General features: G+C 39.6%; 1 protein-coding gene and 1 long non-coding RNA gene across 4 annotated transcripts; one reads left to right on the forward strand and one right to left on the reverse strand.

Annotated features, from left to right (window-relative positions):
- Positions 1 to 39,504: 39,504 nt before the first annotated feature.
- tnfaip3 (tumor necrosis factor, alpha-induced protein 3) lies at positions 39,505 to 63,454 on the reverse strand. 3 transcript variants are annotated; one of them, XM_028821038.2, is made up of 9 exons: positions 63,290 to 63,454; positions 55,432 to 55,781; positions 48,338 to 48,528; positions 47,952 to 48,093; positions 47,363 to 47,533; positions 46,955 to 47,129; positions 43,191 to 44,149; positions 42,696 to 42,922; positions 39,505 to 40,167 (listed from the first exon to the last, which is right to left on the reverse strand). In XM_028821038.2, exons 2-9 carry the CDS (start codon positions 55,736 to 55,738, stop codon positions 39,901 to 39,903), a joined length of 2,439 nt encoding a protein of 812 aa, XP_028676871.1. In that variant the 5' UTR covers positions 55,739 to 55,781; positions 63,290 to 63,454; the 3' UTR covers positions 39,505 to 39,900. The 3 variants fall into 3 exon arrangements, with proteins under 3 accessions (XP_028676871.1, XP_028676870.1, XP_051775327.1); XM_028821037.2 differs by having other exon boundaries at positions 39,505 to 40,170; positions 63,290 to 63,453; XM_051919367.1 differs by lacking the exon at positions 47,363 to 47,533 and having other exon boundaries at positions 39,505 to 40,170; positions 63,290 to 63,453.
- A 2-nt stretch (positions 63,455 to 63,456) lies between these two features.
- LOC127525956 (uncharacterized) lies at positions 63,457 to 83,915 on the forward strand. The gene is made up of 2 exons (XR_007933566.1): positions 63,457 to 64,118; positions 83,642 to 83,915. It is a non-coding gene; the product is annotated as an uncharacterized LOC127525956 (long non-coding RNA).
- Positions 83,916 to 144,179: the final 60,264 nt, after the last annotated feature.

Here is a 144,179-nt window from a genome sequence, read left to right on the forward strand (position 1 = left end):
CATGGGGTGCTGCCAGGGGCTGCTGCAGGGACTGCGGAGTCCTACTTCATTGGACTTCTGCCTCACTTGGAAGTGCTTCCGCACAGCGCTAACAGGCCACTGGAAGTACTTTCGGCTGCAGGATAAAACAAGCCCTCTGCCTTTATTCCAAGAGTCAGATTCTGGAGGGAGCAGACAAAGCTTGCTGTAGGAAGGAGGAGGTGGAGACAGGGAGAGAAAAGAATGAGAAAGAAAGAAGACAAAGTGCTGAGGGCTTTTATTTTACTGTGCTGTGTGCAATTATTGTGGAAAACGATTCACGTAGCATTTCTCATGTAAATGCCTGTGTCTGTTTGTGTCAGGTTTGGGGAGCTGGACCACCCTCTTCAGGCCAAAACATACTTTTGGTGTTCCAAGAGTGTGACTCGGGAGTACCTCTGGGTGATGCTGTAGCCCCACAAAGTAGGGCTCACTAATCCCCGCAGCACCCCCTATCCCCGTCACTGAACCTAATAAGGCTTACTAGAGAACTACAACTCCCATGATGCCCTGAGGGTATCTGCAAGGGTACTGTAACCCAGGGAGGGTACCACCTAGCGTGTGGGTGAAAACAATGACCTGAATACACAGCCCTCCCCTGTCATTCCATAATAGTGGTATCCCGGTTGGGTAAGGATCCTGGTAAAGCTCTGGCTGGGGTGCCAGTTTCTGAGTGATCTCTTTCACAATATATATATGTAAATGTGTGCTAGATGGACCAGAAAAGGGAAGACTTGCAGTTTCAGACAGAAAGTGATGTCAGGCTTGACCGATAGTGTTCCCTGTGTGTTTTTCTTCAACTAGACCAGTGAGATACTCCCAAAGATTATATAAATTATACAGACATGGACAAAATTTGTTGGTATCCTTATAGGTCAGTGAGAAAGTGTTGCATGCATCCTGGAAGAGATTAAATGAAAAGCAGCAGTTCCATTTATACCTGCTTTGCTGTGTCTGACACGGGGTGCCTTGAGTCTGTGCAGAGAACAACGAGAACTCATGACTATCAAGACAATTTGGATTGAAGCGTACTGCCCAGTGTGAGAAAGCTCTGTCGCAGTTGCAGGTCACGGAACCTCCAAAACACACTGTTAAAAGCACCCAAGAATGGCTAAGAAACAAAACGCTGGACTCTTGTGAGGAGGCCTTCAATGAGCTTTGATTTGAATCCCATTGAACATCAATGTGAAGAACTGAAACATACAGTCTGGAGAAGACCCCCTTCAGTCCTGACCCAACTGGAGCAGTTCGCTCAGGACGAATGGGCCAAACGACCTGTGGACAGATACAGAAGTCTCATGGAGAGCTACAGGAATCGTTTTTTCTGCATTGATTGCAAATTCTAAAGGTTGTGCAACAAAATATTTAGTTAAGGGTCCCATCATTTTCATCCATACCATTTGAATTTGTGTTTTTATTTGAAATATTCTGTTGAAACAAAAATCTACAGTTAAGTCAGATTTTTGTTAAATACGGAATAAACAATGATCGATGCTAAATACTTTTTTCAGTTTCAAATTATTTCTTTTCTCGTGGAGGGGTTCCAATACATTTGACCACATCTATAACATAGTCACATGTGTAAGTATGAGGAGTTTGGTGAAGGGAAAGAGGGAAGAACATAGGTATTAGAATATTAGAAAACATTTTCATGAGAACAGGTCATTCATCCTGACAAAGTTCATCAATCCTGTCCAAGTAATTCCTTCAAAACAGCATCAAGTCGAGTTCTGAAGGTCCCTGAAGTCCTCCTGTCCACCACACTACTCGATCACTTATTTCAAGTGTCTGTGGTTCTCTGTGTGAACAAAAAAAACGTCCTAATGTATGGGTGGAATTTACCCTTAACAAGTTTTCAACCGTGTCCCCGTTTTGTTCTTGAACTTATTTTAAAGTCACAGTCTTGATCCACTGGACTAATTCCCTTCATAAATTTAAATTTTAATGTCACCTCTTAGACCCTGTCCACACGTACCTGGGTATTTTTTAAAACATAGCTTCTTGTATGCATTTTGGCCTTTTGTTCACACGCAAACTACGTTTTAGGTCCTTGAAAACGGACCCTTTGAAAACCTCTTTCCAGGGTGAAGACACTTAGAAACTCTGTCTTCCCTGTTTACGTGTAGACAGGGAAAAGGGAGTTTTGGGCTTGTAATGTCAGAATGTGCGTCAGTATCTTCTTTGTTTGATGTCAGTGTAAGCACCATGTAGTCCTGGTGTTAGTTAACCTTGTTAACTTGACTTTTTATATGTTTACATTTAAGTGTGCAATTACTTTATCACTATATTGAGCAACAGAGGTGTCAGCATGTGCTACAGAGGTCACTGCTACATTGAACACTATGAAGACATCAAGCTGCCAACGTCACTGGTTTTGGACAAGACCTGGTGGGACAACTTTGAGAATGAAGTGAATTTTGGAGAGAGAATTTTTGTTTGTCAAAGACATCATTGTTGTCTTTAAGTGAGCTGCTTCACTTACACATCAATGGAAAGACAACTGTAATGAGATCCCTTGTCAGTGTTGTCAAAAAACCTGCCTGCACACTCTACTATTTAGCAAATGAGGGAAGATTACGCAAGAAGGCAAACACCTTTGGGTTGTAAAGACAGGTGCGTTCTAAAATAGTAAGGCGAGTGTGTGAAACATTTACAGTTCACTTGGGTTCTGTGTACATACAATTACCTGTCACTGAGTCCAAAGTAGAGGAACTTGTACTGTAGCAGGATTTCGGTGCATCGGTGCCATTGATGCATTTTTTGTGTTTTTATGTGGATGGAGATTTTGTTAAACAAACAGGGTGCGTGTGGATGGGATTCTTTTTTTAAGAACGAAGGAGGAAAACTCCCATTTTTAAAAATACCCAGGTACATGTGGACTAGGCCATAATCTCTGTTTGTTTAAACTGAAAATGCACAGCTTCTGCAGTCTTTCCTCATAACACATCCCTGCTGTCCTGGAGTCGGGCTTAGTTGCTCTTCTGTCTTCTAACATGGCTGTATCTTTTTTGTTTTTAGCCTGGAGACCAAAACTGTACACAGTACTCCAGATGAGACCTCATTAGTCCACCTTAGTAAAAGGACAAGTGTCTGTGAATCTGTCTGGTTGCTGTGTCTCTATTGTCCAACAGATGGCGCATCACAAAGAAACATTATGGCACTGCTTTTATGAAGACCATACCAAGTGGCATATAACAGAGACACAGCAACCAAACAGACACACTGTACTGCAAACGTTAACACTGAATACAGACAGAAGTCAACTAATCAACATTAATAAAAGGACATGTGTCTGTGAATCTGTCTGGTTGCTGTGTCTCTATTGTCCAACAGATGGTGCATCACAAAGAAACATTATGGCACTGCTTTTATGAAGACCATACCAAGTGGCACATAACAGAGACACAGCAACCAAACAGACACACTGTACTGCAAACGTTAACACTGAATACAGACAGAAGTCAACTAATCAACATTAATAAAAGGACATGTGTCTGTGAATCTGTCTGGTTGCTGTGTCTCTATTGTCCAACAGATGGTGCATCACAAAGAAACATTATGGCACTGCTTTTATGAAGACCATACCAAGTGGCACATAACAGAGACACAGCAACCAAACAGACACACTGTACTGCAAACGTTAACACTGAATACAGACAGAAGTCAACTAATCAACATTAATAAAAGGACATGTGTCTGTGAATCTGTCTGGTTGCTGTGTCTCTATTGTCCAACAGATGGTGCATCACAAAGAAACATTATGGCACTGCTTTTATGAAGACCATACCAAGTGGCACATAACAGAGACACAGCAACCAAACAGACACACTGTACTGCAAACGTTAACACTGAATACAGACAGAAGTCAACTAATCAACATTAATTAAAGGACAAGTGTCTGTGTGTTTACTCTTATCAAGCTTCCACTTGTGAACGTGTCCTTGTTGAAGAAAAGTGACAGCCAGGATCCACTGTAGAACTTTAGGATCACACTGCTCCGAGTTAAGTAGAACACTGTGTGCAATAACATGAAAGCATTTCAAAAGATAAGGTGGAGATCTGAAACTGATAGGCTGCCAGAGCTGACAGACAGGTTCTTGGGGTGCATGTCATACATTTCTGCTGAATGAAAAACAAATGATTCAGAGTAATGTTACTACTGGATTTCATGTCATGATTGCCTAATAAAGAAAGCAAAGTCCTGCTGACCCTGAATCTGGGAGTTTCCTCTTTTGATTTTACATCCTCTATGATTGTCAATGCTGGTCATAAAAGGAGCAACATAATGTGAATTTTTGACAGGTCTTGCTTTTCCTTCCCTTTTCTGCATTAGTTGAATTACTAGGAAAATTTCTGCCTGTTAACTTACTGTTCCCTTTTGTTTATTTCAGTTGTTTCAGTTTTTTCTTTTGTTAACAGTTCCCTTTTACAAGGCCACAATCACGTATGAGTTAGTACTTCCAAGTCACTGATCCTGGGCTTGAATCCTGTGCCCAGTTGTGGCCTCTGTGAATGTCGCATGTTCTCTTCAAGTCTACATGGGATTTTCTTGGGGATGTCAAGATTTCCTCCCAACTCACAAAGATGTGTGAGGTTAGTCAGTGATTCCTAATTAGTCCTGTGAAGAGGAGAATGGGCCCAATGGTGGACTGGTGGCAAATCCGTTGTTGGTTCCTGCTACACACCTGATCCAATGAGGTTAACTTTTAAATCCTGAATTAAATTAAATATTTTGAAAATCCAGTGGCTTCAGAAATCATATCAAATATATACTTCAATTTTTTAACATTTTGTTATATTGCAGCCTTTTGATAAAATCACTTAAATTAATTTCTTTCTTCATCAAACAACAGTCAATACCCCAAAATGGCGCTAACTAGAACTCAGGTCACAGATGAGGCAAAGAGGACAACATTTTCAACATAAATGCAAAGCAGAACCCAAATATCACTGCAGGGATCTATGAAAAGATTAGCTGCCATCAGAGGAGATTTCCTGTCCTGAGTATGATGTTAATCTTCATCCATCCCTGCATGTAGGCCCTCCAATCTGCAGGGAAAAACCTGGGGGTTGATGGCAGAATTGGCACTCCAGCCACCACAAAAAAACCTCACACTGTTCCATTCCATCTGAACTAGCGTGGTTCTGAGGTGTCACCCGTTACATGGCTGCACTCGGGTCCTAATCTGTAATCTGGCATTCTGAGTTGATTTGTCATGTGGTGTGTGTGGCAATGTGCTGTATCAGTGTGTGCTCCTAACCTATGCCTTGAGAGGAGATTTCCACCATACAGCAATGCTTACCAACATATGACTTGCACAAAAGAGTTGCAAGAAGGAAAACCTCAACTCAATATTGTCTAAAAGATGCAAAACAGTACCTGGACAAGTCTGAAAATGTCCTGGAGCAAACTGCTGTGGGATTGAATCTTTATTTATTTTCCACAACCACAAAGCTACCCTTTGAGAAAGAAAATGAATGAAACATCTAAAGTATTGCAAAAATGCATCCATTCCTCAAACACTCTTGCATCACAAGGCCTTAGCAAAGGCTTCTTTTGGTATTCATAACAATTACAAATCAACATTAAAGTGGTTTATCATCTGTGCAGTGTGGACTAGTAAAGTAGCTTCACTTTGGATTGACCAGAAGCGGCTTAAGTGAGGCGCATTTCTCTTGATATTGCATACTTCTGTAATATGCCCTGGGAATCCTTTATATCCATAAGTAATTCACAGAGATTTTTAACCTATTTATTGAGGATTTAGAAGTGTAAACAAGATTACAAGCATCCTTTGGTAATGTCTTCTTATATAAGATGTAACAGAGGCGCTATATAGGCGCCTGACCCGACACAGATGGACACAGCGGCACGTATAAAACAAACACAGGTTTTATTTTTCTTCACCCGTGGGCGCACGTCTTCACTGTGACCCACAGACAACACACAGTCCATAAAGCACTTAACAAACACACCAACAGTCCTTTCTCCTTTACCACCACTCCTCCTCAGGCTTAGTCCTCCTCCTCCCAACTCTGGGTCTCGAGTGGTGGTGGCTGGCCCCTTTTATAGCCCACCCAGAAGTGTTCCAGGTGTTTGACCACCTGGTCCCAATTGCACCTCCAGGTGGGGCTGAAGACTCGTCCAGCCCGGCTGTTGAATCCAGACAGCCCCCCTTAGCGGCCACCCCGGGCCCCAACCAGGCTGTGGAGGACTCCATCTCCCATGGAGCCCTGAGGGAGGTTGGGAATCACTGTCAGCCGGAGAGGCTGCCACCAAGCGTCCCGGGGGAGGTATTGAGCTGCCCATGGTTGCTCCCCCAGAATATAAGCAGCAGGGGCGTCACAAACAGTAAGTGAATAATAGATGCATTTTTTGCAGTACCTTAAACTAAAGTATTACCTAAAAAAGAAACACAAAGAACTCTCAGACTGTGAGAAACAAGAATCTCTGGTCTGAAGAAACCAAGATTGAACTGTTTGATGTCTGGAGACAACCATGCACCACACATCACACACACAATATCATTTCAATGGTGAAGCATGATGGTGGCAATGTCATGCAGTGGGGTTATCTTTTCAGCGGCAGGGACTGGGAGACCAGTCAGGATTGAAAGAAAGCCGAATGGAGCAAAGTGCAGAGATATTCTTAACGAAAACCTGTTCCAGAATATTCTGGACTAGGCCGAAGGTTTACCTTGCAACAGGACAACCAGGGCAACACAGAAATGGCTTTGGGACAACTCTGGGAATGTCTTTGAGTGGCCCAATTAGAGCCCCAACTTGAACCCAATCAAACATCTTTGCAGGAATGTGAAAACAGTCATCCACTGATGGTCTCCATCCAACCTGATAGAGCTTGAGAGGATCTGCAGAAAAGAATGGTTGAAATGCCCCAAACCCAAGGGTGCAATGATTCTCATTTCTAACCTAAGGAGACTCCAGGTTGTAACTACTGCCAAAGTACCGAGTAAAGGGGTCTGAATACCTGTGTCAATGAGAAATTTCATTTTTTTCATTTTTAATAAACTTGCAATCCTTTCTTAGATCCTGCTTTTGTTTGTCATTCTGGGGTACTGAGTGTAATTTTCATAAGGAAAAAAATGAATTTAATTGATTTCAGCAGAAGGCTGCAGCATAACAAAATGTGTGAAAAGCGAAGGGGTCTGAATAGTCTCTGAAGGCGCTGTATATGCATGTCCCCCTATTTTATTTAATGTGACTGTTTCGCATTGCTTTATTTAGAGGAAGCGGTTGGCTTTTTTTGCAAGCATCCAAGAAATCAACTTAAAGGATTTCTCAGGTGTGAGTTTTACTGAATTCAAATAAAACTGACAATGAACGGCATGAGTGTACAACTGGACTGACACATTTTTGGGAATTTTCTTAGTTGTGATGCTCTGCTTAACTGTAGTCACCAGCACACATTAAAATATGATACGGCTGTAGGACATCTAACTAAACAGATTCTGTAATGGATGACATAGAGGGCCTTACCCAGCTGGGGAGCCTATATAATGAAAAGACATGGAGAGATGTTGTCTGCTGAGTATTTTCTCCCCTAATACACTAGATGACAACATCCCTGGGCTTCACTACCCATTTGGATACCCACAGGGTATTCTGCCATCTGGTGTACTGGAATAGCCCTGTTGGGTTCTTTTGGTTACCACCAGGGGGGGCTGCTGGGGTTTACAATCTTGGCTTTGTGGGACATCAGCGTGACCTGGAAGTGCTTGCAATGGACATCTCCTGGCACTGGAAGTACCCTGGGGTATAAGATAAAAGGAGCCACTTCACTTCACCTCAGGGACTCAGAGTCGGGAGGCAGTGGGTGACATTCATCAGGAGGACGGAAGGAGGAAGAGAATCTGTGGTTATATTGGTGTATTTTGGCTGGTGCTTAATTGGAAAGGTGATGGTTGCCAATAAAAACATTTTATTTGAACCTGGCATCATGTTGGGTGACATGGTGTCTGTGGTTTTGGGCTCAGTAGTGCCTCTTTTGTGCATAAAAGCCGGTGCTGCAAAGGCTCCACCCACAGGGCTTCTTCCCAAAACACCCGCCCCAATTCCTCCAGTTCGTACGCTAAATTAAAATGTCGGGGTTCAGGAAGAGAGCAAAAGAAAACTGAATAAAAGACTTGACACTGAAAGGAAATAAAAGGTTAAAGTTGCTGTTATCCATTCGGGAGCTCAGTAGCACAAGGTAATGGAAGCTTAATGACTAAGTTGCATGTTGTAACGACACAGGCGACAGACAGACACACATACATAGACCACTGCAGCTACATGCGTTTACGAAGTGCTTCTGTTTGCGACAGTATTTTTCTGTTATTTTAAATTTTCCATCACTGTATGACATAACAACAGTGTTATGTCTTGAAACACTGCAGCTATTTTGTCACAGCATGTTTGCATTTCCAATTAGACTGTAATGTTGAAATTCTTCCATTATTTGTTTATATGTACAGTTAGAAGATGGATGTTATGCAGCCTCATCTGTTCATCTACTGGTGTTGTTAGGAAGATTTGTTGATTTGTGTGTTTTGAGTACTGAAATGTGCATTTCCTGAGGTTCTTGGTTATCAGCTTTCTGGCAGGCTTTATGACGGAGTTTGACACACTGTTTATTACAAGAGGTTCACATTTTCATAGCTGCCGTTTCTTTCAAACTCACATCAACTCCTACACTACTGTCATAGCGCTGAACAACAAAGAGTGAGCACACACAGCACCTGTGATAATATATCATTCATGTTTACCATCCATCCATTGATTTCTTCAAATGCCAATGTACCATCCGATCCTATCAAAATTGTTTTTCTCTTACATCAGATTGTTTATTTTTAAAACATGTAATGTGCTCTCTGCACATGCGACACACATTTATATGTCTAATAGTTATTTTATTAGGAGACTTTTCGACTGTAGATGGTTCAACGTAGTCAGAAGCTCCCTGCCTGTCAGGCCTGGTTAACGAGAGCACCTCTCATCTTTGCATTTCAAAATCCCCGCCCCTACTTTGAGCTCCACCTTCATGAGACGTTGGATTGGTTTAGAAATGTGACACTCAGTGTGCCGTCTAATTGTTCCCACCCAGTTTTAAGCAAAATTCATTCATGGTGGTCTCCGGATGTATGTATTATATGTCTGGCTTCAGCAAAACAATGAAAATGGAGTGTGTGACTGGAAAAGTTGTGTAATGTGACATGGCCGTAAGACTTAAAAAGGCTTTACTTAATACTGTATTAGAGCATTAATTAGTAAGACATTGCATGTTGTAAGAATGCTAGGGGTCGTTATTGCCCCGTTAAACCCAATAGACAGACACGCTGATACAGGGTAAAAGCACTAAGAAGATATTTAATCTTTTTCTTCTTTAAATCATGCTCCTCCAGCACCACCGCCACAAATAAACATAAATAAATCGACAATAATACACAATATTCTTCTCCTCCACACCTCCCTGGAGGATCTGTCCTACTCCTCCCAAATCCAGCTCCCTTGCTGGGTCTTCAGTAGTCCTTTAAATAGTACTTGACCCAGAAGTGCTTCCGTTCTTCCCCCCACTGGACTTGCCAGCACTTCCGGGTCAGATGGAGTATCCCAACTGTTTAATCAGCCCAGAAGTACTGTGGGGCTTTCGTCCTCATGACCTCTAAGCACTTCTAGTCTGCAAGGGAAGCAAGACCCCCCAGGTCCTTTCACAGCTCCCCCTGGCGGAGAAACCGGACTCCAAATCCCAGGCTGCCCTGCGGGAATCTGAGGCACCGCTACTCTCGAGGGGTGCTGCCATCTAGCGTTTTAAGGGATGCAGTGTCCTGAAAACAGCTGCCTTCCCCCATCCTTTCATTTCAGGGGCATCCCGGCTGGGATAAGTCCACCACAATGTAAATGATCTTATTATTAACAGAAAAATGTATTTCTTTATTTTGAGGGAAACATGGCTTACCATTAATGGAGCAGTCGTAGCAATTGAAAAAGCCCCTCCACATTTGAATTTTATTAATTCTGACCACCAAGGAAGTAAGGTTCTGGCTTGAAAAAATGCATTTTAATGCCAGTTCAATTGTAAGGATGCCAACTTTGGTATTTTTTCTTCTTTTGAACATCTAGCTGTTACTATTAAAGGAGAAACAACTGTTCTTATATTAAACATCTATCATCCACCAAAAACATACTGCACCCTTCCTCAATAATTTTTCACATTTCCTATCTATAACAATAATGAATTACGGCAAGCTCATAAGAGCAGCTGACTTCCATTTTCATGTATTATAGGTAATCAGTGACACCCCAAAGCAAGGGGGTTTATGAATCTTGTGCATTTCTTTGATCTTCGTCAGCATGTTACCCAGTTGACACATCAGGGTGGACATACTTTAGAATTAGTGCAGTGCTGCATCAAGTGTGCATCTGCAAAGGAAAAAAGGGTTATTTCCATGCTGAAAAGGAAAGAAGGTTAAAGACACAACATTTTGGTTGCCTTCATCAGGTGTGCAGGTAATGTATGTAGGAGGAAGAAAAGCCAGGGCAGGTGAAAGGAGAAAGGGAGAGTATGAAGAAGCTGAATAGAAGACGAAGGGAGAGATTAAAAAGTGAGTTGGTCATTAATGCCTGCAGAAATGTCAGATCACAGGCTGAGAATGAGCTGAGAACCTTCTGTTTACTTACATTGATGTAACACAGATCTTCGACATCGGCATTTTACTTCTCTATTTTCTTTGACATAGCAATATCTGTAACTAGAACATGAAAAGGAGTATATTGTTAAGCGATGAAATTTTGATGCAGTATCTGCTTCCATGTTTTCCAGTATTAATAGTTGTAATTTTATTAGTATTATTAATAACTAGTAACAGTGCACTGCACGATAATGCAGTGAATACACTTGACTTTCTCTGTATGTTTATCATTTGTTTTCTCAGAGATTGATGTGCTTGCTTCTTCTTGAGCAGCTCTTTTCTCAACCCTACTGTAGCATCCCACTTCTTCTCTTCTTTCGTCGGCATCTTTCCAAGTCAGTGCTTGTGTTGAAATTACTTAGTACGTTTTACTTCATGTTTCACTTAAGCTGGCACTTAAGTGTTGAATCTCCCTCAAGAATGATTTAAGATATGAAGAGGTAGGGGAAGTGACGGTGAAGGTGGTGGGAATGAGAACGGCGCCCGTACACATGTGTCACATGGCCGGCCTGCTGGCCGCTGCCGAGAGTTCATTCTACAATAAAATAAAATAAAAATAAAAAGTGGAATAACCTTGGAGGTCAATCATCACCCCAAAAGCGGATAGTAGATGTCACGTAGTATTGTACACATATGTGTACCAAATTTCAGGTCAATTGTTCAAACGGTTTGCAAGCTACAGGTGATTTAAAATCCTGGACAGACAAACGAACAGCCATGCTAGCGTATTATATATAAAGATCAGTTGGAAGAAACCTTTAATTCTATTACAGCCAGAAATATTCACAGGGTAATGGACTATTTAAATGCCTGGTTGAAGGCCTCAACTAACAGAGTAGCTCCAAAAAGCTGATTAGAAAATCAACAAGTTCTAAACTTCTGTAGAAAACCCAAGAAATGTACAAACTCAGAACAGATTATGGTATGGCTGAGAAGAAATGGAGAGAAATTAAATTAACAATCCAGTATGACATTTTGAGAATTCAGACTGTCAGGTGTGAGAGGTGGTCTTGTAGGTAATTGTAGGTAATCCAAGACCACTCTTCTCAACTATTTACTGTCTGTTGAACCCAGTATTAGCTATGGTGTGGATGAAGAGATGATGACTGATTGTGAAGCATTTTTTTACACAGAGCTCAGGGTATTAGCTAAAGTCAAGCCATTTCTTTCTGTTGATGATTTTGAAACACAAATTCACGCATTTATCTTTTCTCGGCTTGACTATTGCAACTTATTATAAACTGGAGTTAATCAGTCATCCATTGCTCGTCTTCAGCTCATCCAGAACGCTGCTTCCACATGAAAACAAAATCACATCACACCAGTCTTAGCTTCTCTACACTGGCTTCCAGCTTGCTATAGGATGAAGTTTCAGATTTTACTGTTTGTTTCTAAGTCCCTGAATGTTTTAGCCCCTTTTTTCTTACTGACCTCTTGCACCCTCCACGGTCAATGAAGTCCTCTGACCAGAAGTCATTGGTAATGCCGAGATCCATACTTAACCTTAGAAGGGACTGAGCTTTTGCAGTTGCTGTCTCTAAGCTTTCAAACAGTCTAAGTTTTTATATGAGATTGACACCAACCTTGGTCACTTAAATTTCGCCCGGAAAACCCATTTTTTTACCATAGCTTTTTAAACTAACTGATTCATTAATTATTTTTGGTGTATTTATTCACAGTACTGTATCTGCAGTAATGTAGCCTCTGCTAAAGGAGAGGTTGGGAGCATGCACTGATACAGCACATTACCACACGACAAACCACCTCAGGGTCCCAAATTAAGACCCGAGAGCAGCCGTGAAACAAATGACACATCAGCACCACACTAGTTCGAATGGAATGGAACAATGTGAGGTTTTTTATAGTGGCTGGAGCTGCCATCAATACCCAAGTTTTCCCTGTAAGTTGGTGGACCTGCTTACAGGGCTGGATGCAGGTTAACGTCATACCCAGAATGGAGCAACTGCAGGTTAAGGGCTTTGCCCAGCAGACTGGAATCACTTCTAGCATTTATGGGATTCAAACAGGCAACCTTTGGATTACCAGCGCAGATCCCAAGCCTCAGAGCCACCACTTCACCCTTTCTATACACTGCTGAAAAGAAAAAAAACAAATAAAAATAAACATGGCAGCTATTCTGTTTTGGTAAATTTTAGGTCTCCTTCTAATTTAAAATGAAACTGTAGATAAAGTGTTTTTTCAACAATTAAATGTAAAACCACTATCCAAGATAGATAATCTGTCAGGTTTTAAATCTAATCATTGTAATAGCAGAAATATTTTGTACATGAAGCTTCATTTATTTTATAGTTTTTTTTTTGGCCTACTGATTTCATTTTTGTTGTTTAACTTTCATTTTAATTAATTTTGGAAAAGTTCAGTTTCACTACTGGCTTTTATTTGATTACGTGGTGCTCTTGTCTCGTGTCACGTGACCTTGCTTGTGTCAACATGCTCTTACATTGTTCTGTAAATTTGTGCCAGTGTCAGCATGCATTATTCCTTGGAGCATAAACATTTTTTATTGTGTAGCTTAAGCCCTATTCAGTTACACCAGGAGGTAGGTTAAAGTTGTTATTACCAATTATAGTCCTGTCTAATCTGATCCCATGATTGAATTTTACTGACATCTCGATTCACATGGGACTAGTTCAACCTCGTTTTTTTCATGGACATTATTAATGTATTTATTCATCCATTTTTGAATATATTTTGCATGTTTTATTGTATATTATGATATTTATTTTTTATGATTATGTAACAGCCGACCCCTTAACCAGCCAGCAGCTACACTTCCAAGATCTGTGGCATGGATAAATTACTGAGGCTAATCTATAAATACCAAGCCATACCTCTAACAAATAATATTTTCCCCTCAATCAACGGTTTAAACATAAGCACACAAAAGCATATATGTAAAAATAGGTGGATAAATATATTAAATGAAACAATAACAAAAAATGCAAATTTCACACGTAGAAAAAAAAAAATATATATATATACATATTTTATATATATATATATATATATATATATATATACAGTATGTATATCCCTCCACCAAAGCAACAACGTGACAACACCAAATATACAATAACAAACCCTCCCTTGTCCCAGTAACATATAACAAGCATAAAACACAAATAACAATGAATGAATATGGAAAATGCCAATGATAGTGAACTTGAGGCCGAGCATACACCTGTCCTGAAAATGGATGACTGGTCAACAGATAAGTGATGTGTTTGAATTTCCCAGAAAAAATGGAACAACCTCACCGTGAATCCTCGGCGTGTGGTGGATAATCTAGTCCAACCTCGGGGTCTCTGGCAATGATTGAATTGAATTAAGTCCGGCGGAATGAAAAACAAACTGGATACCAAAGCGCGATGTGGAAAAATAGCAGGTGATGGTGGTTCGTTGTAGTGAAATGTAATCTCCGTCTTTCTCTTTCCTCCAGGTCTGTTCCCTCCTGATTGTTTATATAGTAATGAGCCGGATGTAACTGATTATGTGAACAGGGGCTTTCCATCTTGGGGCTGCGGTCTCCCTCCATCATCCATCCCCTCTGTATTTATGGGGACAACATTCACTGACGCACACATGATAAACAGCAAACAGGACGATGGAAACAAAACGCACTCAGCACAAACACTGAAAACACTATTACTATGTAGCCCCGCTACATTTATTCATATGACACTATTTTTTTTTCTTGTTGGCCCATCAACATTTTTTTTTGACATTTTATTGAATCTATTAAAAGCAAGTAACATTCCATACAAGCAAGTTAAACTTGACAAAACTAAGCTCAAATCAACCTCCACCCACGAGAAAGAGAGCAAGGCCAACAGCAGCCAGAGGAAAAATTTAAGAGTAGAGAAATAAGGGGGAGAAAATCTTTTTCCCCAATGTAAATGCTTATTCTAAAATGTTATTGATTAGGTCCTGCCAGGTTTTAAAAAAGTTTTGAACAGATCCTCTAAGTGAGAATTAGATTTTTTCCCTTTTCAAATAGTATATAACATCAGTTGCCCACTGACTTAAAATGTTGGCTCAACAACATTTTGTGTCATGTACAGAAATTAAGTTTTATGATATTTTTTTAGTTTTTATTGTTTTTGTTTATTTTGAGTTATTACTTACGAAATTACTTTTTGTGACAGCCCCAAGGTGCATTTAAAGAAAAGTCAAATACTTCCAAATATGTCGTATACAGTGTTAAGTGTTCAAGTAACCAGAGCAAATTATTATTGCTCAAAGTATAGCAGCATAAATTGTTATTGCACCTGTAAATGAATAGTATATTACATATTATATATTGTATTACATTAGTATATTGTACATTACCAATATAGCTTATTGCACATGTTCAAATAAAATGATCTCAGACTGAGGAGATTCAGAGTTCAGAAAGTTTATGGCAGATGGGAAAAAGCTATTTTTTAGTCTGTGTACATAGATTGACCTAAAGCGTCTTCCTGACGGGAGGAGCGCAAACAACGAATTTCCAGGATGAGTTTTGTCCTTGAGAATGTTTTTGGCCCTTCTCACACAGCAAGTCTTATAGGAGAGTTTGAGTGATGGCAGTTCAGTCCCAATAATGGCCTCTGCTGTTTTTACGACCCGCTACAGGGCTGCTTTAGCAGCCTTGGTACAGCTGTTGTACCAGGCCTCATGCAGTTAGTTAAGATCCTCTCTATAGTGCATCTATAGAAATTAACCAGCAGCTTCTGGGGGAGGTCAGCTCTCCTTAGCTTCCTGAGAAAATAGAACAATAGAAAATTGTTGTGCTTTGCCTATTATAGCCAAATTGTTGTCAGCCCAGGACAGGTCCTCTGAGATGGTGACTCCTAGAAACTTAAAGCTGGAAACTCTCTCCACAGCATCTGCATTGATTGTTATCGGACTGTGATTGGTCTTTTTACTGGTCCTAAAGTTCAGAATAACTTCTTTAGTCTTTTTGGTATTTAAGACCAGGTTGTTGGTGTTGCACCATTCTGTCAGCTTCTGAACCTCTTCCCTATATGGAGCTTCATTGTTGTCTGTTACAAGCCGAATGACAGTCGTATCACCCGCAAATTTAACAATAATGTTTGATTGGTGGATGGGTTGACAGTCATGGGTGAAGAGTTGAAATTGATTTTATATGTGAGTATGTATTGGAGTACTGCCCCTTTTAAATGTGAGCATGTTCCTTGTAGGTGGAGTCTCAAGAGGCGGGACTACCTGTCAGTCTTCATTAAGGACCTGCCCCCAGCCCTATAAAGGCCATGGAAATGGGCAGTTCAAATGGGAATCATTTATGATTGTGAAATATGCATATTACTTTACACCTTCCCCCACCATAACCTATCATCTATGGGGAGGAGCGAAAGCTTTAGATTCATTAAAAATTTTGATCTCCAGTTTTCAACGAATCTCGACGTTTTAGGGTCCCCTGGTACCGAAAACCTTGATATCTCGATGATGTTTTTGTGTCTGTCTGTGTGTGTCTGTGTGTCACGGTTTCTTGAGGATGGTCTACAGCTAAAAGAGCAGGATGGAAAAATACCAAACTCGAAACTTAAGCCTGTTATGAGATGACGATGTGCTGATTAGCCTTTGAGCCAAATCGTGCAAGAGAAAGAGGCTCTCTAGAGGAACCCTCAAATACTGTAATTCTTCAATTAGTTATGAATTCCTTCTCCTCAATTGCTATTATAATGACCTATTTTATGATCAGAAAGATCAGCATCAGAGCAGTAAATAATTACTGAAATATTATAGAATAGTTTGGGAAACTCTTTCCATGTAGGCAGAAGATGCCTGGCCTGGCTTGTGAAGGCCTCTGGAGGCCTCACATCCTTTTTAGCTTTCATGGAGACTCCAGTTCATGACATTTGTAGCATTCTGGATGGCTGCGGCCATATCTTTTACAAGTTGTCGTATGCCAGACACATGGCACTTTGGTAACTTGGCCTTCTCCGCATATAAAAGATGCATGCTAATCTGGCTGTCCAAATGTCTGGTTTCTGAAATCAATCTTCATGCTGCTTTCATTAACTGAAAATCATGTTATGGAGAGTGTTGGTTTTTTTTGTAACTGCAAGTTTGTTTTGTGTGTTGGACTTTGGTGTTTTGGTTGTATTTAACCTTTTGCTTTCGTCCTGCTTATTCTTTGACAATAATTTTATTTCTACTCCCGGTTGAGGTACTAATATTTAATTTTCAGAACCTGCCTTTTCTCCAGCAAAGGCAGAGAAGGTACAATTATTCATGGGCTTGTCATGGTACCATTTTGTTTTTATTGCATTTTTAATGTTTTTGTGTCAGTACTTATCAGTATTCATATACTAACAAGCCAGAGGACAATAGAAGAGCCCACTGGAATAACTGACAGAAAACATAGCAGCTTTACTAGAATTTACATGTTGTTCAGTTACTGATTCCTCTCAAGGGAATCACCAGCGTCGGCATGTCATGATGTGTCTTTCTGGGGGATACCAGGGTGAGAATGAATTGCTTGTAAAAAAAATCCCTCAAGTCTTTAAACAAAATACGTATAAAAAGACTGTGGGGTGTTCTAAACAGGGATTAAAATGCACACAAAATGTCATTAACTAAGGCATTGTCAGTTCATTGGCAAAAGGTGCTAAAATACAATAACATGGGTGATGAAAGTTATGTGTCAACAAATGGCTGACAGAGTAAATGCAATTTAGACTTAAGACCAAGGGCCACAGAAAAACAACAGAGTAACAATACTCTAGAAATTGTCAAAACCAGCTACAGTAAAAAATCTGTCATTGTTATCATTTCACAGGGTCACATACGTTTTCTGTCTCTTGGAGGGCCCTTTAAGGTTTGTTTTGATCAGTACTGCTCCACTTGGCTAATGCATTCAGCTCACGGCGCCTTTCCCTTACACCCGTGTTTCTAGACCTTTAAAGTCCCTTGACCCAGTTTTGCCTTTTGAAGTTCATTGACAACCCACTTGCAGCAAATGGAAACCAGCCTCCTAGTACACTTAGAAATGGAGAAACATATCCTACAGTGCTGTCGATTTCTGAAGTAACCCACCATTACCCACCTTGTGAGCCAACAATGGCAACCTGTAACCCGACAGCATCCTGTGACCCACCAGCAGCACAACGGTGGTTGAGAAACACTGTCTTAAATGATTCTGATGTGTGGATTTGTCATGTTCATCAAATCATTCCTGATCAATTTTTGCAGTATGGCAAGGCACATTATCCTGCTGAAAGAGGTCACTGCCATCAGGGAATAGCGTTGCCATGAAGTAATATATGTGGTCTGCAACAATCTTTAGGTAGGTGTCAAAGTAATATCTACAGGAAGGCCAGGACCCAAGGTTTCCCAGCAGAACATTCCTCAGAACACCACACTGCCAGCTGGCCTTCTTCCCATAATGCATCCTGCTGCCACCTCTTCCCCAAGTGAACAACACACATGCACGGACAATCCACATGAGCTAACAGAAAACATGATTCATTAGACCAGGCTACCTTCTCCCATTGCTCCATGATCCAGTTCTTATCTGCCCATTGTAGGCATTTTTAGGGTTGGATAGGGGTCAGCATGGGTACTCTGACTGGTCTATATCTACGCAGTCCTATTAGCAGCAAGCTATATCGCATTGTGTGTTCTGACACCTTTAACTTGTTCAGCAGTTTGTGATATAGTAGCTCTTCTGTATGATCGGACCAGACAGGCTAGCCTTCACCCCCTATGTGTGTCACTGAGTCTTGGTTGCCAATGACACTGTCACCAGTTCACCGGTTGCCCTTCCTTGAACCACAAGACAAAAATAAAGTGGCTGCAGTTAATCAGGTTCTCTGGTTTGCCTTGGGAATTACGTGGAGCTCCTTAGCTCTGGTTGATTCCTGAAGAAATGATGCCTACCTCTGGGTGGCTGCCTTTTTTATAGCCCAGAGATTGGAATGGGCGGAGTCTGTTGACCTCAGTGGGCGGTTTCTTGGTACTGTGAAGGAAGAAAAAGACAAGACAGTGGCACGTTAGTGGCTGTGCCCCCTTTTCAGCACAGGGTGGTATCACATACCTGGGAAGAACTTGGAAGGTGATTCTCATACACACATACTGTACATGACACTATCTATCTATCTATCTATCTATCTATCTATCTATCTATCTATCTATCTATCTATCTATCTATCTATCTATCTATCTATCTATCTATCTATCTATCTATCTATCTATCTATCTATCTATCTATCTATCTATCTATCTTCAGTACCAATAAAATGTTTTCACCCCCTTGGAAGTTTTCACATTTTATTATCACAGTGGATTAGATTTTGTTTTTATGACACAGATCAGCAGAAAAAGATACTTTACTGTCAAGGTGAAAGCATATCTCTGCAAAATGGTGTAAATTAATTACAAATATAAAAGTCAGTATTTAGTTGATATAGCTCTGATTCACCTAAATCATCACTCTGATTGGTTTTAGCCATCGCAGAATTAGTAAAAACTTCTTTCTTTCTTTCTTTCTTTCTTTCTTTCTTTCTTTCTTTCTTTCTTTCTTTCTTTCTTTCTTTCTTTCTTTCTTTCTAAATTAGACAAAGCACTAACCCACAGCTCTCTTGAGGCTTTGCCCAAATCATACAAATGCAGACACCCCCCTCCTCCTTCCTTGTGGGCTGAGTCACGCTGCACAAAGGAAAGTCTTTCTCATTTCTTTTTGTCCACAGACGAGATTTTCTGACTGAGGGTGGGGATATTTATCAAAGTATAAGTGTGACATTTCATCACAGCCAAAGAAGCAGCAAAAACGGTGCTGTGTTTTACTTTGAATAATGTGCTTCACAAATGATTTGCTCAATACAGTGATGGATTAATGAGAATAGTCCTTTATTTTTGAATTGTATGAAAACTGCTTTTAAAACATTGTGAAATTTTATGTTCTTCCTGATAGATAGATAGATAGATAGATAGATAGATAGATAGATAGATAGATAGATAGATAGATAGATAGATAGATAGATAGATAGTGTAAAAGGTGCTATAAAGCACCCGACTTGGCACAGACTGACGCAGAGGCACATGTAAAAAAGCACAAGCACTTTATTTTTTCTTCAGCTGGAGGGCACGTCTTCCCCATAATCCCTCCAGCCACACCACAGTCCCAAAAGCACTAATACAGCACAAACAAAACCAATCCTTCCACTGGCGACACCACCACTCCTCCCAGGCAACCTCGTCCTCTTCCTCCCGATTCTGGCTCTTTTTATAGCCCACCCAGTGCTTGATCACCTGTTATTAATTGCACTTCCGGGCGGGGCTGTAGAGTTGTCCACAAAGGCTCCGGGATCCATGCAGTACCCCCTAGCGGCCACCCCAGATCCCCACAGGGCTGTGGAGAATTCCATTTCCCATGGAGCCCTGCGGGAAACTGAGGCACCAACGTCACCCAGGGAAGCTGCCACCAAGCATCCCGGGGGAGGTACTGAGGAGCCCATGGCTGCTCCCCTGGAACATATGCAGCAGGGGCGTCCCGGCCGGGCATGGGACCCGGCCCCCAGTTACAATAGATAGATAGATAGATAGATAGATAGATAGATAGATAGATAGATAGATAGATAGATAGATAGATAGATAGATAGATAGATAGATAGATAGATAGATAGAATGTGTCACTATTTAGACTACTTAGCCATATTTGTGAAAAGATTTATTTAACAGGCAAACTTTATTTAAGGTATACTTCATTTTGCTATAGGATGCCAGTCCATCATGTTTACCTCCAACTATAAATATAACACTGGGTCATTTGACTTGAAAATATTATCTGATGAGCATGCGCATATGGGGTGTAATGATAAAGGGCATGAGACAGAGAAGAGGAACCAGGGATAACTTTAAGAATTGTTTACAACTTAACATCAACAACACCAAGGAACTGGTAACTGACTTTTGTTGGACCAAAGAGGCTCTATGTCCAGTAACTATTCAGGGAGGGGATGTAGGGGTGGTCCACTCCTACAAGTACTTGGGGGTTCACATCAGTGACAGCCTGGATTGGTCTAGTAACACAGAGGAACTATAGAAGAAAGGGCATAGCACACATTTCTTTAAATAAGAAACCATGTAGGCCTACCTTTAATGTGGGCAGTGACATTCTTTACATCTTCAACAACTCTGTAATGTCTAGTGTGAATTTCTGCACTGTGGTGTGCTAGGCTGGTAACATCACTGCAAGAGAGGTCCAGTGAATCAACAAACAGATTAAGAAGGCAGATTCAGTTATGAGACACACTGTTGACCCCATGGAGATAGTAGTGAAAGAGAGAATAAAAACAAAACTGATGGCCAACATCACCAATGCTGCAAATCCACTAGCTCTGAGGATTTTCAGCCAACAAGTTATTCACCAGAAGGGTATCATGAAACAGTACTGGCGCTCCTTCATACCTACAGCACTATGTATTTATAGTACCACACTATGACTGCTCTCTTATCTATCTATCTATCTATCTATCTATCTATCTATCTATCTATCTATCTATCTATCTATCTATCTATCTATCTATCTATCTATCTATCTATCTATCTATCTATCTATCTATCTATCTATCTATCTATCTATCTATCTATCTATCTATCTATCTATCTATTGTGGTACCCGGATGGAGGTGGTACCCAGCCGGGATGCCCAAGCAGATCGGAGGAGGGCTTGTGCCTCTTCCAGACCGCAAGGGGGCAACCGCCCTGGGGGCCACGGATACAGAGCTGGGAAGCTCGACCCTGTAGGGGCCTGTGGTCACCGCCGGGGGACCCCAATAACTGGAGGACCCTGGACCGCAACACTTCCGCCACACCAGGAAGTGCTGGGGGGAAGAGGAACAGGGACACCAGGGTGCTTCCGGGGAGACAGCCGGCACTTCCGCCACACTGGGGCGTGTCGGTGGGAGATTGCCGGGAACACACCTGGAGCACATCTGGGTGCTTATTTAAAGGGGCCGCCTCCCTTCAGAGATGGACTTGAGTTGGGTGGAAGAAGGACAAGGTTTCTGGAGGAGAGAAGGAGGCGGTCTGAAGAGACAGAGAGAGAGAAGGCATTGTGTTGGCCTGGACTGAGGGGTATTGGGGCTTGTGTGAGTAGTGATGGAGTGTATTATGGAAACCCTAAATAAACGTGTGTGGGGTAATTTAAATGTGTCTGCCTGTCTGTGTCCGGGTCATATTCCACACTATCTATCTATCTATCTATCTATCTATCTATCTATCTATCTATCTATCTATCTATCTATCTATCTATCTATCTATCTATCTATCTATCTATCTATCTATCTATCTATCTATCTATCTATCTATCTATCTATCTATCTATCTATCTATCTATCTATCTTGATGTGAAAGGATGGAAGACAAAGACTTAAAAAAAATGTTTGAAGCTGAAAAAATCAGGTTAACAAAAAAAGTAGAGCAGAGTCAGTGAAGTGGCCTACTGAAAAGGAAAGTTTCACACGAGAGTGTTTTGGGGCGCCCATATCCGGTGTGTTGTTAGGGATACACATCATGACAGAAAGAGGTGAAACCCTGTTGGTGACAGATAGTTAAGTGTCTAGTTTTCTGATAGAGTTAACTTACCTAATAAACGAACATTTGCTGTAAAGTGATGTTTCTGTCAGATCGGTCTGAGAGACCTGCATTTGTATAGCCTGGAGTTGCACATGAATGAAATACTGTAGGCATCAGCTGCTCATGAAGGAGCAAAATAATTGATCAAAAGAATATATGAGTAACTGTAAAAGTTATTTGACATTGTTCATTCATTTATTTTGTCTTGAATGGGGTATGCAAGCCAAGGGACTAGTTGCTGCTTTGTTTGTGGGGCCAAAACATACTAGAGCCACAACACAGGCCTGCAATGTTGTGTAAAGTACAGTACATTTCTTGTAAATGATACTGAGAGTTCAAGAGTGTTTATTGGTGAGATTTGTGGTGTATGTTTGTAAATACGTTTCTAAATCCAAATTTTACTCAATTTAATGTAAACAGTTTATATATATTCTCCGACAAGTGTGAGTAGGGAGCAACAGTGGAATTACAAATACCGCTGGCAAGCTGGATACTGTTGTTAACGTATCCTCTTTTGCTTCCAGGACAGGATCTGAGATTATCTTCGCCAGGATGGAGGTTGGCTTCCAGCAAGAAAAGGAAGGCATGATGAAAAGACAAGAGGTGTCTGCCCATCAAAGTGATATTCTCCCTCTGTACACAAGGTGGCAGCATCCCGCTGGAAGGACACCCATAGGAATATTCGCAGGGCAGTCTGGGAATTGTAGTCCTATGGGACAACCCTGTTGGGGTTCTAGGGGAGCTAAAAGAGATAGGTATGACCTCTTTAATAGACTTCCGCTTGACCCAGAAGCACTTCCAGTGTGCTCCTAGGTCTGGCATGAAAGAAGCCAAGTTTCCAGTAAGAATAGTCAGAGTCAGCAGGAGTGTGGACTAGTCTTCAAGGGAGGTGTAGAAGGAGGTAAAAGTGTTGTTTTGATAATTGTATTATTAAGGAAGAGAATTGGGAGAATGATGGAAGTAAAAATAATAAAGAAGATTTTGTATTTGAACCCAGGACTGTGTTGTGTAGTTGTGTCTGAAAGGATTTTGGGTGCTGTTACGCACCCTACTGGTCACTCTACATTATTAGGAACTTGATGAAGACTCAATAAACTGCAGCCCTATTTGTATGTCATGTCGATTCCATTTGCCCCTCACTGTTTCCGCACCCCATGAGAACACATCTCCAGGCATTCTCTGTCACCCCCTTGCAGTTGGCTTCTCATTGAAAGAGGATGGGCTTGTCTTTTATCCTCCTGACCTAACACACTACTTCTAAATAGGGCACCATACATAATTATGTGGCATAGCAAACCCTGGAGCTGTGTCAGCCCAGTTCAGGTCATGTTAGGTGAAGTCAGGTCAGGGAGCATGCACTGGTACAGAGCGTTGCCGCACTCACCATATGACAAAACAGCTTGGGATCTCAGTTTGCAACTACCCCGGCAGATATGCAGTCCAGTCTCACCCCCGGAATTGACCTTCTATCTGCTGCAGCCAGCTGTTATGTGGGCGTGCTCTTGGCCTGGTCCAGCCACTCAGGTCCTCAGCAATGAGAATCCTGTGAGCTGGGTCACCTCCAGGTAATTGTGTCATATGGCTGTAGTGTTGTAACTTACATTCCCTCACAATACAGGTACTGGGACTCATTCGGGAATACATGAGTAACCGCTCATTTGACACAAAGTCAAAACATTGGCACCCAAGGATTCTCTGAAGAGACACAGTACAGAAGGAGACCAGTCTTCTGTTCTCAGGTCACTGTATAGCATCCATATCTCGGAAACATACTGTAAAACAGTTCCACAGGCCTGAAATTGTAGAAGTTGTGGTGACGCTAAGATTCACACCATCAAAGGGATAGTGTTTTGGTTAAACAGCAGAATAAATAATGCAATACATTAAATAAAATATATAAACATTGTGAGAAGCTGCCCGGACATAGACAGACGGACATCCTTACATCACCCAACACACATTTATTATTTACAATATTTACAGTTCAGTGCACAAACCCAGTGCCTCCAGCACCAATCCCCCAAAGTCCAGGCCTCTCCTTCCAGTGCCTGCTTCCTTCAGGCCGCCTCCAAGACTTACGTCCACCTTTGCCTGACTCCAGTCATCGTTTGCAGGGAAGCGGCCCCTTTTATACACGCCCGGATGGGCTCCAGGTGCTTCCCGACACTCCTCCGCAGACACTTCCCTGTGTGGCGGAAGTGCCAGCTGTGCTCCCAGAAGCCCTCCGGGTGTCCCCAGTCTTTTTCCCACCAGCACTTCCGGGTATGGCAGAAGTGCTGAGGTCCAGGGCTCTCCAGGCACTGGGGCGCCCCCTGGCGGTGACCACAGGCCCCTACAGGGTTGATCTTGCCAGATCTGTACCCATGGCCCCCAAAGGAACCAGGGCGATACCTCCTTGTGGTCTGGAGGAGGCATGAGCCCTCCTTCTGTCTTCCTGGGCGTCCCGGCTGGGTACCACCCCCAGCCGCGTGCCACAACATATAAACAACAAATAAACAGCTAACTCTCCCTACTCTCCTACGGTGTTAACAAATAATAATACGACTCAACAACAATGAATCAGAACGATAAACACAAATGACAAAGTCCTAAACACAGTCCAAATGTAGCGGCAACATATGATGATAGATGAGAGAGAAAGCCTATGAACGCTACACTGTAAACCATGCAAAGTTTGTCCTAGCGGTATCCTGAAGCAGTGAGGAGTGATGAGATTGGCGAAGACGAGACCAATCCAATCTATGCTGACACGACTGGCAGACGGAAGACAGATTATTCATCCTGGCAGGAACAGAAATCCAGGAAAAGAAATGGTAATCCAAATTGGGTGCGACGGTGATGAAAATTCAGACAGATGACTTCAGACCTAAGACCTCAGACATCATTCCTGCTCGTTTTGCCAGATCTCTTCTTTAAAGGGCCTGCTGGCCCGATCTTATTCCCAGCAGCCCCTGCATCTTCTGCAATAGAGCAACACTGCTGAGACCTTTAGGATATGTAGTCATTTATTCTGTAGAGCTACTACAGATTGCAATCATTAATGTGCACCAGTGTTCTCAAATTCAGATCCTGGAGGACTACAGTGATGGAAGGTTTTGGTTCCTTAATTATTTACCAATTACTGTAGCCATCCATCCATCCATCCATTGTCCAACCCGCTAAATCCGAACACAGGGTCACGGGGGTCTGCTGGAGCCAATAGCCAATGAAGCATATTTCTGCAGTTTTAATTTACTTGCTTTCAAGATCCAAAACCCTAATTGTTTCTTTTTCCTTTAATGGTCAGCCAAACAATAAGGAAATAAGAACACTACCAATAGACAACCAGCTAGCCTGAACCCATTCGTTCCTACACTATGGTCAAACGTTTGTGGACACCTGACCACCACACCTAAATGAGCTTGTTAGAAATCTCATTCCAAAATAATGGACATTAATATGAAGTTGGCCCCCACACCTTCACTCTTCTTTCTGTAAGATCCAGCCAATTGAGCACTTGTGGGGTCAGGTAACTGATGTTGGATGAGAAGACACTTGGTATTTTAATTCATCCCAAAGGTGTTCAGTAGGGCAGAGGTCAAAGCTGTGTGCCGGTCACTCAAGTATCTCCATGTCTTTATGGATTTGGCTTTGTGCAGTCATGCTAGATCATGCTTACCAAACCGTTGTCACAAAGTTGGATGCCCACAATGGTCTAAAATGTCTTTGTATGTTGTATCAGTAACAGTACTCTTCACTGGAACCAAGGGGCTGTGCCCAAACCTTGCAAAAGAGCCCCAGAAGAAAATCCTTAATCTATAAAACCTTAGAGTGGGCACCATGCAGTCTGGAAGGCAGTGTTCTCCTGGTATGCACCAAACCCATATTAGCCCATCAGACTGCCAGACAGTGAAGTGTGATTCATCACTCCACATTTCTACTGCTCCAGACTCCAATATTGGTGTGCTTTACACCAGTCCAGCCGATGCTTGCCATTGCACATAGTGATGTTAGTATTGATTGCAGCTGCTCAGTCATGGAAACCAATCTCATTAAGTTTCTGATGCACAGTTCTTATGCTGAGGCTGCTTCCAGAGGCATTTTCTAACTCAGTTGCGAATGAAGTCACAAAGGATAGGTGATTTTTTTGGCACACTGTCACATTTTTTGGTCTACCACTTCATGGCCGAGTTGCTGTTGCTTGTCATCGCTTCCACTTCACAATAATAACATTTATGGTTTACCAGGGCAGACCTAGCACAGCAAAAATTTCATGCACTGACTTGTGGCAATGGTGGCATCCTATGACAGTTCCACATTAAAGTCACTGAGATTGCATGGCTATGTCCTGATCTGATAAACCTGTTAACAATGAATCACCTGGGGCCTCATGTATAAATGGTGCGTACCCACAGAAATGTTGCGTAAGAACGTTTCCACGTTCAAATCGCGATGTATAAAACCTAAACTTGGTATAAAGCCACACACATTTCCACGGTAGCTCATACCCTGTCGTACGCAAGTTCTCTGCTTGGTTTTGCAGACTGGCAGCACCCAGCGTCAAAGCAGTGCTACTGTTCCTGCGTGGTTACCCTTTCTTTATTAGATCGACATCCCTGACGCGGCTTTATAAATACACTGAAATTAACTGCATATTGTTTATTAGTTTAATGCATCTGATTGTAATTAACCTGTGACAATATAATGGTCCACAGAATGGTCAAACTTTTCTAAATACCATAATTGCTTTAACGTTGTTACTCTCACTGCACCTTCTTCTTCTTCTGCATCAAGCACTTGCTGCCTCAACCATTCTCTATTTGAACTGCTCTCATCCAACCAACACTTCAGAGCCTTTCCTCTTAGGACCTCACAGTTCACAAACAGTTTCATCCCAAGAACTATACACGCACTCAATCAGTCCATCAAGTGCTCCTTGTAGAACTGTTTGTACTTGCAAGTTACCGTGAGGTAATTGTACTTATGATACAGTTATAATATTGCACAACCTGAGCCACTTTATAAAGCGTGTATTTACATATGATGACGATATCATTTTCCACAGGGAACTGTCCTATCACCCTTCCTCTTCACCCTCTACACGTCTGACTTCAGGTACAGGTCTCAGTCATGTCACCTGCAGAAATTCTCTGATGACTCTGCCATTGTGGCCTGTATCAGGGATGGACAGGAGGATGAATACAGGAGTGTGGTGGACAGCTTTGTGGAGTGGTGTGAGCTGAATCATTTACAGATAAACATCACAAAGACAAAGGAACTGGTTGTGGACTTTAGGAAGCAGGCTCCTCTTCCCACCCCTGTCACCATCAGAGGAACGGATGTTGAGGTGGTTGAGGACTACAGGTACCTGGGGGTACACATTGACAGTAAACTGGACTGGTCCAGGAACACCAACACGGTTTTCAAGAAAAGGCAGAGCCGGCTTTACCTACTGAGGAGGCTCAGGTCTTTCAATGTCTGTAGGAAAATGCTGACTATGTTCTATCACTCTGTGGTAGAGAGCGTGGTGTTTTTTGCAGCTGTGTGCTGGGGCAGTGGGGTGAAGACAGCTGATGCCAACAGGCTGAACAAGCTGATTAAAAAGGCTGGTTCTGTCCTGGGTGTCAGACTGGAGAACCTGGTGGAAGTGTCTGAGAGGAGAATGCTGAAAAAGCTTCTCGGTATCATGGACAACCCCTCTCACCCCATGCACGCCTCCTTGATGGGGCATCAGAGCACACACAGCAAAAGACTCATTGCCTCCAAATGCAGAACCGAACGCCACAGGAAATCCTTTCTACCTGTGGCAATAAGACTGTATAACTCTTCCTCATTCTGTAGGTGATCTTTTCAGAAATTTTGTCATTAGGTCTCATTCGGTTTTTTATTTACTCATCTGTATGTTACTGAATGTTTGTTTCATCCCATCATCACATGCTGCTATCTCATTTATTCATGGCACAAACACTAAGTCACTTTCATAACCACTTGCACTAATAATCTGTTGTTTTATTATATCTGTTATAGTTTTAGTTATAGTTGTTTGTTGCTTTGCACAAATTAGTTATACAGTTATAATACAAACTATTAGTTATAGTTATTTGTTACTTTGTTTAGAGTTGTTATTCTGTTTGCACTTTTACTACTGTTCTTTTTAAACTCTTTACTACTTTATCTTTATTCCTCTTGTTGCACTGAGCATGTATATGACAAAAGAATTTCCCTCGGGATAAATAAAGTTCTTATCTTATCTTATCTTAAGATGAAATGCAGCAAAATATGTTTATTATATTATACAGATAAAACTTTAACTTTAACTACACGGTGCTGCAGCGCTAGCAAGCTTGAGCTTCATTCACGGTTTGTTTGTGCCTCGCGCTGTATTCATGCTGTGGCTGGCGTGACACTGGAAGGATAGATGGATAGAATAATTAAACATTACAAAGATATTTCGATGTTCCTTAAAAGTTTTGAAGAATCGGCGTTCTAAGCTTACAGATGGCTTAACGTCTATTACAGAGCTGATTGTATGGCGATTGGGTATTTGGAGAAAGAAAAGTAAGAACAGGAATTGGGGGTTAGTACGTTTGAAAAAGACAGCACTTCTGTAATAAAGCATTTCACTGAAGGTTGCGCATGGCACAGCAAGCATCTTGCGTAAGACATGAACAATCACTGCGCCACCGTGTTCCCATGTTTAATAACATGCTTTAACTCATATCATCATACAAATTATATCACATATACTTCTCAGTATTTTAATTATTCAGAGAGCTGTAATATTACGAATGTAATGGATTCTGTGTCCTGTCAGAGGAAGAGCACGTAGTGATTCAGGCACATAAAGCACATATAAGATCAAATATACAACAAAGCATTTAACGTGCTACTTTAGTTACGATGGGATTTGAGAAACTAGTAAATTAAACAATTTTAAGATGAAGTTTATGATGTTCTACTTTAATGACAAAATAAACTATGTGATTAAAGTGGAAATTTCGAGATTAAAGTTGACATTTTGTGCTTTTTTCACTGTACCCTAATAAGCTTTCATATGACACTCAGACGGTGGGCTACGAGTCGCCTTTTCACGCCGACTTCGATATGTGACATCTTTTTTATTTCGGGCACTGTGTGACTTTGTGAACTTGAGCTTTCGAGTTTCTCCGACACACTATGTCACTCGATCAACTTCTTTTGTTGCTTATATAACTGTTTAAACCAACAAATAGTACGTTTTTCTTTGCCTCCATTTGGTATTCGCTGAAATTCTTCCATTTTTCCTCTTACTTTTGCCATTGGCTTTTCACAGAACGCTGAGCTTAAGGGCTATTTATATTGATTTGCATATTCAAAGAGGCGTAATTCTGGGAGGAGTTGGGGCGGGACAGCAGGAGCGTACATGAGTGTTACTTTTCACGCTGACCGGGATTTATGTAGCGGAAGAACGTGGAAGTTGGCGAACGCACAGATCTATGCATCTGGATTTTTCTGTGCATAAGCACATTTCGGCTTTTGTGCTTACGTCATGTTATAGTGCGAATTCTACGCACGGCGTTATGCATGAGGCCCCTGAACTTCATTCACATATTTCTGGCTATATAGTGTGTGTCTATCATACAATTTCAATTTCAATACAATATTTGAAAGTAAAAAAAAATTAAGGGTGAGAAATGTTGGTCTGGTCCAGAACAGAAAGAAAGAAAACCAATCATTTTGGAAATGTCTGTGATGGCATAGTGAGAGCACCATAGTAAACAGCGAGCTTCATTACCAGCAAGAAGTGACATTTAACTAAGACTCTCCAGCACCAGACTTTGACCCGCCCCCACCAACTTAGCTGCTCATCTATTGGTTCATTTTGCATCTCATTAATGTTTGGCTATTGGTTAAAGAAAAAATTAAAAATTAAGAGTTTGACTCTTAAAAAGGAAGCCAATTAAAATTACAGGAAGGGGTGTCTGTTATATTTACAGTAGACACTGGTTACAAATTGAGAAGGTGACAGCTTAGAAGGTCCCTGGATATCAAATTCTCTAAGTCCACAAATCAAGCAACCACAAGTCAGAGCTCCCAAAACTCCAAAAGCATGTCAACACAGCAGAATTTTGGAGCCTTGGATGGGCTGTCAAATCCTCTAAGTCTACACCCTGCATGTATGTAAGGCCTTGGATGGGTGAGCTTGCCTAAAATGATCTAATCATCTAAGTCCATGTCCTTTTTGTGAAGGTGAAAAATCACAATTTGAAGCTCTGAAAACTCTTGATAGCACATGGATACAGCAGAAGAATTATGGAGCCATGGACATGAGTTAGCATGTCCATAGACATCAAATCTTCTAAATCCACACTTTGCATGTGTGCGGGGCCTTGGATTTCTTAGCATGTCCATGGATGTCATTCCCTCTAAATAAACACCCTGTGTGTCAGGGTAAAACGTCACAAGTCAGAGCTCCAAAAACTTCAATAGTACATGAATGCAGAAGTGGAACTGTGGAGCCTTGGATGGGTAAGCATGTCTGTGGATGTCAAATCCTCTAAGTCCATACCCTGCATGAGTGTAGGGCCTTGGATGGGATAGCATGTCTACAATTATTAAATCCAATAAGTCCATTTCCTTTGTGTGAAGGTGAAACGTCACAAGTCAAAGCTCAGAAAACTCTGACACTACGTGAATGCAGCAGAAGGATTGTGGATCCTTGGCTGGGTAAGCATATCTGACTTCGATGAAAACCTGCTGCCACTGCAGCTGTCCAGGACGTGAGTTTGATACCCCTGATGTAAAGTCTGCCAGGATTGCTTACCTGTAGTGTGAAAAGAAGCAACCGGCTCCAAAGAATCGACTAACTAAATCTTCTTTGTTATCTCTTCTCTCTTCCTTAGTAACATTATCTTCACAGCACGCCCTCACAATCTATTTTTAATAATACATTTTAAGAAGTTTCCTTTATTCTAAAGCGCGAGAGCAAAATGCTGATATTTTGAAAACTAAAGAAACAGAAAATGTAACATGTCTAATCAGGTGCTAATGGAGTAAATTCCCTTTATAGCAATAATAAAAAATAAAATTCACATTCTTTTTTTTCTTTTGCTGACTTGAAAAGTAGGTGGAACTGTTTTTTTTTTTTTTCCATTTACAATAAAGTACCAGATGAGAAAGACTGAGATATTTTTAAGTCCTAAGTTTAGTTGAGACTGTTCTTTCTGAATGCATCCTGGGTTTATATGGATAGTCAGAGCAAAGAGTTGAACTGAGGGGTCTGATGGCACACTGGTTTGTGCAGCAGCCTCACAGCACCAGAGACTTGAGTTCAAATTCTAGTCTGTTCCCATTTCCTTGTTGCTTTGTGGCCACATCCTAAAACATGCATTACTTAGCACCTTTAAATTGGCCTGCTGTTTTTGAGACTGCCCTGCCATTGACTGATCTCCAGTTCAGGGTTGGCTCCTCGTGGTTCTTCTACAACGTTCAACAAATTGGTTGGTGATTGAATGCTGAGGTCTTCTGCATTTGGGCATATGGATAAATATGGGTACATACAACAACAACAGCATATTGTGGCAGGTGGTCGGGTGTGGTCATCAGCCGCCTGCCTATTTAAGGAGCCGCCTCCCCTCACTCAGGGCGGGAGTTGGGTGAGGAGGTCGGAGAGGAGAGGCCTGAAGAGTGAGAGAAGGCAGAGAAAGAGAGAAAAGCCTAGACTTGGGGAGACTGTTGGGGTTTGTGTGGCGGTGCACTTATGGATTGTAAATAATAGTGTAAATATATGTGTGGTGATGGCTGTGAACGTGTCTGCCTGTCTGTGTCCGGGCAGCCCTATTCACAATATATATATATATATATATATATATATATATATATATATATATATATATATATATATATATATATATATATACAGTGATCCCCCACCTATCGTGGAAGTTACGTTCCAGACCCACCCACGATAGGTGAAAATCCACATTTTTTTTATAGTTTAAGCCTTAAAATACCCCTCCCACACACTTTAAACACATGTAAACTTATTCAAACACACTTTGGATACACATATGATACACGGATGTCGGGCTAAAGATATAAGTAACATAATAATAATCATCATCAGTTTTACCTTCTCCTGTATGGTCAAGGTCTTCCTCTGGCGCTTAGGCTCACTGCTACCAGAAGGCTTACAAGATGAAGGACGCTTGGGAGCCATTGTAAGGCTTAAAACAAAATGAAAAGTTCACAAACTTTTGCTCAGAAAAGTCGGACCACAAGCAAGGTACGCGATATGCGAATTGTCGGGGACCCACGCTCGCTGTTCTTGCGAGATTACACCATGTTAGCAGCAGCTAATCAGAGCCCAAGAGAATAAAATCCGCTCTGATTGGTTGAGTCTCCTCTTTCACCCAATAACAGGCTTTGTAAGAAATTATCTGGGTGCTGTAACGTGAAACTCTTTGTCTGCCGAAAACCGTATGCTTTTGTTTCCCTTCTTAACCTGCTTGCTTCCCACAGTTCCAAGTTTCTTGTTTCAAACACAAAACACCAGTAGCTCCTTTAGGACACACACATGCACACAACAAACCAGAGAAGGTAGGCATTTTATTTATTTGTTGTCCTTAGGTCTCTGCCCCATTGGTTTCTGGCTGATTAATTTTCATTGGCTGTGGTGCATGTCTACACCTGCAGGATTTCTTTCTGCCAGGGCCTAATGCCACTAGAGTCTGGTAATAGCTGCAATATACTGTATACACAGGGACCACTGCTGCACCTAATATATACAATATATCGTTAATTATATTATTATTAATTAGAATTATGCTATTAATATAATTGTAATATAATTGTAAACCATTCTTTGAGGCTATTCATTTGGTTTAACTATGGATAATGTTCACCTGTCTGAGAGTGACAGGTTTATTTTTGGGATGGCAAAAAAAACGGTAAAAAAATCCTCCGTAAAGTTTTCACCAACACACAGAACAACACATTTTTTCAAAAGTTTGGCTTTCAGAAAAATTTTGATAATTATGATCGATAGCTTCAGGCCAAACACAAATATAATTTCAGATTGACTATACCATGTAGGTATTTCGAGAAACGTTTTATTGAATTTAGTGTGTTTAATCACTCAATGTTGCTGGCACGTTGCATTGGTTCAGTAGAGCTAAAAGTGTTTTGCCTCTGTTTTTCACTTGTATTCTACATGTGACGCGCCTCATTTCAGTGTCCAACAGCAGTCGGTTAGCATTGATGGATTCCACATGCCTTGAAAAGTCTAAACATGAACCTTTAGTGACATGGTGCACTTCAGGGTTTTGTATACTCAAAGCATGTTGTCAACCAGCTGAATGTAGATTGATGCTCTATAGTTTCCAAGACAATTCTCAACATTATCCTTGAATGCCTTAAGTGTGATCTCCTCCAACCTCCTCTTGTCATATAACAGAGACATATGCATTGCATCTGTCATTCCAACAGATGGCACAACACAAGCATTAACAATGTTTTTACGAATCCCATACCATGTGGCAAATAACTGAGACTTTGCATTTGTCATTTCAACAGAAGGCTCATCACAAACATTAACACTGTTTTCATGAATCCCATACCAAATGGCAAATAAAAGAGACATACGCATTGTATTTGTCATTCCAACAGGTGACATACTGTATCACAAACATTTTCTATTAATGCATTTTATTGCCACAAATGTTTCTGTTTCACCATCTGTTAGGATGAAAAATGCAATGCCTTTTATTACTACATTCATCCATTATCCAACTCGCTATATTCTAACACAGGGTCACGGGGGTCTGCTGGAGCCAATCCCAGCCAACACAGGGCTCAAGGCAGAAACAAATCCTGGGCAGGGCGTCAACCCACCGCATGCGTTACAAAATAATTTCAATAAATGATGCACTGCAAACGTTTACACTGAGGTCTATGTTGATTACATATATTTCAACCCATCTTAATAATAATAATAAATAATTCTTTACATTTATATAGCACTTTTCTCACTATTCAAAGCGCTCTCCACACAGGGAGGACCGAGGAAGCGAACCCACAATCTCCTTACTGTAAAGCAGCATTACCACTGCACCACCTGTGAGGATTAGACGGATAGCACAGCTAGCATGTGTATAAAACGACAAAATGTCCAGCGTCCATGCCCAGGCATAATGTCGTCCAGCCTCCAACAGAGTTCTGCAATATTTCTGATGTGCCACCTTTTGGAATGAAACGTGTAATGCATTTTATTACTATGTGCATTATAAAACCTGTGGCTTAGTTATGAATACAACATGGGGAACTAATTAATATTAATACTAATTAATAGTAACATGGGTTTAGAATAAGGTCAGCATCACTCTTCTGTATCTTAAAAAGCGACTAAAGATGGTTGGCCCAAGGAAGGTTACATGGGTGAAACATTTCTGCTCTGTAACCACTTTGAGGGACCAAATGTTCAACCTGGATGAACACAGAAGGGAAGTGGGTGTGTGAAATAAATGTTGAAATGAATTACAATTTAATTAACATCAGGAAACAAAGATTAAAGAAAGACAAAATTAGCCAAGAACAGAGTGGAGGAAATACAAAAGACACAAGGGAAACATAGTGAGTACAAGACTGAAAGTAGGTCACAAACTGACTGACCTTAGTAAGAGGAAGGCAAAAGTAGATCATATAATTAACTCAATAATCTCTAAACTAACTAAGCTTATACAAAGGGAAAAGGGGCTACAGGAGAAGCAAATGGACACAATGGCATTAGTTAATCAAGATGGCATGCTAAGGCAATGAAGGATGACCATATTTTGCTTTTCAAAAGAAAAAGGATGGGGTTGCCATGAAATAAACACTTGATGCATGCTTTCTGCATGCAATGAATCTTTTTTGCTTGTTCTCATCAAAATATTTGCTCATTTTAAACTTCTTAGGTTTTACTGAAGTTATGAAAAAGTCTGCAGGGTTGCTAAAAGGAAAACAATATGTCGCTTGACTGGAATGCTTTTTACAACACTGTATACTCAGTGGGGCTCTCTCTGTCACTACCCAATCTGTACTACATAGCAGAACATGCTTAATAAAGCAATGAAGACACAAATTACGATAAATCTAAGCAGAACAATGAAGTATTTTCATCACATCCTCATTATTGGTAGCTAATGTGCCCCACAAATGAAAATACTGTGAGATTTTTTTTTTAAGGTGCAAACTTGGCTGAACTACTGATCAGGAAGTGACATCATACATGGTGTAGGAGAACAGGGCATTCTGGGCGGATCTAAGGATGTTTCATTACAAGGCTAGTGTGATAATGCAAGTGGGGCAAAGAAATAAATTGATATCTGCCCGGTATGTTTGGACGGACTGAGAAGCACAGAGGATCGGTATTGGTTCCATCCCCCATACAGTAGGTGGCAGTGGTCCTCATATGGTAACCCAATCGGGACATGCACAGGGGTGCTACAGACTTGGAGTCCATAAGTGCAGCGATGTTGGGGGCTCTGGGGATCGATAGAGGGTGCTGTTGGGGGAGGACCTTCCTACTTTTTCTATGGCCAGGAAGTGCTTCTTCTAGGACACAGCATGACACTGGAAACATCCCTGGGTCGGACATAAAAGGAGTCTGCCGCCTCACATCGGGAAGTCAGAGTTGGGAGGAAGCAAACAACACTTCACAGAGGACAGAAGGAGGAAGAATTGTGTATTTATTGTGCAATTGTGGCTGATTTCAAAGAAACGAGATTGCAAAGAAGTGCTTTGTTTAAATAAATGTGTGTGGTTGCAATGCATTGTGGTCTTCTGAGCAGAAACAGGTTGGTAAAATTGCTTTAGGGTGCCAAGCCAGCTGTCCCAGTTTACTTGTCAAAATGTACAAATAAAACAATGCGCGGTGGCGCTCAGCAATAATATAAACAAAATAAGGTAGTCCCTCAGCAGTCGGGCATGCAGGGCTTCTGTGTGTATGGCTCTTTCGGACAGCCTCTCCTTGGTTACTTAAACCTTAAGTGACATCTTTCCTCAGGTAGGATCTCGAATTTATAGCCCAGGGAGGAGAAAGGGTGGGGTTAGTTGCCCTCAATGGGTGGTCTTTCTGTGCTGCAGAATAAAGAGAAGACAAGGCAGTCAGCAAAGGCAGTGCCCCCTTTCAGCTTGGGGTGGTATCACCTACCTGTGAAGAACTTGGCAGGTGACCCTCTAATGCGCAACTAGTGTGTATTCGCTATACATTCTTCACGGATGCATGAAGCAGATCAGTCAATGCTGTAAAACTGTGAGGTCGGGCACCGCTTACTGTACGCATGTGCAATTCAAAAATGGAGGCAGTACAGATTGGGTAGGGACATCTCCATCCAAAACTGGCTGGTACAGCTTTGTGATGTCTCACCGAGCTCACCAAGCATTATAAAAAGTGTTGAGAAAAGACAAAAAAAAAAAAGTCAGCCACATGACTAATTTTCAGGAAAAAAAATTGACAAATGATATCACTGACTAACCCAGCAAATTTACTGCAAAAATCACTTTGCCAACTTTCACCCAATCAACATTAATGTCAGCTCTACAGTTGGTACATTTGGCTTCCAGTTTAGTTGGAAACGGGTATTATTATTATTTTTTGGGGGTCATGAATTAACCAGTGGCTCCATCCTTGACTTTAATTTGCTTGATCTTTTATTTATCTTGCCGTTTTATGTGATTTGTTTTGTTATATTTGTTAATGCTTTGAATAATTGTTCTGCGATAAATGTTTTTCAGTTTGGAATTTCTCAGTTACTGTCCCTGTTCTCTATGGTACATCTCGTGATCAGGAGTCTCAAACATGGTGACAGCAGTGTGAGGCCTCCAAAATAGAGTCCCAAAGCAGGCCAAAAACTTCACCAGCCTGTCCAGAATAGGCTTACCCAAAGTCAGGCAGGCTCCAACTACAACCACTACAGCCTACACAGGCCTAAAAATGGGGAGCTGGACTATAAAAGTTGAAAAATACATAAAAGTGTCTATTAAGAGAGTCTCAACTAGAAAAGCTTGCAAACTGGGAACTGCGTAAGTGCGATATCACGGTGCTTAGTACCGAGGTGGCTTGCTTAAGAAATGTGTGTAATTCGTCAATATGATTGTTTATTTTTGTTCATTCAACAAAAAACTTCAGAGATGTACACTTACTGAGCACATGATTAGTATAACACTTTAACACCTTATCTATCAGCCAATCAAGTGGCAGCAGTGCAATGCATAAAAATCCTGCAGATACAGATCAGGAACATCCGTTAATGTTCACATTAAAATTCAGAATACAGAAGAAAATGCGATCTCACATGACTGTTGGTGCCAGACAGGCTGGTTTGAGCTTAATTCCATGGGATTTTCACCTACAATAGTCTCTACAGTTTACTGAAAATTGTGCAACAAACATCTAGCAGTTCTGACGATGGAAATGCCTTGTTAAGAAGAGACTGGCCAGACTGATTCGAGCTGAAAGAAAGGCTACCATAACCCTGTTAATGGAAACAGAAAAGCATCTCAGAATGCACAATGCATCAAACCTTGAGGTGGATGGGCTACAACAGCAAGAGACCACGTCAGGTTCCAGTCTTGTCTGCCAAGAACAGAAAGCTGAGTCTGCAGTGGACACCTGCTAACCAAGACTGGACAAACGTAGCCTTGGTGTGACAAATCTCGATCTCGGCTTACAGTAGTCAGAATTTGGTGTTAATGCCATGAATCCATGCGTTATGTCAACAGTCCAGGATGGTTGTGGGGAATGTTTACTTTGGGCCCTTTAATGCCACAGTCTATTTGAGTATCATTGCTGATCATGCACATCTCTTCATGGCCACAACTTACCCGTCTTCTAATGGCTACTTTCAGCAGGATGTCAAAAAGCAAAAGTTGTCTTAAGCTGGTTTCATGAACACAACAAGGAGTTCAGTGCTCTTCACTGGCCTTGTAAATCCACAACAGAATAGATATGGTAGAGTGGGAGATTCACGGCATCCATCAGCAGAAATTGTGAAATGCATTGTGGTGTGTGGCCGGCTAAATATTCCAGCCCTCACCCCCAGATGGAGCTCTCCCAACAACGTGGACGTTCCCCGAATTCCAGCAGGGCCTCATGGACTTTGTAGTTTATATGCACAGCCCTGCTAGATACCTTGGGGATCACCAGGAGTCACTGTGGGGAGACTGCCGAACTCTTACTTGCCCTATAACCCAGAGGTGCGTCATGATCATGTGACAAGAGGAAACGACGTGCTTCCGGGTTGAAGAAGAGGACTGTTTGCCCTGACCCGGAAGGAAATGGACTTGTGGGTTGTGCTTAGAACCACTTCCGGGTCAGGAGCTATAAAAGGACTCTGGGAAGCCCAGAACTTTGAGCTGAGCTGGGAGGAAGGGTGGCAAAGTGTCTGGGAGTGTGGAGGATTATTGTTGATTGATTATTGATTTATATTATTGAGTATTGTGGAGAGGAGGGTGCTTTGTGCACTATATTCTCTGAATAAATAATAATTGGACTTTTATCTGGTGTCTGACGTCTGATCCAAGGGTTCAAGGGGTCACGGAGACCTCTAATCTATCACAGCATGTAATTATGTCAACATTGACCAGAATCTGCTCAAAGGAATGCTTCCAAACATTTTATGAAGTTCATGCCATGGAAAACCGACGGCAAAGGATGCCATCACCTGTATTAGTGCAGTGGTTCTAAGAATTTGATAAATGGCTGTACAGTATTTGTTTCTGAGAACGACAAACTGGCATGTTATGTCTTTAGTTTAAAAATTCATAATCAACTCCTAGTGTATCCTAATAACTCTTCACCAAAATTCATACTCTTGTCATTAAAAGCCCACACAACCAGTTTTCAGTTTCAGGGGTCATTTGTTTGGGATTGAACATGTCTGAATATAAGTGAAACTGCACATATACTAACTACCCTTCTGCTGGGGTGTCAGCAGGACCTTCTGGTTGGTATCAAGTTAGACTATAAATGTAACCCACTACTTTTTTTGGGTTATTTTGCAGAATTTAGTAGTGAATTCCAGCAGGTTTACACACAATCGACTGTGTATAGCTATTGCATGACAAGTAAAAAAGCTTTGTTTTTGTGCCAATAATTTACAGTAAATAACTGCACTACAGTACATGAGGACTAGAACAAAAATTAGAAAAAAAAATCTTAAAACATCAAAACAATCCATCCAGAAAAGAAAATATCACTAAACAATTCCAAATAATTTATTAAAGATCACATAACAGTATAAATAACTATTCAAATATCAAACTATACACATATACATTTGTGATTTTTATATATAATATTGTTAAACAAACAAACAAAAAAAAAAAAACGCTCAGATTTTTATTTCTCAGGTATGTCAGACATTTTCCCTGAATCTTAATTGTAGTATTAAATTTAGTTCAGTTAAATTGAGGTATATGTCATTTATAGTTTAAATAAAGCATATTATATATAACAGCTTATTGAAGTTAGGTGCAATGGCAATATGGTCAGACTTCTGTTCTCTTGAGAGTCATAAAATAAAGTTTGGTGTCAAGTAATTATAACATTAGAAAAGAACAAGTGTTTTCCATTTTGATATCAGTCTCTCTGTTAATTCTTGTAAATCTGTCTGAACAAGTCGCACTCGTTACAGAAGCCTTGCTTCTCCTGGTTTGCGTAGTGATCACACCCTTGGGTCCTGCATTTTGGCTTGGCCGTTTCTCCCACTGTCTGTATCCTGCGATTTATTTGCAAGCCATTTTTCTGACATTCTGAACAATACTCCTTCCAGACTGACACATAGTTGCTGCAGTTGTTCGTGAAACACTGTATTGGTGAGGTGATCAAATGGCTTTGCTGAAATCTGTGTGGGGTGATCTGCTAAACAGAGGTAAAGAAAATTTATAAGAGCATGGTTTACAAATGGCTGATGTCAAAACAATATATAGTACAAAAGAAGTTTAGGCTGTTGAGGGCAAGTGGGAAAGTCACGCTTTCCTTATATCTGACAAAGACAAGAAAAACAAAAAAGACTTGAGAGATGTGTAGAAAGGTTTTTAAGGGAAAGAGTCGAGTTAGATGATCCATAACACAAGTTAGATATAAAAGCAGAAAATGATGTATAAGTATACAGTAATAACATTCATTATACAAAACATACTTTATGTAGATATCTACCACATAATAGGAGTCTTACTCCAGACTAAAATACAAGTGAAGCCCACAGCACACATATTGCATGCTAACTCTAGAATCCCATATTGAAATTGGCTGAAACCTCTGCAAAGAAGTACCCACAGCAGGGGATGTACTGTATGTGTGACAGTAAATAAATGAAAAAAGAAAATGAAATGGCATTGCAAATGATTAATCAATTGTTCACAATGCAATACTTATTTTAGGCTGAGAATTAGTGGAGGTATTAGTTTTGAAAAAATATCACTTCTGCCAGAATTTATTCTCATGTTGTTGTTATTACTACTGACTGACTCCCGTGACCTGATGTCATTGCCAGGATGCAGCCAAGTTGATTTAGTGCAAATTAATTATTTCCATGCGGACACGGACTTCAGTGTACACACATTATATAACTTGCTCACTCTGCATGAATACAAACATTTGAGGCAAAACGCAAGATGCAATGTGAGTAAGTAAGGTCCAGGATATACTCAGAACGTGTACGTGCATATATCATGGCTGCCACACCTTCTTAGCACTCTTTTGGCTTCTGAGGATGTCATCAGAATTTAGTTGCTGGCATGTGCGTTCAAGTGTGGGTACGTGATGTCAGCAACATTGTTTACTATCAACATCTCCATAGTGACCAACATGCCTGTGAGAACGGCTGGTAACACAGCTCTTTGAAAGTGGATGTAGAAACGTGCGAGACAAAATGGAAGCAAATTTGTCCGTGCAAGGCATAAAATATCTGACAAATGAAGTGGGAATTGCAAGATAATGCAGTGTGACAGCAAGCCACATTGCATTTCAGGATCCAACAGGATCAATGTGCATGCTGCAATAATTGATGAATGATTCAATGCGGTGAATCTTAAATGATGACATACAAAAGTATTTATGGTTCTTTTCTTTATCCATTTCTTGCATATGCAATACAACAGTTGCATATTCCCCATCGTACTGATGCAGTACATTTAAATGTCTCCACATACCATCTGTGTCGCTATTTGCCTCTTTTTTTGCATCCGAATGCAAATCATTTTTACCTTTGACATCTTTCTTCCTTCAACTCACAACACAGTGACACCAGACATTGTTTTCTCACAGTGACAATTTTTCGCAACGCCACCTGGTGGAATCATCTTGATTAACATAAAGCACACGCGCAAGTATAGCCAGTACACTGCCTGCATAGCAGTAGCATCTGTAAGCTTCCGCAACTCTAACGCACACCAAGCAGTCGTAATGTACAGTACGTAGCATCTGATTAATGCAGAGTAGCTTGGGGCTGGAGGAACGAACTGCCAATCTCCATCTGAAGTACTGACTCCGTCAATGTGTTTTAGAAGTGTTTGAATGGCATGGATAGGTTCTCGTAACCCAAAAAAAGAGTAACTATGCTTGTTTTGTTCTGTTTGCTTTACAGCTCTTCACTTGTAATGATCAAGTTTAGAACACTGTCCTGCTGACTTGTTTCAAAACAGTCTCCTAAGACTGATATTACTCAAGTATACAGGTCTCTTTTTATTGGTCACTTTAAATAAAGGCGTCTAAGTGATTAAATGCTAGTGTAGGTACCAGATATACTTACTTATCAATCCAGTAAAACTCTTGTGTAAAGGAATAGGTTAAGAACAAATTGTTCTGCAGTACTAGCTTTCAATAAAGAAAATCTACCATTAGCATGTTCTCAATGATAAAGTACTAACTGGAATCTACTGGCCCATTAACAGGGTATAATAGTAAGTAATAAACAAAGTATCACAATAGCAATAAAGAAGTGTGATGGGTTACTTTCTGTTATATACCAAACTAACTGTCCCATGTGGCTCCGCCCACATGGTAGTGAAACAGAACAAAGTTTAAAAATCAACAAAAAATAAAAAAAAAAATACAAGTAATTTTTACTGAGAAGAATTCATAGTGAAATGTAAAACAATCAAAAAAAGTCAAAAATGAATGCTTTTGTAATGCAGTCTATAACAATATTGTACACCAGGGATGTTCAATTATGTTTTGTTATGGACAGGATCGTGGGGAGTTGGAACCTACTGCTAAAACGCATATTGTATCGGGCCAATTTTCTTTTGTCATTCAATCTGCCAGTATGTACTTGAACTGTATAAGGAATGCTGGGTAATACGTTCTTTACAAAGATAAGTTGAACATTCATATAAGAGTACAACAACAGTATAAGAGTACTGTTTATTAAGCTACTGTATTACCTCATGCCTAGTAGAGGGAGTATGCTCTGCAGTCCTGCGTGCATCTACGTATCTTTGGTTCTGTTGTTTTAAGTAACATTTCTCACAGTATCCTTCAAATATGGAATTGCCCAGGTTGGTACAGTGATGACTGAGACATTTTGAAGTGTTCTGAAAGACGGCTTCTGCAGAGCTCGAGACATTCCGGGGAGAAAGTCTTCTATGAGCTAGAGATGCATCTTCACTTCCTGGAATGAAAAACGTGTAATTACAAAACTGCATTTCTAGTTATCCATTACTCATTCATTCATATTTAAATCCACATAGAAACGCAGACACTAATATTTAAATATTTTGTTTTCCCTAATAGAATTTGACTGATGTTTTTCAGGTTACATCTTGGCTAATTGAAAAATGAAACATTTAGATCAAAATTGAAGGCTAATGACTATACTCATAAAAATTTGACAACCAACACATGCAACAAAATCATATACAAATAAAAGATAAACTTACTCTGCATGTTTTGATACTCAAAAAAACATATGGTGCAGAATCCCAGTTTCTGCACTGTTCCATAAAATGGACAACCTTGTTTTCTGCATGGTGTTCCTTCTGATATTTCTTGAAACTGAGATGGTACAACAGATTCCTCTGGATCATGCCAAAGCCACTGTCTGGATCCTACAGGCTGGGAAGGCCAAGGAGAATTTCTCTGATATTTTGAGAGAATAGATTTTTCATTGCAACTCCTTTGCATGCACAAATTACATAGACCGTTAAAAGTCCGAGAGACATTCTGATGGCAAACACCACATTTAGTATCTTCAGAAATAGCGGGCGAGTCCTCATTTTGCTTATGCCACAGCGGTAGTGGTTGCTGTGGCTCATTTAAACATTTTCCAAATTCCGGATTCCTTTTACTTTCCACATCAGGTATCTGATTAGACTGTCTAGCTATGAAACAATGTTCACAAAGTCCATTGTGCTGGACATTTAAAGTGAATAGACACTCTGGGGTTTTACATTTCATTGCATGAGTTTCACTGAAAAGATTAAGACTAGGTGCGGTGGGAGGTGCACATCGAGGACTGGGAACAGATTTTTCATTTGATGTTCTTAAAGGAACACAGTCCCTTGGATTTGAAGAACCTGCCCTAGTCAGTTTGTGAGGCTCTGCTCCCAACAATGGAATCTGGCTCTGAGGTTTCATTTCTGGTTTGGCATTCATTCTTTTTTCAAAGCATTCATGACAATAGGGTCTAGTGTCAACTGAAATGTAAAATGGACATCTTTTGGTGGCACACTTAATTTCAATAAGAGAAAGCTGAGAAAGAGAAAATTGCTCTTGTTCATTGTAGCCAGACTGCCTGCAGGATTTGGAATTCTCTTGCCAGTGTTTGTACTCATGGTTGACAACTTGTAGATAATCTTCCATGAGGTCCATATCTTCTGGCAAATTTCCTTCATCAAGTCTGTAAAGATCAAATTGAAGTGTTTGTTCGATATTATTTCCAGACCAACACAACTCTCTATTACTGATATACTGCTCATTTTAAAACACTTTTATGGTATATTTTGCATCTAAACTTAAGGCTTAAGAGGATTTAATTAACTAACAAAAATAAATTCATTATTTAAATATTTAAGGGCATTAAACTAAGAAACAACATTATACTAATTTTTCAGAAGTAATTATCTCAAAGAAATCAAACCAAACATTCAAATATTTGTTTTTTTTTTTCATTTTAAAACAAGTTACAACATAATAGTATTCAAATATAAAAAAATTGGGAATAGCTTTGAGAATATTATTTTTTTAAAGCATACTATTTACATTCTAGTATGAACTCATCTTGGCCTTCAAGGTTTTATGTGACTACATTTTAAATGTTAGTTTTTTCACTTGACATTCAGTTGGTGCCGTGTTTGAAAACACCACTTAAACTGTAAATTAGGTTGAAAACTAAAGTCAGAAGGACAATTGAACATAAAAATGAAAATGTTGATTGAAAGTTGAATTCTGCTGTCAATTCCGAGAAAGAGGAAGTGTTATTCAGATAATGAAATTAACAGATCAAGATGCATTAGTGCTACTTTCAAACTTCAACGATATTAAAAGATGATACATGAATATTCATTATTATTTTGATAGCTTTAAAACTGTATAGCTTTAGTAATGCTCTTGTCTGGTATTTCACAAGTTGAGTATCTTTGAGGTGTAAGACTTTATACTGTGAACTTTCAAAATGAATTTTTATGGAATTATTTGCTGCAAGTAACGCATACGCATACTGTTATGAAATATAATGATTTCCTTAGAAATGGTACTTCATTTTTAGGAGAAAATAAAGACTAGTCAATCAAAGTGAATACATATGGAATACACAGGTTCACCAAATATGTGTGTTGTTATTTGCTTCATGTTATTCTAATTGGCCTGTTAATTGTCACTTCTAAATGTAAATACATTTAGTTGTAATTAGAATCAGAGTGAGGTCAGAAGGGAAAAGGGCCTTCTTTAAAGGACAAAGCAGATCATTCCTAAGATAGGCTTTTCAGAAAGCAGGACAAATTATAGACATAATGGATAGCTGATAGCTAACTACAGGTGACACAAAGTTATGATATATAAATGATCTTACAGCTACAGCTCTAAAAGTGATAAAAGGAAAAACACTCAACAGCAATAGTTTTGTGTTGTCTTTGCAAAAGAACGGACATCACAAACTGTTGCTACCTATACATAGTCATGAAGAAAAATTTCTTACAAGGCCGAAAAAAGAAATGCAGCATGGCTAGGTGCAGCTTCTTCCAGCATTACAACAAGTTGGGGGGGAATAATTTATCTCATTAGCAAATAGCACAAATGAAAAAGAATGAGCTGTCTAATTTGATGTAAAAGCTGCTCTCAGAGGGTCCAGCAACGTGTAATACTATGGAAAGTACATGTGACCATGACAATTTGGTAGTTCTCTGCAATTAATTTGCTTCTAATTTATCTGGCAAGACACATATAACTTGATTCTTAAGCACATGCCTGCTGCCTATTATTTTATGGACTATAATACAGGTAGCCTATAACATGGAAAAGCTGAGTTAGATCAATAAAGCATGTGACCCAAACCATTTTGGAGGTATTTTTGCATATGTTATCTCTGGAATCGTAACATAAGAATGCAACTTCTAGATCTAAAAAAAAAAAATTGAGCTATTTGAATACAGTAATCCCTCGCTATATTGCGCTTCGCCTTTCGCGGCTTCACACTATCGCGGATTTTATATGTAAACATATTTAAATATATATTGCAGATTTTTTGCTGGTTCGCGGATTTCTGCGGACAATGAGTCTTTTAAATTCTGGTACATGCTTCCTCAGTTGGTTTGCCCAGTTGATTTCATACAAGGGACGCTTTTGGCAGATGGCTGAGAAGCTACCCAAATTACTTTTCTCTCTCTCTCTCTTGCGCTGACTTTCTCTGATCCTGACGTAGGGGGATTGAGCAGGGGGGCTGTTTGCACACCTAGACGATACGGACGCTCGTCAAAAAATGCTGAAAGATCATCTTCACTTTGCTCCCTTCTGTGCAGCTGCTTCCTGAAGCGACATGCTGCACAGTGCTTCGCATACTTAAAAGCACGAAGGGCACTTATTGATTTTTGGTTGTTTGTTTTTCTCTGTCTCTCTCTCTCTGCTCCTGACGGAGGGGGTGTGAGCTGCCGCCTTCAACTGCTTTGTGCCATGGTGCTTCGCATACTTAAAAGAAAAACAGCCCTATTGATTTGTTTGCTTTTCTCTGTCTCTCTCTGACATTATCTGCTCCTGACACACACTCCTTTGAAGAGGAAGATATGTTTGCATTCTTTTAATTGTGAGACGGAACTGTCATCTCTGTCTTGTCATGGAGCACAGTTTAAACTTTTGAAAAAGAGACAAATGTTTGTTTGCAGTGTTTGAATAACGTTCCTGTCACTCTACAACTTCCTGTGTTTCTGTGCAAATCTGTGACCCAAGCATGACAATATAAAAATAACCATATAAACATATGGTTTCTACTTCGCGGATTTTCACCTTTCGCGGGGGGGTCTGGAACGCAACCCCCGCGATGGAGGAGGGATTACTGTATAGTAATAATAGCAAAAGGATCAAGTAGTACAATGTATAAGGATAATTAAAGTGGAATAAAAAGCATAATAACATACACCGCTAAAATGTATTTCCTTGATCAATATTAGCACACATTACTACTCACATAAATATAATAGTGTGTAATACAAACCTTGCGGCCATAATGATGTGTGTTATGTCAGATCCAAAACGCTGAATTGGAATTTCAACTAAATTCAAATATTCTTTTAACAAATCATTTTTGTCCTCTGAACCTTTTAAAAAGTGGACTTTCAAATCTTCAAATCTACCTTTCCCTTCATAGGCTAAAGGCACAGCTCGAATTTCTGTTAAAAAAGAAAAATACAGGATCAAATGTTTGTCAAACTGTTACTTCTATTATACCACATCTTCTTATAAAGTAAACAAAGCTTTCAGCAAAGTGTTAATTAAAGGCTTGAGCAAAATAAAATGGAAGACAACACAAAAACAAGTTTAAATATTAAACTTTTATCATAGATATTAAGCATTCTACGGATGCAAAGAAACTGAATTTCCATTCTTGCTGTATATTTCATACCTGCACTGCTGTCTTTCATTGTTATAAGAGGTGCAAAATGTTGAGAATCATAACCAAGTACTATGGGATATCTGTAACACTGATGGGGACGCCAGGCCAGAGGCAAATAAATTCCTCCAACATTAAGAGGAGAAAAAGCTGTGCCAGACTTCATACTTTTCAGTACCTGATCTGATTATTAAAAATAAAAAAAAAATTAATTAAAAAATCAGAAGTTAAATTATTCTAATACTGCAAAAGCTAAAATTATAATAAGGGAGGTATTCACAATAAAACATCCTTGTTTATTTAATTAATTAAATGACTTTAAATGATAATTTGCATTATTAGTTCAGATTCAAAAAAAAAAGCAAAACATACTCCGGAATTTTCTTTTCGTTCAGTTACAATAAATAATTTTTTATAAAACAGGATAACGTACAGCTTAACCTACAGAATGAGACAGTGCATTGAAATTCTACTAATATGATCCATTTGTGAAAAATCTGCAAGATGCAATATAAAAACCTGGGACTAGTATGTATGAAATTTCTTAGAAAGTGTAAGTATGTAATGGAAGGCATGATTCACTGATCAAGAGGCTACATACCAGCTATGACAATAATGGGTCTCCGCAGAATGTTTGCTAGAACCAATATGTGGATATCTTCTAAAGAATCATATTGTAGACCACTGTGACTTGAAGTAGGTGATGCCATTTTGATAATTTTTTCCCATTCATCTTCCCAATTCTGGAAAAAAAAGTTTTTGTGTACAGAATTTTAAAATACAATATGAACAAAATTAATGTTTCCCTCTTATGAGATGGAATCATATACTTGTTTCTAAATGACAAGAGTAAATGTTTTGGAAATATTGTGCATTTCATAAAATTTTCTTAAAATATATGGCTCTTACTGATAGAATGACATCTCCTATATATTTGTTAATATTCCCTTCTCAAGTTTACTAACAAATTTTTTATCTGTAATTTACCATAGTGTTATAGCAGAGTCCTGTCTCTGTAAATGCCTGAGACTGCATGCATGCGAGCTGATAGCGCATTTTAAAGTTGTGTGCATCTGTTTCCCTCAGTGCACTATACAAGGCTTTCCGCAGAACAAGGTCTGTATCTTGAACACCCAACATGTACTGTGAAGCAGCGTGGAGTAGGCAATTTCCATCACCTGTAGAACAAATATGAGAACTTATGAGGCTAGGCAAAATGACAAACAACAATTTTAAGTAAGACTGACAAAAGTACTCCACAAAATATATTGTAAAAGCAGTGCTTCACTAATTTGGATACAGTATATACTATGCTGAATTAGTTTACAAAAGCAATCTTTTAAACGTTTTATTCTTCTTTAACAAAAGAAACAGTTAACAGTGACGGTATACACAAGTCTTTTACTGTTCACAAACCACAGCATTTATTAATTGTTTTTTACTTTTTACTGTAATTCTCTTGTATAATTGGCCACAAACCTGTTTTTATGTATGTCAGACTATTGTAAAAAATAAATCTGATGAAATTTAAGATACATAAGGCAAGATAATTTGCATATTTGCTAACTGGGTAAATTAACAATTTGTCAGTTTGGAAATGGTGGGCATTGAACCTTGTAAACCCAAACTAAATTTAACTGGATTTGGAATGTATGGATGAAAAATGGATAAAATGTACTGTATGACAGAAAATTGTTAACTGATATTTTCTTTAACTTCATTAAGAATGTCAATCAGAAAGGCATCACAACAAAGACAGGCTACCAAACCACAGAATGATGGTACCAGACTATGTTTGTTTTTTCGGGTAGGTTTATTATAGTACTTTTCTGTAAGCTCAATCAAATATTTTTAAAAATGTACAGGTTATTTAAACTAGAAATGAAAGGCCTGATACAGGAAGTAAAGAATATGGTCAACTCTATGGATGTGAAAGGGAGCAGGAATAACTAGCAATACCTTCAATCCAGTTTTGGGTTGCCTAAATTCTTCTAGTCTGTCTTAAATAACACCCATCTCAAAATACCCAGACAAATCTGTGCCTCCATGTTTACTCCAAAAAAGAAATGCTGTTGATTAGATGCAATGCCAGGAGGAGTGACCTTCACATGTGTAACAAAACCAGACGCTGTCTCTATAAACCAGTACATAATCTCCTAGTGTGTATCTGGGCTTTCTACAGGTGTCCACATGTCAAAGATATACTTGTTAGGTGGCTTTTCAGCTCCAAGTATGAGTGAAAATTTTACATGCGTGCCTACAGTGATGGGCCCCCATTTCTGCCTGTTGATGCCTGTAATGCAAGTTCAGAAAATGGACGCACATATGCACACAAACATGCCAATGCACTAAAATTCCTATACAAACCAAACGGCAAATGCAAACCAAATAAACTGAAAATCTGCAGGACACAGAATAAAATCTTCACATTAAGAGTATAATGCACTAAGGGAGCCACAATTTGTAGGTTGTGCAAGGGGAAGGGCTGAATACTCCAGTATAGCATGCTACCAATTACCAGCAGTGTGTTAACCAATCAGAGAGTGTCAGATCTGCACGAGTGTACTGCCTATCAAAGTGGAAAAAGGACATGGGTCAAGTGCTCTGTGACTCTTAATGTTTAAGTGCTGTACAAGTCCAATCAACTACTTTTTGTCACTTTTGCTGTATCCAATGCAATTCTCTCTCATAGAATGGCCACATTTCTAACAATTAGTTACTTTTTCAAATGCCCAATTTAAAGTGGTACAACATCAATTAAAATAAACTATAATTCAAATTAATGCTATAATAATTTATTTTAACCATTTGAAAAATTATGTATATGTTTAGGATAATATGTTTATTTATTTAGTGCCCTTTACTGAAGTAACAGTAACCATCTGTACTGAAATGTTGCTCTACACTCAATATACAAGTGTAGGAAGAAGCCTGCTGATTTTTCAAAGCTGCAAAGGACTTGATAAGCTCTGAAAACACAATTGAGTCAGCAAGCTAATTATCCAGATGGGCTCCTTGTGAGTCAAGAAGAAACTTTTCTGTCTCCTAATAAAATGTTTCCTACTGTGTAATGTCCTTTAGCAATCAATTTGATTTGTAAGCATAAGAACTCACATATACTTAACCATAATTAATTAATTAAATGTAACTAAACTAGATAGCTGGTTTGAAGTTTCTAATTTTATTAACCGATTGACACTACACACAGCTATTCAAGGAGCACAAGGACTATCCATACAAGGTATACTTTTGGGTTATTCAAACCATCATATTACCAGACAAATGTAATTCGATACAAAAAAGCAAGCACTTCATGACTTGAGAGAGTAATTATGTAGAAATAAATGTGGTTTATGATTTATGGAATTACTGTATCCAGGAATTTCCCTATAATATAGTTGGGACATTCCATTTTTCTGCAATTCTTTTTCTTCTCTTTCTGTCACAACTTATTTTGTGGCTATGGGGAGTATGTGAATTTCCCCTTGGGATTAATAAAGTATCTATCTATCTATCTATCTATCTATCTATCTATCTATCTATCTATCTATCTATCTATCTATCTATCTATCTATCTATCTATCTATCTATCTATCTATCTATCTATCTATTCATATACGTAGTTGTGTTTACTTTATTTACTTTTATAATTTTAAGCACTGGTCATCTGGTAATGAAATATCTAGGTGCTTAATATAGTTTAAACTGTTTTTCTATCAGATAAACAACCCCAACAGGGAATAGAAAAGGAAAATGGTTAGTTAACAAAGACTAGAGTAAAAGGGGATTTCCACAGTGCTGCTTTAGCAGCTGCTGCACTTTATACTTCTAGTTGTGTAAGCCATAGAAGACGGAACTGAGGTCAACAGAAGAGAGAATAATATTTGGAGGTAAATAAGTTAACTTTTTCAAAGCTTTACTCTTAAATATCATCTTCCTTTTCTGATACTTTATTAGCAGGGGCTAAAAATTGTAATGAAAAATATGTAGATGTTTTATTTTAATTAAGTGTATTGATGAAAGAAAAATAATAGAAGAGGAGTCCTTTGATCAGACCTCAAAAGGGGCTTTGAGTCCTGTGCACAAAACAGGTTAGTTAAATTTATCTGTTCGCTAATTATTGAAATGTAGTAACATACGACTTGTAGAATCCCTTTCACTGCAATGTTTAAAACTAGTGACATATCCTGTATATTTTTTACTTATACATAACTGGCTGCATACATAATATGACAGCCACTCCTGTGGTTTCAAGGGTTATAGTATTTTAGCACTTTTATTTTTTTTAATTTAAAAAAAAAAAAAGAACTGCAAATGCAGAAGCTAAACAATCTGTACATGAAAAAAAAACAAAATATATATGCAATATATACACACACACACATATTGTATGTCTCTATATATAACATATATACTCACGTGCCCATGTGAAGTAAATCATTTGGTGGATAGGAGATTCAAAAATATCTCAAGGAAAAGTTTATACTACAGATAATTCCTGTGGTAGTATTTTTAGATAGGTAGAGAACCATACCAATTGAGGGCTGTTCATCTAAAATACCCCAAGCTATTCAGAAGGAATTTCCCGGTGTGTGGTTCTCTGACTAAGAATGAAGCAGCAGCCATAGTACTTTTTTCCTAATCTCGTTCTAGACATATGAACCATGAATTAACAGTGGACTTTCCAAAGAGGCGTGGCCCAGCTCACTTGGAATGCCTATTCATTATACAAGTGAAAACTCAGGGCCATATTGACACTGGAATTTTTTCTCTTTTCTTTTTTAAATAAGGGGAAGTTTCAATTTTGAAATCCACCTACTCTCTTCCCCATTTGCTCTATTTTCATGTCCTCAAATGCAACCATAAAGAACAACATTAAATAAAACTGAAAGTCTCTATGTCCAATAGCGCCTTATAACACAATATGGGCATGTAAGAGGAAAGGTGTATACAGTATACCTCATGCATATACACAAATGTATGCGTACAAATAAATAATATCCACCCTTGCATATTATTTTAAATTGGTTTCTAATTCAGGGTTGCAGTGAGCCTAAACCTACTTATGTCAGGAAGATGCAAAGTACAAAACAGCAATGGATGGGCTCACATTCTACCACAGGGCATGTTTATAATTTAGAATAATATGATTTTTGGGCCTGGAGAGAAAATTTGAGCCACTGGAGGGAAAAAGAGAATTAAAAAGCTTTTTATACCCAGAAAAGATACCAGTCAAGAATCCATAATATTAGAAACAGTATTACTGATGCATAATAAACACAGAAAGAAAAAAAAATATTTGACATCATACAATTTTGTTTTTGCATTCATAAGAGTCAGATTCTGGTCTGTATGTCACTGCTTGTATGCTTCATTTATTACATACAGTATGTCAAATAAAGAACAAAACTCATATATTAAGTGAAAGGATATTAACAGTTAATAGTAGTGGACACCTTGCATTTTCAGAAACCACTGCTATCTGTGTTACCTGTTTAAATGTTATACATACAACATGGGGTAATGTAATCCATGACCCAATTGAAACTAAGGCACCATAGCCTTTCATGTACAATCATGTATAGTGTCCCTAGAGCAGGAATGAGCAATCATAGATCTGGAGTGGGTGTAGGCTTTTATTAAAAACAATCTGAAAGTCATCCTTAATGTTAACTGAATTTGTTCTTTAGGACCAATAACTCTAGTTCATTATATGCTCCCTCAGGCGATAACAATAAGCCTCCCTGTTCCTTTAAAATTAAGAACAATGCTTACTGCCACCATGAGTTTTAGCATGTTGATGCCTATTGATGTTCTCTACATCTACTGCTTCTCTTGAATACATACCACTTCATCTGTTTGTGTATTCACTGGTAAAAAGCTCATTTTTATAACTGATGGATTTTAATCCTCCACATTGCATTTTATTGAGTTTCAAAGAAGTATAACCTAGAAACAATTTCAGACATGGAAGACTGATAACAGTGTCGAAGTGTTGAGTATCAAGAGTGTATTAAACATTTTGTTATATAAACCTGACAAAGTGGTTTTTAATTAAGAAAGTACTTAAAACAAAAGCCTAATTTTGTTATTTTTTTCAGTCTACACTTATCTATTCTAAATTATATAAGCAAACATATAGATCCTGTTTATTCCATTACAGGGATGCAAGGAGCCAAAACCTATCCCAACAGCACTAGATGTAAGGCACAAACCAACCCTGAACAAGACCCAAGTCAATTGGAGGGTTTGTTGACACTCATTAAAACTTTGTCCTTCATGGCCATTGTGGGGTCACCAGGGAAACCAACATGTACATGTTTGAATATGGGAGTAAAGTTGAGTACACTGAGGGGGAAACACAAATGAACACTGGAAAACACGAAGAATCAACAAATGCACTGAACATGCCAGGATTCAAAACTATGCCCCTGGAATTTGACACAGATTTGCAAACAACTACCACAGTGTGCCATCCACAAACATACATACTGTATACCCACCATTGACCCTTTTAGTTCAAGGGTAACATAGTCTGAACACAATCAAAATGCTTAAAAGGAACCAATTAATTGTATTGCTAAGAAAGTTCCACCTGACAGAAAGATTCACCATCTAGCTTGGCCATTCTGCATCTTTTGCTAAGCCCCAGCTAACTCAGGAAAGGAAAACATGGATCTCCCACAAAAGTAATGAAGCCCATTTATTTATACCTCAAAGCCTAACAGATGGTCATCAATTGCAATGTCAAGAATCTTTGTCTTTAGCAACTAGAAAAGTCAGAAACAACATTCACACAAATGATGCTTTGATTTCTTCCCACCTAGATTTTCAAATGTCAGCACAAACTTCAAAAATCAAGGTCTTATTATGGAAGGTTCAACCTGGCATAAATAAATCAGGCATTATACTATTCCGATTAATTTGCAGACTATAAAAAGTACATTTTAGAAACAAACTGTGGGCCAAGGGTGAAAGTGGCATCCGTTTTGTAGGAGGCAGAATTTGATCTCAATATTAGATAGTCAGGCAAAGATTCACACTAATACCTTGAGAACACAACCACATTCTAGTGCAACAGGTGACAACTTCCAAGGAAAGGTATGCCCTGATTCTTTGAATTAACACTCTGCACAAGTGTGAAAGAAAAGGCAAGGAGAGCTGTCAGAACAACTGCAGACCCCGCTGTTTTGATGAAAGAGCAGGTACTTTAAAGCAGTGTGTACTTTCTTGGTTTAAGGATGCTCCCAGAGTGATTCTATGCAACATTGACTTTGAGGATGTACAGCTGAATAAGATTCCTCTAGCTGATCAAATGTTATGAAAATTATGTCATGACTTGGTTAAGGGGTTAGCTTATAATGAGGTTTAAAAGTCAAGCAGTCATATTAGAGAGAGAGAGAGAAAGAATGAATGAGGAAATAATGGATGAATTTGGTCATTCTACACAATAAACAGGACAAAGGCCTATACAGTCACATGGCAAGATCTACTCTTTTCCATTTTATGTCCATTCTGATACTCTATTATCTTTTCATAAATTCAGCCCTGGTGTGAAGAGAAGCCTAGTCACATTCCCTCTGAGAATGCATATTTAACAAGGGCATTTTAGGACTTTACCATAAAGACATTGCTTCTGCAATAGAAAAAGTAACAGATAAAACAAGCTTCGAAACTTTCATATTACATGTCATACAAAAATCCATCCTTTTTTAATCTTTGCATTGTTCAGATAAAATACAACTGTAAAAAGAGAATGGGTATTCTTTTAGTGACAGTATGAAGCTATATAAATGGTTTGACAAACATGACAAATTTGCATAATTATTCTGCACCTAAAATGACTAAAGAAAAAAATCTTGTGTAACTACTCACATATTGGTACATACATATGGAAAGAAAAAACACAAGACTGATGTAACTAAACATGAAGCTTAAACTAAAAAATAGAATGCTTTGAAACTTGCACGCTACCTTGTTCAATGTATTAATATCAAATTTAATTTAATTGCAGAGTCTAAATATACCTTGTAGATTTGTACAATGCACTGGCATACAGATATTAAAAACACTGTATTTACCATTAGTTCGAAGTGGGACGAGCTTCTTGACTTCTTTGCACCAGTTCAGTTTTTTCTCTTGCTCTAAGGAAACCCGCATGGACTGGTCGAGGAGTGCATTTTGGATAACTTCCCTGAACTGTACCGTAAACTGACTTATCCTAAACATCTGCAAAGTGCATCTGTGCATGCTTTTTAGGTAAGGAATGATTCCATTTGTAGATGAAGACTTGACAACATCATCAGCAACCCTCTCTCGTATTTTAACAGCTTTTAAGAGGTTGGTGATGAACAAAAATTGTGGTAGTAAGTTTTGTTGGCCAGACATCTTTTGAAGGTGGAAAAACTGATATTGACAGATAAATGTAAGTCTGTTAAAACAAAACAAAACAAAACAGAAAATAGTTAAGAAACCAATCAGATCTTTCAGAAGTAAATACAATAAACGTGTATAACAGAGTGAGAAAGACAGCTACATTACAAATACATGATTTATTAAGGGAAGCTCATCTGTGAACCTGTGAACATCTGAGAGAGAGAGAGATTGAAATGTAATTTGAGAAGAGTAAATTGAGGGGGTGGTTACAGATTTTTTTTGTAGGTGGGATGGGGGTGTTTGTGCCAGGAATAGATTGCTTTAATGTGACAATAAAATATACAAGGGCTTTTTGTAAATATTTTTCTGAACTGTCAAAAAACCAACGTTCTTCAGTTTTGACACATTATTGGAAATAATCTTAAAGCACAACGGGAGGGGAGGCTCTGTGCAATCCTGGCAGTGATGAGATCATCACATTTCTTATTATTTTCCCATTGCCATGCAGTGATACTGAAACTACCAAATGATCAGCTTACAGCCTTACAGTATTTTATAATGGCACACTTTGTGATAGTATGACAAATGTAGAAAATGCTTATTTTTGTGATAGAGCATTTATAAAAAAAAAAAATGGATTTATTAAAATTTTGAAGTTAATGCTTTATTTGTTTAAACAAAAAATTGTTTTAAAATGAAAATAATTTCCCTTAAAAATGAATAAGCAAAACATAATTACATATGATGTTGACTAGAAATAGATAAGAAATATACACTTAACAGCTTACGATGGTGGATTCATTATGCATGTTTTACAGCCCATTACTTTGATGGGTTCAGGGAGTAAATAGATTAAGTGTTACTGCATTCTACTAGAGAAATACAGAAACCAAAAACGTAACTTAAAAAAAAGAAAAGCTTGTCATTTGGCTGGTTTAATTCAATTCAATTCAGTTTATTTTTGTATATTGCTCTACACAGATTGCTGTTCTCAGTTAAACTGCCAGTATAGATTTTATAAATTACTACAAACCAAATTAGTACACATAAAAACAGAGATTTGTTAAAACATAGAAAACAAAGTAGAGATTCATTAATATACAGTAAATGGAAAGCAACAATATATGTCCATTAATTAATTGTTGAACTAAGGCCAGTTGACAGGTTGCAAAAAAAGTTTACAGGTAAGTACACTTTCAAAAAAAGTATTTCTATAAACAATATGGCTAATAATATAACTATAGTTAAATTACACGTTCAGGTACCATTAACTATAAAAAAAAAAAAAAAGTGCTGTTTTAACTGAGCCGATTATCTTATGAATAACTATCTGCACACTCATTACTTCTTTCCAATAAAGCTTTGTTCATTTTTAAATATAGTTAAAACTGTTGTGAATAATATACAATGGCCATGTGTACATAGTAATATAAATGATCAGGCGACTAACAAAGCAGTGGTTGCCCTTAAGTAACAGAGCTCTTTCTCATAAAATTATACACATATTTTTTTTTAAATAATTACTAAAGATCCCATCCATCCATTTTCCAACCCGCTGAATCCGAACACTGGGGTCTGCTAGAGCTAATCCCAGCCAACACAGGGCACAAGGCAGGAACCAATCCCGGGCAGGGTGCCGACCCACCACAGGACACACACAAACACACCCACACACCAAAGGGCCAATTTAGAATCGCCAATCCACCTAACCTGCATGTCTTTGGACTGTGGGAGGAAACCGGAGCGCCCGGAGGAAACCCACGCAGACACGGGGAGAACATGCAAACTCCACGCAGGGAGGATGCAGGGAGCGAACCCAGGTCTCCCAACTGCGAGGCAGCAGCGCTACCCACTGTGCCACCGTGCCGCCCATTACTAAAGATGATAGGCAAAGTTTTTAAGTGCCAAGAAAAGCACACCTGATCAATATTTGATCAGAAAGCATCAAAAATCAAATCCTTTCAAGAATGATGTATACTGTACAGTAAGTAAAATGCATATCTAGCTGCCATTTGGCCTGCCAGCATAAAAACTTTGTGGTCAGTCCTATGAACAACGGTGAGTTGTGTGAGCTGTCACAGTGAAACTATAGAAAGCAGAAGTAACTGACAATCAATAAACATACAGGTGTTATAATAATGCAGGTGGAAGGGGAAGACAATTTGGTTAATGTTTGAAATTGTCTGCTGAGGTGCCAAGGAAATCAAACTAAACAATAACAGTAATAATTCTTTACATTTATATAGCGCTTTTCTTACTACTCAAAGCGCTTCAATGAGTGGGGAGCCACTTCAATCACCATTTAAGGTGTAGGATCCACCTGGATGATGTGACGGCAGCCATTTTTGCGCCAGCACACTCACCAAATGTGTATTTAGGTGGTGAAGTTGTGAAAGGATGATTAGGGGGTCAGAATGACCAGGCAATGATGGGCAATTTAGCCAGGACATCAGGATACATCCTAACCTTTACGAAGTACACCCAGGGATCTTTTATGACCACAGAGAGTCAGGACTATGGTATTACGTTCTATCCAAAGGATGACACCATTTTTACAGCACAGTGTCTCCATCACTGCACTGGGGCATTTGAATCCACATTCAGACCACAGGGTAAGTGCACCCTGCTAACCTCACCAACAAATCTTCCAGTAGCAGCCCAAGCTTTTCCTAGTTGGTCTTCCATCCAAATACTGGCTGGACCCAAACATGCTTAGCTTCAGGTGGATGACCTGCTCTGAAGTGCATATGGTATGGCTGCTGGTTACTTCTCACAAATAAAATGCCTAGGTAAATGAAACTGAAAAAACTATGGCACAAGTTAAAAAGCTTATGCTAAAAGAACCAACCAACATCCATATTGAAACTATGGCCATCAGTTTCAACAGTGAAAGAGGCAAGGCCTCTAACTCTGTCTTGCAGCAACATCTTAACATGCAAATGTTATGCAAATATATATGACAATAAGACACAAAAAAGCATAAAGGGAGAAAAGATCAAAGTTAAAAAAAACAAATTTTAATGTACAGTGTGGTGAAACATGGAGCATGTTGGGGAAAAAGCCAGGCATTGTGGCTACGAAGAATGCAGGTTTATTAACACAGGATGGGAATAGATGAGAGAGCATTAGTATTTGTTAATTAGTTTTTTATACTATTATCTGTTAAAGTAACATAGGAACAGATCATTTTATATACCATACCAAGACAAATGCCACAAAATCAAAAAATGTTAATACCACCACACTAAAGGTACACAATAGGAGTACATATGAGTTCAGCACCTGTTTATTAGAAAAGTGATGCTAAACTACAGTCCTTGCTAGATTTAATCAAAAATCAGTTACATTCACTTCTAACCAGATTAAATAACAAATGGCAGTATTAATAACATAGTTTAAAAAATAACAAATATGCCTGTGCCTTATATTAGCTTACCTGTACATTTCTGTGGCAGTGTATATTGGCATGTTCTATGTCTGTGCACATCAGCTATAAGACTGAAATTGCAGTGAATCATGTCCTTTTACTACCGTATGCAGCTGGCCCAAAGAGGTAAATAAATGTTTTCTTCTCCAATTTGGCTTCAATGTAAAAATGGTGCCTGTCTAGGCACTAGTGCACAATACAATAAATACATTTGCACTAATGTAAACATATGCTGTAACAGCCAGTATTTTGAAAGTGGGATGACCCTTAAAATCTTTTTCTCCATTTCTCATGGTGTCATTAACCCAAACGAGATTTGTTCTTTAAATATAACTCACAAGTCACCACTACTTTTATTCACATCTCTCTGTTGCCTCCACCTCTGCCTCATCCTTGCCATTCACTAACACTTTCAAACAGATCTACTTTGTCCTCCATCTTGACCTCAATTTCGGTACCTTCATCGCCTTCACTTTTCCCTCAGTGATTTTGCCTTTCCTTTCACTACGATTTATAATCTGCATCCTTCTCTTTTCCTTTAACTCTGCACCAGTGTACATATTCTTCAGTCAAGCCCATTATAGTATTTTCATTTTAGATTATTCTTATTTGTCCCTTTCATTTTTGTTTAATGTCCAGAAACATTTGGTACATCTTATTTATGTATAAATGTTGTCCTTCAATGCTAATAAGGCCCACTTACAGTTGGGAGAGAGTTGTACTTATTTTGCATATCTATTTCCATTAATTTCTAAGCCTGCTCTTCCTCAACATGTCTTGTGGGAACTATAGCATGCATTTCAATTGCATGTGTTTTTCAATCACTAAAATCTTCTCTCTCTTCCTTGGGTCCACTAAAGCTAAAATATAATTTTTACACTCATGCATTATAGAATGGACAGATATCCCTTCCAGGACTGGTGCCTGCCTTTCACCTAGATATGTCCTGAGAATTGAGAACCTGTTAATTGGAAACGAAAACAGAAGTGTATATATACATACATTTACATAACCTTGTTATTCCAATATTGGGTCATTTGGCCAATTATGGAAGCATTTGGCAAAAGACAGAAAGCAACACCAAAGACAGAAAACATCCCAGCCAAGCACAAAAACCTCCATACAAGTACTTAGTCCAATCTGCCTGCTGTGCACATTTTCAAGATGTGCAGGGAACATGGACTATGGCATGTCGATTTGGGGTGAATAAATATAAATGACATACAAAGAGTACTCAGGCCTTTGAGTTTGCATCAAAGACTCAGACTTCCAGAGTCAGACGTTTAGACACTTTTCTGAGCAATTCTCCCTAAAATTGCAGAAGTAATCATGCACAACAAGAGCTAAATACAGAGTAATGTGTATGTGCATGTGCATTTAGTTTGTTTTTTTTTTTTTTACATAGTTTTATTGGGTTATTGTGATGATGTACAGTACAGTGATGTACAGTATACACTGTACCATAAAATTCTTATTTCTGTGCTAATCAACATGAAACACAACGCCAATGCATTATGATCAGCTGACTTTCAACAACACAGCAAATGTGTAAAAAGAAATATAGCTCAGGAAAACTGACAAATTTAAAAACATCCTTTTGCCTTAGATCTTGCAAAAATCAAAAGTAAAACTTTAAAGTAGCAGAATAAAGTATTTACTAAAGCAGTTTGTGTGATCATGTACAATAAGAAGTCCCTAAAAGAGTAATGTGCATGTGTAGTTTTATTTTTAAACATGACTTCACTTGACTTCCAACAACTTAATAAATATGAAAAAAGCAAAATGTGTTAACAAATTGTATCAGACCGGAAAATATGCAATACTTCTGCAATAGATTTTTTTCAAAAGACTGAATAAGATGTTAAAACAACAGAATAAGCTGCTTGCTAAATTAGTCACTGCTCCATGACTAAACAGTATGAAGACCATCGAAAGTCAGTACTCTAAAATTGTATCTGAGTCCTATTTACAGTGGTTCAAATTTTAATTAACTAATTACATTAATATAGTGCTTTTCTAGCCAACTCAGTACACTGACAACTCATTTGGTACTAGGTGGTGAAGTGGTGAAAGAGATAAGTTAGCTGATAAGGGACTGAGGACGATAATGGGGCCAGAATAATCTGGCTATAGTGGGCAACTGTGCCAGGACATCAGGAAACACCCTACTCGCTTCAGATGATGCCACACCACATGCACTTCAGCATGTTTGGGCACTGCCAGTACTTGAATGAGAGACCAGCAAGGAAAAGCTTGGGTTGCTGCTGGAAGAGATGTTGGTGAGACAAGTAGGGGGCGCTTACCCTGTGGTCTGAATGTGGATGCCAATGCCCCAGTGCAGTGACTGGTCCACTGTTCTGTAAAAATGGTGTCATCCTTCAGATGAGATTAAAACTGAGGTCCTGATTCTCTGTGGTAATAAAAGATCTCTGGGCATTCTTCGTAAAAAGCAGGGTGTATACCAATGCCCAGGCTAAATTGCCCACCATGGCCTGATCATTCTGGCCCCTTAATCATTCCCTGTCTCTAGCTGGTTACATTTTTCACCACCCAGCAACTCATTTGTGTGGAGCCTACTGGCGCAAAAATGACTACCGTTGCATCATCCAGGTGGATGCTACACATTAATGGTGATTGAAGTAGCTCCCCACTCATTGAAGCACTGTGAGAAGAGAGAAAAGTGATATATACATGTAAAGAATTATTAATTATTATTACTATTAAAGAAACCCGGGGATCTTTTATAAGTCAGGACCTTGGCTTTACATCTCATCTGTAGGACGGTGCCAATTTTTACAGCACAGTGTTCACGTTCATGCACTGGGGCCTTGGGATCCACACACGGGTCACAGGGTAGCCTCACCAACACCTCTTGCAGCAGCAGCGCAAACTTTTTCTGGATAGTCTTCCATCCATGTTCTGGCTAGACTAGGTGGATTACATGTTTTGAGGCACTAGTGCTATGTCATGGCAACGTACCACAATAAACTTCTTTGTTTTCGGTTTTTCGGTTGATGAAAATGTATTTACATGGTTTAAAACTGTAAGGTGTGACGAATTTAAATGTTTACACAGAATCACTAACAAGGCAAGATCTTGGAATTATAATTCAAACCAGTGATTTTCATTACTACATAAAATGTTCTTTTTTTTTTTTTTAATCCGTGGCCTGTAACGTTTAGTCCCTTTCTAATAATAATAATAATAATTCTTTGCATTTATATAGCGCTTTTCTCATTACTCAAAGCGCTCAGCAATTTCTAGAATGTTATATTTGCTGATGCCAGAATGGACACCGTCTCTGAAATGCAGGAATTTAAATTTGAAAATGGCTGGATCTATGTGTTCCTTACAACTTCTTCCGGATACCCCGAAAAGAACAAGTGGACTTTTCAATTTAGGATGCCATATTATATGTGTAATTCACTCTCTTCCCCCTAGACCCTGAAACTGATTGATTTCTTTGTAGCATTTAATTTCTTAGCTAACACCCCAAGCTATTTTAACTGACAGATTTAAGTTTTGAAATGTTGTGACGTGCGCTTCTCGAACGTTAATATTATTTGGAAAGCAGCTACAGTACAGTACATCGTGCAAAGAACTGTAAACCACACAGACTGATTTCACAGTGGTCGGAAAATGTTATACACTGCGGATTACATTTTCAAATGTAATAAATTTCCCAATTCAATGACTGGATGAACAATTTCCAGTCTACTTAACGGAGTAATTTTACTCGAATGCATGCGTGGCTATGACCCAACTACGGACGGGGCGTCATTCCAACATAATGCACGCTCACTGACACCCTTGCCGAATTTGGAGTAATCTAACAACTTTCTAATAATTACAAAAATATTCAACGTTACCTTAAAACACGCACCTATGGTGTCAGCTTTATAACCAGCCACAATTTAAACGCAAACTCGAGCCTCAGGCCGCAAAACTGACAAGCAAGTTAACGCCTCGCCATTCGAAAAGCAGCACTCAAAATCCAAAACGAGAACCTTTACAATTTTCTCAAAAAGTCAGTGTCATCACTTATGAGGCAGATAACTAAATCATTCATAATGAAATGAACATGCATAAATGAAAAAAGCGTATAAGTCGGTAAGAGCTGCCGCGGTATAACTCACCTTGTCCGTTGCTTGCCCGGCGGCCGCGGCCCCAAGCGTTTGCGCGTGCACGACTAGACTACACACACTCGACACAAAGCCATTCAGGACGCTGCTTATTTAGACTGCTTGAGGACTCTCTGTCGTGTGCGCTCTTCTGCTCCGATCAGTTGATACCCATAGCTGACTTTGTGTCACATAAAACTGAACAAAAAAAAAAAAAAAAAAATGCCCAAGAGGGGATTTCCAGTTAAGGGACTTTCCAACAAACTTGTTACACAACCGCCATGTCGGCCAGCAGCCACTAGAGGGGGATGGGGGAGGAAAAGGAAACAAAAGGCGTTCAGTCCGACCTTGTCTCTTTGATATGCTCTGTTCTTTTTTTCTTTACTATACTGTAATTATTTTTTTAAAAGGGTGGGAGGGAAGAGGATGTGTGTTTTGTTTGGGTGAACGTCCTACTTAACCCGCTCCGCCGTCTCTGATCGCAATAGTCGCGGTGTAGGCACAAGTATTGCGCGCCTCAGGTTAGAGTGGTGCCCAGCTCCTTTTCAGACTTCACGCGACTAGTAAGAAAACTTGCCATCGATCATTTAGAGACGGGACTGCGACTCGGTAGACGGTCCAACAGAGTGAAGTCAATTGGATTACAACACTTCATAAACTGTAAATATAAAGGAGATGGAAACAAATGTGCTTTTGGCTGAAGGTGTTGTCTTTGGAAGCATTTAGCACCCAGACAGGTTGATCCGGTCCCAAGGGGCCGGCACCACTCCAGCAATGTGGCAGTAGCTGGTGTGGCTAAGCGACAAAACATCATGGTTCATACAGTATGTAAGCATAGGAAAATGTAAGTAGGTCCCATGGAAATTTTTGACTTTTTCAATATATTTGGACAGCAAACAGTAGATCTTCATGCAAAGCGTGCCAACAGGTAAAAGTGAAGTACTTGAATAAATGCCACATCAAATTGGCATTGTCCTAATCTAAATTAACAAAAATACAGGTTTATCAAAGGTAAAACTTTTCTACCAATCCCCCCATGTATCACCACTCAAGATTCATACGATTAGCATCAGGTGCTTAAAGATGACATACTTGAACAAATGTTACATATTTGACATGGTGACTTGGTGTCTTCATTTTCATAAGCTAAATGAACAAAAATGCAGATTTGTCACGTGGAAAAATTAAGTCCACCCCTGTGTTGAAACCCATAAACTTAGAATCAAGCCATGATTAAAAGAGCCCTCAGAAAGAAGGTCTTGGATGCTTAGGAGTCTGACAAAGGGTTTAAATGGTTGCCAAATTATCTGAAATTAATCATTCCTTTCTAAAGAAAATCATATCAGCTCAGCACATCTTTTGATTTTATTATGCCATATAGGGAAATTCATTTGGTTTGTGCATCCACCTTGCTAAAAGAATTAAGTGTCTGTGTGTCTGTCCTGTTCCTATGTCTTTGTCATTCCAACAGGTGGTGCATCACAAACATTTGCAGTACTAAAGTTCATTGCATTTGTCATTCCAACAGATGGCACATCACAAACATTTGTTGTAATAAAACATTTGTTGGAATGACAAATGCAATGCATTTTATTATTGCATGCTTTAAAAAATACATTCCAATAGATAGTGCGCTGCAAAAATGAACACTGAAGTCTACATCAATTACTTAGATTTCAGCCGTGACAGCTAGTCAACAACAAACTTACATAGACATAGGTTTTAGTATACAAAAAGTGAGAAAGAAATTTAATATGAAAAAACAAAAAATATCAGAACACCTATATGCATACACATATTAAATATACGTTCATACATATACAAATACAACACATACAGTATACTAAAAACTGTACACCCATCTACGTATATAGTGGCTTATATGAGTCTGCCATGTCAGTGATGGATGTGTATTATTAAACAGCCTAATTGCTGAGGGTACAAAAGATCTCTTATATCTCGAAGTTTTTCTCAATATTGTAAGAATCTGTTTAGTGCCACAGAACTAAAAATAAATGTACAATGTAGTGGGTTTGTGGGATCATTGAGGATTTCTTGTAGCTTTTTAAGAACCAGGTCGTCATATAGCTATTGTCCCGATTTTTATCCCACCCCAATGACACTACTTACTATTTTAATTCTTTGCTGAAGTTTGACTTTATCTTGGGCATGCATGTTGCCAAAGATGCAGGTTAATAAATGTATTTAATAAGGACATTTAAGGAAAATACCATGCAAGATATTATTCTTGCACTTTAGTCACAGATCTGCTAATAAGTCTTTGTTCAGACAAAGCTTTATAGCTATGAATATACAAGAGCATCTTTAGCTTATAGGTGATAACATGTAAATCTTAGATGAGCACATTTACTTAAAAGGTAAAGTAGGTTAATAAATAAATAATTACATTTATATAGCACTTTTCTCAGTACTCAAAGCGCTATCCACACAGGGAGGAACCGGGAAGTGAACCCACAGTCTCCTTACTGCAAAGCAGCAGCACTACCACTGTGCCAATGATCTAAAGCTTAATAGTGGAATATACAGTATATTCATAGTGCTGAGACTCAGGGTTAGAGGCTGCTTCCTAGAGAAGCATCTGAATACTTTAAATGAGCCAGAGAAAAAAGTATAAACCACCTTTGTCATATTGATATGGCACTCTTTCATGGACAACTTTAAGGCAGCAGCATCCTACAGGTGCAATAGTTGCTTATTTAAAATATCTTAAAAATCTTGTTTGTCTAAGCAACCTAGATGCTACAGTGTAAGATTTTCTCCAACACCCGACCTAGTAAATCATCAGGCCATTTTGTTATTGTTTGAATTATAGTTCTTCAATTAGTGTAGAGTTTAGTGTTATATGTATATATTTGCCTGTTTTGGGGGTTTGACATGTGACGATTCCATTTCAAGTCATGTCACTTTTATAGTCTGTGGATGAGTGAGGCATGACACAAGATCCAAAATAAATATTTGGTTTGCCAACTGAGTTGCCCTGTTTAATTATGGCACCAGTAGAAACAGAAATAGTGTTCAGTGACACAAAAAACAAACAGAAACACAAGACCACAGTGCCTCTGTTAATCAGTCAGGTCTGGGGGAGAGCTCTATCTTATGCTGAGTCAACAACCAATTTACTCAAAACTCTGCTGCAAGAGTCCTTACACAGACCTGCAGTGGTGAGCACATAAAACCCATCCTCCTTCACCGCCACTGGCTCCCTGTGTCTTACAGGTTTGAATATAAAATTCTATTAATAGCCTACAAAGCTCTAAATGTCCTTGCACCAGACTACATGAGTGACCTTCTCCTTCACTCTGCTCTTGTTCGCCCACTAAGGTCCTCTGATTCTGGCCATCTTGTTGTGCTTTACACTAATCTGCACTTTATGGATGACAGGGTCTTCAGCTGTATAGCACGCAGCACTTGGAATGACTTCCCGAAATTAATTAGATCAGCTGACTCCATTTATTCTTTTAAAAATCAACTTTAGACTCATCTGTTCACTTAACCTAATATTCTGCCCATTCTTTCAGTTCACCTCTCTGCCCAGATGCTCAGGATAATTTGTGTGTGTGTTACATCACAAATTATGTCATTTGTTCAGGTTCTTCTTCTAGTATTGAATTTAGTATTTTACACTGGTTTATTGTCTTGTATTATATTTACTGATTTATATATTCTGTTTTGGTATTCTATTCTGAAAATATTTTTATCCAATGTTATACAAACCCTGCTGTTTTTTCTGAGACTCTGTGAAGCACATTTAGCAAGAAAAAGGTGCTATATAAATAAAATGTATTGTTATTATTACTTCCAAATCAGACACCACCTTTCAGGAGTGCCTCAAATTTATAGCCCTCCAACAGGAAAAGGGTGGGGTCAATTAGCCTCATTGGCCATCTTCTTGGAGTCACAAGAAAAGAAAGTGACAGTACCATTAGCGATAGCACCCCCTCTTGCTTGGGGTGGTATTGCTTTCCTCATATGAGTCTAGAAGGTGACCCTTGGATGCGTATGTGTGACAGTCACATCACTTAATATGAATGTACAGATGAGTGAAAAACTTGTGTGCAAGGCCTGCAACAGTATAGCCATATTAACTTGAGTGCAAATTTATACAATAAAGTTTACACAAAATAAATACATTTAAATATAAATCCATTAGTCATACTTTGTAAAAAATAAACTCATTACATAAGTAAGAAATTCAGATGTGAGCATCAGTAGGCTTTGCGCCCTAGGAATCAAGTTACCTGAGTTGTTCTATAACATTTCAGTAATTATTTACCGCTCTGATGCTGATCTTTCTGATCTTAAAATAGGCTATTACGATAGCAATTGACGAGAAGAATTCATAAGTAATTGCAGGATTATGGTATTTGAGGGTTCCTCTAGAGTGCCTCTTTCTCTAGCACGATTTGGCTCAAAGACTAATCAGCACATCGTCATCTCATAACAAGCTTATGTTTCGTATTTGATATTTTTCCGTCCAACCGTTTTAGCCCTAGAACATCCTCAGGAAATTGTGACACACACACACACACACATCATCATCATCATCATTGAGATATCAAGGTTTTCGGTATCAGGGAACCCTAATGTTGAAAACTGGATATCGAAATTTTTGATGAATCTAAAGCTCTCGTTCCTTCCCTATAGGTTATGGTGGGGGAGGGCACAAAGCAATAATTAGACATACTGACAATTTATACACAATACAATGCATACTAATAACAAAAAATCAGGTCATTATGCAGAGATTAGTATCTTAACAGCTTGATGGAAGAAGCTAACTCAGAGCCTGCTGGTTTAGGACCTGAAGGTAGTAATGTGGACAGTTCATGACTCGGATGACTGGTGTCATTGAGGCTTTTCCTGGCTTTCCTTAGATGTAGCCTAACATACATATCTGGTGTGTTAAGAACATCATCTCAAGTGACTTGCTGGGTAGGACGCAGTACCCTCTTCAAGGCTGTGTGATTGAAAATAGTGGAGTTCCTATACCATGCATTGATGCAGCCAGTTAGGATGTTTCAGTGGTGCAGGTCTAAAATGATCTGAGGGTGAGCAGGCTCACGCCAAACCTCTTTAGCTGCCTGAGATAAAAATGGTGTTTTTCAGTGTGAACATTCCATGTGAAGTCTTCGGTGATCCGTGCACACTGAGGAACGTAAAAGTGCTCATCCTCTCCACAGTAGTCCCATTGCTAGTGATAGGAAAGTGTACACCTTGTTGCTTCCTAAAGTCCACTGTTATCTCTTTAGTATTGGCTATGCTGAAGGAGAGACAGTTTTCCTGGTACCAGTCAGTCTCATCGTCATTGGAAATAAGATCCATCACCATTTTGTCATCAGAAAAACATACAATGACATTAGACCTCTTCCTAACTGTACAGTCATGGGTGTAGTTGAAATATTGGGACTTAGTACACATCTCTGGGGGGCTGCCATGTTCAGAGAGAGTATATACAGTTAGGTCCATAAATATTTGGACAGAGACAACTTTCTTCAAATTTTGGTTCTGTACATTACCACAATGAATTTTAAATGAAACAACTCAGATGCAGTTGAAGTGCAGACTTTCAGCTTTAATTCAGTGGGGTGAACAAAACGATTGCATAAAAATGTGAGGCAACTAAAGCATTTTTTAATTCAATCCCTTCATTTCAGGGGCTCAGAAGTAATTGGACAATTGACTCAAAGGCTATTTCAATCGCAGGTGTGAGCAAGTCCGTCATTATGTTATTATCAATTAAGCAGATAAAATGCCTGGAGTTGATTTGAGGTGTGGTGCTTGCATGTGGAAGATTTTGCTGTGAACAGACAACATGCGGTCAAAGGAGCTCTCCATGCAGGTGAAAGAAGCCATCCTTAAGCTGCGAAAACAGAAAAAACCCATCCGAGAAATTGCTACAATATTACGAGTGGCAAAATCTACAGTTTGGAACATCCTGAGAAAGAAAGCAAGCACTGGTCAACTCAGCAACGCAAAAAGACCTGAACGTTCATTGAAGACAACAGTGGTGGATGATCGCAGAATTATTTCCATGGTGAAGAGAAACCCCTTCACAACGGCCAACCAAGTGAACAACACTCTCCAGGGGGTAGGCATATCGATATCCAAGTCTACCATAAAGAGAAGACTGCATGAAAGTAAATACAGAGGGTGCACTGCAAGGTGCAAGCCACTCATAAGCCTCAAGAATAGAAAGGCTAGATTGGACTTTGCTAAAGAACATCTAAAAAAGCCAGCACAGTTCTGGAAAAACATTCTTTGGACAGATGAAACCAAGATCAACCTCTACCAGAATGATGGCAAGAATAAAGTATGGAGAAGGCGTGGAACAGCTCATTATCCAAAGCATACCACATCATCCGTAAAACACGGTGGAGGCAGTGTGATGGCTTGGGCGTGCATGGCTGCCAGTGGCACTGGGACACTAGTGTTTATTGTTGATGTGACACAGGACAGAAGCAGCTGAATGAATTCTGAGGTGTTCAGAGACATACTGTCTTCTCAAATCCAGTTAAATGCAGTCTAATTAATTGGGCGGCATTTCATAATACAGATGGACAATGACCCAAAACATATAGCCAAAGCAACCCAGAAGTTTATTAAAGCAAAGAAGTGGAAAATTCTTGAATGGCCAAGTCAGTCAGCTGATCTTAACCCAATTGAGCATGCATTTCACTTGTTGAAGACTAAACTTTGGACAGAAAAGCTCACAAACAAACAGCAACTGAAAGCTGCTGCAGTAAAGGCCTGGCAGAGCATTAAAAAGGAGGACACCCAGCATCTGGTGATGTCCATGAGTTCAAGACTTCAGGCTGTCATTGCCAGCAAAGGGTTTTCAACCAAGTATTAGAAATGAACATTTTATTTCCAGTTATTTAATTTGTCCAATTACTTTTTAGCCCCTGAAATGAAGGGATTGTGTTCAAAAAATGCTTTAGTTGCCTCACATTTTTATGCAATCGTTTTGTTCACCCCACTGAATTAAAGCTGAAAGTCTACACTTCAACTGCATCTGAGTTGTTTCATTTACAATTCATTGTGGTAATGTACAGAACCAAAATTAGAAAAACGTTGTCTCTGTCCAAATATTTATGGACCTAACTGTAGGAAGTAATAGCATCTGACAATCTGACTAGAACTCCATGATCCATCTTCACACAGGCCCAAAGCTCTGAGCTTGCTGTTAAGCATAGATGAAATTATAATAGTAAACACTGAGGTGTAATCTACAAACAGCGTTGTCACATATGCAGTCTGTTTTGTCCAGGTGGGTGAGGATGGTGTTATCACCCATACATGTCAGAGGACTTCCTCACAGGCTCAGTCGAGGTATGTAATAACTCACCAAGATGAGAGGGGGCACTGTCATCTCCTTCTTTCCTCACAATGCCGAGAAGCCGCCCACTGAAAATATTTAGCCCTGCCCCTTCTGGTCCAGCCACCAAAAAACCTTGGGATTGCATCATTACTGGCCAGAGCCACTGGTGAGATGAAGCTCTACTAAGAAGAATGAACCTTGTTACAACCTTTGTTTGAATTACCACTGAAGGGTTGCATGCCATCAAGCATTCTTTCAGTTCTTTTTTCCTTGTTCTTTTGTCTCCAGATGAATATATGGGACAACCCAGTTGGTGCCTTAAAATTTCTTGCCACAATCCTGTGCTGTCATTCTCACTCCAGGCCACAGTGTGTAATGTCAGGGCAATTGCATTATCAGTGGATCTGTTCTGACAAAAGGCAAATTGTAGTGGGTCTAATGTGGCAGGCAACATGGAGCAGATAAAGTGTCTGAGAGATCATTCAAAACATTTGCTTACAATGGGGGCTAGAACAACAGGACATGTATGTTTTTCACAATAGGAACTGAATTAACAAAGTTGTTTTTCATTACTGTCATACTTTTCTTTGTTTAGATGATGCTGTTTGGAATTTGACACATGACTTGTTTTGCTGTGCCAATGACATTACTGTAGCAGCAATATAAACGCAGCAGGGGTCACATTATGCATTATCCGTTGATGGTTAAATTAAAAACAATCTCAAGAATCTGTAGTGTTAAGTAGCTTTTTTTTTCCTTTCAAATAGGTCCAAGCGTCAGGATTGTGCTCTGTTTTTTTGGCTTTCATTTTGCTTTTGGCTCCTGGCTGTTTTTGATCTCTCAGTTTTAACCCTTTGCTTTATCTGACAGTGTCTTAATGTTGTTATTCATCTCCTGGGGCCTCATGTATAACGCCGTGTGTAGAACTCGCACTATAACATGGCGTAAGCACAAAAGCGGGAATGCGCGTACGCATAGAAAAATTCAGATGCATAAATCTGTGCGTACGCAAACTTCCACGTTTTACCGCTACATAAATCCCAGTCAGCGTGAAAAATAGTGCACATGCAAATGCCTGCTGTCCCATCCCAACTCCTCCAAAAATTACGCTTCTTTGAATATGCAGATCAATATAAATAGCCCTTAAGCTCAGCCTCATGTGAAAAGACAATGGGAAAAGGAACAAAAGGAAGTTGATTGAGTGACATAGCATGTCAGAGAAACTCGAAAGCTCAAGTTCACAAAGTCGCACAGTGCCCGAAATAAAAAAGAAGTTGTCAGATATCAAAGTCGCCATGAAAATGCGAGTCGTAGCCCACCGTCTGAGTGTCATATGAAAGCTTATTAGGGTACAGACAAAAAAAAATAGGCACACAGTGGGAAAAAAGCACAAAATGTCAACTTTAATCTGTAAATTTCCACTTTAATCACGTTGTTTATTTTGTCATTAAAGTAGAACATTATAAACTTCATCTTAAAATCATTTAATTTACTAGTTTTTCAAATCTCATCGTAACTAAAGTAGCACATTAAATACTTTGTTTTGTATTTGATCTTCTATGTGCTCTATGTGTGTGAACTACTATGTGCTTCCGGGCTTTCTCTTCCTCCGACAGGACACAGAATCCATTACATTCGTGATATTGCAGCTCTATGAATAATTAAAATACTGAGATGTATACATGATATCATTTTCATGATGATAGGAGTTAAATCATGTTATTAAACATGGGAACACGGTGGCGCAGTGATTGTTCATGTCTCACGCAAGATGCTTGCTCTGACATGCGCGACCTTCGATGAAATAATTTATTGTAGCAGTCTTCTGCAGAGGGGGAAAAGAGAGAGTGTTATCACACAGCGCCACCCTCAGCATTGATGGAGAATTACATTCACCTGAGCTCTTAAACTTTCTCCCATGCACACGCATGTGGCAGTAGTTACATAGTTTAAGAGTCTTTGGCATACATCTTACCATTAACTTTGGACTTTTTTTATAATGCTACTGTTAAAAAGCTAAAACGTCATATTCTATCATCATCTCCATGGTAAACATCCTTGAAAAAAATGGTACATAAAGTACAGGAAAGACAAACTCAGAAACACTCACGAACTCACACAGAAAGTTTTCTCTGATACTTAAATATTCTGAGAGCTGCACATACAATATGTCTGTATCCTATGTCAGGCAGTTATATTCTAACCCATTTATTCCTGAAAAGGGTCGCGAAGGGTACAAGGCAGGAACAAACCCTGGATAGGGCATCAGTCAATCACAGGGCAAACACACACACACACACACCCACACACAAACAAACCACAGACTAGGGTCAATTGAGCATCACCAATTCTCCTAACCTGCATGTCTTTGGACTGTGGGAGGAAACCCACTCAGGGACGACCTGGCATGTGAACCCAGATCTTGTTACTGCAGGGCAGCAGTGCTACCACTGTGCCACTGTGCTGCTCTGTATCATATGTTCATTTTAAAATTTCTGCTTAATATTTTTGCTCACAGAATGTCTACAGAGCATGATGTGCTTATGATGTGTGCAGAGTTTCTTAAAATTAGCATGTGAAAAATGCATCCTCCAATCAAATGTTACCCTTGAAAAGACAGCCTTTCACAAAAACAGAATTCTTTGCGTGCACAAAAGTGAAAAACAAAACAGACAAAATCACTTGTGTTTGTTGAAACACAGTAAGAACAAATGAAGCAAGTGGATGACAGATTAGGTGTTTAGGTGTACAGTAACTGACCTGATTTGATACTCCTCAGCGCAGGATGCCAATTGAGCACTGTAGGCCAGAGTCCATAACAGGGTCAATGAATTAACAGCATACATTCACTGAGCACATTCTTAGGACCACTATAGTAATAGTGGATATTGCCCTCCTTCTGGTTTCAAAACAGCCTCAGTTCTTTATGGCATGGATTCCACAAGGTACTGGAAACATTCCTTTGAGATTCTGGTCCATATTGACATGATTCTGCAAATTTTTCATCTGTACATTTCCTCTGCAGCTCTCCCATTCAACCACATCCCAAAGCTTGTCTAAGGGTTGACTGGGCAGGCCAACGAAGAGCACTGAGCTCAATGTCATGTTCATGAAACCAGTCTGAGATGACGTTTGTTTTGTGACATGGTACATCATTATGCTGAAAGTAGCCATTAGAAGATGGATAAATTGTAGCTATGAAGAGATGCATGTGGTCAGCAACAATACTCAAGTAGGCCATGGCATTAAAACAATGTTTGATTGGTATTAACATTCCCAAAGTGTATTAAGTAAACATGCCCCCCACCACTATACCACTGCAACCAGTGTGGATTGTTGACACAAGGCAGATAGGGTGCATGGATTTGTGTTGTTAGAACTATATTGTAACCCTGCCATCTCTGTATTTTAAAAAGAAATCAAAATTCATCTGACCCAGCTACATTATTCTCATTTTCAGCTCTCCGGTTATGGAGAGCCTCTGCCTACTACACCCTTAACTTTCTGTTCTTGGCTAACAGGAGTGGAACAAAGTTCCTAATTCCCTCATAGTAAGGTTAGTATGCTACCGGATGCTTGTATTTGAGGAGTAGCTAGTGGCAGGATTTATACGTAAGTTATTTCTTAAAAGTTAAATGGGTGTTTAAAGGTGTGATAAAGTGGTCTCCATGAAGTAAATGGTGCATAGGTTAACAATCGCTGGAATATGTGATTATTGTGCATAGAAGCTGCACATCTTCTGCTTAACCTTGAATTTAGTTCTGTATTATTAATTGTGTACTTCAAAATCACTTAGATTTTATCTGTCTATCAGACTTGCTTTATCATGTCATCTAGGATAGAGGCATCATATATATGTATACAAAAGTATGAATAAAAATGAGAGTTAAATGTTTGCTTCAGTCTCTAGTCTATGACAGTCTATTAAACTGCACCCTACGAAGGACCCTTGATTGCCACTTGTTAGAGTCTAACATACCCTAACATGGACTTAAAATATCCTGTTTTTCATTCTTCCCTATTTGTCACTGGTAAGAAATCCCTCAAAGTTCTGTCCTTCTCCATTTCACATCCTCACACAGAGAGCCTGGCAACAAAGGAGGGAATTTCCCTCCTTTCTAAGTGAACAAGTGAGTTTTCTTACTCCTAAGCTGCATCTGAGAGGGTCTTATCTTACACTGTCCCTCTAAGCCTTGCTGCTACCTTTCTACACTCATCCCTTTCCTAAAAGACCCCAGACAAGCCCCCAAATGTCTCTAGTGAGAAATGATTCAGGGTGGTATTCAGCACAAGTAATAATTATATAACAATAATTTGTAATTATATAAATGGGGTTACTTCATTTGTTGTAATGCAAATAAATAGTCCAAGGTCCTGTAAAAAGCATACACAGGAAAGTCTGAGGAAAACATCCTTAGCTTTCTTCCTGTATATAACCTCTATGTGGTTCATTAAAAAGTGCACTTTGGTTCAACATTAGGGTACAATTTGTTAATTATATCATGCCCTGGCTTATCTTGAGACTTTACCTTTGGGCTCCAGTCCTCTGAAATGTGACTTTGGTTATTGAGAGCTCTCAGTTTATAAGGAAATCACATGAGCAGAACTATTTAGTTTGACCTGAATTTTCTTCCACCACCCATGCATTATCAAAGCTGCATAACCCAGTTCATCACTGTAGGCACCTCACAGCAAAATTTGAAACAAGGTTAATCCTTTGATCTGGCACAATTTTCAGTTCATCTGAGACAAGATACCTTAAGAAAGATGTATATTCCTTTTTAAGCAATTCCCCACATTAGGTGTGTTCTTTAGAACATTTAAACATTAGAACCATCTAGACAAGAACAGGCCATTCAACCCAACAAAGCTTGCCAGTCCTGTCCACTTAATTCTCCTAAAAAAACATCAAGTCGAGTTTTGAAAGTCCCTAAACTCCTACTGTCTGCCACACTACTTGGTCACTTATTCCAAGTGCCTGTGGTTCTCTGTGTGAAGTAAAACTTCCTAATGTTTGTGTGAAATTTACCCTTAACAAGTTTCCAACTGTGCCCCCGTATTCTTGATGAACTCATTTTAAAGTCAGAGTCTCAATCCGCTGGACTAATTCCCTTCATAATTTTAAACTCTTCACTCATGTCACCTCTTAATCTTCATTTGCTTAATCTGTAAAGGCTCAACTCTTTTAATCTTTCTTCATAAATAATCCCCTGTAGCCCTGGAATCAGCCTAGTTGCTCTTCTCTGCACCTTTTCTAGTGCTGCTATGTCCTTTTTTGTAGCCTGGAGACCAAAACTGCACATATGACTCCAGATGAGCCCTCACCAGTATGATATAAAGCTTGAGCAGAACCTCCTTGGACTTGTACTCCACACATCAAGGCGCTATATAACCTGACATTCTGTTAGCCTTCTTAATGGCTTCTGAACACTGTCTGAGAGTTGATAGTATCGAGTCCACTGCAACTCCTAAATCCTTCTCAAAAGATGAAGTTTTGAATTTCAGAACTCCCACTGTGTATTCAAACTTGACATTTTTACTTTCTACCTGTAATACTTTACATTTACTGACATTAATTTTCATCAGCCACAAATCTGCCCAAGCTAATATACTGTCCATGTCTCTCTGTAATGATTTAATGGATTCAAAATGATCTGCCAATCTATCTAGTTTGATATCATCTGCAAACTTAACCATCTTGTTACTTATATTCCTGTCCAAATAATTTATATATATATATAAATATATATATATATGTATGTATATATATATATATATATATGTGTGTATATATATATATATATATATATATATATATATATATATATATATATATATATATATATATATATATATATATATATATATATATATATATATATATATGTATATACTGTATATATATATATATGTATATATATATATATAAACATATTAAAAGTAGCAGTGGCCCCAGCACTGAACCCTGTGGACCACCCTTCTTAACATCATCCAGTTCTGATGAGGCTGCACGCATCATCACCCTCTGCTTCCTGTGTCTGAGACAATTTTGCACCCATCTACAAACATCACAAACATCACCCTCAACTCCCATTTCTTTTAGTTTGAAAGGTTTTGCTTGTTTCTGGCCAGTTAAAATTCACCTCTGATAGATAGATAGATAGATAGATAGATAGATAGATAGATAGATAGATAGATAGATAGATAGATAGATAGATAGATAGATAGATAGATAGATAGATAGATAGATAGATAGATAGATAGATAGATATGCTTCATTTGTCCCAAAGGTAATATTTAGCTTTTTACAGAAGATCATGAAATACAGAAATATTATAAATAAATTACAGCACCCTTCAGATGCACACCAGAGTCAGAATATTAGAAAAGTTGTGACAAGACCAGGCCATTTAGCTAAACAAAATAATCCATCCTGTTTATCCAGATTGTCCAAAAACACTTGAGATAGAGATTTGAAGGTCCCTAATGTCCTACTCTGCAACACACTATTCTGTAATTTATTCCATGTGTCAAAAATCAAAAAGCACAACTTGGAGTGCTGCAACAAAAGGTCCGAATGCTTATATGAAATCAGAGATTTCAGTTTATGGTTTTTAATAAATTTGCAATAATGTGGAATGGGCCATACTGTAGAGTTCAGAAACTTTCAATATGGCACTGTCATGAAACGTTTGCCACAAGTCAGTACATGAAATGTCTGCTACTATTGTGAAGTGGAAGCATCTGAACAACAGCTCAGTCATGATGTAGTAGACCACCCAAACTCAAAAAGCAGGAGCCTCATGCATAACGCCGTGCATAGAATTCGCACTATAACATGATGTAAGCACAAAAACTGAAATGTGCTTACGCACAGAAAAATCCAGATGCAGCAATCTGTGCATACGCAAACTTCCACATTCTTCCTCTACATAAATCCCGATCAGCGTGAAAAGTAACACTCGTGCACACGCCTGCTGTCCCGCCCCAACTCCTCCCAGAATTACGCCTCTTTGAATAAGCAAAGCAATATAAATAACCCTTAAGCTCAGTGTTCTGTGAAAAGACAATGGGAAAAGCAAGAAGGAAAATGGAAGAATTTCAGCGAATACCAAGTGGAGGCAAAGAAAAACATACTATTTGTTGGTTTAAACAGTGATAACAAACAACAAAAGGAAGCTAATCGACTGATATAGCATGTCGGAGAAACTCGAAAGCTCAAGTTCACAAAGTCGCACAGTGTCTGAAATAAAAAAAAAGTTGTCAGATATCAAAGTCGCTGTGAAAAGGCAAGATGTAGCTCACCATCTGAGTGTCATATGAAAGCTTATTAGGGTACAGAGAAAAAAAAGGCACACAGTGGGGAAAAAGCATGAAATGTCAACTTCAATCTTGAAATTTCCACTTTAATTATGTAGTTTATTTTGTCATTAAAGTAGAACATCATAAACTTCATCTTAAAATCGTTTAATTAACCAGTTTCTCAAATCACATCGTAATTAAAGTAGCACGTTAAATGCTTTGTTTTGTATGTGTTCTTCTATGTGCTCTATGTGTGTGAATCACTATGTGCTTCTTAAACCGGCTTTCTCTTCCTCTGACAGGACACAGAATCCATTACATTCGTGATATTACAGCTCTCTGAATAACTAAAATACTGAGATGTATACGTGATATCATTTTCATGATGACAGGAGTTAAAGCACATTATTAAACATGGGAACACGGTGGTGCAGTGATTGTGCGCGACCTTCGATGAAGTAACTTATTGCAACAGTACTCAGCGGCGGCTCTAGGCTCGTGGCAGCCCTGGGCAGAGAAAGAATCTGTGGCCCGGCGGATGGCCACGTCCATTGCGGACACTGCATTGCCGCCTCGTGCTCATGACACAAGCGTTTAACTTTTGCCGAAATTTGCCGCTGCGTTTTTAGCTGTGTTGTTATTTTCTCTTTCTGTTTTATATTCAGTATATATTGGCGTGGCGGCCACTGGGATTTGGCGGCCCGGTGCAGGTGCACAGTTTGCACATGCCTAAGGCCGCCCCTGCAGTACTGTCTCTTTCAAACGTACTAACCTCCAATTCCTGTCCTTCCTTTTCTTTCTCCAAGTAACCGATCGCCACACAATCAGCTCTGTAATAGACGTTAAGCCATATGTAAGCTTATAACGCTGATTCCTCAAAACTTTTAAGGAACATTGAAATATCTTCGTAGTACATGTTTAATTATTCTATCGTTCACGCCTGTCCCAGTGAAGCATACAGTGCTTTTATCTGTATAATATAATAAACATATTTGGCTGCATTTCATCTTAAAAATGATATCGTCGTCATATGTAAATACGCGCTTTATAAAGTGGCTCAGGTTGTGCAAGTTTACAGTGAGGTAATTGTACTTATAAGTCCAAACAGTTCTACGAGGAGCACTTGATGGACTGATTGAGTGCGTTTAGAGCTCTTGGGATGAAACTCTTTCTGAACCGCGAGGTCCGTACAGGAAAGGTTTGATGCATTTGCCGTGTGAGAAGTAGTTCAAATAGGAAGCATGGCTGAGGCAGCGTGTGCTTGATGCTGTATACCGATAATTCTCTTTCCGATCAGCTGTTCCGAGTGGTGCCGTGAGAGTAATATGGAAAAAGATGATCTGCTGTGGCAACCCCTAAAGGGAGCAGCTGAAAGAAGAAGAAGAAGGTGCAGTGAGAGTAACAACGCTAAAGCAGTTATGGTATTTGGAATAGTTTGACCATTCCGTGGACCATTATATTGTTACTGGTTAATTACAATCAGATGCATTAAACTAATAAACAATATGCGGTTAATTTCAGTGTATTTATAAAGCCGCGTCAGGGACGTGGATCTGAAAAAGAATGATAAACCACACAGGAACAGTAGCACTGCTTTGACGCTGGGTGCCGCCAGTCTGCAAAACCGAGCGGAGAACTTGCGTATGACAGGGTATGAGGTACCGTGGAAATGTGTGTGGCTTTACGCCAAGTTTAGGTTTTATACATCGCGATTTGAACATGGAAACGTTCTTACGCAACATTTCTGTGCATACGCACCGTTTATACATGAGGCCCCAGGACTGCCAAGTGCTGAAGTGTATAGTGAGTAAAAATTTCTTATCTTCAATTGCATCACTCGCAACAGATTTCCAAACTGCCTCTGGAAGCAACATCAGTATGAGAAGTGTGTGCTAGGAGCTTCAGAAAGTGGGTTTCCATTTGCATGTAAGCCTAATATCACTATGTGCAATGCCAAGCATCAGCTGGAAGGATGTAAAGCACGGCGACACTGAACTTGTATTTTTTGGAGTGATGAATCATGCTCTTTTGGCTCTTTTCCAATGCTCTTTTGGCTGAGTGGACACAAATTCCCACAGACGCAATACAAACTGTGTGAAAAGCCTTCCCAGAAGAGTGGGAGCTTTTATAGCCCCAAAGGAGGAGGCAACTTCATATTAATTCCCATGGTTTTGGAATGAGATGTTTAACTAGTACAGGAGAGATAGAATTGTGTCCATAAACTTTTGGCCTTAATTTAATTATAGATAATGTCTCCTATAACTGAGCTTGCTCTTTTATTCAGGTTGTTGATTGTATATGTGTCCGTATAGTCTGCAAATTGCTATACCAATTTTATAAAATAAATCATCTCACCCAGTTTTTTTCTTTCCCTTTCGTAAAAATAGCAAACTTGTGAAAGAAACAGGCCTGTACATCAACACTGCTTAGAACACAGATACTCACTATTAAAGAAGAGATTTTAATGTTGTTACCCAGCATGCACTGGATCTCGTTCATTTCTCTGGGATTTTTATAAACAAGAATAACTAAAGCAAAAAGGATACCCCTGAGTACAATTTGATATACCATAGCAAAGTTTCTGTATACTTCTATGATTGCGAGATTTCAGTTTTTCATTTTAATCAATTTGAAAACTTTTCTGAAAACCTGCTTTTACTTTGTCATTATGTGTTATTAAGTGTAGAATAATGGGAAAAAACAATAAATCCATCCATTTAAAATTAAATGTATAACACAATTAAGTGTGCAGAGAATGAAAGGTTCTTAATACTTTATGAAGCCACTGTATATCAAATATATGTATAAATAAAGTAATGTATTTATTAGTATATAGTAGTAATGATTGCCATAAGCATTACATCCAATGCTATTCTAAATTATTATTTATTGACTGGTGTCAAGCATATTGTATACACTTGTAAGACAGCTGAAGGGCTCTGGTGGTGGCAGTTGCCCACTGAACCAGGAGTTGGCGCTTTTTGCTAATGCTGTCTCTCTTTCTTCCTTCCTCTGCAAAACAGAAGAGTGACAGCCGTTCCACGTCTGCCATCACTTCTGTTGTTTGCCCTTTTGGACCAGCCCCTTCCTGCCCGGAAGCCCTATGACTGAGATGGGTCAACCTGCAGATCACCGCAGCTCCACGATTCAGTAACTCCACTGGAAAGCCAATTGGATTTCAGGTTTATGTTTGCCCTGTGATGGATTGGCACCTTGTCCAGGGTTTGTTCCTGCTTTGCACCCTGTGCTAACTGGGATAGGCTCTAGCACCCCACATGACCCTGTTCAGGATAAAGCAGGTTAGAAAATGACTGACTGACCCTCTGATAGAGCTCCACAGAGGGCTTTATCCCTATTACAGGATCAAAAATCAAAATTATGTTCATAATCACTGACTTTGAAACTAATCCTCACATGTTTATGTTTGAAATTGGTCATTTGTAAATTTTTATCACGATCTCCCTTCTTGTCCAAATTAAGCGCACATACCCGGCCTTCTTTCCACTAGAAGGATTGACAGATTCTCAAAACACATGAATCTTACCAAGTCATTATCACTAGTCCAGGTTGATTCCCATGGAAATGAAATGTTTTGCTTTCTAACTGAGTAACACCCTCTAAATCTTGCTTTTCTCTGCACTTCTGTTTGGCATGACAAGATTTTCAAGATTAAGGCCTATTACCCGAAATCCATTAGCTGCCAAGGTTAAAGCATCTCTCATACAAGGTGACTCTCATGTTACACTATTAACATTTCTATAAATATGATTTCATGCTTTTGGAAGCCAGCTCAGGGTGGACACCATGACCAAATATTTTTGTAAAATAATATTAGGAGCTGTTAAACTAAGTAAATTCCCTGCAATCGACTGGCACCCCATTCCATAGATTGTTCCTGCCTTGTGCATGATGATGCCTGCTGGGACAGGCTCCAGCTTCTCCATGACCCTGCTCAGGATAAGCAGGTTTGAAAATGGATGAATGGATAGACACTATTGCGTATCAAAGTGTCAGAGGGGGACATTTTTTTGTGCACTGGGTGGTTCCATTAGGCACCCATTGTTGGGACTGGGGGGTGAGAAGTTAAAAGGCTGTCTGCAGGATGTAGGTATTTGCCATATTGCAAAGGAGTCACATTGTCTGGTTGAGATTACAAACAATACCAAGTTGTGATAACAGAACTGCTCCTTCCTTGGAGGATGTCTGTATTTACCTGAAATTAACATGTTTGACAATACTGGTTTCTAATCAGCAGATCTGTACTCATTAATGGTTGGTAACAATACATTTTGTTAACTTTTGTTTTCATTAATTGTTAAACCCAGGAAATTAGATGTGCCATTGATTAAACTGATTGTCCAGGACTGACAACAGCAGGGACTGAAGGAGATTTAAACTCCTGGGCAGCAGAAGGCAGAAGGGGACAGTCCACAGAAAACGCTGCCAAGACACTTGGACAGAGTACAGGGGCTCGCAGGCAGACAGGGGTACGTGGTTGGCACGACGTGAGGCACAAGGATGGCAACACTTCCAGGGAGGAAGAGATAGCTCCACAAGGAGACGCCGGTTGTGGGTCCAGCGAGAGAGGGAAGCCGCATGAAAGGACCAAGCAAAGCTGGCAGACGACAAATGAGGCGTGCCTAGGTCACAGCAACACAAGGAGCCCAGTGTTGGAAAAAAAAGGAACGACGAGGAGACGCTGACAGGGATTCAATGTTTTGACAAAAATTCTCTTGGGAAACGAGTGTCTGGTGAACAGAGTGCATCTGTGGACAGTTGAACGATTAAGTGTTGGGGTAACACAGTGAGCAACTTGGAATCTGAACCACTAAAGGTTGTATCCTCCAATTCTTGTTTTTAACGGACTTTTAGAGTGTGGACTGTGTGTTTTCCTTTTTAAAAAAGGAAATTCGTTCCTGATATGTTTAGATTTTGTTATGTTTGTTTATCTTTGTAATGTACTTTATATTTTCTTGTGTAATAGAACTTACTGTGTTTTTTTTCTGAAATCACTGTTGTGTCTTTCATTGTGTGTTTACTCACCGCCCAAATTAAAGAAACCTGTGTGCTATTTTCAGTAAATTTCAAGAGTTCCCAGTCTCTTAATAAAACTGGGTGGCGTAGTTGGATATTTTAATGGTGACAAAGTTAGATTACTTGTAAGTGTGACCAGACACCTGTTACAAAAGAGTCACCCTTCAATTTCCTCCCATGTATGTGATACCTCTCTGGACCGAGACAAAGTTCTGCTGCTAACTGTTGTCACACACGTGCGCATGGGAGGCAGCTTAAGGCTTTGAGTAAGGGCAGTTCCGAGGCATACCGGGATGTGGCAGAGTGCACTGACTCTTTTTCTCCCTTTCCTGTAGAACATTCCCGGGAGATTCCACCTGGCTCTCTTGACATCACTTCCGGGACCGAGCCTATGGAAGGAGACCTTGCCGACTCCGGCCCCTGTGATGTCACGTCCGGGCTCGAACCAATGGCTGAAGACCTTCATGAGCCCAACCCCTATGATCTCACTTCCTGTCTTTCCCTTTAAAAGCCTGCACCTTTTCCCTATTCCCTCAGTTCTGTTTTGGACTTGGTTATGTGCACATCAGTGCCGTATTCATTTAAACGACTTTTGCTGCCAGGAAACCAATTATACGGGTGGCTGCTCCAAACCTTTCTATGACTCTGTGTCGAGTTTGTGACACTGTCTAGTCTTTTTTCTTCCTCCACAGTGGAGTGAAACTGACCAATGAAGGGCAACTGACTCCAGTCCCTGGAGCATACAAGTATGACTGTCTTGAATGAGACAGCACTTCTTTCCTGAGCGACCAATGTGAAGGAGCTCCTCAATTATCCAACAGCAGATGAAATAGCCATTGTTATTCTATCTACATTATTCTGAAATACCTATATTGTAATAGGTTTTGATTTTTCATGCCATTGAGTGTTGTTTTTGTTTACACTGTTAAGTAAATGGGGACGGCCGGGTTGGCGCCCCAAAATTTATCCTTGTCTGAGCCTGTCATTCCATCAGACAACCACAACAGAAACTGAATGGAAAAAAAACTAATAAACATATACTGTACACTTTGATGTCAACCCCGTAATATACCAGGAAAATGTAGTAATAATAATAATAATAATAATTAACATGTTTTGCAGATTATTATTTTTTAACTTTTGGTTGAATATAATACAGAATAATTCTACATGAGAAATACACCTAGCAGTATTAATAATTAGAACTAATTGGAATCTTTACCTGGATGTCTAGTAATTAGTCAAAATGTAAAATCCCTTGAAATACAAAAAAGCCGATCTGTACATTCTGTGGACCATTAGCCTCTGCAAACAGTGCAACACTCATATAAAAAGTAGTAGATACTCATTAGCTGAGTAAAATGCAAACATTTAAGAAAAGGGGAAAAACGTGGTTGACGTAAAACAGATTATTTATCTATCACAGTGCGGTCCTGTTTCCTCAGATTTTCGTTAAATCTTAATAGGTGTTTCCCAATTCCTATGATACAAATTTAAGTCTAGAGCTGTCCAAATCATTGATTAATCTCTCCAAACTAGCTAGATATAATATGTTCAATAAAAAGTTCACTAAAATGGTATTTAAACAAACAGTTACTGTATTCTCAAACCTGCTTATTCCAGATCAGGACAGACTGTGGAGGTATAACCACTCAATCAATTTGTGATATATATATATAAAATATACAACTAGATATTTAATATCATAGCTTTTATGATCATGAGTGCTGTGTTATCTAAAGTATAACATCACAAAATAAAAGAAAGTAGTGAGCTGAAGAGCTTGAGTTTCCTTTCACGTGCAGACTTGTGAAATTGGCACAAATCTTCATTTTGCATGCGATTTTACAACCGTGAAAGTCACAAACCAAGAGTGTTTTGGAGCTTTAAAAGTGGGCGGTGGTTGAAAGACAGGAACATTGCTTTTTAAGAGTTTCACAATACCACACACCCCTTTAGGAGTTGTATATTTCTCAGAAAAAGGTCCAGATGAAAATAAATACAGGAAAACTTACTTTCGGAAACTTAACATGGTTAAGCACAACCCATGATAAGACAAAATGAAGTACTCTTCAACAAACACTCTAATCTGTGAGACAATAAAATAGTTTTCCCAGTAAGTTGAGAAGGAAACATGGTACCCTCAGTCTTAAATGAGGTCCCGTCAAAACTTTGTGCTCACTGATAACAATATTTCCCATCAGCCCCAATGCTCTCTTGGTGCCTGATAGGAACTGAAGTCCCAGTGTCAGTCCTGATTTTTGCACCATTCTATTATGACTCCTTTCGCTAATACTGCATATCTTTATATACAGTATAATAGGCTACTGTGGCTGTTAGTTTGTCTGTCCAGGATTTTAAATCACCTGTAGCTCACAAACTGTTTCACCTATTGACCTGAAATTTATTACACATACACTATGTCAGCGGTTCTCAAACTGTGGGGTGAGCGAAGTAACAAAAAAGGGGGCGCAAATGTTGCCATATGTGGCGTAATTTCGCTATTTGTAGGAAAATATTAAACCTGTAGCGGTGTATTGGCAGCAAAAAATATAGGAATAAATTTTATTAGGGTTTCAAAAAAACCCTAAAAGGGGGGGCGCGATTAAAACTATTATGAAAACTTGGGTCGCAAATACTGAAAGGTTGAGAAACGCTGCACTATGTGATGCCATTCTCATCCCCACCACCTTCGCCGTCACTTCCTCTACCTCTTCATATCTTAAATCATTCTTGAGGCAAATTGAAGACTTAAGTGCCAGCTTAAGTGAAAAATGAAAGAAAACGTACTAAGTAATTGCAACACAAACACTGATTTAATCAGATTTAACTCAAAAAGATGCTGACGAAAGAAGAGAAGAAGCGGTCCGCTATGGTGGAGAAAAGAAGAGCTCCTCAGGATGCAGCAAGCGCATCAACCTCTGAGCAAACGAATGTTAAATGTACCAGCTTGTCAAAACTGCAGCATCATCCATAACGACCTTTCCACGTGCTCTGACTGCAAGATTAGAATATACATAATGCATTGATTCCTCTGTAAGCAGGACGTGGGTCACTAGACCATAGTTAGTGTGTCACCTTCTCACAGATTCCTCTAACAAACATTTCCTTATCTGCCCACAGGGCCCTCGCAGCCATCCTTATCAGTTCCTGGTACAGACCAGAGATGCCATCAAGCCGCGCACTGCGACTCCTCTCGATGATATCCAGGGTGCCCCTCGAGATGAAACACCTCCTTCTGGGAACACTGGCAACACCAAAATAACCCTCAGCAACCTTCAGGGTCTTGTCATAGAAGGCCTCCCACATCACATTAGGATCAGCAGTCATATCCAAGTGTGCATGTTCCTCACCCAAACTGCATGCAAACTCATTGGAACTCACAACCCCTCACTGTTAAATAATGATGTATTTACATACAAATGAGCACAAGAGTACTAAATGTATGACATCAAAGAATGTGATAAAAGAATAGGAAAAAAGTCAATAAATCCAAACAAGAAAAAAAAGCTAAAAATAGCTCAGAATAATCTGAAATAGCAGCATATCCTGACAGGAAATAGTTTCCTGAAAATGAGGTTGTCGTGCCAAGATGGCAAAAGCTTCCTCCACAGTAAAACATAACATAATGTCAGACTGGGAGCAGTTGGAAACAGCAAAAAATGCTTTTTATGAAATAAACGGAAGTTCATGAGAATCAAATTTTTCTCACAATCAATACGGTGCTAGCCTTTCAAAACTGTTAGAGCTCCAAATCAGATTGCAATTCGTTTTTTTTATTTCTGTATCTATAAACCGTGCCACCTGTCTAAGATGAATTGAAATCTAAATAATCAATGCAGATTATTGCAGTTTGCAGATTCACTGCATATGTCTTTAATATATGCCATTTGGTATAGAATCGGGTATAAAATTTTGCCAAATCAATATGTGGACAGATGATCCGTTGTGGCAACCCCCTAATGAGAGCAGCCTAAATTAGAAGAGGAAGATATAGAATTCGTAAAAGCAGTGTAAATGTCTGTGATTCGCCATGTGTTGGAATGACAGAGTCACTGCAACTGGGCAGACACACAGATACAGAGATACACAGACACTTATCCTTTCATTAAGGTGAATGTTTGCCACATACTTTGTATGTACATAAACCATCAACAATCACTTGTTAAAATTTCAAAATAAAATATTGGTAGTGAAGTGACCCCCCCCAGTCACCTGTGAATAACTGCAAATAGCAGACCACAAGAGCAGACATTTTTATAAATAACCAGTAGCTGTTTTTTAACACAGTATGTTTAAGCACCAAATTGGGTAATCCTGCCTGGATTTAGCATTTTGCAATTATCAGGATAGAATTGAGGGTGTGGAGGTGATGGAACGACTAGCGTCAAGTGACCATAATAGAAGACAGTTAACATTGTTTTAGAAGAGTGCGAATGCAAAAACCAAAGCTGTTAAGTTTAACTTTGGTAGCAGATGTGGCAAAGTCTGAGGAGGATGGTCTAGGACAGCGGCTCTCAAACTGTGGGGCGCACCCTCCTAGGGGGCGCAAAGTAACAAAAACGGGGGCACGAATGTTGCCATATGTGGCGCAATTTCGCTATTCGTAGGGAAATTTTAAACTTGTAGTGGTGTATCGGCAACAAAAAATATAGGAATAAATTTTATTAGGGTTTCAAAAAAACATTAGAGGGGCGCGATTAAAATTGATAGATAGATAGATAGATAGATAGATAGATAGATAGATAGATAGATAGATAGATAGATAGATAGATAGATAGATAGATAGATAGATACTTTATTAATCCCAAGGGGAAATTCACATACTCCAGCAGCAGCATACTGATACAAAAAACAATATTAAATTAAAGATTGATAACAATGCAGGTAAAAACAGACAATAACTTTGTATAATGTTAACATTTACACCCCCAGGTGGAATTGAAGAGTCACATAGTTTGGGGGAGGAACGATCTTCTCAGTCTGTCAGTGGAGCAGGACAGTGACAGCATAATTTCATAATTGTTATGAAAACTTGGGTCGCAAATATTTAAAAGTTGAGAAATGCTGGTCTAGGATAAGATTTTAAGTGTGGAAACAGTTGAGGAGCAGTGGAACAGGTTGAAAAACATTTTAAATGTAATGCAAGACAGATACATCCCAAAATTTGGAATTTGTAGGAAATGTTAAAAAATTCCACATTGGGTTAATAAATTGTTGAAAAGAAGCTGCAAAGGAAAATGCAGCTATATAAGGCATATAAGACTAATAACTCCAATGTGAATCGTAGGTCGTATGAGAACATGGGAGCAACCATTAAGAAAGATATTAGTAGTGAAAAACAGTCAGGGAGGAGGTAAAGTGCATCAGGAATAGTAAAAGGGAATTAAAAAATGCAAACAGTGAATAGCAGATGCTCTAAACTTGCAGTTTTCTGAGGTCTTCAAATGTGTGGAAGTAGATAACATCCCAGCAGTGAAAAGGACTACTTAAGGATATCCTGAGGGATTTGGAAATTGTAGAGGAAGAAGTGCTGCTCAGATTAAATAGGCTGAAATGAAAGAAATCATCAGGACCTGATAATATTTATCCTTGAGTTCTTAAGGAGGTTAGCTAGTACAGATATGAACACTTGATGCATATTTTTACGAAGTCACTGCACACTGGGGAAATTCCAAAAGACTGAAAAACGGCAAATATTATTCCGTTTTATTAAAAGGGTGGGATTACATCAGGGATCAGCTCTGAGCCCTTTCTTATTTGCAATGGTGATCGACAGGTGACAGACGAGATTAGACAGGAGTTGCCATGGACTATGATGTTTTCTGATGACATTGTGATCTGTAGCGATAGTAGGGGGGCAGGTCGAGGAGACACTGGAGAGGTGGAGATCTGCTCTAGAGAGGAGAGGAATGAAGGTCAGTAGGAACAAGACAGAATACATGTATGTAAATGAGAGGGAGGTCAGTGGAACAGTGAGGATGCAGGGAGTAGAGTTGGTGGATGAGTTTAAATACTTGGGATCATCAGTACAGAGTAATGGGGATTGTGGAAGAGAGGTGAAAGAGAGTGCAGGCAGGGTGGAATGGGTGGAGAAGAGTGTCAGGAGTGATTTGTGACAGACAGGTATCAGCAAGAGTGAAAGGGAAGGTCTACAGGATGGTAGTGAGACCAACTATGTCATATGGTTTGGAGACGATGGCACTGACCAAAAACAGGAGACAGAGCTGGAGGTGGCAGAGTTAAAGATGTTGAAATTTGCACTGGGTGTGATGAGGATGGACACAATTAGAAATGAGTACATTAGAGGGTCAGCTAAAGTTGAACGGTTGACAGGCAAAGTCAGAGAGGCGAGATTGCGTTAGTTTGGACATGTGCAGAGGAGAGATGCTGGGTATATTGGGAAAAGGATGCTAAGGATAGAACTGCCAGGGAAGAGGAAAAGAGGAAGGCCTAAGAGAAGGTTTATGCATGTGGTGATAGAAGCAATTCAGGTGGTGGGTGTAAGAGAACAAGATGCAGAGGACAGGAAGGTATGGAAAAAGATGATCCACTGTGGCAACCCCTAATGGGGCAAGATTAAAAGGGTGACTATGCAGATCCAAGCAACTATAGGACAATAAGTGTAACATGCATCACAGGTAAATTAATGGAAGTAATTATTAAGGATATGATTGAGCAACACTTGGCAAGAACAGGAGTTTTACTGATTGTAGTGACCGAAAGAACGAGATTGCGAATACAAGCAGCTGAAATGAGTTTCCTCCGCAGGGTGTCTGGGCTTTCCCTTAAAGACAGGGTGAGAAGCTCAGTCATCTGGGAGGGGCTCAGAGAAGAGCCGCTGCTCCTCCGCATCGAGGGGAGTCAGATGATGTGGCTCGGGCATCTGATCAGGATGCCTCCTGGACGCCTCCCTGGTGAGGTGTTCTGGGCACGTCCAACCAGGAGGAGGCCCTGGGGAAGACCCAGGACACGCTGGAGGGACTATGTCTCCTGGCTGGTCTGGGAACGCCTCGGGATTCTCCCGGAAGAGCTAGAAGAAGTGGCCAGGGAGAGGGAAGTCTGGGTATCTCTGCTCAAGCTGCTGCCCCCGCGACCCGATCTCGGATAAGCGGAAAAGGATGGATGGATGGATGGATGGATGGATGGATGGATGGATGGAGTTTTACTGAACAGTCAGCATGGGTTCAGGCGAGGGAGGTCATGTTTTACCAACATGTTGGAATTCTATGAGGAAGCAACAAAAGGATATGATCAGAGTGGAACCTATGGTATGATTTATCTGGACTTTCAGAAAGAATTTGATAAGGTGCCACATGAGAGGTTGGGCATCTAACTAAAAGAAGTAGGAGTTCAGGATGATGTTTGTAGACATAGGAAGCAGAGGGTGATGGTGCATGGAACCTTATCAGAATTGACTGATGTTAAGGGTGGTGTTCAGCAGGGGTCAGTGCTATGGACAATGCTGTTTTAATATATATAAATTATTTAGATAGGAATACAAGTAACAGGCTGGTTATGTTTACAGATGATACTGGCAGATAATCGAGAATTAGTAGATGGGTGCAAAATTGACTCAGATACAGGAAGCAGAGGGTGATGGTGTAAGGAACCTCATCAGAATTGGCTGACATTAAGAGTGGTGTCCCACGGGGGTCAGTGCTAGGGCTGCTGTTATTTTTAAAATGCAGGGGTTGGCAATTGTTAGTATGGAAAAAGACATCTACGTTATGATTATTATATTAGCTTTATAAACTTTACTAACTCAAAAGAATGTCACAATGGCACAATGCGCTTAGGAATAATCTCGTAAGTGCTCACAATGCCAGCCACATGTACTCACAACTGTAAACCTATTTTTTTCTACCCTGTATATAAATTGTTTGGTTAGAAATATAAGTAACAGGACTACAGGGGATGAATTATGAGGAAAGATTTAAAGACTTAAGCTTTTTCAATTTAAATAAAAGAAGATGAAGAGGAGACATGACTGAACCGTTTAAAATTATGAAGGGAACTAGTCCAGTGGATCGAGACAGTGATTTTAAAATGTGTTCATCAAGAACACGGGGAAATCATTGGTAACTTGTTAAAGGCAAGTTTCACACAAACGTGAAGGATGTTTTTCTTCACACAGAGAATCACAGACCAAGTAGTGTGGTAGACAGTAGGGCTTTAGGGACCTTCCAAACTGGACTTGATGTTATTTTGGGAGAATTACAGTAAATGGATAGGACTGGCAAGCTTTGTTAGGCTGAATGACCTGTTCTTGTCTGGATCAGGGGTGGGCAATGTCAGTCCTGGAGAGCCGCAATAGCTACAGGTTTTCGTTCCAACCCAATTGCTTAATTAGAAACCAATCTCTTGCCAATTGTAGAACTTATATTAATTTTATGGCTTGTTAGTCTGCAACATAAGGTTCTTATGTCATAGATTTTTTCCTTTCTAAGGATATCATCCATATGATTTGAAACCTAAAACAGATAATTTTCAGTCTGTCAAATTTTCTATTAAGTGCTTTATTAAATCAAACAGAGCATGATGAACACACACAGATGTAAATGGAAACAAGTTAGATGTAGAACTGCTGGTTGCTTTGTCATTTACATCTTATTGCTAATAAGATGCCATTAAAACACAGTGAATACAGCTGTTTAAGTCTGAAACAAGCATCAAAATGTCACTTGAGTAATAAGTGCTTCATCAGCAATAAATTACTTCTCATTAAGAAACTGGGATGGAACAAAAACCTGTAGCCACTGCGGCTCTCCAGGACCGACATTGCCCACCCCTGGTCTAGATTGTTCTAATGTTCTAATGTATTGTAAGTCTCTAAAGATTAGCATGACGATAAGGTCAGATGGTCCAGTGGATTCACTACAGCAAGTCTCTTGGACAGCTGGGGATCCCAAAGAGAAATAAGTCTCATCAAAAAGTACAAGAAACAGGAACAGAAACAGTTTATTCTTCAACTGCTTGTAAACCATTGCAAGAAATTTCCAAACTTCATCAAAGACCAGACTAATGCTGTAGACCTACAAGTGCAGAACAGCTGTCTACTGTTCTGTATAGATGACATAAAAACTACCAAATGGAGTGACGTCTACATGTTGTTTATTTTCATTAAATATGTGTGAGCTTGTTATAAATATAATACAACAACAACAACATTTATTTATATAGCACATTTTCATACAAAAAGTAGCTAAAAGTGCTTTACATAATGAAGAAAAGAAAAATAAAAGACAAAATAAGAAATTAAAATAAGACAACATTAGTTAACATAGAAAAGGAGTAAGGTCCGATGACCAGGGTGGACAGAAAAAACAAAAAAAAACTCCAGACGGCTGGAGAAAAAATTAAAATCTGCAGGGGTTCCAGGCCATGAGACCGCCCAGTCCCCTCTGGGCATTCTACCTAACATAACTGAAATAGTCCTCTTTGTAGTTAGGGTTCTCACGGTGTCACTTGATGCTGATGGTCATACAGACTTCTGGCTTTTAATCCATCCATCATTGTTGGAACATCATGGTGCTTTGAGTAGATCCACCAAAAGGACACCGGAAAAGGAAACAGAAGAGAGAGTAGGAGTTAGTACGGATTTTAGAGCCACCATGAATAGTTATTATAATGAACTGGATATACAGAGTATCAGGATTTAAATTACAGTGAAGTTATGAGAAGGCCATGTTAAAGTAATGTGTTTTCAGCAGTTTTTTAAAGCCCTGCTTAAAAACTGTATTAGCCTGGCGAATTCCTATTGGCAGGCTATTTCAGATTTTAGGTGCATAACAGCAGAAGGCCGCCTCACCACTATTTTAAGTTTTTCTCTTGGAATTCTAAGGAGACAGTCATTTGAGGATCTGAGGTTACGATTTGGAATATAAGGTGTCAGACATTCCGATATATAAGATGGAGCGAGATTATTTAAGGCTTTATAAACCATAAGCAGAATTTTAAAGTCAATCCTGAATGACACATGTAACCAGTGTAGCGACATCAAAACTGGAGAAATGGCTTCGGGTTTTCTTTTCCTGGTTAGGATTCTAGCAGCTGCATTCTGCACTAGTTGCAAACGATTTATGTCTTTTTTGGGTAGCCCTGAGAGGAGTGCGTTACAGTAATCTAGTCGACTGAAAACAAAAGCGTGAACTAATTTCTCAGCATCTTTCAATGATATAAGAGGTAATATATAATAGAATATTATATAAGGTATAGAAAAGGTATAATAGAATAAAACTAGTCTGTGAAAAACTTGAATCTGTTAGTATTTTGGACCACTCAATATATTTGTGTAAAATGAACAACAAAGTGGAATTGCCTGTAGTCTTTTAGGTCATAAAGCCAACATAATAAAAACTAACAAACAATGACAACATCCCTATGATGGCTTACAGTTACAGTACACAATTATTTATCTCTTTTCTTACATATGAAACACTGCCTGGTTAAGTGACTCATTCAGGGTCTTAAAGTGAGTCAGTGATAGGAACAAAGCCAGTGACGTTGTGGTTTACAGTCCATAGTGTAGTCAGTGGGCTTTGTTTCCTGTCAGCCAGCTTTGTGAAGTCTTGCTGGGCTTCCTACTGGTCTCTCTAAGAGTTCCATGATAATTACATAATCAGAGGTGGGCTACGGGCAAAAAAGGTTTCCTCTGCCTGGAAACAGAATGAATCAGCATTAGTGCAGGGGTTGATCTATGTAAAAAATAATTAATTCATTTAAGATGAGAATCAATTTTCATTAAGAATTACAGGATTACCTCAGTAACATTGTTTTATTTAAACTGATTTTAAAATGTTTAGATGGTAATTTAAGATTTTTACAATGGTTAAAAAATGTTCACACTTCCAGTCCCATAAACACATTTTACTGTTCAAAGGTTAATCTTTGATGGCTCATGAGGCTTAAATTCTTTAGGAGAAATAGCTTCAGACAAAAAGCACAGGCAGATGAAGTGACTTGCTCATGGTCACATGGTGTCAGTAGTGGGATTTAAACCCACAACCTCAGCGCTTGCAGTTCAAAGTCTTAACCACTATGCCACACTGCCACACTATGCCACACTTAATTAACCACTATGCCTCACTCTTCTAGAATGAGTCTGATCTAACTGGAGCACAGCAATATAAATTACAGCAACTAATAATACAATATAATTCAGAAGCAAGGACTGCAGTTTTGGTAATCACAGTAAAGGGTTTTATTTTCACAAATGATTGTCCATACATCACTGAGCACAATGCAAATACTTTCAAGTTGCAAAAAAAAAAAAAATGTCAAGACACTACTTGGAAAGTCTGAGCCCACTGTATGCTTTTGTTGAGATCTCTGCTGAAATGAAAGAGGAGACCCTTATGTGAATACCGGTTGTATTTTTCCCTCAGGAGAAAAATCTGAGAAGCATGAGACAAAAGAAAACATCTCCACTGTATTTCTTTCTGAACTCATTGTTGTCTAGGAGAAACCAAAAAGATGTCAAAGAGACCTGTTTTTTGATTTTTCAGTCCTATGGGGTGTCGGTTCATCCTTCGTTGTATCAGTTTTCTAACCTGCTTAAGAAGCTCAGGTTCACAGGGTTTACTTATCTGTGTTTGCTAATCTTGCTAATCTTGAAACATTGCTGAAATGATTTTCACAACATTTTGGTGTACTAAGTTAAAATATAGGCTACCAGTAAAGGCGCAATGCACAATAACGTTCAGTGAATACACTTGACTTGAGCATTCATAGTTTTCATAATCTTTCTTTCTCTGTACGTTTAACATTCATTTGCTCAGAGGTTGATGCGCTTGCTGCTTCCTGAGGAGCTCTTCTTTTCTCCACCATAGTGGCCCGCTTCTTCTCTTTTTTCGTCGGCATCTTTTTGCGTTAAATCTGATTAAATCAGTGTTTGTGTTTCAATTACTTAGTACGTTTTCTTTAATTTTTCACTTAAGCTGGCACTTAAGTCTTCAATTTGCCTCAAGAATGATTTAAGATATGAAGAGGTAGAGGAAGTGACGGCGAAGGTGGGGGGGATGAGAACGGCATCACATAGTGCAGCGTTTCTCAACCTTTAAGTATTTGCGACCCGAGTTTTCATAACAGTTTTAATTGCGCCCCCTAACATTTTTTTGAAACCCTAATAAAATTTATTCCTGTATTTGTTGCTGCCGATGCACTGTTACAAGTTTAAAATTTCCCTACGAATAGCGAAGTTACGCCACATATGGCAACATTCAAGCCCCCTTTTTTGTTACTTCGCACCCCCTACAGTTTGAGAACCCCTGTCCTAAACCATCCTCCTCAGACTTTGCCACATCTGCTACCAAAGTTAAACTTAACAGCTTTAGTTTTTTTTACTGTTCTAAAACAATGTTAACTGTCTTCTATTATGGTCACCTGACGCTAGTCGTTCCATCACCTCCACACCCTCAATTCTATCCTGATCTATACTAATAAAAGGCAAAGCCCTCACTGACTCACTGACTCACTCATCACTAATTCTCCAACTTCCCGTGTAGGTAGAAGGCTGAAAATTGGCAGGCTAATTCCTTACAGCTTACTTACAAAAGTTAAGCAGGTTTCATTTCGGAATTCTACGCGTAACAGTCATAACAGTCGACAACGTCCGCCATGTTAAACTTTCTTATTTATGGCCCCATCTTCACGAAATTTGGTAGGCGGCTTCCCTGCGCTAACCGAAACCGATGTAAGTACTTATGTCGGTGGTATGATGCCACTGTCGGCCGCCATATTGAACTTTCCAACTGTTTTTGTTAGTTATGGGCCCATCTTCAAGGACTTTGGTACGCGGGTTCCCAACGCTAACTGAATCCTACTTACGTACATATATAAGTCCATAGCCTGCAGCTCGGTCGCCGTGTGAGGCGGCGTTGGGTCCCCTATCCCCACGCCTCCCACGTAGTTGGCTGCCTGCCTATATAAGGCCGTCTGTTGCTCTGGTCTCTTCATTCCGTTCCTTGCTTCGACACGGTATTAATGTCTCCCTGCTGATAACTGCAGCCTTTTTATTTAATCCACGGCTTCTCCTCTGTTTTATTGTTCGTTTATTACGATTATAGTTATTGTGTAGGTATTTTAGACTTAGTTTACATTGTTCAGCTACCCATTTCCTTTATCGTTCCAACCGTACCCCCATTAACATGTCTATCGAGGTGATCACCATCGATCAATGAACTGTCACTTACCGAGTGGTTTCCATGCCCGGAGATGGCGACTGCCTTTTCCATTCTCTGTGTTACATATTGCACAGCCATATCAGGCTCACTCTTGATATCCGGAGGAACATTGTGTCTTATGTATTGAAATAGGGGGCTCCGCCCCCTGCTCACTTCGCTCGCCAACCCCTGGTGTTGGGAAATTACAAAGAGCGTGATGTATGAATGAGATATAGCATAGTGTGAAGGTGTAGATGACGCATATAGGAAGCAAACAATAAAGTGTTTGGCACAGTGTAAAGCTTTATTGGAAAATTTCTTTGTACACAACATTAGTAGTAAAGATGGTGTCTTGTCCTTGAATGAGTTTTTCTTGGCATGGAGCATTTATGACCTTAACTTTAACGTCAGATGAACGTCGAACTCGTGAGAAGGCCACATAAAGTTGTCCATGGTTTGTCCTTGTGATTTGTTGATGGTCATGGCAAAGGCAGGTTTAATGGGGAACTGTCGCCGTTTAAGTGTAAAAGGTAATTCCAGGTCAGAACTTGTAAGGTCAATTCTAGGAATTAGAACAGTATTGTTAGCATGTGATACTGTAAGAACTGTTGCTTGAATAACATTGTGTGTCATGGTGTTGACGACTAAACGTGTACCATTGCATAAACCCTGTTTAGTGTTAAGGTTTCTTAATAGCATGATTATTGTTCCGTTTTTAAGGCTAAGATTGTGTTGTGGTAATCCGGCTGGGTTAATAGTGTTCAAATATTGTAAAGGGAAATTAAGATGGTCATTGTCGTCATCAGAGTCAACTTTGTCAGAGCTTAGAAAGAGGTGTGCCTCTCCAGGAAGTAATGAAATGACCTGGTTATTTATGTGATCAACATTAATATTTTTTGGACATAATATAGTTCGTTGTGTTAAAAGGGGTATTTGGTCTAATGAGATTGCTGTTCCAAATATCTCCGTAACTAAGTCGTCGTAGATAAAGGCTTGAAGAATTGTAATAATATCTGGGTGAAGTCCATCTGTATTGGTGAGTGTCCCATCTCCCAGTTTTGTACCAACTGTATCTTTTGAAAGCAATGCCAATTGTCCGCGTAACGTTTTTTTCTTCCGCGGTTTTAGAAGCGCGTTGTAGGCGCCGACGTTTATTGTTTTTTTTGATGCGGGTTCGTGTTTGTGGTCCCGTTACTCGAGCCGTCTCGTTCTGTACCCGTGATCATGAATTGATGACTTGTTTGTTCTTTATCGTTAGTAATATGGATAAGTAATAAGGAGGATCGCACTCACTGTTAATATGCGGACTGTTCGTTTCTTCGTATTATTACCAATCAGGTGTCGCGCCTGTATATGTATTGTAGTTCGGTCTCTTGTTGTTTATGTATGACGTCGTCCGCGTATTTTAAGGTGGACTGAACAATAGCTGAGCGCATGGCATGTGGAGCAATAGCTAAGCACTGTCTAAAATCTCCTCCTAATAAAAGTACCTTTCCTCCAAAGGATATTTGCATTCTTGATTTGTTTCAGGGTGCACTGTTCCAATGCGATGTAATATTTGTCCACATACGCGAAAGCAGTATGGGCCATTGCCTTTTGGTGGCCTGATATTTACTCCGGTAGATGCAAAAGCAAATGAACTATTGTAGGATCTAATGCAGTTCATAAAGTTTTTACTTTCAGGTACTTCGTTAGTTAGAAGCTTCTGTAGATATGCAGGATATGAATGTAAAGGAGGCAGTCAAATTTGACCCTTTTGACAACAACGTGTAAATTCATTACTTGTATTGCCAGTTGTTTCTTCAGGGAAGTTAAGTGAATGACAATGATTGCAAATGACATTCATTAATCCCAATGAATTTTCATGAATAGTGGACTCATTATTGAACGCGTTGTCAGCTAACTGCCGCAATCGTTTAGCAGGTGTGTGTCGTTGATGTCCTTGACGTGTATCTTTTGCTTGTGCCGTTTGAGAGGCGCGTCGTTGTATGTGCAGTATTTGGGACGTGCTATTCTGGAGCTGTAATCGATTTGCCTGTGCTGTGTGAGAAGCCCGTTGCAGTTTACGGCGTTCATTGTTTGTATTGAGCCTTGCCCGTTTTTGTATGTCGGTCAGTCGAGCTTTCTCTTTTTGGAGCCTTGCCTGCTTGTTTTCCGGCATTTCAGATGCGCGTTGTAGACGTCTGCGTTTATTTATTTTGTCCCTTCGCTGCCGTTTTTGTATCTCTGAGACTCGAGGTGTTTTGTTTTGAACCCCTGTCTGTTTCGATGCAGCACTTTGAGACGCGCGCTGCATTCGTATACGTTCATTGTGTCTGTCCATCTGGGCTCGTTTCTGTAACTGTGTTAGTTGAGCTTTGCGTTTTTGGAGCTGAGACATTTTTTCTTCCGGGGTTTCAGAAGCGCGTTGTAGGCGCCGACGTTTATTGTTTTTTTTCATGCGGGTTCGTGTGTTTGGTCCAGTTACCCGAGCCGTATCGTTTTGTACCCGTGATCGTGAATTCATGACTTGTTTGTTCTTCAGCGTTAGAAATATGGATAAGTAATAAGGAGGATCGCACTCACTGTTAATATGGAGCCTTTTCTGTGGTTGAACGGTTAATAGTGCATCAGTGTAATGAGATCGACCTATGCTGCATAGTTTGAACGTGTTCAGATGACGTATGTTTAATACAGACGGTTCGTTCAGTAATGGGGCTTTGTGTCTCATGTCTTATTTATGTTAGTGTGTCGTGGGTCTGAATCCTCCTTTTTGTGTATGTTTCGTGTGCTATGTCTGTAGTCTGTCCCGTTTCGAGTCCAATGGGCTTTGTGTGGCGCTCGCGTCTGACTTCTTTTTTTTTGTGTGCTAGGGGCGCATTACCTCACTTTTTATCTCTGTTAGTGGAGGGGGTGTTTGTGTGTCGTGGGTCTGAATCCTCTTTTTTCTGTGCGTACTGTTTCGTGTGCTATGTGGCGCTTGCGTCTGACTCCTTTCTTTTTGGTGTTCTAGGGGCAGGCCGCCTCATTTCTTATTTCAGTTACTGGAGGGGGGCTTTGTGTGTCGTGGGTCTCAATCCTCTTCTTTGTGTGTGTCCCGTTTCATGTGCCATGGGCTTCGTGCGGCGCTGTGTGCAGCGCCGGCGTCTGACTCCTTTTTTCTGTGTGCTATGGGCGCGGCGCCTCATTTCTTTTTTCTGTGTGCTATGGGCACGGCGCCTCATTTCTTATTTTACGTTGCTTTCCATCCGGTTTCTGTTGCTTGGAGGGGGGTTTTGTGGGGCGCCTGCGCAGTACGTCTTTTGCGTCCACGGCCCATGTCCCTGCGTCCATCCGGTTTACCATTCTCGTTTAGTAATATGGATGACTGGGACAGGTTCAAGGTGTGGACTGATGACGGTACAGGAGATAATTATACTACACAGGAGCACTATAAGAGTGAAATGCTTAAGCCCTTCACCTATGGTTCTGCATGTGAGTTGATGGCCACCTCTGAATTGTTCGGTTGTTGCTTTCAAGTGTACCGAAATGGCCAAATATTTTACACCTTTGGACAACCGCCAATGCCTCTTAAACATCTTAGATTCACAGGTGACGACTTGAGTAGTGGACACTTTGATATTTATGAATGTTTAAACTCTCAAAAGCTGGATGCGAAGTTATAGGTGAAACCCATTTCAATTCAAACGCCTCCAATTTCCAGAAAGGCTCTGCTTCGCAATGAAAATTAATAAGTCTCAGGGACAGACCCTACAAAAGGTTGGCATTGATTTGAGGCAAGATTGCTTTTCACATGGCCAACTATACGTTGCATGCTCAAGAGTAAGTTCAGCGCACAGCTTGGTCATATTACAACCGGAGGGTCGAACTGACAACGTGGTATACAAAGAGATTCTTAACAAATAATTATTGGTATATTTTCCCTCAGTTTAAAAAGGTTTACTTTTCTTCTTAATAAAAATTTTAAAGCAGTACTTCGCCGCTGCGAAGCGTAGGTATTTTGATAGTAATTAAAAAATGCTAAATCCAGACAGGATTACCCCCCACATTAGTGCTTTAACATACTGTGTTAAAAAACAGCTACTGGTTATTTCTAAAAATGTCTGCTCTTGTGGTCTGCTATTTGCAGTTATTCACAGATGACTGGGGGGTCACTTCACTACCAATATTTTATTTTGAAATTTTAACAAGTGATTGTTGATAGTTTATGTACATACAACGTATGTAGCAAACATTCACCTTAATGAAAGGATAAGTGTCTGTGTATCTCTATATCTGTGTGTCTGCCCAGTTGCAGTGACTCTGTCATTCCAACACATGGCGTATCACAGACATTTACACTGCTTTTACGAATTCTATATCTTCTTCTTCTTTAGGCTGCGCTCGTTAGGGGGTTGCCACAACGGATCATCTGTCCGCATATTGATTTCGCAAAATTCTAAACCTGATTCTATACCAAATGGTATATATTAGAGACATATGCAGTGTATCTGCAAATGTTAACGCTGAGGTCTGCATTGATTATTTAGATTTCAACTCATCTTAGACAGGTGGCACAGCTAGTAGATACAGAAATAAAACAACCAATTGCAGTCTGATTTGGAGCTCTAACAGTTTTGAAAGGCTAGCACCTTATTGATTTTGAGAAAAATTTGAATTTCATGAACTTCCGTTTATTTCATAAAAAGCACTTTTTGCTGTTTCCAACTGCTCCCAGTCTGACATTATGTTATGTTTGTTATGTTTTACCGTGGAGGAAGCTTTTGCCATCTTGGCACAACAACCTCATTTTCAGGAAACTATTTCCTGTCAGGATATGCTGCTATTTCAGATTATTCTGAGCTATTTTTAGCTTTTTTTTCTTGTTTGGATTTATTGACTTTTTTCCTATTCTTTTATCACATTCTTTGATGTCATACATTTAGTACTCTTGTGCTCATTTAATTTAAATGCATTATTATTTAACAATGAGGGGTTGTGAGTTCCAATGAGTTTGCATGCAGTTTGGGTGAGGAACATGCACACTTGGGTATGACTGCTGATCCTAATGTGATGTGGGAGGCCTTCTGTGACAAGACCCTGAAAGTTGCTGAGGGTTATTTTAGTGTTGCCAGTGTTCCCAGAAGGAGGTGTTTCATCTCAAGGGGCACCCTGGATATCATTGAGAGGAGTCGCAGTGCGCGGCTTGATGGCATCTCTGGTCTGTACCAGGAACTGATAAGGATGGCTGCGAGGGCCCTGTGGGCAGATAAGGAAATGTTTGTTAATAATAAATAATAATAATAATACATTTTATTTATATAGCGCCTTTACCATGCTCAAGGCACTTACAGAATATAATAAAGAACGGCAGAATATACAGTATATAGCATTGTACAAACCAGATAAATAAGTAAAGAAGATTAAGACAGTAAATTCTGAAAAAAAAAACAGACAACATAATTGATGGTCTAGCACACACATACAGGTTACATTGGCATGTTAGAGGAATCTGAGAGCAAGTGACACACCAACTATGGTGTAGTGACCGACGTCCTGCTTACAGAGGAATCAAAGCATTGTGCATATTCTAATCTTGCAGTCAGGGCAAGTGGAGGGGTCATTATGGATGATACTGCATTTGTGACCAGCTTGGCTGGCTACTTTGAGCAGCTGTTTAAAGCTGATCCTCCAGCTAGGACATTGGATATCTCTGGGTCCACGGTTCTTGAGGCTGATCCTCCAATTAGCTGTGAACCACCCAATCTCACTGAGATTGCACAGGTGGTGGACCAGTTGAGGGTAAGGAAGGCTGCAGGGATCTGTGGTATCTGGGGTGAACTTCTCCAGGTGGGTGGTAAGGCTGTCCTCCTAGCATTGCAAGTAATCTTTGCTTCCATTTTGGAGATGGGCATCATCCCCACTGACTGGAAAATGGGACTTGTCATCCCTATCTGGAAAGGAAAGGTTGATCGCCTGGATTGCAGCAACTACAGGGGGATAACATTCCTTTCGGTGCCGGGTACAGTCCTTGATGGGTTGTCCTAAATAGGATCTGTGATCACTTGCTCACCTACCAGTGACCGGATCGGTCTGGTTTTACGCCTAAGAAGTCTACCATCGACCGCATTCTAGCACTGAGGGTTCTCATTGAGCACAAAAACGAATATCGACAGAGTTTCTTTGCAACCTCTGTCAATTCAGCATTCAACACAGTTAATTGAGCTGCTCTGTGGGACATCCTGAAACTTCACAGGATCCCCCCTAGGGTTTTGGATATCATGGCTGGCCTGTACACTGGTACTGTGAGTGCTGTGCAGAGTGGAGGCAGAACCTCTGCGTTCTTCCCAGTTGATTCTGGGGTTCGTCAGAAGTGTGTTTTTGCTCCAACTCTCTTCATTGCTTTCATGGACTGGGAGTTTGGCAGGGTCATGGGGTCCAGCGGCTATGGGGCATCTGTTGGTGAAGAAAGATTCACTGATATTGACTTTGCCAACAAAGCTGTGATCTTCATGGAGTCAAATGAGGCTCTGATCAGGGCTCTCGAGAGACTGAGTGAGGAGTCTGAGTTTCTGGGCTTGCGAGTGTCCTGAAACAAATCAAGACTGAGGCCTTTAATGACCTCTTGGCCTCAGCCATCAGCAATGTGTATGTTTGCGGAGAGAGTGTTGACCTTGTCTAGAGGTTTACTTACCTTGGCAGCAACATTTATGTCTTTGGTGACTCTTCCCATGAAGTCAGAAGACAGATTGGGAGAGCATGGGGGGGTCATGATATCACTGGTAAGGGGTGTATGACGCTCCTGATATCTCTGCAAAACGACGAAGGTCCAAATCTTCAGAGTCCTAGTGCTTCCTGTTTTGCAATATGATTGTGAAACATGGACACTATCCAATGACCTGACATGAAGACTGGACTCCTTTGGTACTGTGTTTCTTTGAGATAATCTTTGTGTCCCGCTGGTTTGACAGTGTGTTGAACAAGATGTTGCTCACAGAGTCCCGAATTCGGCACATTCCCATATGGCATGATTCCCTGAGGGCAGTTGGCTTGCAGGATCCTCATTGTTGAGGACCCGAGTGGCTGAACCAGGCCAAAGGGATGTTCACATAACACCTGGATGTGGCATATAGGTGGTCATTTCCAGAGGGAGGGTCTGCACTGTGTGTCTGCCTTGGGGGTTGCCAATAGGGATCCTGAGCTGTTTTGTTGTGTGGTGGGCATGGTAACTCTCTGTACGTAACGCACATGCTTCCCAACCTGACCTGACATGATCTGAGGAGTTTTGGTGGTTTAGTTGAAAATAAATATTCTCTTGCCAGAAAGAATTGACAGTAAAGGTTTGTTAACAGTTTGAGGTTTCTGAATTAACGTCTTATGAATACAGTTATTGTTTTCCCTGGTATGAAAGTTCATTGGATCCAACCACACTCACTTGTTCTTCCGTTTTGGAACAGGATTTGTGCTTTCAACCTCTGCCACATAGCTAATTACATTAACTCGGTGATACCCCATTCAACTTCATGCTCTGGCACTTAGTCAATGTTTATACCCTTATACCAACCCTGGAATAGGCATGAGAAGGTGGACTGGGACTGCTAGGATCCTTCTTGATATTCCATGAGAATCATACCACATTTCTGACAGGTGAGTGTTGTCTATCCACCCCACTTTTCCACATGCTGCATGAGCTTCTTGTATGGCCAGCTTCTCTACATGGCTCCTCATGTCCTGACAAACCGCTCACAACTTAGCAGGGTTTCTCAGCAGATGTTGCATCCTGTTTACTTCTGGATGAGAAACCCCAGCCCTAATTTTCATGTTAACAACATAAAATGACTTCTTGAGAGTAGTCATTACTTTATAACACATTCACATTATGCATTCACATTAACCAAGTTACACAGGAACAGAAAGCTACCACCAATAGCACAAACCTTGTCATGGTTCCCTTATAAACAGGAGTTCACACAGCTTTTAGACAGTGTTTGTAACTTTTTGCTGCGTTATAATTTACTTTCAGCTGTCCTTTATTTTTGCTCTCTGCTACTTCTTTAGCATTGGACTGTACAATGAAACTCATCAGATTCGATATCCACCAGGGACCTTCTGGGAAATTTTTAATGATGTCATTTTACCTGGCATTGCTCCTACTCCACAACTAGCTAAAACTATATGCTTTGAAATTGTGTGTCATTTTGGACTGATGCATCAAAATATAATACATCAAAGTACCATATCTATCAGACAAAGATTAGAGTGAAGTATGCAATTCGATCTGCTCCACAAAGCTTATTCTCACCTGGACAAAGGTGTCAGCACCTACTGTAGATGATTACGTCTTCAGATATGTTGATGAACTGGTTTGAGTATTTCTATAACCGCACCGCTCCTGGGATTTTTGCACACAGTAGTCTGTAGAGTTTACTCAAAATGGATTACTGAGTGACTTTCTGGTAAACTGCATAGGTGAATTGATCTACTTGTTGATGTACACAAGTACGAGGCATATTTTCTTCCTGGTTATGTTTTCATCCACATTTTCTAAACTTTCAATCTTTAGTTCTATATGTCTCTCAGTAACATTTGCACCGCTGACATCATATAAAGTGCCATTTAGGCAGTGACTAAGCTCCAACTGGGCTGGACTCGTGACTAATAAATGACCCTGAACTACTATAAATATAACTCCAGGTCATGTCACTTTCAGAAATTTTCTGATGTTTTTGCACTTATGGGGTTGCATTGATAGAAAGTACATGGGGTAATAAACATTGTGACCACAGGGGGGCTCCAGAGAGCTCCAAATCAGACACTGCACTACTTCACATTATATGAATAAAATAAAGGAAATTTATTCCACAGAACACCTTTATAGACCTCTTCCCAGCAATGTGCTACAATTCTACAATAAATCGTTATAATTAAGCACCAATTCTTCTTCCTTCCATCCTTCAGCTGAATGTTGCCCACTGCCTCCTGGCTCTGACTGGTCCATGTGTGGCAGCGGGCTCCTTTCTTTAGCCAGACCTGAGAATGCTTCCGGTGCCATTCTGTCTCCCCTGAGGAAGCACTTCTAGGCCATTGACAAAGTAGGGTGGTCCTCCCATGACAGCACCCTCTATCAATCCCAAGGGACTCCTACAGGGCTGCACTTCCAGACTCCATCTCCCTCGCACCCCTTTGGGTGTCTCAGCTGGGTTCTCATACAAGGACCACTGCCACCTAATGGCATGGGGGATAGAACCACTCCCAAGTTGCAGGTTCCGCTGGTCCATCAATTATTTTATACCGGTGGGTACAAAGTTAGCTTTTCGTCCAGCTGGCCAATCCATCCGTTATTCCTCTCATGTCTCCCATCGAGGTAATAAACCATGCTCCTCCCTGCCCGGGATGCCTATTCTTATCCCTCAACATATAAAAAAAAGATCTTTGTGTGGAGTATTCCTTTATTATATGTAAGTAATAAAGTTCTAAAAAGATGAAAATGAAGGAAGAGAGTGCAAATGTCAGTTCACTGCTCAGTATAATGATGTAAAACCACAAGGAGTTGTACAAATCATTCATTCTCTCAAGTTTGTCGGGTTAGTTAATAGTTAAGTTACCTTAATATACCATGCAGCCAGAAACTACATGACTTGGCAGTTTATTTCAGATTCTCAAGATCCTCTCTGTACAAACTGACCTCCTAGTTTCAGTTTTAAATGCACTCCCACTACATTTACACCAGTGTCATCTACTTCGGTGTTTTTTTCAACCCCCTTTGTCCTTGTTTTTCTTATTATTCTGTCTACTGCCTATTGTTCGTCCTCGTCAGAAATCCAAGATAGATGGAAAGTAGTAATGCCACAAGGGCATGACTGTGCGACGTGATGAGAATGGTCACATGAGTTGGTGTGTGATCTAATAGCGGGCCATTCTTCCTCTTGTAAAAGCAGGCCTCGAGGATAAGTAAGATGTCAGCGTCTCTTATTTATTATAGAATTGCTGGTTTCCCTCTTGAGCAACAGACGTAATCAGTGGGGACAAAGGTCGCACCACCACATGGCAGCTAAACACCGGCTAATATTAGTAGGTCTTAATTGCCTTGTGAGTGACGCTTTTACTTAGTGATCTGGAAATTTTTCTTAGTGATTTGAAACTTGTTGAGGAAGAAGAACTGCTGACATTAAATAGGATGAAGTCTAAAAAATAACCTGGATGAGATACCATTTTATTCCTGTGTGCTTAAGCAAAGGAGTGAGCACCTGCATAAACCTTTGACACATATTTTTAGAAAATCTCTGCATACCAATGGAAATGCCTAAAGACTGGAAAGTCACAAATATTGTTCTGTTGGTATAAAGAGGGTAAATGGGCATAACCAATAAACTACAGGCTAGTGAGTTTAATGTAAATTAATCGAAACCTAAAATAGGACTACGGGCTCAGGCGGGGCAGGTCATGTTTGAGTAATATGCCGGAATTCTGCTGTATGAGGATGCATGAAAAACATAAGATAAGAGAGGTACATAGATTATTTATCTTGATTTTCAAGATAAGGTTGATAAGATACCACATAAAACATTAGCGATCAAAGTAAAAGGTGTTGAATTTCAAGGCTCCATTACAGGAAGCAAAGGGCTATGGTGAGGGGATGGTTTTCAGAATTAGGTGATATTAAATGTGGGGTCAATGCTGGGGCTGCTGCTCTTTTTAATACACATAAGAAATCTTGACAAGAATATTAACAGCTGGTTAATTTTTTGCAGATGATAACAAACTACTTGGAATTGCAGATAACGTGAAAACGGCTAAACTGTTACAGTGGAATTTGGACAGCATAGAGAAGTCCCAAGCACTATAGAGTTCCAAAGCACATAGTCCCAAATATGCCCACTAGAGGGGGAAACCATTAAACCCGGCTAGTAACAAGAGCAAACAAGACTCTTTAAATATAAAGATATTTATTCTTCACATGCGAAATGCTCTGTAACACTGAGCAGCCCTGAAGAGCACAAAAGGCATACAATGCCTGTTAAAGTCAAATCCAAAATCAAACAATATGAAATCCTAAGAATGGTTGAAAAACAGAGCAATAAGTTTTATAATAAATCCGGCTAATCATTAAGCACAAGCAAAAACATAAGAACTCACCACTCTGAAAGAACTGTGGAAGATCCCACTGATTTATATGTTGGAGGGCAGTTCATGACGGTGATTGGCACATGGCCCCGTTTCTTGGGGGGACCACCCACAAAACACATGGGGCATAACACAGGCAGCTTGTATACATAACAAAAAAACAAACAAAAAAAGACAAAGATAAAAAGGTTAAAAAATAAACAAAATTTAACAAAAATGACTGGTTGGGCACAGGAATTGCTCCGACCAGGTCATCTCATCTAATTCAACAAAAAGTTCAACAAAAAGCAAACTCTTTGTTGCATTAAGTGTCTTGCCCTTGTGCTTAGAAATAAATAAAATAGCTTTAGCAGTAGGATCAGTGTCCGTTTGCTTGGAGGCTCCGTCTGGTGGGCTGCTGTTCTCCAAAAGATGCCTCCTTCCGGGAGGCCGGGCTGGAAACCTATAAGGGGGGGGGGGGGATTGGCTAAGTGCCCCCACTGAGTGGTCTCTCGGTGCTGCTAGGAGAAAATTAAAAGACAATGTTAGCGACAGCGCCAGCTCTCATTCCAGGATGTTATTACATACATCAATCAATCAAGCACCTTAAGGAGATCTTCCAATGCTCATGCATAAAGCGAATTTGAAACCCAACCAGGGGTGGCACACTGGCTGAGACTTGACATATTGCTTCATTGCTGCCTATGTCTACCATACTAATCTTGCACCTGTAGTTTGTCAAATCGGACAAACAGGCTTCTTAGTTTTGAGGCATTCGATCGACGCATGCAATAAACTTCTGAGATCTCAGTGTCCGATTTAAAGTCCCCTCCAATTATTTTAGAAAACAGTTCTGAAATGAACTTCACTGGATTCAGGGAGACCTTCAATTGTGATGTTGTTCCTTCTATATCTAACTTCAAATACTGCTCATTTATCGCAAAGCACTTTGCATTCTGATTCTGCAAAAGATGCTTTTTTCTTGGTGTAAGATGTCAATTGGTCAGCTTCGTCAATATGAGTTTTAAAGGTTTGCTTAACTTCTTCCAAGTGGACACCAAGTAATCTTGTTTTATTCTCAATTTTGATCATATTTTCCTGTATTTTCTCATCGATTCTAGCTACGTTATTTTTAAGGTTTACATCTAAGTAATTGTTTAAACTTACCTTCTGGTCTTTTATGGTAATGGCTCTGAGGCTAGGGATATGCACTGGCAATCGGAAGGTTGCCGGTTCGAATCCCATAAATGCCAAAAGAAACTCTGCTCTGTTGGGACCTTGAGCAAGGCCCTTAACCTGCAATTGCTGAGCGCTTTGAGTAGTGAGAAAAGCGCTATATAAATGCAAAGAATTATTATTATTATTTTACATCCTGAAGCAGCTTGTCTATTCTGTGTCTAGCTTTTCAGTTCTCTTGTGCACATTCTCCTTTATATCCTTCTTTGCATCATTTATTTTAACATTGAGTTTGTTAATCAATGTCTTCAGCTTGGATAGCTCAGTTCCACCTTCTCCATGCTCCAAAGGAGAAGTCATGTATCCTGTTCGAATTGATGAGGTTGACTCACAGGGTTCTGTTGGTAGTAGATGACAGCGAGGATAAAGATGTCAGGCTTGGTTTCCGATAACCCGCTTTAGATCTAACTCAGTCTGTGGCATGCCGTATCATGCTTAAACTTTGATGAAACTTCAACTACCGTTCTCCTTCTCTTTCTGACCCTGTTGTTTCCTGCTCATGCTTTTAATATTCAGTGGAGCCTCATTCTTTGGAAAATTCTAACTTCAAACATTCCAGAGTTCAAACAACAACAACAACAACAACAACATTTATTTATATAGCACATTTTCATACAAAAAGTAGCTCAAAGTGCTTTACATAATGAAGAGAAGAAAAATAAAAGACAAAATAAGAAATTAAAATAAGACAACATTAGTTAACATAGAAAGGAGTAAGGTCCGATGGCCAGGGTGGACAGAAAAAACAAAAAAAAACTCCAGAAGACTGGAGAAAAAAATAAAATCTGCTGGGGTTCCAGGCCACGAGACTGCCCAGTCCCCTCTGGGCATTCTACCTAACATAAATGAAATAGTCCTCTTTGTAGTTCGGGTTTTTCACAGAGTCACTTGATGCTGATGGTCATACAGACTTCTGGCTTTTAATCCATCCATCATTGTTGGAACATCATGGTGCTTTGGGTAGATGGTGGTGGCGCACGCCACCACCAACAGGACACCGGAAAAGGAAACAGAAGAGAGAGTAGGGGTTAGCACAGATTTTGAATGAATAGTTATTATAATGAATTGGATATACAGAGTATCAGGATTAAATTACAGTGAAGTTATGAGAAGGCCATGTTAAAATAATGTGTTTTCAGTAGTTTTTTAAAGTGCTCCACTGTACTAGCCTGGCGAATTCCTACTGGCAGGCTATTCCAGATTTTAGGTGCATAACAGCAGAAGGCCGCCTCACCACTTCTTTTAAGTTTTGCTCTTGGAATTCTAAGGAGACACTCAGTTGAGGATCTGAGGTTACGATTTGGAATATAAGGTGTCAGACATTCCGATATATAAGCCGGGGCGAGATTATTTAAAGCTTTATAAACCATAAGCAGAATTTTAAAGTCAATTCTGAATGACACAGGTAACCAGTGTAGTGACATCAAAACTGGAGAAATGTGTTCGGATTTTCTTTTCCTGGTAAGGATTCTAGCAGCTACATTCTGCACTAGTTGCAAACGATTGATGTCTTTTTTGGGTAGACCTGAGAGGAGTGCGTTACAGTAATCTAGCCGACTGAAAACAAACGCATGAACTAATTTCTCTGCATCTTTCGATGATATAAGAGGTCTAACTTTTGCTATGTTTCTTAGGTGAAAAAATGCTGTCCTAGTGATCTGATTAATATGCGATTTAAAATTCAGATTACAATCAACGGTTACCCCTAAACTTTTTACCTCCGATTTGACTTTTAATCCTAATGCATCCAGTTTATTTCTAATAGCCTCATTGTATCCATTATTGCCAATCACTAAGATTTTGGTTTTTTCTTTATTTAATTTGAGAAAGTTACTATTCATCCATTCTGAGATACAAGTTAGACATTGTGTTAGCGAATCAAGAGATTTGGGGTCATCAGGTGCTATTGATAAATACAGCTGTGTGTCATCAGCATAGCTGTGGTAGCTCACGTTGTGCCCTGAGATAATCTGACCTAATGGAAGCATGTAGATTGAGAAGAGCAGTGGACCCAGGATAGAGCCTTGTGGAACACCATATAGAATATCATGTGTCTTTGAGTTATAATTACCACAACTAACAAAGAATTTTCTCCCTGCCAGGTAGGATTCAAACCAATTTAAGACACTGCCAGAGAGGCCCACCCATTGACTAAGGCGATTCTTAAGAATATTATGATCAATGTTGTCAAATGCGGCACTCAGATCTAAGAGGATGAGAACAGATAAATGGCCTCTATCTGCATTTACCCGCAAGTCATTTACTACTTTAACGAGTGCAGTTTCTGTGCTGTGATTTGTTCTAAAACCTGACTGAAATTTATCAAGAATAGCATGTTTATTGAGGTGCTCATTTAACTGTATAATGACTGCCTTCTCTAAAATTTTACTTAAGAAAGGCAGGTTAGAGATGGGTCTATAATTTTCAAGAGCAGAGGGATCAAGATTATTTTTCTTAAGTAGGGGTTTAACTACCGCAGTCTTAAGACAGTCTGGGAAGACCCCCGTATCTAATGACGAATTTACTATGTCAAGAACATTATCAATAAGCACGCCCGATACTTCTTTGAAAAAATTTGTTGGTATTGGGTCAAGGGCACAGGTGGAGGGTTTCATTTGAGAAATTATTTTATGTAAATCAGGTAAATCTATCCTAGTGAAAGACTTTAATTTGTTTATTATGGGGTACTGGGGTTTAGGAGGATCCTTAGTGTTGGGGATATATACTATGTTATTTCTAATATCATTAATGTTTTGATTGAAAAATACAGCGATAGCCTCACAGGTTTTACTGGAAGTACTTAGGAGGCATTCCTTTGAGTTACCTGGGTTTAACAGATGATCAATTGTCGAAAATAAGACTCTGGGATTACTAGCATTGTTATTTAGAATCTTAGAGAAATAGCAGCGCCTCTCAAGACGGACTGTGTTATTGTATTCTGTTATTTTAACTTTTAATATTTCATAGTCAATAGTTAGTTTAGTTTTCCTCCATTTACGCTCAGCTCTACGGCATGTTCTCTTTAAATCAGACACTCTTTGGGTCTTCCATGGTATAACAATGCTAGAAGATTTTTTAACTGTCTTTTCAGGTGCAACTAAGTCAACAGCAGCCCTCACTTTAGTATTAAATTTTCCACCTTACTATTTACATTCTCCTCGCTATTATAGTTGGCACTATAAACGGACTGATTGCTTAGAATGTTTGAAAGTTTTAAAGCTGCTGATGAGTCAAAGAAGCGTTTTTTAACAATATGCTTCTCATGAGTGTTTTCTATCATTATTTCTATATTAAAGAGTAGAAGAAAATGGTCTGATAGACTAATATCAATGACCTGCTTTATATCAACTTTTAGTCCTTTAGTAATTACTAAGTCTAACGTATGACCTGCTTTATGTGTAGGCTGATTAACGAGCTGTCTCAAATCAAAAGAGTCCAGGAGGTTCATAAATTCTTTTACTTTTTGGTCACATTGATTATCTATATGAAAATTAAAGTCGCCGACTATTAAGAGTGTGTCATAATTCGTAATTAAGATTGACATCAAGTCAGAGAATTCCTCAAAGAAAGACGCGTTGAATTTTGGAGGTCTATACACGGATAATACCAGAACGTGAGAATCTCCCTGAATAATAATGGCGAGATACTCAAAAGACTTGAATTTACCAAAACTGATATTTTTACATTTTAACCTGCTTGAGTAAATGTTTGCTAGTCCTCCACCTCTCTTTCCTTGGCGATCAGCACGAGTAAAACTGTAATCCGGAGAAATATGATCTGTGACGCGTGCTACTGCGGATGCTACTGCTACACAAGCATTGTACTCTTCATACTTGCACGCGTACTTTGCGTAAGTCTGGAAGATTCCACCAGGTGGCAGTGTGAAATATCATCACAGTGAGAACAGGTTCGGCTTCGCTGTGTTATGAATTGCCTCAAATATCCATTAAATTCCAAGGACACCATGCCACAATATCTCTGAAAAGGATGTTTAATGATTACATCCATCAATCCAGGGATGTGGCCATTTCAGCAAGCATTGGGAGAGGCAGAAACAATCCCTGAACTGGGCATCTGCTCATCACAAGGTGAATACAAGCATACACATACACTAGTGTCATTTTAACATTACCAAATACCTAAACCTTCATGTCTTTGGAAGGAAACCTGAGCACAATGTGGAAACCCACCGGGAAAACATGCAAACTCCAGGCAGGGAACGCCAGGGATGTGACTCCAGGCGAGGCAGACACAACATGTGTAATTATTATCAGTATTCATTATTTAAATGAAGTTAACGACTTATCTGTAAAAGGTAACATACATACTTTAATGCATTTCATCATGAAAGTGATATCAAGTATAAAACTAAGGATTCTAAATGTGCAGAGAGCAGGAATATCATAAATGTAATGTGTTCTGTGTGGCGATTGCTGCTTGCCGCTGCTGTCAGTTCAGGAGGAACTCCCAGAAGCACGTAACGGTTAATAACTGAGTCGGTTTTAAGATGACATTTATGACAGTCTGTTTTAATGATAAAATAAACTATGAGGTTAAAGTGGACATTTTGAGATTAAACCCGAAATTTCCAGTTTAATCACAAAATACACCTTTTCACCATGTCCTTAATTTTTTTGTCTGTGGCTTAAATACGCTGCCGTACATTCTGATGCTGTTGTGAAGGCACAAAAAAAAAAAAAAAAAAAAGACGGCACAGAATATGGTATGTGAGACTTTTAAAAAGTTTCAAGTTGGGGAATATACAATGCTTGAATATAAAAGAACCATGAATGTATTTGTATATCGCCATTTTGCTTCACCACATCGAGCCATTTATCAAACATCAAACTATGCACATTGATCCTATAGGATCTGCAAAGCAGCTTTCTGTCACATGTAGATAGTAAACAGAAACTCTGATGTTATGTTTCGACTTTTATCACACTTTTTGCTGGTACTGCAACTTGCACACGCGTCCCATCAATTTCTGAGGACATACTCAGAGGACGCATCAAATGAACACTGAGAATGTGTGGCAGCCATGATGCATACAAGTACGTGTTCTGAGCATGAAGTATAAACTGACCCTAAGTTTGAATTCTGCGCACAGTGAATAAATGCGTTTACGAAGCCCCCCTTTTTCTCTTACTGGTATCTCTGGTCCTGTCCTGCTTTAACATGGCTTTTTCAAAGCTTCATCTTAGTTAAATCCTGATGCTCTGTATATTCAATTAATTATCATTATTATTCATGGTGGCTCCAAAATCCGTACTGCCCCCTACTTTCTCTTCTGTTCTTTTTCTGTTTTTTTGTGGTGGCAATCTGCACCACCACCACTTAATCAAAGCACTGTGATGTCCTTACATTGATGGATTAAAGGCCAGACGTCCACATGACCATCATCATCAAATTCTTCCATGAGAACCCTGAATACAATGAGAACTGATTGAGGTCATTTATGTTAGGCAGAATGCCTAGAGAGGACTGGGAGGTCTCGTGGCCTGGAACATCTGCAGATTTTATTTTTTTCTCCTGCAGTCTGGAGTTTTTTTTTTTGTTTTTTCTGTCCTCCCTGGTTATCGGACCTTACTTTTATTCTATGTTAATTAGTGTTCCCTAATTTTAATTATTTATTTTGTCTTTTTTCTCTTTCTTCATCATGTAAAGCACTTTGAACTGCATTGGTTGTATGAAAATGTGCTATATAAATAAATGTTGTTGTTGTTGTTGCTGGTGCAGCCTGCTAACTCGATAGTTGTATCCGGAACGAGGGAATAATACCAGCATTCGGTAAAGAGCAGAATGCAATTATCCTTAACGATCTTATTCTCTACAACCTGCAGCTTCAATTTGTCCATCTTATTTGAGAGGGATCTTGTGCTGGTGAGAATAATACTGGGCAGAGGCAGCTTATGTGGCCACTTTCGTAGCCTCACCAGCACACCAGCTCTGCAGTCCCACTTCTGCCTCCTGACCCTGCACCGCCTCCATCTCCTACCTGTGTGGATGGTAATCCGTGGGGAATCCTGACACCTGGCTCTGTCTGCTGGGATGTTGTGGAAGCTGAGAAACTCAGCTGTAACAGTCCGCCCGCTGCACAGTCCTATTTTTAAGAGATCGTGCCGGCTGTAAACGTTATTCACCCAGTAGAATGTCATTATGACGAACAGCAACACATACACAAAAGGACAAAGCACCAAAAAGAACAGCACTGAGCCACTGCGTTTATACGCATCACCAAACATTTCATTTGATCATACAGTATTTATGTATTTTATTTATTGTTTTCTTGTTTTAATTTATTATTTAGGGCAATTAATAGTATTAGTTCTACCTAAAATCATGTGCATTTGCTGTTTATGTTTAGGGTCAGTGAATTGATTCATTCACTATCCGTTATTTCTAATGGAGAAAATTGATTTGGACTTCAAACAATCCAGAGTTCAAACAGCCTCCTGAAGTATGCGGCACCACCATAGTTGTAATTAAATCCTCTCCGCTTGACTAAATGCGGGATGTCTTGGATAGATAAGTAGTTAAAAAAAAAAAGCTAAATAACACTGCTGTCAGCGGAGCACAGTCTCTGATGTCCATCTCTTGCAACGGATGAGACCATCCTAATCTAAAGGTTTAATAGAAAGGGTAAATTGAGAATTGCAGTGACATTTACTGTGTGCTCTCACAGAATTTCAAGATGTTGAGAACCTTAAATCCTCAAACAGAGCTTTCCATAATATTGTATTATTTAGTACAGCAGGAAGCCTGTCATTAGCAGCATCCATATACTGTACAAATAAAATCAAGACTTTTTATGGTGGTATAAAAATATGCTTCTGAGTCACCTGTACTGTATATGGGCAGAGAAAGTGAGACCAAAACAAAGGAAACAGCACATGGTACTAAAAAGAAAGCTAAGATGACGGCCGTAACTTGTGCTCATGAGGCCTTGTTTCATCCAGTGATTCAGCAGGCAACCTTTACCACCTGCTTCTTTCAAAATAACCATCTGCTGGATGAAAAAAGTAACATTGCTGAAAATAAAACAAATTAAGAGATTGTCGAAAGTAACTGGAGAACAAAAGGAAAACAACGTCTACAAGGGGGTGCCAGAGAGCCCTGGCCCACAGACACAGTAAAGCAACACACATTAAATGAATAAAATAAAGATTTTTATTCTAACAAAACACCTCCACCCAATCTTCCCAGTAATAAGCCACAATTATACAATAGATGACCACAATAAACTGCCAATTCTTTCCTCCTTTCGTCCTCCAGCTGAGTATTGCCCACTGTCCTGACTCTAATTCCCAGAGCTAAGGTGAGCCCGGGAGTACTTCTGGTGATGTTACATGGCCAGTTGGAAGCAGTTTTGGGCTACAAGAAGGCCAGGGAGTTCCTCCCCAAGCAGTGCCCTCTACCATCCCCCCAGGAACCCTACAGGGCTACACTTCCGGAATTTAACTCCCTGTTTGGGACCATACATTAGGGACACTGCTACCTAAAATGGTGAGGAATTAATTGCTCCCCTACTGGTTCCTGACATCTTTGGGCATCCCTATCAGAACAAGAATCATAAGGTGTCTCGGCCGGGTATTACCCCCACTTATTCAATTTTTCTGGCCGGGTAAGGAATTCCCCTCCATCATGGGTGGGATGCCCACTTATCCTCTGGGGCATCTACAACATGCAAATTAATGTGAAAAAGGAAAACGCAAAATAGTAAAAGCTAAGAAAAAATGACAGTCTGATATTCCAAAATGGTCAGAAAGAACTGGTATCTTAATCCTTGTGCAGGCCAGTTTTTATACTGGGACAAAATGGTTTCCAAAACCACATGTCCACACCAAACCAGGGGGAGCTGGAAGGGAGGGCTATTCCTGTTTTGAAGCACTTCCAATTCTGGTGGAAGCCCATCAAAGCAGAAATACTGTAGCCCTCCCCTACAGCTTAACCTGGCAGCACCCATGGCTCCCAGCAAGGCTTCCCAATGGGACTACAGATCCTAATATACCCTGCAGGTGTATGCAAACGTGCACTGGTACAGGACTGCTGCCACCTGGTGTACTGGAGTACACAGTCTTGGAAGGCTATCTCTTCCAATCCACCCATTTTATGGCCCCATCCGAGAACAGGAACAGCATCAGTCCTTGCTGAAACATTATACATCACAATAAATATTCCAACCAGTGTGCTATTAGTTGATTTAGTCATTAAGCGTGTTGACGTACACTAGGGGACAGTGATGTGCCTCTGTGTCTGATGTAAGTTTTGGCACACTGACTTTGGATATGAGGCATTGCCTCTGCACCACTGTATGCCATGTGCAGTGCACAGTGAAACCCTAAAACAGGGACATGCCTTTGTATCAACTTCGCTGAGAAGACACGTCAAGTATACACCTGACCTGATGTAACCTACCCTAAGCTAAGCTAACCTAACATTAGCATAATACATACATTATATAAATTAATAATAATAATTATTGAAATACAGTAATAACAATATGTTAAAAACAATATTAATGCTGTAATACGATTGCTTGCAACAGAGTTTCGATGCTCTTTAAATTTATTTATTGTATCATGACTACAACGTTGGAATTTCTGCTTTATTTTGACAAAATCTATGATTGCGCATCTCTGATGACATCCTTTCTTCTTTGATCTCACAGAGGCACAGTGGTGCAGTGGTTGGCACTGTTGCCGTATAGCACAGGTCACCTTTTCGGCCATAATAATCAGTCCAGTATAGTTAGAAGGGAACCTGCCCCACCGGAACACCTGGAAGAAGGATGGACTGGGAGAGGGCCACTATCTTTCCCTGGGAACAAGAGAGCAGCCCCCCTGGATTCCATCAATGCCATCAGGGCCCTGTGGGGATCCGTGGCCACCACCAGGGGGTGCCTGGATGGTCTTGGAGCCCTGGAGGACAGCACTTCCGCCACACTAGGAAGTGCTGCCGGAAGACCAATACAGAGCACCTGGAGCACATCCGGGGCAATTAAAGGGGCCGCCTTACTCCATTTGAGGGGCCGGAGTCAGGTGAAAGAGGATGGAGCTTGCGAGAGAGGAGTGGAGGTGGCTGAAGAGAGGAAAAGGACCGAGTTTAGTGTGGTGATTTGTGCACTGTGGTTGGCTTTGTGTGTTACACAATAAAGGATGTGTGTTTTGTACAGTTGGAGTCCGTGTTTGTCTGTGCCAAGGCTGGTCTTTACAATATATATATTGTAAAGTAAGCACAGAGACACTGTCAAAGGTTTGGGGCAATTCCCCATATCACAAAAAGAAATGCATCTTTATATACATCTTTATATATAGAGTTCAAAAAGGAACTCCCACAAAAGGAAATGAGGGTAGTATATATAGGTGGGTCTGCAGGAAGTGATGTGTAGGAAGAGGCGTGATCTTGAGGGTTGGAACTGGAAGTGATGTTATTGGGTGGTTTCTTCAGTTCTGCCGAGAGAGAGGAAAGAAGAGTTAAAGGGCAGCGTCAACCCCTGGATCGGCGGGTAACTGCATCTATTTGAGCCCATAAACTGTCTCCCAAGAGCACGTGTGTGACAATATATTGTATATATACAGTATATATATATATTGTAGCAGTTAAGGCGTGGAGCCACCTCTAACACCCTCAGGTACCACTCTAGACACCAGGTAAAAGTATAAATACTATTATTTTTATTATTATAATGTGCACCAAGCACCCTCCACTCCACACTCATATAATCAATAAACTCTCTCTAACCAAACAATCCTCCTCGCCCAGACACTTTGCCACCCTACCTCCCAGCTCAGCTCAGTGTTCTGGGCTTCCCATAGTCCTTTTATAGCTCCTGACCCGGAAGTGGTTCCAGGCACAACCCACAAGTCCGTTTCCTTCCGGGTCAAGGCAAACAGTCCTCTTCTTCATCCCGGGAGCACGTCGTTCCTTCCGGACACGTGATGCTGATGCACTCCCGAGTTATAGGGCGCACAAGAGCCCACTAGCCCCCCTACAGTGACTCCCGGTGGTCCCCAAGGTATCCAGCAGGGCTGTGTATAGAAACTACAAAGTCCACGAGGCCCTGCTGGAACTCGGGGCACCATCATGCTGTCTGGAGGGCTCCTCCTAGCGGCCTGGGGGTGGAGACCGGAGTCCATAGCCGGTCGTCCATCACAATATATATATATATATATATATATATATATATATATATATATATATATATATATATATATATATATACACACAGGATATATATATATATATATATATATATATATATACACAGGATATATATATATATATATATATACAGTACTATATATTTGAGATGATAGTTATTAGGTACACCCACACTATCACTAAAATTCATCACTACTACATGTCACAGATATGTGACAGCAGGTGTGGTAAAAATGAAGCAGACCAGTTAGGATCAGTGAGTGCTCAACTGAGTAGTCAAATGGGCAAACTAAATTACCTTAGTGACTCTGAACGTGGCTCGGAAGTTTGTGGGGTACGTTGGATGTTTCAGCTCTAGCAACACCGAAACTGCCTTTGTTATGGGCTTTCCACACTCAGCTGTTTCAAGGGTTTTCTGAATGCAGTGCAAAGCAAAAATCTTCCAGTGGCAGGCAATCTTATGGACAAAAAAAAGTTTGTGGATCAGAGAGGTCAAATGAGAATGGAGAGAACTGTGTAAGCAAACAGACGGGCCACAACAAAGCAAATCTCATTCAAATGTAATAATGGTATTGTATATAAATAAGATCTCAGAGAGCATCACTTCTTGAATTGTGCATTACATGGGTTACAATAGCATGTTGGGTGCTGATGTTGTCAGCAAAAAAATAAGAAATTGCATCTCCAGTTGGCACAGAAGCATCAAAACTGGACTGTTGAGGACTGGATAAGGACACAAGGTTAAGAAATTGGCACAAGGGTCATACGTTCATGGAGCTGTCCTGTTTGATGTGGTGACAGTGTGATAGTGTGGGGAAGGCTTTCCTGGCACTCATTAGGCCTCTCATATTCACTGAAGAACGTCTGAATGGTAAACCTTATCTGAACATTACCGGTGACGGCACAAATGTTCACATAAGGCATGTTTCATTACTAAATGGTTCCGGGAATGTGATGTGAGTTTTCATTGCTTCAGTGGCCTGCACAACCCTTGGATATCAACTCAATCAAGCATTCTTGAGACTTAGAAAGGGGCTACTCAGGGCAAGGCTGTGCAACCACTCAGTATGCAGCACAATTGTTTCTGCACGGTACACCTTTCCAAACAAATCTAGCATCTTGCACAATCCACGATGAGAAGAATTCATGCTATTTTGAAAGTTACACAAGGCACGACACTCTACTAGTGAGGTGAACCTATGGAACTGACTACATCAACATGATCAACATAAACTGTTGTCGTTTTCCACTATTCTGCTCCAATGCTATTCTCTAACTTTCATGAATATGGTGGTGGATTATTGAGGCCTTTTAATTATACATGTACAACAAAAACTTTAAAGTGTATAAATACATGAAATATTCCAGTGTTTGAGGGGCAACAGTTCACCTCTGATAGCAGTGACAGTGTAACGTGAGATGATGAAGGAGCTGATAAACTCTGAAGAGCACTCAGAGAAAAAGCAAAACACACACTGCTTATCACTGATAACATTAAGTTGCAGTTTTCCCACATAATTCACAGTAAAAAGCTGGAACTATTAATAAGAATAATTAATAAGAATAATGTTTAATCCTTTACATTTATATAACACTATTCTTACTAGTTAAATCACTTTTTGTAGTGAGTGGGGAGCCATTTCAACCACCACTAATGTGTAGCTCCCACTTGGATGATGCGACAGTAGCCATTTTTGCACCAGTGCACTCACCACACATGAGCTGTTAGGTGGTGAAGGGGTGAGACAGACAGCCAATTAGAGGCAGGGGATGATTAGGAGGCCAGAATTTAGCAGAATTTAGCCTGCTCATCAGAATACACCCTACTACCCAACATTTCCTAGACATGACAGTTGTCCTTCCAAATCACTTCAAAAAACACCTCACCTGGTACTAATCAATTAGATAGATAGATAGATAGATAGATAGATAGATAGATAGATAGATAGATAGATAGATAGATAGATAGATAGATAGATAGATAGATAGGGCCCTATAGAAAACTATAAAGCGATGATAGATAGATAGATAGATAGATAGATAGATAGATAGATAGATAGATAGATAGATAGATAGATAGATAGATAAGGCCCTATATAAAACTATAAAGCGATGATAGATAGATAGATAGATAGATAGATAGATAGATAGATAGATAGATAGATAGATAGATAGATAGATAGATAGATAGATAGATAGATAGATAGTGTGGACGCTAGGTGGCACTGTTGCCCCTTCAAACCCAACAGAAAGACATTCAGGACACAGGGTAAAAGCACTAAGAAGTATTTTTAATTGTTTTCTTCTCTAAAAGTGGCTTTAGTTGTCTTCACAGAAGTCATACAGGTCATTGTCACTAACTCAACTGATCTCAATGCAGGTCTGATCTGAGATGACATTCTCCTGGCTGTCTGTTCTTTTATAGCCCGATGCCAATAGGGGCAGAGTCAGTGGGTATCTTCTCAGTGTTGAGGATGTCAGAAGAGTCAAAGCTGTTAATGACTGTGCCCCCTCTCATCCTGGGGTGGTATTGCTTACCTCTGATAAACCTGGAAGGTGATTCTCCGATGCACACATGTGACAACAGTAATCTAGAAACATAGTCAAAAACAAAGCAATAAAGTTTAAAAATCCAGAAATCCAATAGATCAAAGAAACACAAGTAAACTCACCAACTTCCTAACACGTTTGAAATGAGTAACCAGGAACTGTGGAAGACCCTCACAGGGTGGGGTAGTTAATGAAGGTGATTGACAGGTGGCCTGAGCACCTCTTGGGGGACCACCCACAAAACACACGGAACATTGCAATGACAAGACAATAAACACTGATGCACAAAATCAGCATAAATAAAACAATCAAAAATGAACAAAAGAGACACAAAACATGAATTTGAACCCCAGCCAGGGGAGAAACCCTGCCTGAGACGTGACACTAGTTTTCTCCCTGTGCTCCTTTGTAGCTTGTCACATGAGTGGGGGTGGACTGTGACACACTTCTGAGCAAAGGAACTCTGGGGGCAAAAAACTACAAGGGGCCTTCCAACTCACCCTCCCCAGAGTGCCAACATGGAAAAACTTTATGACCGATATTTTCACAAAAAAGAATCAACAGAGAGAATTTGAAAAACACAAATCCTTTATTTTAATTTTGTGATAAACATTACGTAAATAAAACAACATGATAAAGACAACATTGTTATAGAAAAAAGTAAAACAATAATTAAAAAGTAAATGTTAATAGTTTAAAATGAAAAAAAAACAATGAAAGTGAAAGATAAAATGTAAGGTAAACATGGTGTAAAAGAGGAAAAAGATGAGATAAAGGTTTGGGGCAACACTATAACCACATATATTGTAAAGGCAAAATAATAAAAGCTTTTCAGCAAAAAACAACATCTCTGTAGACGCAAGTCTGAGATTAGACTGTCCAAGATGGTGACGCTTCCAGGTAAATACAGGCCAGGCAGGAAGAGGCGGGTCCAGGTGGATGGACACCGGACATGATGTCAGAGGTAGTGAGGTTGTCAATCATCTGGTTTGCAGAGGAAAGGAGAGAAGAGGCTTTAGAATACAGCGCCACCCTGTGGATCATAAATGAATTACCATCTCCGCCAGATCCTTTAAGCTGTTCACAAGGTAATGGTAATAAAAATAGATAAAGATTGCACATCATAATATTTAAAAAATAACTTAAATAGTGCACAAAATAAAAATAAAAAACAAACCAAAAAACGTACACAATGGTATTAGTGCAACTTTCAAATTTGCATCTGTGGGCTTTGGCTAAAACAACAACAACGACTATGTCCTCCTGGCCCAAAAACCTTTGAACACTGCGCTATTTTAAAATTAGAGCTATGGCTGAAATGAGGAATTATTGAAGTTAGAGTTGGGGCTGAAATCGACTTGCGATCGACTTTGGTACATTGTGTTGTTTTTCTCTAGTCCAATGTCAGCTTTAATTACAATAGTAATCTGTATTTTAACTGACAAATTTAATTCATTTTCACTGCAGATAAGTTATTAGCCATTCTCCTATGCTGCTGTGAAATAGTCCATCCATTTATTCAGAGTGTGTGCGTGTGTATATGTGTGTTGCTTCCGCTCCAAGAGTTTGTTTCCACAGATTAGTTCCAACCCTCTTCAATTAATGTGGCCGTACTTAAGTGAGTCAGCACTGCACATTCACTACTACTTACCACTGTCCTGCTTTTTCTTGTCCTTCTGTTTTTTTTTAAACTACTTTTTTGCTTCCAGAAATATAAATCATCTTCATGATTAATGAAAACAGAGCTGGTTACATGTAGTGTGCCACATTAAATGCTTCCAAGGGGGATTCCTGCAGATTTGTCATTGCAATGTGTATCAATGTTAATGGACGCCCTTGAGGGCCCCCTTGTGGTTTAGGGTCCCAGATAACTACCTGCCTTGCCTATCCTGTCGTTACATCTCTGTTTCTGAGATATAACCAGGTCGATAGTCAGTTTCCTTAAAATAATATCCGGGCACGTCCATGGTTTATATTGCTATTGCTGTACTAAATATCCACAAAGAAGGCAAACGCTACATCACAGGAATCTTAGTTACTCTAAAATATTGGACACGCAAAAGCTGTACAGTGTGGCATAAGTGTAAATACACACTTACTCTCTGTTTTCTTTTTGTTCATTATTTCACCTTATACAATTTCCTGTTTTAGGAATTGGTTAGTTTTGCATAGCCCTTGGGGTTAAAGTGCAGGGTCAGCTGTTGTATAGCACCCCTGGAGCAATTGCTGGTTAAGGGCCTTGCTCAAGAGCCCAGCAAATCCCTTTTGAAAGAACCACACAGGCAGTTCAAGCCAGAGGGCGTTAATGGCTGCAGATTGTTCAGGTTGGTTCCTGCTCCTAATTAATGTCCTGTCTGAACATGCTGTTATTTTCCCCTTTCTTTGTTTACAATCTCAACTTCAAAATTCCCAAATTAGTTAATTCACTTGTTACTGGAACCTAACAAATATAACCCTAATTCTGTAATTTATTTCAAAATGTGTTACATATTTATGTTGTCGCTTGCTAATAGTCACTAAAGTGAAAAAATCAGATTAGATTAGATAAACCTTTATTAATCCTAAAGGGAAATTCAAATGCATACAGTAGCAGAAACATAAACAACAGGAATACAGACTCACAGGGCAGATAATACAGTCAATCAATCGATAAATAAATAAATCCATCCATCCATTATCCACCCCGCTATATCCGAACTACAGGGTCACGGGGGTCTGCTGGAGCCAAATCCAGCCAACACTGGGCGCAAGGCAAGAAACAAACCTCGGGCAGGGCATCAGCCCACCACAGGGCACACCAAGCACATACTAGGGACAATTTAGAATCACCAATGCACCTCACCTGCATGTCTTTGGACTGTGGGAGGAAACTGGAGTACCCGGAGGAAACCCACAGAGACATGGGGAGAACATGCAAACTCCACGCAGAGAGGACCCAGGAAGCGAACCCAGGTCTCCTAACTGCGAGGCAGCAGCGCTACCACTGCGCCACCATGCCACCCAAAATAAATAAATAGTAAGTCTGGTGTGGAAGCATTGAATTACCTGATGGCAGTGGGCAGAAAAGATCCCCAGAGACACTTCTTAGCACACCGTGGTAGAATGAGCCTGTGGCTAAAGGTGCTTCAAGAGTGTGCCCCCTGGAAAACATGAAGGGGATTTTTTTTAATGACCCAATTTTGCCACCCTCCTCTTTTCCACAACAGCTTCCAGTGTGTCCAGAGTTTGCCCGGTGATGGAGCAGGCTTTACTGATAGGTTTGCTCAGGCCTTGTGCTTCTTTTGAGCTCAAGTTGCTTCCAAAGGAGGCTACAGAGTAGAACACAACACTGGCTACTATGGACTGCAGCTTTCCAGCAGCTTTCTGCACACATCTAAAGACCTGAGTCTCCTCAAGAAGTACTCTCTGCTTTGGACCTTCCACTGTGTTGCCAGACCAGTTAAGTTTGTTGTTTATGTGAACCCCCAGGTACTTGTAGCTCTGCACCACTACCATGTCTTTCCCCTGAATGGTGGCTACTCTCAGAGACTTTTTGCCACACTGGAAGCCCAGCACCAGTTGCAGATTGTTGTCCCTGTAACAGAAGACAATGTCCTCCACAACCATCTTGTATTCTGACTCGTCTCCATTATTAATGCAGCCTATGATGGACAAGTCATCTGAACATTTCTGTAAATGGCAAGCACTGGTGTTGCATATCACTGAAGCAACTGTTTCTCCTGCTACTTGCTCATTTTTGCACTTTATTGAGATTGTCACCCTTGGTAATAAAGGGTGAAATTTCTGCAGAAAATAAATAAAGTGAAATATTCATCTATCCCTTATTGAACTCACTTAATATAGTTCAGTGTGATGCAAGCTTAAGACAAAAACCAAACCTGAAGGAAAAGTGGGTCAAGTGCCCTGTTTGCTGGAATTTTTTTGGGGGGGCATACCATGTCCATACCAGCTGTGCAATTCAGTCTTTGACTGATTTGTGTTTTACTATTTGAATTTTGTTGCAACCTCAAAACCAATCATAAATGGGCTTTAAATCCATTGCAGAACACATCCACACATACAGGGTTAAGAAAAGTATGTAAATCCTTTGGAGATAACCACATTTATGTAAAAATCTGTCTTACACCATTGTCCGATCTAATGAACAAACGCAATCTGTGTTAACTAATAACACGCAAATGTGCTATTATTCTTGGACATATTGAATACATCATTCAAACATTCACAGTGTATATTGGGAAAAGTTTGTAAACCACTAGGCTTCAATAAAAGCTTACTGGAGTCAGCAGACAGCAAACATGGAGACCAACCAATGAAACGAGATTGGAGGCGTGGTTTAAGCATGCCTGGACCTATTAAAAAGACCGTACACAAGCACCAAAGTTAAAATAATGAAAAATGTACAGTACAAACTTAAAATAAACTTTTAAACTCGGGATGAAATCATGACGAGAATTTCCAATAAATTGGACATGAATGTCTTTGGAAATGTTATTGGAAAACCAAACACTGGAGAGAAAAATCCACATAGGCACAGTATTTCAACCCAGAAGACTGGATCTGGAACACCATTTGGTCCCTTAATTCAAAGTAATTGTTATCTGCATCCGTATCTATAATTTATTTGTTAAGACCATTTGAGTGGTTACCAGAAACCAGCAATCAAAAAATAAAACATTTGGAAAGAAATAATAAAAGAAAATCTGCACAAACGTAGTCATGCTTGTTAAATTATACATATTAAGAATAGATAGATAGATAGATAGATAGATAGATAGATAGATAGATAGATAGATAGATAGATAGATAGATAGATAGATAGATAGATAGATAGATAGATAGATAGAGAGGCCTTATTTGTCCCAAAGGTAATGTTTTGCTTTTTACAGAAGCTCAGAGTCAGAACATTAGAAAAGTTGTGACAAGATCAGGCCATTTAGCTAAACAAGCTAATCCATCCTGTTTATCCAGATTGTCCAAAAACACTTGAGACAGAGATTTGAAGGTCCCTAATGTCCTACTCTACAACACACTACTCTGTAATTTATTCCATGTGTCTAAAATCAAAAAGTGACATGTATTTCAGCCCTTTGTAGGCCTACAGACTACAGATTGGATTCTTCTTGGTTAAGTTGCTACAAGCTTTGCACACCTGGATTTGGGACAGTTTGTCCCGTTCTTGCTGGCAGATTCTCTCAAAATCCGTTATATTACATGGGAAGCATCTGTAAACTACCATCTTGAAGTCATACCACATGTGTTCTATGGCCTTTAAGTGTGGACTTTGGCTGGGCCACTCTGAATCTTCTTCCAGAGCCACTCCAGCATTGTCTTGTATGCTTCAGGTCATTGTTATACTGAACAGTGAGCCATCATTATCCCAGTACGCAGTTACATGCACATTGGAGATTTTCTTCAAGGACCTCCCTATATTTGGCTGCATTCATCATTACCTCAGTTCTGACCCGACTATTTGTCCCTGCCACTGAGAAGGTCCAAAACAGTGTGATGTTACCACGATCATGCTTTACCATAGGGATAGTATTAGGCAGATGATGAGCAGTACCAGGTCTTCATCAGACATAATGTTTGGAGTTCTGCCCAAAGAGTTAAATTTTTGTCTCATCATACCAACAAATTCTTTTCCTCATACTCTTAGAGTCCTATAAATGCTGTTTGGAAAAATCCAAGTGGGCTGTCATATGCCTTTTACTGAAGAGTGACTTCTGTGTAGCCACTCTACCATAAACGCCTGACTGATGGAGTGCTGTTGAGATGGTCATCCTTTCCATAGGTTCTCCCAACTCAGCACAGGACTTCTGAAGCCTTGTTAGTGTGAGCACTGAGTTTTTGGTCGCCTCTCTGACCAAGGCCCTTCTTGTGTTTCAAGTCTGGCCAGACGGCAAACTCTAGGAAGAGTCCTGGAGATTCCAAACTTCTTCTATTTCACAATTATTGAGGCCACTGTGCTCCTGAGAACAAAAGCTCAAAGCTTTACATATGGTTTGACCCCCTTGCCCTGAGCTGTGCCAGTGGTCTGCAGAGAGTCGCTTGGACTTCATGGCTTGGTTTTTGCCTTGACATGCCGTGTGAATTGTTGGACCTTCTATACACAGGAATATGAGTGCCTTTCTTAATGATGTCCATCTCATGAAGAATTTAAGCAAACAGGAGGCACCGGAGCACAACATGGAGTGCCGCAGCAAAGGGTCTGAATGCTTATATGAAATGAGAGATTTCAGTTTATGGTTTTTAATAAATTTGCAATAATGTCTGAAAACACGTTTTCATTTTGTCATTATGGGACATTGAGTGTAGACTGATGAGCAGAGGGGCGGCATGGTGGCGCAGTGGTAGTGCTGCTGCCTTGCAGTAAGGAGACCTGGGTTCACATCCTGGGTCCTTCCTGAGTGGAGTTTGCATGTTCTCCCCGTGTCTGCGTAGGTTTCCTCTGGGTGTTTGGTTTCCTCCCAGAGTCCAAAGACATGCAGGTTAGGTGTATTGGCAATCCTAAATTGTCCCTAGAGTGTGTGTGACCTGCGGTGGGCTAACGTCCTGCCCAGGGTTTGTTCCTGCCTTGTGCCCTGTGCTGGCTGGGATTGGCTCCAGCAGACCCCCATGACTCTGTGTTAGGATATATTGGGTTGGAAAATGACTGGCTGATGAGCAGACATGGCAAATGTATCCATTTAAAATTAAATCTATAGCGCAATATATTGTGCAGAAAGTGAAGGGGTCTAAATACTTTTATCAATCTACTGTATACTGTATATACCATGTAAGGACAGATCTCTAGTGTGACAGTGTTCAATGACATGGAATTAATATGAAATTTAAAAGAAATGTAACATTAAATATCAGCCTTGGTGGAGAACTAGAAAGAAAAAGATGTGAGTAATTCCTAAGTTTAAACGTTAAAATAAAAAGTGCTTCTGAAATAAGTATAGTATCACTGAAGCCCATCTTCCTTATTAATCCCCCTTGTTTAAAGCTATACAAAAAGCATGTGCAAAACTGTGGTATGTAAAATTTTTTTTTTTGTCTTCTATTCATAATTATTTATTTATTTATTTTTTACAAAAGAAGAAACGAGTCACTGCGTTGGTTCATGACCTAGTCTGCTAACCTGTCAGCTGCAGGAAGCACATTCTTTTTTCTGCTTCAGACACACACAGGGGAAGTCCATGTGGACTTTTCAAAATACCATCGGAAACTAAGTGCTGTTGGGGTGAGGATGATACATTTTTAAAAATTTATATTACTGTCCTGGAACTTCTGCATTGGAATGGCAATAATTTACTGTAGAGCCATTTGGAAACCTGAAAGCTGCTTTGCATTTCCAAGATTAATGCACAGCTCACATTTACCAGTAGTAGCTTTGTCACATGTCACAGAGATGATACATTTGAATACACAATGGGAGGTCTCAAACATGAAAGTACGGAGGAGTCATAGTGGACTCCTCGCTATCTACAACCATGGCGGTGTACAGAAGTGATCAAGAAGACTAATAAGGTGTTAGGTTATATAGAGCCCTGATGTGTGAAGTACAAGTCAAGGGAGGTTATGCTTCAGTTATATGAAGTACTAGTGAGTCCTCACCTGGAGTACTGTGCACAGGTTTGGTCACCAAATTACAAACAGATGTAGCAGTGCTAGAGAAATCTAGAGAAGATCAGCTTGTCTAATTCCAGGACTGAGAGGCATGTGTTAGATGAGCTAGCCGAGAGGTACTGTATATTAATAATAATAATAATGAATTCTTTACATTTATATAGCACTTTTTCTCACTATACGAAGCAGTAAGTGGGGAGCCACTTCAACCACCATCAATGTGCAGCATCCACCTGGATGATGCGATGGCAGCCATTTTTTGCAAAAGTATGCTCATCACACCTGAGATGTTAGGTGGTGAAGGAGGTGAGAGACAAGGAGACAATTAGAGAGAGAGGATGATTCATGGGCCAGAATGATTAGGTCATGATGTGCAATTCAGCCAGGACATTGGGATACACCTTACTGATATGGAATAAGATGATCCACTGTAGCAACCCCTAACAGGAGCAGCCGAAAGCAAAAGAAGAAGATTGGGATACACCTTACTCTTTACGAAGGATGCCCAGGAGTCTTTAATGACAACAGACACGTATGTGCATATGGGGACACAATGTTTCTGATGTCTATGTATGTTTTTGTATTGCTCTCATTACAGGGGCCCCAGCTCATTACTTTGACCGGTGGCCTATGATGCTAGTAAGACAGCCCTGACCACAGAGAGTCAGGACCTCAATTTTGTATCTCATCCAAAGGACAGTGCCATTTCTACAGCACAGTGTGTCCATCACTGCACTGGTGCATTGGGATCCACAATCAGAACCCATCCTGGCCAAGCCAGCACCTCTTCATTAGTATGCTATATGGTAAGAAGGCAAACATTGATGTGTTTTTTTTTAATAGTTTTTGTCACATTATCACACCAAAATAATGGTAATGAATTTGGTGTAGTTGGGCCAACAGGAATATACATGCAATGTTTCGTGAAACTGCACTCAACTGTCTTGAAGTAATGGGTAATTCTGTTGTGTTTGCCCTCCCATTACATTTCTCCAATGAAATTCTTCAAGCCTATATTTTAAATTGCATAAGCAATAATATTAGTAAACATAACTCTTTTTGAATGAAGTGTGATTGCTGTGTTCACACCACACCATACCACACCTAACCACATTGTTGTTATTTCCATTGGATCACTGACATGGAATGTAAGCTGTCATATTAACTAGAGCCAAACCTCAACGATAGGCCAGATTCATTGCCATCGTTTTGATGTCATAACGTGATTTCAGTTTTGGGCCCACCCCATCATAACCCTGTTTCTCGATGGATCTTTTGAAAGGCCTCAAAAAGCATATAGCATATAGTGAAAAAGCAAAAATGTCACAAAGTATATTTGAATGGCACATGGATGAACGGGATGCAGTCTCTCAGTTAGGAGTGACTGAACAAAAGCAACGTCGGTTGAATTAATATTCTAATTTTGGATTTGTTCACAGAATATATAATTCATGTAATAAACATTGGAAATAGCACATCAAAAGTTCTGAAATAATGGAATAATACAAAACTGCTATGTTTCATTTCACACATGAAGCTTTAAGGTTGGAACAAAGGCACAAAAGCAGGGAGAGATTTGAAAATTTAAGAGTAAGTGTGGCCAGGATTTTATGGGGTAACTAAGGAGCAAGTGCGATTTGCACTGTTTTTTTGTTTTGTTTTGTTTTATTTATTCTTAGAAGTGAACGAGATAAAATACACACCTTCAAAGTATGGAGGATAACCCAGAAGGTAAACACCACGTCTGGACTACAGACCTCACCATGGATGTCACAAGAACCGACACTTCAGTGCCATGTCGATACCATGATTTCAAAAACGTTATAGTACTGGCTTTGGCACAGTATCATGACAACAGGAAGATGAATTGAAAGGCACAATTGTATGTGAGAAAAACATAAAAGCTACGTATAAAAATGGCTCACAGTAGTTATGCACACCTAAAGCACTGCATCAACCTGAACAATATGCCAAATTCATTACTATCAGCTGAAGCATTATGGTATGATAACTTGGTTTTGGTTGAAAGGCATTAAAGTCTAGATTTTAACTTTTGTCAACAGTAATATGCAAGCAAAATTTAATGAACTTTGACTCTGCTGTTTAGGAGTGGTGCATTTTTTGACCATACCCAAATATAACAGCTCCCCACAATTAATTTTTTTTGAAATGCCATGTTATCCAATATTTTAAGTTGGGCCAATGGCAACCTATATTCAAAATGTATATAATTGTATATTTGGGAAACAAGCAAACAGACAGACAATATGCAATCTGTTGTTTGAACTGCAGTCCTTTTTGTGCAAAATGAAATTAAATAACATCAAACAGAAACAAAAAAATTCAAAAGACAGCCAGAGGGTATTATGATTATATTTATAAAGACTAGCTATGCTAACCGTCTAAGACGAGTTGAAATCTAAATAGTTAATATAGACCACAATGTTAATGTGATACAGCATGCCAATGTTTACAGTGCATGTAGTAATAAAATCCAGTGCATATGTCTTTCTAACAGATGGTGCACTGTAAAAATTTAAAAGAAAAAAAGCATTATTACAAATGCAAGTGATACGCCATCTATTGGAATGTGAAATGCAATACATATGTCTCTCTTATAAGCCATTGGGTATGGGATTCGTAAAAGCAGTGTTAATGTCTCTGACATGATGTTTTATTACTATAAATGCTAGTGATGTGCCATCTATTGGAATGCGAAATGCAATGCATGTGTCTCTGTTATATGCCATTTGGTATAGGATTTGTAAAATCAGTGTTAATGTTTGTTATGTGGCAACTGTTAGAATGAAAAATGCAATACATATGTCTCTGTTATATGCTATTTGGCATGAGATTTGTAAAATCAGTGTTAATGTTTGTTATATGCAATCTGTTGGAATGACACATGTAATGTATTTTATTGTTATAATTGCTAGTGATGTGCCTTCTGTTGGAATGATGAATGCAATTTATATGTCATTTGGTGTGGGGATCATAAAAGCAGTGTTAATGTTTTGTGATGCCACACCTGTTGGAATGACAAATGCAATGTATACTCTTACTATAAATGTTTGTGACGTGCCATCTGTTGGAATGACAGACACATAGCAACTAGACAGACAGACACACACAGATACTTTTCCTTTAATTAAAATGTATTTTTTCAGTTTCAGCTTTTTTCTTTGGGAGAGTGGTGGCTCAGAGGCTAGGGAAGGTTGTTGGTTTGAATCCCATAAATGGCAGAAGTAATTACACTCGCTTGGGGCCCTTGAGCAAAGGCTCTTAACCTGCAATTGTTCAGTCCTGGTTATGATGTTAACCTGCATCCAGTCCTAAAAGCAGGTCCTCCAACTTGCAAAGGAAAATTTGCGGTTTAGTGGCAGGACTGGCTCTCCAGCCACTGTAAAAAAAACTCACTGTTCCATTCCATTCAAACTAGTGTGGTGCAGAGATGTCACCTGCTGCACTCCGGCCTTATTCGGAGATCCTGAGGTCATTCATCGTGTGGTTGATGTGGCAATGCACTGTATCAGAGTGCTCCCAACATCCCTATTCTAAGAATTTAGCAACCACTGCAGAATCCTGTCACAGCCAGTACATCAGATAACGCTTTAGTGTGCTGCCCGATCTGTTTTACTCATGTGTGAACAATTTACGGTGTGAAACCACTCCAAAAAATTGTGCCATCCTGCATTAAACAAAATTAAGGAAGCATATGAGGGCCACAGATGAAAAAAAAATCACTACACAGTGAGGAAAAAACAGGGCTATTTTGTGATTAAAAGTCGAAATTTTGACTTTACTCTTGAAATTTCCATTTTAATCTCACAGTTTATTTCATCATTAAAATAGAACCTCGTAAACTTCATCTTAAAATGGATGTTTAATTTGCTAGAGTTTCTCAAACCCAATCGTAACTAAAGCAGTACATTAAATGCTTGAATGCTAAGTGTTCCCCAGCCCAGTCATTAAGCTCTGTATGCAGCGATTATACACAAATGCACCTAACAAAAGACTCTATGCATAATCCAGTAGTAAAGTGGTACTTCTTTCAGTCGGTTCTGCCCCAGACAAGTCTGTGTAAAGCAATGCCCACCAATCTATAGTGCTGTGACTCATGTGTGATGTATGGATGATGCTTACGTATGCCTTAGTTGTTTCTTTTTCCTTAATTAGCAGCCAAACAATAATGAGACACAAAACAACCCGCCACATGACCAGCTAACCTGAAAATAAAGAAAGGTGAAGGTCTTGGCCATGTTGGTCCGCTCATGTCACCAAAACATCTTGACGGTGGTCTTAGAAAAAACAGAAAATCAACAGTCTGCTATGGCAGAATGAGAGCAGCAACAAGTCGTGATTTTCAATAATGGCTTTAATTAACAGCAAGAATTGGCTTCTCATTAAGAAACTGGTTGGAGTGAAATTGGCTGGAGTTTGTCGTTCCAATTTAGCCATTTAACGAAGAAAGGAATCAATTCAGAGAACTGAATCCTTAAAAACAGGGCTATTAAAATGAAGGGAAACAGAGTTAATTAGCAGTGAAAACTGCTTGCTGATTAGGAAAAAGGTTAGAATGAAAACCTGCAGCCACTGCGGCCCACCAGGACCGGAGTTGAACACCCTTGCTCTAAGCAAAGAAGAATAAACTCCCACAAAGCCTTGCAGGTAAAAATGGGAGAAGCCTTGAGAAGTACAATTCAGAAAGAGATCCCCTTCATGGATGTCAGAAAAATGGGGTAAGCACAATACACCAAACAGAACATAAGTGATCATCTTCACAGAGCTAGATGGCCAATCTATCATGGCCACCTCAGAAATACATTAAAATGTTTACAATATCATTTGCTGTCGCACAGCCTTCCTCACCAAGTGCAGGCACTAAGCACCATAATAATTCTCAAGGCAAAATACAAAAACAGATTATACCACTCACTAAATACAGAACTAGCACATATAAGAATACACAGTAAATGTAAATTGAAACTAACAGTATATGTCCTTTAATTAATTGTAGAACTATGGCCAGCTGACAACGCAGGAGATGAAATTGTAAGAACAAGAGTCAAAGACAAAGTCAGACATAGTCAGAGTCTTGAAGACTTCAGCCAACTAGCCGCCACCATTAAGGTGAATTAGGCATTCACTTAGGGCACAGATCATAAGTGGGAGGTTAGCTACCGAACCGTCGACTGGCGCACTAATAAGCTCGGCCTAGGGCACAAAAAAACCTAGTACCAGCACTGGGCATACTACAGCAGAGTCAATGCTGGACGATGCATTCTGATGACTCTTCAGATCTCATGTACTGTATATTCTTCCGAACAAAGTCAAAGAAAGAAGCTGACTAACTAAATGGGATCACTGATCATATTTAGTCTAAACACAGAAATATGTTTCCCATTTTAAATTTGCAGAGAAGTTAGGAAATAATTGTCATGAACTAGGAAAAAATGCCTACTAAAGTGGGAAATCCCATCAAAAACCCTGGCTAGAATGGAAAAAAGGAATGTAAGATTGAGATGTGCTTTGGAGCTGCAGCAGCATGGTGGTGAGGCAGGAGCTGAGTCAAAACACAAAACTCTCAGTTTACCACTCGATCTACGTCCCTGTTCTCATGTATGGTCATGAGCTATGGGTAAAGACTGAAGCTCCTGACGTATGTATCTACATGATTTTATTCATTGCACTGCTGCCTCATGATTGGCTGATTAGATAATTGCATGGATAAGCAGTTGTACAGGTGTTCCTAATAATTCCCTCAGTGAGTTTATTGCAAATTTACAGAGCCGAGTAGGTGTCAAGCAAAAAATAAAAAAAGTTTTTGTAATCTGTTGGAATAAAATAGTAATGCATTCAAATGATTTACGTAACTCGCTCAAACAAATTATTAACTTGATCAAGCAAATTTCGTAACACGTTTGAACAAATTGACTTGTTTGAATGAATTACATAACTCCCTGACTTTTATTTCAGAAGTTTGGAGCCCTATTTCATATTAATTCATTCAAACATATCATTATTATTTTTCCACCTTGCAATCCTGTTCTTATTACATCGCCCTGCACAGTTTTCTTGGCATACAGCTCAGTGAACCGTAAGTGAACTGTAAGCTGTGTGTTAACATCAGTGAACCGGAAAAGGAACTAGTTGGAAGACCACACGGTTGAAACAGTTCTTTCGATGAGTCCTGAAATGAGTTTCAAATGCAGGAGAAGTTACAAAAATAATAATAATAATAATAATTCATTACATTTATATAATGGATTAATAGAATTTCCTCAGAGGACATGATATTCTGGAGTCAGTGGTGGAAATGTTAATAGAAGAAAAGGTAAGTTTAAAATCTAGTTGATAATAGGCATTTAACAATGTAGAATAGACTGAAACTGTTGGCTGGCAATACCCTTCTGGTTCCGGTTCACTAAACTGCACACCAGGAAAAAGAAATAGGCTACAGAAATAAGAAACAAATAAAAAATATAGTAAGTTTGAATGAGTTACATAAACCCTTTGAACTAGTTATTTTTTTTTTTTTGCCTGACACCTACGGCACTCCATATACATTTTTATTGTGTGTCACTTAGAATCCTGGTGTAACAGAGAAAGTCTGATTAGATATTTAAATTCAGCATGAAAAAAATATTGAAATATTCATCCATGAATGCATTCGGGTAATTAGTTTGGCTGCCAGGGTACCCCGACAGAATAACCTGCATTCAGGGAGTTTAATCGGAAACCTAGAAAAGTAAAAAAGGAGACAGATTTGAGGTAACAGAGGAACACTGCAGGAAAGAAAGGAAGACAATTGATGACAAACATGTGTCCAAAAGGAAAAGATGGGGGGACAGTGCCAGAACATGTGGAGAAAAGTGCCAGGTAAATGTAAGGGAACATAACTGACAGAGAGGATCATCAGATACTGCTTACGGGGCGTAGGATAAAGGCTGCGTAGAATTCTGAACTGGGTGTGCTGGTACTTTGGGTTTCCAGAGCAAAACCTTACATTAGAGAGAACGATGTCTCATGAAAGGGGTGAAGAGAGAGGAGAACCGTCTCTGGACCAAAAGAGAAATGAAGGGCAGAGGTTTACAAGACTTTTTGCAATGTAAAGTGTAGAGAGTAGAGAACATGTTTTTTCTTTGGACCAAAACAACAAAATAGAGAATACAATGAACAGGCAGTCCTCCGTCTATAACTTAACATGTCTGGAGTAAGGAAATTGAATCCTGGTCTCCTGCAGCTCAATTGTGTAAGTCCTGGCTTGTAACTCCTTGACTTTTCTGGGTTGGAGAAGATGGGAGTGGGTGGCTTAGGTTCCTTTGTATGTTATACTGTTTATTGGTAGTGCTGCTGCTTTGCAGTAAGGAGACTGTGGAAGATTGTGGGTTCGCTTCTCCCTGTGTGGATAGTGTTTTGAGTACTGAGAAAAGCGCTATATAAATGTAATGAATTATTATTATTATTGATTATATCCTGTCATTTTTGTCTTTACTTAATAAAAAATTATCACAAAAAAGAAAGATTCATCCATATTGTTTCATGTGACAAAAAAAAGTTACATTTCCTTATCTAGTATAATTTGTGCTTTTTACTTTTCCAATTTTCCATTTTCTCACCCGGGCAATGCCAGGTAGTTTGGCAAGTAGATGACAAATGTCACATTTTAGTCAGGTTAAACATACTCTCATCAAGTCACAACTGTTAATTAAAAAAGAAACAAAAAAAAACACCCCGCTGATTAGAGAGTTCTAGGAAATTACCAATGACTAGCTCACTACGTGACAGAAAATACCCAATGCTAAATGTAGTAGGCTAATCCGCCCACCTTAATTTTTAGACTTTTGTAGTGCTTTGACTATTTTTAACTCCCCCCCTTAACCCACCCCACACATACACACACACATACCCCGCCAACCCACCGAAATGTGTCCGGTGACATTAAAAAAAATTTCTGGAACCTTTGGAAAAATCTAACATTTCCCTTGGTTTTTTTCTTTTGTCATTCTAGGGGAGTCCTACAGCTTGGACTGGTGCTTGTCCCTCAGTTTTAGAGTACAGATTTGGGTTTTTTTATTCATTTTTGGTTACAGTTAAAATTTTCATTTATTAGACATACACTGGTAGATGCCAGTTAGTTGAGTGTGCTGTCACCTGGTCTGGAGTTGTCTGGAGTGAGCAGATAAATATTGTCCCCCAGAAGTGGAACAGAGTTCACAGTGTATTTTAGGTCTGCTTTGTCATGTAGGCAATGAGGTTAATTAGAATAGATTACATACATTTTTTTAATCCCAAGCAGAACAATAAAAAACAAAGATACAGATTCATGGGATAAATGATGCAAGAAATCAATCTATGAGTAAATGAATACATGTATGTGTGGTGCAGAAATTGCAAAATGATCGTAAAGAATATAAGCATTAAGTCTGGGACTTCTGGAGGAGGCATTGAATTGCCTGACAGTATCGGTCAGAAAAGACCCTCTGAGCACACGATGGAGGAATGAGCCTGTGCTCTAAGACAGTGCCTCCTGGAGGGGACTTTTTTCTATTTTTCATGATGGCATCCAATTTTGCTCCCATCCTCTTCTCCACAACAGCTTCCAGTGTGTCCAGTGCTCACCCTGGTATGGAGCAGGCTTTCTAATACATTTGTTCAGGCCTTGTGTTTCTTTTGAGCTCAAGTTGCTTCCACAGGAGACTGCAGGGTAGAACACCACACTGGCAACTATGGACTGGTAAAGGATCTCCAGCAGCTTGCTGCATACATCAAAAGACCTGAGTCTCCTCAAGAAGTACACTCTGCTCTGGACCTTACACTATGTTGTCAGTCCAGTTTGTTGTTCACGTGAACCCCCAGGTAGCTCTACACCATTTCCATGTCCTCCTCCTGAATGGTGACTGCTCTCAGGGGCTTCTTCGTACTCCTGAATTCCACCACCAGCTCTTTTCTCTTGCTGATATTGAGTTGCAGGTTGTGTCCCTCCACCACTGGATGATGTCCTCCATGTCTTTCCTGTACTCTCACTCGTCACCATTCATAATGCAGCCTATGATGGATGAGTCATCTCAGAGTTTCTGTAGATGGCAAGCAATGCTGTTGTGCTGGAAGTCTGTTGTGTAGAAGGGTAAACATGAAGGGAGGAAAGACGGTTCCCTGTGGTGGTCCAGTATTACACACCACCACTTCTGATACTCAGACTGAGCCTCACAAAGTGCTAATTTTTTGTCAGCTACACTCCTAAAAATTAAAGTGTCAGAGTGGTTCTTCAGAGTAATTCCATACAGGAACCATTTTTGGTTCCCAAAAAACCCAACCACTTGAAGGTTCCTGAAAGCAGGTTCCTTTATTTGTTTAGATCCTTAACAGGCTCCATACAGTAAATGACCATAAATAGATGGTAACAGATTTGTGAAATCCCATTGGGTCCTAATTTTAGAAGACCTCTCACTGCCTGTAATCACACATGCTAAGTTTGGGTTTTCCTGTTAGGTTGTCTACCATACATTTAAGATTTCATTTTTTTTCCCCTATCAGTTAAGAAGATTTTCAAAGTGCAAAGGACCAACTTTATATGCAAAGTACCCTTCCCAGAATGAAATGGTGCTTTGTCAAGCAATGGCTCTACGAGGAACCACAAAACCCAGTAAAGAACCAAAAAATGCCATTAAAGAAGTAGGATTTCAGCAGATTTTACTCCCTCTGCCCAGAGAAATCTCACTATGGTGCATTGTTCAACGTCCCTGTTCACTTCACGTTGGCTTCAACCAGACTAACAGCAGACTGCTACACCGTGTGCATTTGAACTTCCCATAAGCCATTGCAAACATGTTGTATTGAATCAGCTTCTATCCATTGCGTGTAATTTTTCAAATTGCCCTTACTTTTTAATGTACCCCTCATACAGCTACCTTGATGAAAATATCAGTTAATTATAAACATACACAACAAACTTGTCACTGTTATCACTATAAGAGTTAATATAACTCTTACATAATACTTCTAGAAAAAGAAAGAAGTGCACAACCTGGTAGCCCCTTTCACATGGGATTACTGTACTTCTGAATTGTAGTGTTACTTCTGAGTCTGCAATTCAAAAGTTTGACCCTGCTTTTTTGATTCCAATTCACTTTTGTATTTATTTTAGCAAAACAAATGCATGCGTTTGGCACATTGTGAGCCTACGACTGAGTAACTTAACATGTGAATTAGATAGATAGATAGATAGATAGATAGATAGATAGATAGATAGATAGATAGATAGATAGATAGATAGATAGATAGATAGATAGATAGATAGATAGATAGATAGATAGATAGATAGATAGATAGATAGATACTTTATTAATCCCAATGGGAAATTCACAATTCACAATTATGCGACATGAGTAGCGTGAGATTTTGTTTTATGGATCTTTTTGATATTGTTTGCTGTGGTCTAGTGTTGGTCACCATAAATAAAGTAAAAATGTATTTATGCGGTCCCTGTCACAGACAAAGGTCACAAAGTGCTGCAGAATAAAACACAGAATAAAATGAGACATTAAAACAAAATACAGAGCAATGATAAATTAAAACAAATACAAAATAAACCCCTAGAGAATGACAGCACTACCCAAATGCCAGTCCAAAACAAACGTGTCCAAAGTTGACACCAGAACAGTTCAGCAGACTCTCAAAGTCAGTGGAAGATCATTCCATAGCCTTGGAATATGCAGACTTCAGAGGCCACCAGGAAACAACATGGCAACAATCATATCCGCACTTGGACAAAACGCCTCCATCCCAGAAAACAAAGCCAGATGAAATCCAATTCTCACATACGCTTCCATCCCAGCGTAAACATTGTTAACTCCGTTCTGCATGAGAAGATGAGATTAAACATTGTTCTTGTCTTTCACTATTAACCACATGGGGCAAGTAACTTTTTAAAAAATGTATAATTTTTTGGCGGAGTATTTCTTTAATGTATATTGTAGACAGGAAGGATGATGATGCAGGGCAAAAGCCAAATGCTTGGGGTTTCAACCAGGCAAAAATCCGTTTATTTCCAATAAATACAGAGAACAGCAAATAAAACACGTGCTCGATGGCACTCCCTGGTTGGGACAATTCCCTTGAAACAGTGCTCTTCAAAGGACACCCTCGCACTCTCTTTCTCATGCTCAGGTTCAAAATGAGAAGAAAGGGACTGGAAGTGGCAGGGCTTCCTTGGCTTTGCTGCCCTCAAGGTTGCAGTTTTCTCAAGGCTGAAAGGGAGAAAGGAGAGCAGACTGCCGCAACAGCACCCCCTCTCATCCTGGGGTGGTACCACATACCTTAGGTGAGCCGTTTACAGACAGACCCTTAGGGACCAGACATCTGGTTATACCCAGCATGAAATTGAGACAAGGTTTAATGGCTTTTAGCCATTATGCAACAAAAAAAACAGAATAATCTTTCAAAACATGTTAGAGATGCCCCAACAGTAGAAACCTTTCAAAAACTACAAATATTCTTACCTCTCTGTGCATTTGATTGTGACACGCTGTGCTGCACTATAACTGAAATGAAATGCTGCTTGTCACCATTTTATTCTCTTCATTTTATATATTATGACTAGATTCCAGTAATGCACTCCTAAGAGGACTACCTAAGAAAGACGTCAGGCAGTTGCAGTGAGTTCAGAATGCAGCAGCAAGAATTTTAACTAGAAAAAGAAAATCTGAGCACGTCACACCAGTCTTAGCTTTGTTACACTGGTTACCCGTGTCCTTTAGAATTGACATTAAAATACTATGTGAAAGAAACCCGGACACAGAGAGACACTGAGACAGCTAGATGTCGAAAACACACACGTTTTATTATTTTCACCTTCTCCACAGCACACACAGTACACAGACCCCAATAATGCTCACAGTCCTTTCTTAAGTCTTCCTTTTCTATTGCAGCCTCTACTCCACTCCTTACAAGCTCTGTCCTCTTCCACCTGACTCTGGCTCTCTGAATGGAGTGAGGCGGCCCCTTTAATAATGCACGCTCCCTGATGTCCTTCCTGCAGCACTTCCTGGTGTGGTGGAAGTGCTGCAGTCCATGGCACTGAAACTATCCAGGCGCCCCCTGCTGGTGGCCACGGGTCCCCACAGGTTTGAACTTCCTATCTCCATGGTTCCCATGTAATCCCGGAGGGCTGCCATCCTGTGTCCCGGGGCAATCCCTGCATCTCCAGATCTCCCGGTGGCCATCTATCACAACTACTAATGGTTTACAAAGCCTTAAATAATCTCACCCCGTCCTATACTTTGGAATGCCTGTCCCCTTACACCCCAAGTTGTAACGTCAGATCTTCAAATGGATGTCTGCTTATAACTCCAAGAGCCAATCTGAAAAGAAGTGGCGATGCGGCTTTTTGCTGTTATGCACCTAAAATTTGGAATACTTTACCAATACAAATTTGTCAGGCTAATACTGTAGAACAACTTTAAAAAGTGCCAAAAACCCATTATTTTAAAATGGCTTTTTCGTAGCTACATTTCAGTTGTATTCCTGATGGACTATATGGGTATAGAATAATCATATTCTTCAGGGATCTCAAATTTGTACCTATCCCCACTATTCTCTGCTGTCTTTTCCGATTCTTCTGTGGTGGCGATCTGTGCCACCATCACCTTATCATGGTGCCATGCTGTAGAATGCCCAGTGGTGGCTGGGTGGTTTTTTGGTCTTGCAGATTTTGTTTTATTCTCTAGCTTAACTGGAGTTTATTTTTTGTTTTGTTTTTTCTGTCCTACTGGCCATCCAACCTTACCGTTTTCCTTGTTATATACAGTACTGTATAATATTATTGCCTAATCTTGTTTGATTATGTTTTATATTAACTTCCTTTTATTTCATCTTGTAAAACTACATTATTTGTATGAAAACGTACTACATAAATAAATGTTGTTGGACTGTTTTAACTTTGTAATTTACTGCCTCTCTGACTATCAGTTGGTTGTATTTTATTTCTTTATTGAATTTTATCCTTGTCACTTTAAATTGCCTAATGATACAAAATGTGCTATACAGTAATCCCTCGCTATATCGTGCTTCACCTTTCGCGGCTTCACTCCATCGCAGATTTTATATGTAAGCATATTTAAATATATATCGCGGATTTTTTGCTGGTTCGCGGATTTCTGCGGACAATGGGTCTTTTAATTTCTGGTACATGCTTCCTCAGTTGGTTTGCCCAGTTGATTTCATACATGGGACGCTATTGGCAGATGGCTGAGAAGCTACCCGGCTTACTTTTCTCTCTCTCTTGCGCTGACTTTCTCTGATCCTGACGTAGGGGGATTGAGCAGGGGGGCTGTTCGCACACGTAGACGATACGGACGCTCGTCTAAAAATGCTGAAAGATTATCTTCACGTTGCTATCTTTTGTGCAGCTGCTTCCTGAAACGACATGCTGCACAGTGCTTCGCATACTTAAAAGCTCGAAGGGCACGTATTGATTTTTGATTGAAAAACAAACTCTGTGTCTGTCTCTCTCTCTCTCTCTGTCTGCTCCTGACGGAGGGGGTGTGAGCTGCCGCCTTCAACAGCTTTGTGCCGCGGTGCTTCGCATACTTAAAAGCCAAACAGCCCTATTGATTTGTTTGCTTTCCTCTGTCTTTCTGACAGACTCTGCTCCTGACGCGCACTCCTTTGAAGAGGAAAATATGTTTGCATTCTTTTAATTGTGAGATGAAACTGTCATCTCTGTCTTGTCATGGAGCACAGTTTAAACTTTTGAAAAAGAGACAAATGTTTGTTTGCAGTGTTTGAATAACGTTCCTGTCTCTCTACAACCTCCTGTGTTTCTGCGCAAATCTGTGACCCAAGCATGACAATATAAAAATAACCATATAAACATATGGTTTCTACTTCGTGGATTTTCTTATTTCGCGGGTGGCTCTGGAATGCAACCCCCGCGATGGAGGAGGGATTACTGTATAAATAAACCTGCTTTACTTTGCTCTTGCTTTGCCGTAAGCCAAATTCACATCAAACTGGCACAACTATTTTCTGAAATTTTCATTTGATTTATTTACAGAAATGTTGCTTTTCAGCCTCCCATTGGTTCAAACTTTTACAGTACAGGCCTTGGTCTTGTCAAGTGAGGAAAACTGGCACTCACTACTAGACAGGAGGACCCGCATGTGCCAACAAGCCACTGCAGATGGTCCGAAATGCAGTGGCTCACCTTGTATTGACCCAGTCAAAATGGACACAGGTCACTCCTCCTCTACAAGTCACTACATTGGCCCCCTGTAGCAGCACACTTTAAGTACAAATCCTTGATTCCTGCCCACAGAGTAGTCAGTGGTTCAGCACCTGTGGAGACACAAGTGAGGTTTTGTGCTTCTTCTTGCCCACTCACGTCTGCCAGTGAACAGCGTCTTGTGATGCCACCTCTTCATGGTATCAAGTCTCAATCCAGATTCTTTTCATATGCAGCTCCTAGTTGGTGGAACAAGCTGCCCACCTCCATCTGGACAGCTGTCTCCCTCACTGTGTTTAAGAAGAGACCGAAAACACTACCATTCTGTGAATATCTCTCCAATTGTTAATAAATGGTTTTTGGCTCTGTGGATGGCAGCCATATTGTTAATTGATAATAGCTATGTTAGCTTTATAGCTTTTCATTTGTGCAACCTGTCCTGTACACTTGCTCGAAACAGTCCCCCTGTCTAATGTTACTCAATTATGTTGACCTTCTGTGTAAGAAGTCTCTTTGGATAAAAGCATCTGTTAAGCAAATAAATGTAAATACGAAAAGGAGTAACCCTTCAGAGTATACCTCCACTATGAGAATTTAAATCTTATATTCTAATATACATGGGGTGCACTTTAAAATTAGGATTGATTAAGTCAGGGCAGCCCCAAACTGGAAAGAGCAAGCTTGGAAAAATGAAACAACGAGTGAACAGCGAGGTAACAATGATCTCTGAAGCTTCGGTACGTCCCACGGGTTAGTTTGCAGGTGTTTTGTTTCCCTCTGGTGGCCATTTGGTAAACTGCATATTATTAAAAAGTTGCATTAGGAGAGAATCACCAGAGAAGCCAAGCAAAATGACACCTTTTATTGGCTAACTAAAAAGATTACAATATGCAAGCTTTTGATGCAACTCAGGCCCCTTCTTCAGGCAAGATGTAATCATTACATTACATTACATTAAAGATAACATCTTGCCTGAAGAAGGGGCCTGAGTTGCCTCAAAAGCTTGCATATTGTAATCTTTTTAGTTAGCCAGTAAAAGGTGTCATTTTGCTTGGCTTTTCTCTACATTCATAATGGCTAATACGGTACAACACCCTAGTACTACGAGAGAATCACCATAAATTGAAACCTAAAAAAAAAACGCTAAAAAAGAGGTTTTAAGTCTGCACTGTTTATGACAAATTCATTCATTCATAAATATATTTTATTTTGTGTTAC

This window comes from Erpetoichthys calabaricus, chromosome 15 (genome assembly GCF_900747795.2).
Source record: "Erpetoichthys calabaricus chromosome 15, fErpCal1.3, whole genome shotgun sequence".
Taxonomy (NCBI): Eukaryota; Metazoa; Chordata; class Cladistia; order Polypteriformes; family Polypteridae; genus Erpetoichthys; species Erpetoichthys calabaricus.

What these genes read in the sequence shown, in the direction of transcription:
- tnfaip3 (XM_028821037.2), bottom strand. Translation starts at nt 55,738, where the DNA reads ATGTCTGGCCAACAAAACTTACTACCACAATTTTTGTTCATCACCAAC. An exon ending in ACCCATTATTGTCATAGCTG is followed by an intron (nt 47,534 to 47,951) that starts GTATGTAGCCTC and finishes TTTAATAATCAG; the next exon opens with ATCAGGTACTGAAAAGTATG. An exon ending in TGAGTATCAAAACATGCAGA is followed by an intron (nt 42,923 to 43,190) that starts GTAAGTTTATCT and finishes TTTTCATTCCAG; the next exon opens with GAAGTGAAGATGCATCTCTA.